Consider the following 142,774-nt stretch of genomic DNA (forward strand, 5'->3'; position numbering starts at 1 on the left):
GGCATTAGAAAATACCCTTCGCTGTGCAAACAAACCAATCAGTAAAGCCCTCGAGAGCCAATGACAGCCCATTTCAATTAAGGGCCAATAGTCTGGCTTAATGGTTTGTCGGTCACAGCCAAAATCCCCCTCTTAGATCCTAAAGCAATTAACACCACCACAATTTTTGCACACTACACACATTCTGGTATGTGCCAGAACAGGACGTCTAGCATTACCGTGATGCGATTTGGAGCAGACCGGAGAAACGGGCTCGGCGCAGGGCAATCTGCAAAAGGATCCAGTTTATAGCAAAACGGCACTGGGGCTCGCTAGCTCGGTGGCTTTATATACATGAAATCACCGGAAGCCTTCTGACTGTCAATAAGGACTAGCAACTTGTTTCTCTCTGGCCCCTTCTGCACATGCGGAATAATACACTTTTAATCCACCGTCACCATTGTTTGCAAGTGGATTTGGCCATTCCGCACAGTAAAATCCAGCTGCAAAGTGCATCGAAAGTGGATTTAGAGTGCATTGTTCATTTGAACGGGGCCACTTGGCACACTACCTGTATTGCTTAATAAACCCTGTTCAAAGGAGAGCCATAATGCTCGCCAGGTTTAATGTTATGCCTTCTGCCCTGTTACATGGCAGATTTAATAAGCAAGCAGTGCTAAAAGATTGCGCCCGCGTAACCACGGCTCCAGTTGAACTTCTGGCCCACCAATTACTACACTGTCTCCGATTCAAGGAAATCAGATCCAAGTATGTGAATCTTACTCCTTTACATTTACTCCATCTCCCCGATTTAATTAGATTACACAACTTGTTGGACAACCCTGATCCTTCTCTCTGTATAATAGTGGCAGACTTTCTCCTGGAAATGACTAAACGCCAGTAGATTTCCTTCGACCTGTATTGTATATGTTTTTTAATCTGTTTTTTTATTATTGTTGTACTGTTGTCTATGCCAATAAAGGCTTGCTTCTTTAAAAAGAGTGCATTGTTCTGCATGTTTGAATCTGTTGCTGTTGCAAAGGTTTTCGTTTTGTATACGTTCGTTTGCCAGCGTCCCAGACTGATTAATATGTGTGTGCCATTTATCATTTCAGCTAATTGCCACTGAGGGATGAATCTCCGTCTGGAATTTGCCTGAGTCGGTTTACAGTCAGCTCAGCTGGGGAGTTTCATTTGGTTTTGGCCACCAACTTGCCCCGGTCATTGTTTTCGAGGCAAGACATGTACAGAGACGGCCGTTACTAGATCCCGTGCCAGTGAATTCCACCGGTTAATCCATCTTTGGCAGGAGAAGCATTTCCTGTTGTCTGCATCGCCCCATAAGTTTGGGTCTCAGCAAATTCCATTATTGTGGCATAAAAAGGTTTCTCCTAACCTAGTGTGACCAGACATCCCGCTTTTGGCAGGACAGTCCCGCTTTTAACTAATTTGTCCTGCGTCCCACGGGGTTTTTCAAATGTCCCGATTTTTGGAAGGCTGCCGCACTGCCTTCTAGGGCGCTCCTGGTTCCAGGGAGCGCCCCAGAAGGCAGTGCGCTCCTGCGGCTGCGTGCCCGTGCGTCCTGCCTCAAAAAGGTGAAAATCACCTTATCCTAACCCCTTTCTTCATCCTTCATTTTGGGAGCTAAATTTCAGCATTTGCTTAAATGTATCAGAAGAGGAAGAAGGAAAGAAAGAGGCGGACTTGGTTTTCTCTAGATTTAAGGAGTCTCAAACTCCTTTTCCGTTCCTCTCCTCACAACAGACACCTTGTGAGGTAGGTGGTGCCGGGAGAGTTTGGAGAGAATTAGAATTGGCCCAAGGTTACCCAGCAGGCTTCATGCGGAGGAGTGAGAAAACAAATCCAGTTCACCAGATAAGTGTCTACTGCTCATGTGGAGGAGTGGGGAATCGAACCCGGTTCTCCAGACTGGAGTCTCCTGCTTTTATTTTTTTTTTTTTTAAGTACGATGTATATTATTTTTGGGACTAAGATAAGAATTTGTGGAAAGAGGATTTTTTTTTTCACCCTGTTAAAGAATTAGGAAGAAAAGATATATGTGTTATAGGGATGTGATATGTAAAGTTTTATTGTAATTTTGTTTTGCATTGTGTAATAATGTTTTATATGGTTGAAATAATAAAATTAGAGTCTCCTGCTTTTAACCACTGCGCCCCGTTGGCTCTACCTCAGTAGATACTTCAATCTACACAAAAGCCCCAGAATCAAAAGTTTGCCGATTCCTTCGGTTAGGAACAGCCACAAATATTACAAAATGGACCACAAGGTTCCTCTGAAGATGCCAGCCACAGATGAAGAAGAAACGAGGAGACGTCTGAGGGGGGGATATGATTGAAGTCTATAAAATTATGCATGGGGTAGAAAATGTTGACAGGGAGAAATTTTTCTCTCTTTCTCACAATACTAAAACCAGGGGGCATCCATTGAAAATGCTTCAGGGAAGAATTAGGACTAATAAAAGGAAACACTTCTTCACGCAACGTGTGATTGGTGTTTGGAATATGCTGCCACAGGAGGTGGTGATGGCCACTAACTTGGATAACTTTAAAAGGGGCATGGACAGATTTATGGAGGAGAAGTCTATTTACGGCTACCAATCTTGATCCTCTTTGATCTGAGATTGCAAATGCCTTAACAGTCCAGGTGCTCGGGAGCAACAGCCGCAGAAGGCCATTGCTTTCACATCCTGCAGGTGAGCTCCCAAAGGCACCTGGTCGGCCACTGCGAGTAGCAGAGAGCTGGACTAGATGGACTCTGGTCTGATCCAGCTGGCTTGCTCTTATGTTCTTATGTTCTTATGAGCTAGAAGTACATCTCCTTGCGGTCAGAGGGGCTGATTTGTGGGTAAACAGAAAAAGAAGAAGAGTTGGATTTATATCCCCCCCCTTATCTCCTGTAAGGAGACTCAAAGGGGCTTACAATCTCCTTTCCCTTCCCCACCCCCCAACAAGCACCCTGTGAGGTGGGTGGGGCTGAGAGAGCTCCGAAGAACTGTGACTAGCCCAACAACAACAACAACCATCTTTATTTAGCATTTAAAAATAGGTTCTAGAGCGTTGCCAGACATTTTTGAAATACAAATCAAAGAGTACATTCAAAACGCAGACAGGAAGACTGTATATAGCAGTATACATTACTTAGAAAGTTCTGTCACTTGTAAAAGAAATGTTGCTACTTTTTCCAACAGCATGGCATCTGTGTTGTTTAACAGTTGTGACTAGCCCAAGGTCACCCAGCTGGCATGTGTTGGAGCGCACAAGCCAAGCTAGTTCACCAGATAAGCCTCCACCGCTCAAGCGGCAGAGCGGGGAATCGAACCCAGTTCTCCAGATGAGAGTACACCCGCTCTTAACCACTAGGCCCCTGCTGCTCCCACAAGGGCCTGTAAAAGCGAAGAGACCGCAGAAAAACTTTGCGAACCGATAAAACCGCTACCGAATGTATGGGGGGAACCTATTTTGGAATCATAATAGCCTAGGGCTATTCCCAAAATGAGGTATGCGTGTCCTCAGGTGTACATGCCAGAGCGTATGCAAAAAAATTACCTAATGGGGTTTGCTAATGGGGTGTGTGTGTGTTCAATTTTAGGGGAAGGGGTTTCCAAGGGGTATGGGAGTGAAAAAAGGTCGGGAAGCACTGACCTAGGGGCAAAGGCATGCAAAGTGACATCTGTGCAATTGAGATGCAAATCGTTTTTGCTGCCACACCTCGATCAGGGACTTGTGGCTGCTTCTTCTTTAGCCAGAGAGCAGGAACTGGTTTAATTTCAAAACACAAACATTGCTGCGCCTCTCGGGAGAAAACTTGACACTATAAAATCGAGAAGGTCTGGAGCATTCCACTAGCCACCTTCCCTGATCACCAGATCCCCATTTCAAGACAAGCCAGGCTCCGGCCTCCTCCTGGCAGTAACCCAATATGAAATGCTTTTTTTTTGGAGCAGCAGTGGCGTAGTAGGTTAAGAGCTCATGTATCTAATCTGGAGGAACCGGGTTTGATTCCCAGCTCTGCCGCCTGAGCTGTGGAGGCTTATTTGGGGAATCCAGATTAGCCTGTGCACTCCCACACACGCCAGCTGGGTGACCTTGGGCTAGTCACAGCTTCTCGGAGCTCTCTCAGCCCCACCTACCTCAGGGTGTTTGTTGTGTGGGGGGACGGGAAAGGAGATTGTCAGCCCCTTTGAGTCTCCTGCAGGAGAGAAAGGGGGGATATAAATCCAAACTCTTCTTCTTCTTCTTCTTCTTCTTCTTCTTTTGTGCCAACCCTTCGTTTCCATGCCGAAGAAAAAGCATTCTCTGTTGAACTTCTGCCTGCGGTGCCCCATTTTTTATCCCACCCAAGGAACATGGGATGCTCTCCATCGTCCGCTTCTCCTGAATTTTATCCTCACAACAGTCCTGTGATGTAGGCAGAGCTGAGAGAGTACGATTGGCCCTGGGTTCACCAGAGAGCTTTACAGCATTGCGGGAATTCGAAACCAGGCCTCTCCGGATCCTAAGCCAACATCTACCCATAATGTATTGTCGAAGGCTTTCACGGCCGGATTCAACTGGTGGGTTTTCTGGGCTGTGTGGCCGTGGTCTGGTGGATCTTGTTCCTAACATTTTGCCAGTGTGTAACAGACTGTGTGATACACCTCTGAAGATGCCAGCCACAGATGCAGGCGAAACGTTAGGAACAAGATCCACCTGACCACGGCCACACAGCCCGGAAAACCCACCAGAACCAATCTACCAATAATGGCCCTCTTGCAGGAATGGCATCCTGCTTTCTGAATTGAAGAAGAAGAAGAGTTTGGATTTATATCCCCCCTTTCCCTCCTGTAAGGAGACTCAAAGGGGCTTACAATCTCCTAGCCCTTCCCCCTTCACAACAACCACCCTGTGAGGTGGGTGGAGCTGAGAGAGCTCCGAAGAACTGTGACTAGCCCAAGGTCACCCAGCTGGCCTGTGTGGGAGTGCCCAGGCTAATCTGAATTCTCCAGATAAGCCTCCACAACTCAAGCGGCAGAGCTGGGAATCAAACCGGGTTCCTTCAGATCAGAGTGCACCTGCTTGTGGCCACTGCTCGTAGCCACTACGGTTGCCAACTCTGGTTTAGGGAACCCCTGGAGACTTGGAGGTGGGGCCTGGGGAGAACAGGGACCCCAGTGAGGTGCAATGCCATGGGGACCCCCCGCCGGGGACCCCTCCCCTCCAAAGCCATCATCTTCTCTATGGGAACTGGGCTCTGCCATTTGGAGATCAGCTGTAATTCCGGGAGATCTCCAGGCCCCACCGGGAGTTTGGCAACTCCAAGTTATGGTTCGCGCGGGGCAGCCGGATCTCTGCACGGACCCCCACCTACTCCCCTTGAAATCTGCAGCCTGCTTCCTTAGGGGGTGACTGAACTTTACCAAGGGAGTCGTAGCCATTGCCACAAGCGGGGCTTACTCGCGAGTAAAGGGGGAAAAACCTGCTCCCCAGCGTTACGGGAGAAGCAGGAAAACGCGGAAGCGCGCCACCTCCACCTTTTCCCCAGGCTCCGAATCAATGAACGGACCCAGCGCCCCTCCCGAGGGTCCATTGAGCGCATGCGCGCACGGACCCCGCCCCCTGGCCTTAAGCCCCGCCTCAGACCCTTTAGGGGCGGGGCTTGGAGAAGCAAAGTGCTGAAAAAGGGTCAGAGGGAGCGCGGGTTGCATTCAGCCGAGCTGGACCAGCCCAGGTGAGCGCCAGGTGAGCAGAGATGCCGGGAGGGGCTTGGCCGGACCCCCCTGGCTCACTGAGGCTCTTGGGGGCTGCAGGATCTCCCGGGATCCAGCTGCAACGGGGCTGTGGGAGCCGGATCCAGCTGTTTCGGAGCCGGGGATCTCTTGGCGAGCCCGGGTGCGCGCATGCATGCGCAAAGGGGAGCTCCTGGAGAGGGTGGGGGCCAACGGGGGGGGCCCCAGATCTTTCGCTGTGGGTGCTTTCCAAAAGGGTAGTGCCCAGTCCGGATTTGAAAGCCCGGTGACCACAAACCTTCTTCCTTCCTCCCTGGTGGCTGCTCCGTTTCTGCTCCGGCTGGCATCTGGGGAGGTTGCAATCTTGGGGGCTTTTTTTTGGGGGGGGGGGGGTCCCCGCCCACCCCCCCCCCCCCCCACCCCCCCCCCCCCCCACCCCCCCCCCCCCCCACCCCCCCCCCCCCCCACCCCCCCCCCCCCCCACCCCCCCCCCCCCCCACCCCCCCCCCCCCCCACCCCCCCCCCCCCCCACCCCCCCCCCCCCCCACCCCCCCCCCCCCCCACCCCCCCCCCCCCCCACCCCCCCCCCCCCCCACCCCCCCCCCCCCCCACCCCCCCCCCCCCCCACCCCCCCCCCCCCCCACCCCCCCCCCCCCCCACCCCCCCCCCCCCCCACCCCCCCCCCCCCCCACCCCCCCCCCCCCCCACCCCCCCCCCCCCCCACCCCCCCCCCCCCCCACCCCCCCCCCCCCCCACCCCCCCCCCCCCCCACCCCCCCCCCCCCCCACCCCCCCCCCCCCCCACCCCCCCCCCCCCCCACCCCCCCCCCCCCCCACCCCCCCCCCCCCCCACCCCCCCCCCCCCCCACCCCCCCCCCCCCCCACCCCCCCCCCCCCCCACCCCCCCCCCCCCCCACCCCCCCCCCCCCCCACCCCCCCCCCCCCCCACCCCCCCCCCCCCCCACCCCCCCCCCCCCCCACCCCCCCCCCCCCCCACCCCCCCCCCCCCCCACCCCCCCCCCCCCCCACCCCCCCCCCCCCCCACCCCCCCCCCCCCCCACCCCCCCCCCCCCCCACCCCCCCCCCCCCCCACCCCCCCCCCCCCCCACCCCCCCCCCCCCCCACCCCCCCCCCCCCCCACCCCCCCCCCCCCCCACCCCCCCCCCCCCCCACCCCCCCCCCCCCCCACCCCCCCCCCCCCCCACCCCCCCCCCCCCCCACCCCCCCCCCCCCCCACCCCCCCCCCCCCCCACCCCCCCCCCCCCCCACCCCCCCCCCCCCCCACCCCCCCCCCCCCCCACCCCCCCCCCCCCCCACCCCCCCCCCCCCCCACCCCCCCCCCCCCCCACCCCCCCCCCCCCCCACCCCCCCCCCCCCCCACCCCCCCCCCCCCCCACCCCCCCCCCCCCCCACCCCCCCCCCCCCCCACCCCCCCCCCCCCCCACCCCCCCCCCCCCCCACCCCCCCCCCCCCCCACCCCCCCCCCCCCCCACCCCCCCCCCCCCCCACCCCCCCCCCCCCCCACCCCCCCCCCCCCCCACCCCCCCCCCCCCCCACCCCCCCCCCCCCCCACCCCCCCCCCCCCCCACCCCCCCCCCCCCCCACCCCCCCCCCCCCCCACCCCCCCCCCCCCCCACCCCCCCCCCCCCCCACCCCCCCCCCCCCCCACCCCCCCCCCCCCCCACCCCCCCCCCCCCCCACCCCCCCCCCCCCCCACCCCCCCCCCCCCCCACCCCCCCCCCCCCCCACCCCCCCCCCCCCCCACCCCCCCCCCCCCCCACCCCCCCCCCCCCCCACCCCCCCCCCCCCCCACCCCCCCCCCCCCCCACCCCCCCCCCCCCCCACCCCCCCCCCCCCCCACCCCCCCCCCCCCCCACCCCCCCCCCCCCCCACCCCCCCCCCCCCCCACCCCCCCCCCCCCCCACCCCCCCCCCCCCCCACCCCCCCCCCCCCCCACCCCCCCCCCCCCCCACCCCCCCCCCCCCCCACCCCCCCCCCCCCCCACCCCCCCCCCCCCCCACCCCCCCCCCCCCCCACCCCCCCCCCCCCCCACCCCCCCCCCCCCCCACCCCCCCCCCCCCCCACCCCCCCCCCCCCCCACCCCCCCCCCCCCCCACCCCCCCCCCCCCCCACCCCCCCCCCCCCCCACCCCCCCCCCCCCCCACCCCCCCCCCCCCCCACCCCCCCCCCCCCCCACCCCCCCCCCCCCCCACCCCCCCCCCCCCCCACCCCCCCCCCCCCCCACCCCCCCCCCCCCCCACCCCCCCCCCCCCCCACCCCCCCCCCCCCCCACCCCCCCCCCCCCCCACCCCCCCCCCCCCCCACCCCCCCCCCCCCCCACCCCCCCCCCCCCCCACCCCCCCCCCCCCCCACCCCCCCCCCCCCCCACCCCCCCCCCCCCCCACCCCCCCCCCCCCCCACCCCCCCCCCCCCCCACCCCCCCCCCCCCCCACCCCCCCCCCCCCCCACCCCCCCCCCCCCCCACCCCCCCCCCCCCCCACCCCCCCCCCCCCCCACCCCCCCCCCCCCCCACCCCCCCCCCCCCCCACCCCCCCCCCCCCCCACCCCCCCCCCCCCCCACCCCCCCCCCCCCCCACCCCCCCCCCCCCCCACCCCCCCCCCCCCCCACCCCCCCCCCCCCCCACCCCCCCCCCCCCCCACCCCCCCCCCCCCCCACCCCCCCCCCCCCCCACCCCCCCCCCCCCCCACCCCCCCCCCCCCCCACCCCCCCCCCCCCCCACCCCCCCCCCCCCCCACCCCCCCCCCCCCCCACCCCCCCCCCCCCCCACCCCCCCCCCCCCCCACCCCCCCCCCCCCCCACCCCCCCCCCCCCCCACCCCCCCCCCCCCCCACCCCCCCCCCCCCCCACCCCCCCCCCCCCCCACCCCCCCCCCCCCCCACCCCCCCCCCCCCCCACCCCCCCCCCCCCCCACCCCCCCCCCCCCCCACCCCCCCCCCCCCCCACCCCCCCCCCCCCCCACCCCCCCCCCCCCCCACCCCCCCCCCCCCCCACCCCCCCCCCCCCCCACCCCCCCCCCCCCCCACCCCCCCCCCCCCCCACCCCCCCCCCCCCCCACCCCCCCCCCCCCCCACCCCCCCCCCCCCCCACCCCCCCCCCCCCCCACCCCCCCCCCCCCCCACCCCCCCCCCCCCCCACCCCCCCCCCCCCCCACCCCCCCCCCCCCCCACCCCCCCCCCCCCCCACCCCCCCCCCCCCCCACCCCCCCCCCCCCCCACCCCCCCCCCCCCCCACCCCCCCCCCCCCCCACCCCCCCCCCCCCCCACCCCCCCCCCCCCCCACCCCCCCCCCCCCCCACCCCCCCCCCCCCCCACCCCCCCCCCCCCCCACCCCCCCCCCCCCCCACCCCCCCCCCCCCCCACCCCCCCCCCCCCCCACCCCCCCCCCCCCCCACCCCCCCCCCCCCCCACCCCCCCCCCCCCCCACCCCCCCCCCCCCCCACCCCCCCCCCCCCCCACCCCCCCCCCCCCCCACCCCCCCCCCCCCCCACCCCCCCCCCCCCCCACCCCCCCCCCCCCCCACCCCCCCCCCCCCCCACCCCCCCCCCCCCCCACCCCCCCCCCCCCCCACCCCCCCCCCCCCCCACCCCCCCCCCCCCCCACCCCCCCCCCCCCCCACCCCCCCCCCCCCCCACCCCCCCCCCCCCCCACCCCCCCCCCCCCCCACCCCCCCCCCCCCCCACCCCCCCCCCCCCCCACCCCCCCCCCCCCCCACCCCCCCCCCCCCCCACCCCCCCCCCCCCCCACCCCCCCCCCCCCCCACCCCCCCCCCCCCCCACCCCCCCCCCCCCCCACCCCCCCCCCCCCCCACCCCCCCCCCCCCCCACCCCCCCCCCCCCCCACCCCCCCCCCCCCCCACCCCCCCCCCCCCCCACCCCCCCCCCCCCCCACCCCCCCCCCCCCCCACCCCCCCCCCCCCCCACCCCCCCCCCCCCCCACCCCCCCCCCCCCCCACCCCCCCCCCCCCCCACCCCCCCCCCCCCCCACCCCCCCCCCCCCCCACCCCCCCCCCCCCCCACCCCCCCCCCCCCCCACCCCCCCCCCCCCCCACCCCCCCCCCCCCCCACCCCCCCCCCCCCCCACCCCCCCCCCCCCCCACCCCCCCCCCCCCCCACCCCCCCCCCCCCCCACCCCCCCCCCCCCCCACCCCCCCCCCCCCCCACCCCCCCCCCCCCCCACCCCCCCCCCCCCCCACCCCCCCCCCCCCCCACCCCCCCCCCCCCCCACCCCCCCCCCCCCCCACCCCCCCCCCCCCCCACCCCCCCCCCCCCCCACCCCCCCCCCCCCCCACCCCCCCCCCCCCCCACCCCCCCCCCCCCCCACCCCCCCCCCCCCCCACCCCCCCCCCCCCCCACCCCCCCCCCCCCCCACCCCCCCCCCCCCCCACCCCCCCCCCCCCCCACCCCCCCCCCCCCCCACCCCCCCCCCCCCCCACCCCCCCCCCCCCCCACCCCCCCCCCCCCCCACCCCCCCCCCCCCCCACCCCCCCCCCCCCCCACCCCCCCCCCCCCCCACCCCCCCCCCCCCCCACCCCCCCCCCCCCCCACCCCCCCCCCCCCCCACCCCCCCCCCCCCCCACCCCCCCCCCCCCCCACCCCCCCCCCCCCCCACCCCCCCCCCCCCCCACCCCCCCCCCCCCCCACCCCCCCCCCCCCCCACCCCCCCCCCCCCCCACCCCCCCCCCCCCCCACCCCCCCCCCCCCCCACCCCCCCCCCCCCCCACCCCCCCCCCCCCCCACCCCCCCCCCCCCCCACCCCCCCCCCCCCCCACCCCCCCCCCCCCCCACCCCCCCCCCCCCCCACCCCCCCCCCCCCCCACCCCCCCCCCCCCCCACCCCCCCCCCCCCCCACCCCCCCCCCCCCCCACCCCCCCCCCCCCCCACCCCCCCCCCCCCCCACCCCCCCCCCCCCCCACCCCCCCCCCCCCCCACCCCCCCCCCCCCCCACCCCCCCCCCCCCCCACCCCCCCCCCCCCCCACCCCCCCCCCCCCCCACCCCCCCCCCCCCCCACCCCCCCCCCCCCCCACCCCCCCCCCCCCCCACCCCCCCCCCCCCCCACCCCCCCCCCCCCCCACCCCCCCCCCCCCCCACCCCCCCCCCCCCCCACCCCCCCCCCCCCCCACCCCCCCCCCCCCCCACCCCCCCCCCCCCCCACCCCCCCCCCCCCCCACCCCCCCCCCCCCCCACCCCCCCCCCCCCCCACCCCCCCCCCCCCCCACCCCCCCCCCCCCCCACCCCCCCCCCCCCCCACCCCCCCCCCCCCCCACCCCCCCCCCCCCCCACCCCCCCCCCCCCCCACCCCCCCCCCCCCCCACCCCCCCCCCCCCCCACCCCCCCCCCCCCCCACCCCCCCCCCCCCCCACCCCCCCCCCCCCCCACCCCCCCCCCCCCCCACCCCCCCCCCCCCCCACCCCCCCCCCCCCCCACCCCCCCCCCCCCCCACCCCCCCCCCCCCCCACCCCCCCCCCCCCCCACCCCCCCCCCCCCCCACCCCCCCCCCCCCCCACCCCCCCCCCCCCCCACCCCCCCCCCCCCCCACCCCCCCCCCCCCCCACCCCCCCCCCCCCCCACCCCCCCCCCCCCCCACCCCCCCCCCCCCCCACCCCCCCCCCCCCCCACCCCCCCCCCCCCCCACCCCCCCCCCCCCCCACCCCCCCCCCCCCCCACCCCCCCCCCCCCCCACCCCCCCCCCCCCCCACCCCCCCCCCCCCCCACCCCCCCCCCCCCCCACCCCCCCCCCCCCCCACCCCCCCCCCCCCCCACCCCCCCCCCCCCCCACCCCCCCCCCCCCCCACCCCCCCCCCCCCCCACCCCCCCCCCCCCCCACCCCCCCCCCCCCCCACCCCCCCCCCCCCCCACCCCCCCCCCCCCCCACCCCCCCCCCCCCCCACCCCCCCCCCCCCCCACCCCCCCCCCCCCCCACCCCCCCCCCCCCCCACCCCCCCCCCCCCCCACCCCCCCCCCCCCCCACCCCCCCCCCCCCCCACCCCCCCCCCCCCCCACCCCCCCCCCCCCCCACCCCCCCCCCCCCCCACCCCCCCCCCCCCCCACCCCCCCCCCCCCCCACCCCCCCCCCCCCCCACCCCCCCCCCCCCCCACCCCCCCCCCCCCCCACCCCCCCCCCCCCCCACCCCCCCCCCCCCCCACCCCCCCCCCCCCCCACCCCCCCCCCCCCCCACCCCCCCCCCCCCCCACCCCCCCCCCCCCCCACCCCCCCCCCCCCCCACCCCCCCCCCCCCCCACCCCCCCCCCCCCCCACCCCCCCCCCCCCCCACCCCCCCCCCCCCCCACCCCCCCCCCCCCCCACCCCCCCCCCCCCCCACCCCCCCCCCCCCCCACCCCCCCCCCCCCCCACCCCCCCCCCCCCCCACCCCCCCCCCCCCCCACCCCCCCCCCCCCCCACCCCCCCCCCCCCCCACCCCCCCCCCCCCCCACCCCCCCCCCCCCCCACCCCCCCCCCCCCCCACCCCCCCCCCCCCCCACCCCCCCCCCCCCCCACCCCCCCCCCCCCCCACCCCCCCCCCCCCCCACCCCCCCCCCCCCCCACCCCCCCCCCCCCCCACCCCCCCCCCCCCCCACCCCCCCCCCCCCCCACCCCCCCCCCCCCCCACCCCCCCCCCCCCCCACCCCCCCCCCCCCCCACCCCCCCCCCCCCCCACCCCCCCCCCCCCCCACCCCCCCCCCCCCCCACCCCCCCCCCCCCCCACCCCCCCCCCCCCCCACCCCCCCCCCCCCCCACCCCCCCCCCCCCCCACCCCCCCCCCCCCCCACCCCCCCCCCCCCCCACCCCCCCCCCCCCCCACCCCCCCCCCCCCCCACCCCCCCCCCCCCCCACCCCCCCCCCCCCCCACCCCCCCCCCCCCCCACCCCCCCCCCCCCCCACCCCCCCCCCCCCCCACCCCCCCCCCCCCCCACCCCCCCCCCCCCCCACCCCCCCCCCCCCCCACCCCCCCCCCCCCCCACCCCCCCCCCCCCCCACCCCCCCCCCCCCCCACCCCCCCCCCCCCCCACCCCCCCCCCCCCCCACCCCCCCCCCCCCCCACCCCCCCCCCCCCCCACCCCCCCCCCCCCCCACCCCCCCCCCCCCCCACCCCCCCCCCCCCCCACCCCCCCCCCCCCCCACCCCCCCCCCCCCCCACCCCCCCCCCCCCCCACCCCCCCCCCCCCCCACCCCCCCCCCCCCCCACCCCCCCCCCCCCCCACCCCCCCCCCCCCCCACCCCCCCCCCCCCCCACCCCCCCCCCCCCCCACCCCCCCCCCCCCCCACCCCCCCCCCCCCCCACCCCCCCCCCCCCCCACCCCCCCCCCCCCCCACCCCCCCCCCCCCCCACCCCCCCCCCCCCCCACCCCCCCCCCCCCCCACCCCCCCCCCCCCCCACCCCCCCCCCCCCCCACCCCCCCCCCCCCCCACCCCCCCCCCCCCCCACCCCCCCCCCCCCCCACCCCCCCCCCCCCCCACCCCCCCCCCCCCCCACCCCCCCCCCCCCCCACCCCCCCCCCCCCCCACCCCCCCCCCCCCCCACCCCCCCCCCCCCCCACCCCCCCCCCCCCCCACCCCCCCCCCCCCCCACCCCCCCCCCCCCCCACCCCCCCCCCCCCCCACCCCCCCCCCCCCCCACCCCCCCCCCCCCCCACCCCCCCCCCCCCCCACCCCCCCCCCCCCCCACCCCCCCCCCCCCCCACCCCCCCCCCCCCCCACCCCCCCCCCCCCCCACCCCCCCCCCCCCCCACCCCCCCCCCCCCCCACCCCCCCCCCCCCCCACCCCCCCCCCCCCCCACCCCCCCCCCCCCCCACCCCCCCCCCCCCCCACCCCCCCCCCCCCCCACCCCCCCCCCCCCCCACCCCCCCCCCCCCCCACCCCCCCCCCCCCCCACCCCCCCCCCCCCCCACCCCCCCCCCCCCCCACCCCCCCCCCCCCCCACCCCCCCCCCCCCCCACCCCCCCCCCCCCCCACCCCCCCCCCCCCCCACCCCCCCCCCCCCCCACCCCCCCCCCCCCCCACCCCCCCCCCCCCCCACCCCCCCCCCCCCCCACCCCCCCCCCCCCCCACCCCCCCCCCCCCCCACCCCCCCCCCCCCCCACCCCCCCCCCCCCCCACCCCCCCCCCCCCCCACCCCCCCCCCCCCCCACCCCCCCCCCCCCCCACCCCCCCCCCCCCCCACCCCCCCCCCCCCCCACCCCCCCCCCCCCCCACCCCCCCCCCCCCCCACCCCCCCCCCCCCCCACCCCCCCCCCCCCCCACCCCCCCCCCCCCCCACCCCCCCCCCCCCCCACCCCCCCCCCCCCCCACCCCCCCCCCCCCCCACCCCCCCCCCCCCCCACCCCCCCCCCCCCCCACCCCCCCCCCCCCCCACCCCCCCCCCCCCCCACCCCCCCCCCCCCCCACCCCCCCCCCCCCCCACCCCCCCCCCCCCCCACCCCCCCCCCCCCCCACCCCCCCCCCCCCCCACCCCCCCCCCCCCCCACCCCCCCCCCCCCCCACCCCCCCCCCCCCCCACCCCCCCCCCCCCCCACCCCCCCCCCCCCCCACCCCCCCCCCCCCCCACCCCCCCCCCCCCCCACCCCCCCCCCCCCCCACCCCCCCCCCCCCCCACCCCCCCCCCCCCCCACCCCCCCCCCCCCCCACCCCCCCCCCCCCCCACCCCCCCCCCCCCCCACCCCCCCCCCCCCCCACCCCCCCCCCCCCCCACCCCCCCCCCCCCCCACCCCCCCCCCCCCCCACCCCCCCCCCCCCCCACCCCCCCCCCCCCCCACCCCCCCCCCCCCCCACCCCCCCCCCCCCCCACCCCCCCCCCCCCCCACCCCCCCCCCCCCCCACCCCCCCCCCCCCCCACCCCCCCCCCCCCCCACCCCCCCCCCCCCCCACCCCCCCCCCCCCCCACCCCCCCCCCCCCCCACCCCCCCCCCCCCCCACCCCCCCCCCCCCCCACCCCCCCCCCCCCCCACCCCCCCCCCCCCCCACCCCCCCCCCCCCCCACCCCCCCCCCCCCCCACCCCCCCCCCCCCCCACCCCCCCCCCCCCCCACCCCCCCCCCCCCCCACCCCCCCCCCCCCCCACCCCCCCCCCCCCCCACCCCCCCCCCCCCCCACCCCCCCCCCCCCCCACCCCCCCCCCCCCCCACCCCCCCCCCCCCCCACCCCCCCCCCCCCCCACCCCCCCCCCCCCCCACCCCCCCCCCCCCCCACCCCCCCCCCCCCCCACCCCCCCCCCCCCCCACCCCCCCCCCCCCCCACCCCCCCCCCCCCCCACCCCCCCCCCCCCCCACCCCCCCCCCCCCCCACCCCCCCCCCCCCCCACCCCCCCCCCCCCCCACCCCCCCCCCCCCCCACCCCCCCCCCCCCCCACCCCCCCCCCCCCCCACCCCCCCCCCCCCCCACCCCCCCCCCCCCCCACCCCCCCCCCCCCCCACCCCCCCCCCCCCCCACCCCCCCCCCCCCCCACCCCCCCCCCCCCCCACCCCCCCCCCCCCCCACCCCCCCCCCCCCCCACCCCCCCCCCCCCCCACCCCCCCCCCCCCCCACCCCCCCCCCCCCCCACCCCCCCCCCCCCCCACCCCCCCCCCCCCCCACCCCCCCCCCCCCCCACCCCCCCCCCCCCCCACCCCCCCCCCCCCCCACCCCCCCCCCCCCCCACCCCCCCCCCCCCCCACCCCCCCCCCCCCCCACCCCCCCCCCCCCCCACCCCCCCCCCCCCCCACCCCCCCCCCCCCCCACCCCCCCCCCCCCCCACCCCCCCCCCCCCCCACCCCCCCCCCCCCCCACCCCCCCCCCCCCCCACCCCCCCCCCCCCCCACCCCCCCCCCCCCCCACCCCCCCCCCCCCCCACCCCCCCCCCCCCCCACCCCCCCCCCCCCCCACCCCCCCCCCCCCCCACCCCCCCCCCCCCCCACCCCCCCCCCCCCCCACCCCCCCCCCCCCCCACCCCCCCCCCCCCCCACCCCCCCCCCCCCCCACCCCCCCCCCCCCCCACCCCCCCCCCCCCCCACCCCCCCCCCCCCCCACCCCCCCCCCCCCCCACCCCCCCCCCCCCCCACCCCCCCCCCCCCCCACCCCCCCCCCCCCCCACCCCCCCCCCCCCCCACCCCCCCCCCCCCCCACCCCCCCCCCCCCCCACCCCCCCCCCCCCCCACCCCCCCCCCCCCCCACCCCCCCCCCCCCCCACCCCCCCCCCCCCCCACCCCCCCCCCCCCCCACCCCCCCCCCCCCCCACCCCCCCCCCCCCCCACCCCCCCCCCCCCCCACCCCCCCCCCCCCCCACCCCCCCCCCCCCCCACCCCCCCCCCCCCCCACCCCCCCCCCCCCCCACCCCCCCCCCCCCCCACCCCCCCCCCCCCCCACCCCCCCCCCCCCCCACCCCCCCCCCCCCCCACCCCCCCCCCCCCCCACCCCCCCCCCCCCCCACCCCCCCCCCCCCCCACCCCCCCCCCCCCCCACCCCCCCCCCCCCCCACCCCCCCCCCCCCCCACCCCCCCCCCCCCCCACCCCCCCCCCCCCCCACCCCCCCCCCCCCCCACCCCCCCCCCCCCCCACCCCCCCCCCCCCCCACCCCCCCCCCCCCCCACCCCCCCCCCCCCCCACCCCCCCCCCCCCCCACCCCCCCCCCCCCCCACCCCCCCCCCCCCCCACCCCCCCCCCCCCCCACCCCCCCCCCCCCCCACCCCCCCCCCCCCCCACCCCCCCCCCCCCCCACCCCCCCCCCCCCCCACCCCCCCCCCCCCCCACCCCCCCCCCCCCCCACCCCCCCCCCCCCCCACCCCCCCCCCCCCCCACCCCCCCCCCCCCCCACCCCCCCCCCCCCCCACCCCCCCCCCCCCCCACCCCCCCCCCCCCCCACCCCCCCCCCCCCCCACCCCCCCCCCCCCCCACCCCCCCCCCCCCCCACCCCCCCCCCCCCCCACCCCCCCCCCCCCCCACCCCCCCCCCCCCCCACCCCCCCCCCCCCCCACCCCCCCCCCCCCCCACCCCCCCCCCCCCCCACCCCCCCCCCCCCCCACCCCCCCCCCCCCCCACCCCCCCCCCCCCCCACCCCCCCCCCCCCCCACCCCCCCCCCCCCCCACCCCCCCCCCCCCCCACCCCCCCCCCCCCCCACCCCCCCCCCCCCCCACCCCCCCCCCCCCCCACCCCCCCCCCCCCCCACCCCCCCCCCCCCCCACCCCCCCCCCCCCCCACCCCCCCCCCCCCCCACCCCCCCCCCCCCCCACCCCCCCCCCCCCCCACCCCCCCCCCCCCCCACCCCCCCCCCCCCCCACCCCCCCCCCCCCCCACCCCCCCCCCCCCCCACCCCCCCCCCCCCCCACCCCCCCCCCCCCCCACCCCCCCCCCCCCCCACCCCCCCCCCCCCCCACCCCCCCCCCCCCCCACCCCCCCCCCCCCCCACCCCCCCCCCCCCCCACCCCCCCCCCCCCCCACCCCCCCCCCCCCCCACCCCCCCCCCCCCCCACCCCCCCCCCCCCCCACCCCCCCCCCCCCCCACCCCCCCCCCCCCCCACCCCCCCCCCCCCCCACCCCCCCCCCCCCCCACCCCCCCCCCCCCCCACCCCCCCCCCCCCCCACCCCCCCCCCCCCCCACCCCCCCCCCCCCCCACCCCCCCCCCCCCCCACCCCCCCCCCCCCCCACCCCCCCCCCCCCCCACCCCCCCCCCCCCCCACCCCCCCCCCCCCCCACCCCCCCCCCCCCCCACCCCCCCCCCCCCCCACCCCCCCCCCCCCCCACCCCCCCCCCCCCCCACCCCCCCCCCCCCCCACCCCCCCCCCCCCCCACCCCCCCCCCCCCCCACCCCCCCCCCCCCCCACCCCCCCCCCCCCCCACCCCCCCCCCCCCCCACCCCCCCCCCCCCCCACCCCCCCCCCCCCCCACCCCCCCCCCCCCCCACCCCCCCCCCCCCCCACCCCCCCCCCCCCCCACCCCCCCCCCCCCCCACCCCCCCCCCCCCCCACCCCCCCCCCCCCCCACCCCCCCCCCCCCCCACCCCCCCCCCCCCCCACCCCCCCCCCCCCCCACCCCCCCCCCCCCCCACCCCCCCCCCCCCCCACCCCCCCCCCCCCCCACCCCCCCCCCCCCCCACCCCCCCCCCCCCCCACCCCCCCCCCCCCCCACCCCCCCCCCCCCCCACCCCCCCCCCCCCCCACCCCCCCCCCCCCCCACCCCCCCCCCCCCCCACCCCCCCCCCCCCCCACCCCCCCCCCCCCCCACCCCCCCCCCCCCCCACCCCCCCCCCCCCCCACCCCCCCCCCCCCCCACCCCCCCCCCCCCCCACCCCCCCCCCCCCCCACCCCCCCCCCCCCCCACCCCCCCCCCCCCCCACCCCCCCCCCCCCCCACCCCCCCCCCCCCCCACCCCCCCCCCCCCCCACCCCCCCCCCCCCCCACCCCCCCCCCCCCCCACCCCCCCCCCCCCCCACCCCCCCCCCCCCCCACCCCCCCCCCCCCCCACCCCCCCCCCCCCCCACCCCCCCCCCCCCCCACCCCCCCCCCCCCCCACCCCCCCCCCCCCCCACCCCCCCCCCCCCCCACCCCCCCCCCCCCCCACCCCCCCCCCCCCCCACCCCCCCCCCCCCCCACCCCCCCCCCCCCCCACCCCCCCCCCCCCCCACCCCCCCCCCCCCCCACCCCCCCCCCCCCCCACCCCCCCCCCCCCCCACCCCCCCCCCCCCCCACCCCCCCCCCCCCCCACCCCCCCCCCCCCCCACCCCCCCCCCCCCCCACCCCCCCCCCCCCCCACCCCCCCCCCCCCCCACCCCCCCCCCCCCCCACCCCCCCCCCCCCCCACCCCCCCCCCCCCCCACCCCCCCCCCCCCCCACCCCCCCCCCCCCCCACCCCCCCCCCCCCCCACCCCCCCCCCCCCCCACCCCCCCCCCCCCCCACCCCCCCCCCCCCCCACCCCCCCCCCCCCCCACCCCCCCCCCCCCCCACCCCCCCCCCCCCCCACCCCCCCCCCCCCCCACCCCCCCCCCCCCCCACCCCCCCCCCCCCCCACCCCCCCCCCCCCCCACCCCCCCCCCCCCCCACCCCCCCCCCCCCCCACCCCCCCCCCCCCCCACCCCCCCCCCCCCCCACCCCCCCCCCCCCCCACCCCCCCCCCCCCCCACCCCCCCCCCCCCCCACCCCCCCCCCCCCCCACCCCCCCCCCCCCCCACCCCCCCCCCCCCCCACCCCCCCCCCCCCCCACCCCCCCCCCCCCCCACCCCCCCCCCCCCCCACCCCCCCCCCCCCCCACCCCCCCCCCCCCCCACCCCCCCCCCCCCCCACCCCCCCCCCCCCCCACCCCCCCCCCCCCCCACCCCCCCCCCCCCCCACCCCCCCCCCCCCCCACCCCCCCCCCCCCCCACCCCCCCCCCCCCCCACCCCCCCCCCCCCCCACCCCCCCCCCCCCCCACCCCCCCCCCCCCCCACCCCCCCCCCCCCCCACCCCCCCCCCCCCCCACCCCCCCCCCCCCCCACCCCCCCCCCCCCCCACCCCCCCCCCCCCCCACCCCCCCCCCCCCCCACCCCCCCCCCCCCCCACCCCCCCCCCCCCCCACCCCCCCCCCCCCCCACCCCCCCCCCCCCCCACCCCCCCCCCCCCCCACCCCCCCCCCCCCCCACCCCCCCCCCCCCCCACCCCCCCCCCCCCCCACCCCCCCCCCCCCCCACCCCCCCCCCCCCCCACCCCCCCCCCCCCCCACCCCCCCCCCCCCCCACCCCCCCCCCCCCCCACCCCCCCCCCCCCCCACCCCCCCCCCCCCCCACCCCCCCCCCCCCCCACCCCCCCCCCCCCCCACCCCCCCCCCCCCCCACCCCCCCCCCCCCCCACCCCCCCCCCCCCCCACCCCCCCCCCCCCCCACCCCCCCCCCCCCCCACCCCCCCCCCCCCCCACCCCCCCCCCCCCCCACCCCCCCCCCCCCCCACCCCCCCCCCCCCCCACCCCCCCCCCCCCCCACCCCCCCCCCCCCCCACCCCCCCCCCCCCCCACCCCCCCCCCCCCCCACCCCCCCCCCCCCCCACCCCCCCCCCCCCCCACCCCCCCCCCCCCCCACCCCCCCCCCCCCCCACCCCCCCCCCCCCCCACCCCCCCCCCCCCCCACCCCCCCCCCCCCCCACCCCCCCCCCCCCCCACCCCCCCCCCCCCCCACCCCCCCCCCCCCCCACCCCCCCCCCCCCCCACCCCCCCCCCCCCCCACCCCCCCCCCCCCCCACCCCCCCCCCCCCCCACCCCCCCCCCCCCCCACCCCCCCCCCCCCCCACCCCCCCCCCCCCCCACCCCCCCCCCCCCCCACCCCCCCCCCCCCCCACCCCCCCCCCCCCCCACCCCCCCCCCCCCCCACCCCCCCCCCCCCCCACCCCCCCCCCCCCCCACCCCCCCCCCCCCCCACCCCCCCCCCCCCCCACCCCCCCCCCCCCCCACCCCCCCCCCCCCCCACCCCCCCCCCCCCCCACCCCCCCCCCCCCCCACCCCCCCCCCCCCCCACCCCCCCCCCCCCCCACCCCCCCCCCCCCCCACCCCCCCCCCCCCCCACCCCCCCCCCCCCCCACCCCCCCCCCCCCCCACCCCCCCCCCCCCCCACCCCCCCCCCCCCCCACCCCCCCCCCCCCCCACCCCCCCCCCCCCCCACCCCCCCCCCCCCCCACCCCCCCCCCCCCCCACCCCCCCCCCCCCCCACCCCCCCCCCCCCCCACCCCCCCCCCCCCCCACCCCCCCCCCCCCCCACCCCCCCCCCCCCCCACCCCCCCCCCCCCCCACCCCCCCCCCCCCCCACCCCCCCCCCCCCCCACCCCCCCCCCCCCCCACCCCCCCCCCCCCCCACCCCCCCCCCCCCCCACCCCCCCCCCCCCCCACCCCCCCCCCCCCCCACCCCCCCCCCCCCCCACCCCCCCCCCCCCCCACCCCCCCCCCCCCCCACCCCCCCCCCCCCCCACCCCCCCCCCCCCCCACCCCCCCCCCCCCCCACCCCCCCCCCCCCCCACCCCCCCCCCCCCCCACCCCCCCCCCCCCCCACCCCCCCCCCCCCCCACCCCCCCCCCCCCCCACCCCCCCCCCCCCCCACCCCCCCCCCCCCCCACCCCCCCCCCCCCCCACCCCCCCCCCCCCCCACCCCCCCCCCCCCCCACCCCCCCCCCCCCCCACCCCCCCCCCCCCCCACCCCCCCCCCCCCCCACCCCCCCCCCCCCCCACCCCCCCCCCCCCCCACCCCCCCCCCCCCCCACCCCCCCCCCCCCCCACCCCCCCCCCCCCCCACCCCCCCCCCCCCCCACCCCCCCCCCCCCCCGCCCCCCCCCCCCCCCACCCCCCGCCCCCCCCACCCCCCCGCCCCCCCCCCCCCAGCCCAGCCCCCACCCCGCCCCCCCCCCGCCGCCCCCCCCCCGCCGGCCCCCCCCCCCCCCACCCCCCACCCCCAGATTCAAGGAAATCAGATCCAAGTATGTGAATCTTACTCCTTTACATTTACCCCATCTCCCCGATTTAATTAGATTACACTACTTGTTGGACAATCCTGATCCTTCTCTCTGTATGATAGTGGCAGACTTTCTCCTGGAAATTACTAAACGCCAGTAGATTTCCTTCGACCTAACGTTTATTTCCTGCATTGTATATGCTTTTTAATCCGTTTTTTATGATTGTTGTACTGTTGTCTATGCCAATAAAGGCTTGCTATGCTATAATTCAGTGGACTGTCAGAAGCCATGCTGGGCTTAAGCCCAACCGGGCCCCACTCAGTTTCTAAAAATGCTTGGTGTGTGCCAGGAAAGGTTTTGGTGGGCACTGTGGTCTAGATATTTACACAGTTCTTTTAAAACTGAAATCAATAACTTCTGCATCGAATGCAAAGCTCATTTGTCTGTGCTTCTTTGAAATAATCCCTGGGCTTTGCAGGAAGAGTGTAGATTTTGAGTGCCAGCATTTTAAACACGACCTCCCAGGTCATATACAATATTATTTTTCTGACAAATTATTTTTCTGTGTGTGTTAGTATGCCTGAGTCTTGTGACACCGGAAAAACCAGTCCCAGAGACTGACAAATCCCGGCAACCGCTGCGTTTAGGAATGTCACTGAAGTGCCTAGTTCGGATTTTCGCAAAACAACTGTAGTTAAAAATTAAAATCGGGTTTAGCGTTACGTACGGAGCTTTTAAAAATCTGCTTTGTGTTCCTTTTGGCGCACGTTCAGCAGCTGAGATGCCTCAGCTATTACCTTCTGAGCTCCTTCGCCAGCGTGTTCTCTGTTTGGAAACAGGGTGATGTCGGTTTGCTCAGCAAAATTTATTGATCTGGAACCACACCTGGAGCTTTGCAACATTTCTCACGATCAGGTGGGGAGAGTACGCCTTGACTCACCGTTTGGTTGTATTGTCTTGCGCTTTAAAAGGGGAGGGGACCGTGCTGAGCGATCCTCTCTCTATATACTCAGTTTCGCCTCCTTTGTGGACATATTTGACTAGAAGGAGGGATTTGTCTTGGAGGTTGTAACCGCCCAGAGGAACAAAAGCCATTTGACTTATTTCTAACCAGGAGGCACAAAAACACTGCTGTTATTGGGAGGGTGGGAGTGGGAGGCGCTAATAATGTTTAATTTTAGGACGGGTTGCCGAAAAATAGCCTGAGGATTGCCTTTTGAGCAATCCAGGTTTGCTTCACTTCTCAAAAAGTTCCAAGCGCTGCTCTTAAGCATTTAAGAACATAAGAACTAGTCTGCTGGATCAGACCAGAGTCCATCTAGTCCAGCTGTCTGCTACTCGCAATGGCCCACCAGCTGCCTTTGGGAGCTCACGTGCAGGATGTGAACGCAGTGGCCTTCTGCAGCTGCTGCTGCTCCCGAGCACCTGGTCTGCTAAGGCATTTGCAATCTAAGAGGATCAAGATTGGTAGCCATAGATTGACTTCTCCTCCATAAATCTGTCCAAGCCCTTTTTAAAGCTATCCAGGTTAGTGGCCATCACCACCTCCTGTGGCAGCATATTCCAAACACCAATCACACGTTGTGTGAAGAAGTGTTTCCTTTTATTAGTCCTAAATCTTCCCCCCAGCATTTCTGAGCATGCTATAAAAAAACCCTTCATCGTTGGAACCAACCGGCTGTTGTGGGTTTTCCAGACGGTGTGGGCATGGTCTGATAGTTTTTGCTCCCAATGTCTTGCCCGTATCTATGACTGGCATCTTCTGTGGCTGGCATCTCACCCTGATGTACCTCTGAAGATGCGAGTCCACCAGACCATGGCCATGCAGCCTGGAAAGTCCACAACAGCCCCTTTAAAAGGTTCCTTTAAAAAGCCCTTCATCTACCCAAGGGGGTGCGATCAATCCAGCAGGTGCCCTAAGAAACTAATTTTCCCTTGATCATGTGCAGAATGCCTTTGAGTGGTTCTCGCTTTGTGACTATCTGGGTTGGGGGAAATGGAGACACAAGGCTGTAAGATCGAACAGCTTAACCCAGGGGTCAGCAACCCGCGGCTCCGGAGCCGCATGCAGCTCTTTTGTCCTTGTACTGCGGCTCTGCAGCAGCAGCACCAACGACAGCAAGTTGCACTTGGGATGCGGGCGAAAGTTATGTGCCTCGCTTCCTTCCTTCCTTCCTTCCCTTCCTTCCTTCCTTCCTTCCTTCCTTCTTTCCTTCCTTCCTTCTTCCTTCCTTCCTTCCTTTCCTTCCTTCCTTCCTTCCTTCCTTCCTTCCTTCCTTCCTTCCTTCCTTCCTTCCTTCCTTCCTTCCTTCCTTCCTTCCTTCCTTCCTTCCTTCCTTCCTTCCTTCCTTCCTTCCTTCGGCGTCCTTTCCCCTCCTTCCCTCATCTGGCCCCTGGGAAGGAGAGGAAAGGATGCCGGAGGGAGGGAGGAAGGGAGGAAGGGGCGGGGAAAGAGGCGTGCTCGCCGTGCCCCAAGTGCAACTTGTTGTCGTTGGTGTCGCCATCGCTGTGTATCCCGTCTGCTTAGCTGAAGGCAGGGCTTGGGGAGGCCGGGGGCGGGGCTTGGGGAGGCAGGGCCAAATGGCTCTTTGGGTTCTAAAGGTTGCCGACACCTGGCTTCACCTAATCTTATCAGAACTCAGAAGTTGAGTGGTGGCAGGGAGAGCTAGTAATTGGATGGGAGGCCATCAAGAAACTCCAAGGTTGCCAGGCGGGGACCAAACCAAGGTTGCCAGGCGGGGACCAAACCACCTATTTGTCTCTTGCCCTGAAAGCTCATGAAGTAGAATTTGAAAGGTGGAGTCTTAGTAGACCACACACTGAACATCAGTCAGCAGTGTGATACGGCAGCCAAGAAAGCCAATGCGATTCTGGGCTGTATCAATAGGAGTATAGCATCTAGATTGAGGGATGTAATTGTACCTCTCTAGACCTCACCTGGAATATTGTGTACAGTTCTGGCCACTGCAATTCAAAAAGGATATTGACTGGCGTTTCAAACTAGGAGGTGGAAGACCCGAATTCGAATCCATTCTTTGCCGTAGAACCCTGCTGGGTTACTATGGCTCCGTTGCCCAACCTTATCTACCTTACAGGGGGGTTGTTAGGATAAACTCAGATGTGTGTTGTAGGTCACATCAGACCTTAATTGATTGGCACAGTGATTTGGGGAGGTTGTGTTGTAAACCACTTTGGGAAGGGGTCTTGGGGAGCAAATCAAATACAGTGGAACCTCAGTTTTCGCCGGTAATCCGTCTGGCGACACCCGGAGAAAACTGAAACCGTCGAAAACCGAAGCTACTCCATAAACAGAGTAGCAAATTTATGCAAAAAACGTAAATTTACGTAAATGGCGTAGAAAATTTACGCAAACGGCGTAGCCGAAAACAGAGGTGCCCGGTGAAAACCGAGGCAAAAAACCAGTCGGGGGTGACCGGTGAAAATTGAAATGGACGAAAACCGAAGGCTCCGATTACCGAGGTTCCACTGTACATTGATGGGCATAGCTCTGTCCTCGAATCCAGGATTTTTAGGATCGAGTGTTGGCAACCCTCAGTTATATTGCCTGTAATCGTAGCCGAAACTAAACAAAGGACCAACTTGAGGGGGCGGAAGGTCTGATCTGTTTTGATGCTTCTTGAGGGCTGGTGTGTTGATGATGCGACCGAATTTCAATCTTTTCCTTCAGTTATTGCAGGATGAACTGTGCCATGCAGCTAGACTCTTACACTCCAATCCTATGCAGAGTTATTCCGGTCCAACCCCATAGAAATTGATGGACTTAGACTGGAGCTACTGTCTTTAGGATTGCAAAGATAGCGGTGGAATGGTTTCTTAGATGGTGAAGTGGGAGGCACATTATTTTGAGAAGCGCATTCCTAACTGTTTTCCTTTGGTAAGCTCTTTCTGTTTGGCTCTTAAAACGCTCTGGTGGGAAATACCTTTTGGCCAAAGTTTCCGAGTTTCCAGTTATGAAATCCGTATTCCCTGACGCCCTGTCATTGGAGATCTGTTAAAAGCTTCCAAGCAGTTTTCCATTGTCCTTATTCAATTTGTTTGTGCTCTAAGAGCCCTGGCAGATTGGCTCCACCCCCTATTATTTCCTTGAACTTCTGGGAAAGCAGCGGGGTGCCCACCCATTCGGATTTCCTACAACGAAAACATAGAAAAATATTGCAATCCATTGTATTGTCGAAGGCTTTCACGGCCGGATTCAATTGGTTGTGGTGGGTTTTCCGGGCTGTGTAGCCGTGGTCTGGTGGATCTTGTTCCGCATAGGATCCAGCAGGTTCTGACAGGTTCCCAAGAGTAGGTTACTAATTATTTGTGTGTGCCAAGAGGGGGTTACTAATTGGTGATTTTGCCATGTGATTTTTGCCTTAATTACGCCCCTCCTCTCAGCAGTAGCACGCAGAGCTTGAAGCAGTCCAGCAGGAGGTGCACCGGCATGCGTGGCAGCCTGCGCCTGCGTGCATTCGTTTCCCGCCCAAGGACCGGCGCAGCGGCTGCGTCCTTGCCACAGCCCCGCTCCCGGAATGCCCGACCACGCCCATGTCATGCCCCGCCCAGCCCCATTGGCGCTACGCCACAGTTTGAATCCCACCACCATGGGAACCTGTGACTAAAATTTTTGGATCCCGCCACTGGCTGTGTGGCCATGGTCTGGTGGATCTTGTTCCTATTCGGAACAAGATCCACCAGACCACGGCCACACAGCCCGGAAAACCCACCACAACCAATTGCAATTCGTGCTTTTCTCTCTCTCAAATCCATGAATGCTAGATCTGGAAGTACAATAAGCATCTTCCGGTTTGAGAACGGAAGGTCAGTGAAAATGGTGTGTTTATTTCAAGTGGAACATGAATTGCTGCAATGCTTTGCAGGGTTTGTAGGTTGGAGACCTTGGGCTTTATCACCGTGCCTTCAAATAATGTATTTTTTCCCTTCCTCTTCTCCTAATCCTCTGTGTATATACGTGTGTGTGCTTAGGTACTGAACATCTAGGCTGCTTTTATTTGCTTTTATTTTACTTCACGGATAGCCTGCCTTTCTATCTGAGACTCGAGGCAGGTTATAAAATATCGAAAGCTGTGCGGCCAGGCTGACACGGAGCCCACGGAGAAGGAGGCCACGGACCTTTTTCCTGGTGCCCTACAAGTGTTTTTAGAAAGTAACTTTTTGCCCAGCAAGGCTTCTGAGTGGCCACTGGAAGTTTGAGGGGCGGAACAGATTGCTAAAAACATCACGTTGGCAGCAGCTGCTACCACAACACTGTGTGGCTGAGGGCAAGCGATAGTAGCCATTTTGTAGCTAGCTCTGCCTTCTGGGGTAGCCATTTTGTGGATAGCTCCGCCTTCTGAGGAAGTCATTTTGTAGATAGCGTCGCCTTCTGAAGCAGCCATTTTGTGGATAGCTCCGCCTTCTGAGGAAGTCATTTTGTAGATAGCGTCGCCTTCTGAAGCAGCCATTTTGTGGATAGCTCTGCCTTCTGGAGTAGCCATTTGGTAGATAGCGGCGCCTTCTGGAGCAGCCATTTTGTAGCTAGCTCTGCCTTTTGGAGCAGCCATTTTGCGGATAGCTCTGCCTTTTGGAGTAGCCATTTTGTGGATAGCTCTGCCTTCTGTAGTAGCCATTTTGTAGAGAGTGCCACCTTCTGGAGAAGTCATTTTGTGGATAGCTCCGCCTTCTGAGGAAGTCATTTTGTAGATAGCGTCGCCTTCTGAAGCAGCCATTTTGTGGATAGCTCCGCCTTCTGAGGAAGTCATTTTGTAGATAGCGTCGCCTTCTGAAGCAGCCATTTTGTGGATAGCTCTGCCTTCTGGAGTCGCCATTTTGTAGATAGTGCCGCCTTCTGGAGCAGCCCTTTTGTGGCAGCCATTTTGTGCTTGCACCCATCATGCTGTGCCAGTATTCCAAAGGTGCCCACAGGCTCAAACAGGTTAGGGATGCCTGCAAGTGAACCCTGCAGTAGAAAAGCACGTAAACTTTGCTTTGTGTTATTCTGGTTGGTTGTAATAAAAAAGTGAACAATTTATTTTTTGGCATTTGCCAAAATAGCTACAATTCCCCTGACGTTTGTGAGCTTGATAAGCCCTCTCTAGGGGGCAGATTCAGCCCCCAGGCCGCATGTTTGACACCCCTGGCATAGAGCATCCCTGAAAAGTGATCATCCACAGCTGCTTGAAGACTGCCAGAGAGGGGGTCCTTTCCATCTCCATAGGCTGCCAATTCTACTGCTGAACTACATTATGATGGCATAAATTTTTCCCTAAAATCTAGCCAGGGCCTTTGCACCCGCAATTTGTCCCCATGATTATGAGTTCTCCCTCTGCTGCCAACAAGAACCCTGCCTTCCTGGAAACATCATCTTTTCAAACCCTTAAAGAGAAATCATGTAGATGCTGGAGGTGGTGCTTTAAAAATCAGCGGCGTACCTAGGCAAACTGGAGCCCTGGGCAAAACCTGAGTTTGATCCCCCCCCCCTTCCCATGGGCGGCCACCCTCCCCCACCATGACCAAACAATGATTTTTTCCACCAGGTCGTTTCAAAGTCACCATCACATTATAGAACATGCCCCAACTCACAAATCTGAACACAGCAATGGGCCATGCCACATAGCATAAATATTTTTTAAAACAATTTCAAAATGCTTTCAAAATGTTTTATTACTGCTATGGAAACATTTTATGGTGTTGTATCCAGTCCCCCCAATTGGGGGAAACAGCATCACTTTCAATGTTGTTCAAACTGGGGACCCCAGATTCTCCCTTTAAGGTGAATTTAAAAGGTGAATCTGGGCTCCCTAGTTTAAACAAGTGATGCTGGAATCCACCCCCAAATAGCATTATTTTCAATGGTGTTTAAACTAGGGGGCCCAGATTCTCCTTTTAAATCCACCTTAAAGGGAGAATCTGGGGTCCCCAGTTTAAACAACATTGAAAGTGATGATGTTTTGGAGTGGATTATCCCCCATCCTGAAACAGCATCACTTTCAATGTTTAAACTGGGGACCCCAGATTCTCCCTTTAAATCCATGCCGAAGGGGGTAGATTTAATAATAATAGTAACCTTTATTAGGCATTGAGAGAATAAAAGAAAGAAAACAAGCATTGGCAAGAAGGGGGTGGCTTTAAACGGAAAATCTGGAGAAATTTAGGGGGTGCCTGCTGTCAGGGGTGAAATTATTAAGATAGCAGCACCAAAATTTCAGAGTATCTTTGGGAGACCCTACTGATGATGCCACCCAGGTTTGGTGAAGTTTGGTTCAGGGGGTCCAAAGTTATGGACCCTCAAAGGTGTAGCCCCCATCTCCTATTAGCTCCCATTGGAAAAAATGGGGGATGGGTGCACCCCCTTTGGGAGTCCATAACTTTGGACTCCCTAAACCAAAACTCACCAAACCTGGGTGATATCATCAGGAGAGTCTCCCAAAATATCCCTGAAAGTTTGGTGTTGCTAGCCCAAAAACTGCGCCCTCTGCAGGCCAAAAACGGAAAAACACTGAAAATACAAAAAATCCCACAAACGAACCTGCATTTTTGGCGCCCCCCACAAGGGGGCACCCTGGGCAACTGCCCACTTTGCCCAATGGGAGGAACGCCTCTGTTAAAAATATAGGGAATGATTATCTAGTAGCTTAGAAAATGGACTTTTGGTTGCTCAGTTAGGGCTGCGTGCCTTTCAGTTGCCAAATCTGGCGTCGAGCTGATAATCACGAGCATCTTAGTTTTCTTCTCTTTTTTTAAAAAAGCAAGTGCCGTGGCAGTATATATATCCTTGCTTATCTATGGCAGTGATTGGTGGAGTGCAATGGATCCTGTGAAGCTGTTTTAGATCGAGTCAGGAAAGGAACAGGTTTGGTCGATGTCAGGTGGGTAGCTTTAAGCGGGAGGGACAGTCAGAAAGCGGCAACCGGAAGATCATAATTGGCAACTCCTGCAATTGCAATTGAACTGCAGCCTGTAGGGATGAGTTCCTGTGGAGACAATAACTGTGTTGGAGGGGGGACTTTTACAACATTATATACCAGTGATGGCGAACCTTTTCGAGACCGAGTGCCCAAATTGCAACCCAAAACCCACTTCTTTATCGCAAAGTGCCAGCATGACAATTTAACCTGAATTCTGAGGTTTCCGTTTAGAAAGGTTGGCTCCGAGGCATGTGTTACTCGGGAGTAAGCTTGGTGGTAGTCGGTGGCTTTGCTTTGAAGCAACTGTGCATCTCTTCCAATGGGTGAATCACGACCCTAGGAGGGTTTACTCAGAAGCAAGCCCCATTACCAGCAACCGAGCTTACTCCCAGGTAAAGGATCACGCTTTAGTTCTTCGCATGAAAATCAGCGAGGTTTGACAGCGTTTATCAGGGTTGCCTATGCTGCTTCCCCAAAACTAGGTCTTAGGTTTAATGCTAATAATCGAGCCCAGTGGCCCAGGCCAACCTAGTGGCCCAGGCCAACCTAGATGTGGGGGGGCGGGGGACTCTGTTTGCACGTGCCCACAGAGAGGGCTCTGAGTGCCACCTCTGGCACCCGTGCCATAGGATCGCCACCACTGTTATACACCATCCTCTCCAGGATCCAGCCCCCAAAACTTCAGGAATTTTTCTAACCCAGAGCTTACGGCATCCCTAGTACTGGTAAGATCCCAGGATTTCCCTTCTAATCTGGAGGAACTGGGTTTGATTCCCAGCTCTGCCGCCTGAGCTGTGGAGGCTTATCTGGGGAATTCAGGTTAGCCTGTACACTCCCACACACGCCAGCTGGGTGACCTTGGGCTAGTCACAGCTTCTCGGAGCTCTCTCAGCCCCAGCTGCCTCACAGGGTGTTTGTTGTGAGGGGGGGAGGGCAAGGAGAGTCTCCTGCAGGAGAGAAAGGAGGGATATAAATCCTAACTCCTCCTACTACTCCTCCTCCTCTTCCTCCTCCTCCTCCTCTTCTTCCTCTTCCTCTTCCTCTTCCTCTTCTTCTTCCTGCCCTTGAACAGACTTGCACCCTTTTTTTGCAAGAGCAGTTGGCAAACCGGTGTTTCCATCAAGCCTTTTAGTGCAGAATGAGAAATTGGCAATCTTCTGGCTTCCTCCCCACTTGCATTGTGTGTGTGTGTTTGTGTGTGTGAACATGCGGCTGATTTCCTCTGGGCCGTCTCCAGCCGTGTCTGTTCCTACGATGCCAGCTGCTATTGAGAGAAAATAATTAATCAGGAAGTCTTTGGCAGGGCGCCGAGAAGCCTTTTTAATTAAAAAAGATGTCGGCGGAGGCTGCTAAAATCTTGATCTCTCCTGCGCCGTTGTGTCGAAAGGGATCTGTGTTGGCCCACAGAGTCAGATGTGCAGATCTTTCTTTCTCTCTTGAGGCGAAAGACGTCCCCACTTTATCGGGGCTCCTGCCATGTGGTTGTCTTACTTCTCCTCTGGCTTCTTTACAACTGAATAATTGCTCCTTCCACTGCGCTCTGTGGATTGGTGCGATGTGTGCAAACGCAGCCCGTGCACGGTTTGTGGCGGATGCCTCAGTTCTACGCGAGCGTGGAAAAGCAACAGATGTTGGATGTGAAACTGAGCTTCTGAAATACCTGCTTTCTTTTACGGCCTGGTAGTTGGTGCTTTAAAAATACCACCCGTGGGAGAAGTTAGAATGTCACATTTGATACTGGAGGCTTTCTTGATACAGATCACCGTGTCGTTCTTCCTCTCACCATGAGTTGCCAGCGTGGTGTGGTTAAGAGCGGGTGGATTCTAATCTGGAGAACCGGGTTTGATCCCCCACTCCTCCACCTGAGTGGCAGAGGCTTATCTGGTGAACCAGATGTGTTTCCGTAATCCTACATTCCTGCTGGGTGACCTTGGGCTGGTCACAGTTCTCTCTGGACTCTCAGCCCCACCTGCCTCACACGGTTTCTGTTGTGGGGAGAGGAAGGGAAAGGAACTTGTAAGCCGCCTTGAGTCTTCTTGCAGGAGAGAAAGGTGGGGTGTAAATCCAAACTCTTATTCTCCTCCTCCTCCTCCTCAGCTGCTTTCTCTGAATCTGAGATGGATAGGGACTCTCTGCGCCTCTTTCTCTGCCCCTGAACAGCAACAGAGACTCCAGCAGTTCGATTGCTGACTCAAATAAGCAAGCCATGACTTTGCAAACGACAGGGCACAGCTGAGAGATCCAAAGGAAAGGTACTGCTGAGTCCCTGGTTGGTGAGAAGGGGGCTAGGGACCCTTTCCCCAGTCTGGTGGTTGGAGCCAAAGTTGCCAGCCCTTTAACCTTTCCTTAGTTGAAAATATCAGTCGCCTACGGTTGCTGACTTCCGGGGGGGGGGGGGGGGGGACCTAGAGCCCACCTGGAATTATAACTGATCTCTTGACGACCGTGATAAAGAAAATGGCAGGTTTGGCGCGTGCACCGTATGGTATTATGCTCTGATGAGCTTCCTCCTCTCCCCAAACCCTGCCATTTCCAGACTCAAAAGCCTGCAATAATTTCCTATGCCATAGTTGGCCACTCTGGCATTACACCGGGTCTATTTGGATGGCTGGTGGTTTTCCAGTGCCCCCTCACTGCTCTTTGCCCTTGCGTTGTTACATCAGGGTCCCCCCTCATATTGAGGGGCCCGCCGTCCCCCTTCTTGGGGTAGGTTTTAATTGGGGTTTTCTGGACGCCTCTTGGCTTATTTATTATCTATTAATTATTAACCGCTGTTTTATAAGAGTTTTTAAGATGTTTTATTGATTATTAACGAGATGGAGCCGATGTGTTTGTGTACTGTGTATGATTTGCTCCTGCTTAATTTTGTTTGATTCTTGTTGTTCACCGCCCGGAGCCCTTCGGGGATCGGGCGGTATAGAAATTGAAGAAATAAATAAATAAAATAAATAGGCAGAGGCAATTTCCAAGATTGCTACCAGAGATGCCAGGAATTAAACCTTGGACTTGTCTGCATACAAAACAGGTGTGCCGCACCTTGAACCTTGGGTCCAGGGCGCACCGGGGGAAATGGCACCTGGGGCAAAACCTGCTTAAGTGTCCCCCCCTTACCCCCCCGTGCCCCTTGCCCCCCACTTACCTCAGCCGGCAAAGGAGGGCAGCGGCAGTCCTGGGCAGCCTGGTGGGGCCAGGCCTGGTGTGGCCGGGCTGAGGAGCTGGGGCTGGGCCTGGTGGGGCGGGCCCGCTGCAGGCACCCAGACTGGGCAGGGGCGCCTCTCCATGAGAGTGGTTTGGGGGGCAATTTTGCACCCCCATGAGATCTAATGGGTGGCGCTTGGGGACTGTTAACCCCCCATATTCCTCTGGCAGATACGCCACTGCTTGGGCCCCTTCTGTTCTTTTAAAAAAATTGTGCCCTGAAGATTTTATTAAAATAATTATCCTTTTTTCCCCCCTTTGCATTCCTCCAGCGGCTGCCAGGAAGAATGTTCTCATCAGCGCAGCCCTACGAAAACCAGCGGTACGCCACCCTGAAAAAGGACTGCCAGCGGAGGAAAGCTCTCTTCGAGGATCCCCTCTTCCCGGCCAACAATGACTCTCTTTTTTACAAGTCGCAAATTCAGGGTATCCAGTGGAAACGGCCAAAGGTAAGAGACTGGATTGCGAATTGCAGCCGTACTGTCCTTGCAGCCTCTTGTTGCATTGGTGGTTACTAGAGATAATTTGAAATCCTTTATCTCTCCTGATGATACGATACGATTCTATTCAGGGGACGTTTTTCTGCGTGCCATGGAGAAGTCTCGAGAGTTGATAGCCAGCAGACTATACGATACAATACTGACTGTAGTTGGCTTAATGTATTGTCTAAGTCTTTCACGGCTGGATTCAACTGGTTGTTGAGGCTTTCCCCACTACAGAAGGGAGCTAAGGTCAACTCGGTTCCCTTCAGTGGAGGGCGATTCCAGGCTGTCCCCACAGCAACTGAGTTGGCCCCCTGGAACCGAGCTAAGTGGGTGGGATCATCTTGGTGCCTGTTTCTCTCCTCGATCGTGATTGGCGCTTGTGTTATGGCTGGAAACGGGAGCGTTCTTTTTTTTAAACAGTTTTTACAGTTTACAGTTTACAGTTACATGCGCTTTCTGCCCGCCACGACTCTCCCGTTCTGCGCATGCCACAAAAGCGGCTCGTGATTGGTTGAACGGATGAGGTGTCGTTTTGATGCTTCCCCACTTCGAAGCAGTATCGACCTTGTTCCGGCAGAAAAGTGTAGTTCATAACCCCTCATTTCTGGGGGGGGGGGGGGGACCTGAGACAAAACAATGTTGTGCTTGGTGGCAGTGGGGATTCACTGAGGCGAACCTAGGTAGAAACCAGTTCAACTCTGTCAGTGGGGAAAGCCCCATTGTGGGTTTTCCAGGCTATGTGGCTGTGGTCTGGTAGATCTTGTTCCTAATGTTACGAACAAGATCTACCAGACCACGGCCACACTGCCCGGAAAACCCCCAACAACCTGTAGTTGGCTTGTTTAGAAGCTGTTTAAGGGGATAGTAACAGTCCATCATTTGAGGAATGTGTTAACCGCCAGTGAGTAGAAAGGGATTTTTTCTAGGAAGTTCCAACTTTGGGGTCGTTTCAGAGTGTTGGTAATTCTCTCCGGTAAGAGATACCTTTACAATACCAGCCAGGACGTAGCGGGAGAGAATTAGATTGTTTTCCGAGGAGCTCAAGGGTGGCATAAACTTGTCACCACAATCACCCTATGAGGTTGGTTAGACCAAACAACAGTGGCTGAATGACCCATAACAGTGATGGCGAACCTTTTCGAGACTGAGTGCCCAAACTGCAACCCAAAACCCGCTTCTTTATCGCAAAGTGCCAACATGGCAATTTTTAAAAAAATACTTTATTGAAAGCTTAAAAGAAGTTACAAAATTAAAAAGAAAGAAGGAGTAAAAAGAGCATAAAGATAAATCTATACAAGTTTAGTTTTATACAGTTTCTTGCTGCATAGACTTCAGTTTCATTAGCATTATCAGTTCATTCACTCATTTGGTACTGACCACTGTTTTTTTCCGTAGTCAGTATAATGATACTATTAATTTAATAATAAAATCAAATCTATATTTATATATATACGTTCGAAGCAGTTGTGTTTGTTATGAACGAAGGGGGAGGGAAAGAAAAAGTATGGGTTAGGGAGGTGAAGAGAGAAGGGGGAATGAGAAGAGATAGAACAGAAGCAAACCTTATAAGATTGACTTCTCCTTCAACAATAGATCTTTGATCTTTTAATATCTCAATTAATATGAATTTAAAAGCTAACTTTCATCCTTATATTCTCTTGGAAACCCACTTCTTTAGAATAGAATAGAATAGAATAGAATAGAATAGAATAGAATAGAATAGAATCTTTATTGGCCAAGTGTGATTGGACACACAAGGAATTTGTCTCCGGTGCATATGCTCTCAGTGTACATAAAAGAAAAATACATTTGTCAAGAATCATAAGGTACAGCACTTAATGATTGTCATATAGGTCTAGTAAGCAATCAGGAAACAGTAGTAATGAAAACATAAAATGTAAAATCATAAAATAAAATAAAATAAAATAAAATGTAAAATAAAATGTCAGCACAGGCTATAGTCATACAGTCATAAGTGGGAGGAGATGGGTAATAGGAATGATGAAAAAAGTAGTGCAGTAATTATATAATAAGTATATAATAAATAGTTTGACATTATCGAGGGAATTATTTGTTTAGCAGAGTGATGGCCTTCGGGAAAAAACTGTTCTTGTGTCTAGTTGTCTTGGTGTGCAGTGCTCTGTAGCGACGTTGAGAGGGTAAGAGTTGAAACCGTTTATGTCCAGGATGCGAGGGGTCAGTAAATATTTTCACAGCCCTTTTTTTGACCCGTGCAGTATACAGGTCCTCAATGGAAGGCAGGTTAGCAGCAATTGTTTTTTCTGCAGTTCTGATTATTCTCTGAAGTCTGTGTCGATCTTGTTGGGTTGCAGAACCAAACCACACAGTTATAGAGGTGCAGATGACAGACTCAATGATTCCTTTGTAGAACTGTATCAGCAGCTCCTTGGGCAGTTTGAGCTTCCTGAGTTGGCGCAGAAAGAACATTCTTGGTTGTGCTTGGTTGATGACATTTGTGGCGTTAGGGGACCATTTTAGGTCATGAGATATGATGGAGCCTAGAAATTTGAAGGTCTCTACTGTTGATACTGTGTTGTCTAGTATTGTGAGAGGAGGTAGGATGGGAGGGTTTCTCCTGAAATCTACCACCATTTCTACGGTTTTAAGTGTGTTCAGTTCTAGATTGTTCCAGTGGCACCACGAGGCTAGTTGTTCAACCTCCCGTCTGTATGCGGTTTCATCGTTGTCTCGAATGAGACCAATCACTGTTGTATCATCTGCAAACTTCAGTATTTTAACAGATGGATCGTTTGAGATGCAGTCATTGGTATACAGAGAGAAGAGAAGTGGTGAAAGTACACAGCCTTGGGGGGCCCCTGTGCTCATTTTACAGGTGTCTGATGTAATTTTTCCTAGCTTCACCTGCTGTTTCCTATCTGTTAGGAAGCTTGTGATCCACTTACAAATATGCTCAGGTACTGCTGTGTGATTTAGTTTGGTTAGAAGAATGTCCGGTCTGATAGTATTGAATGCTGAACTAAAGTCAACAAAGAGGACCCTTGCATAGGTCTTTAGCGATTCAAGATGCTGTAGGATATAGTGCAAAGCCATATTAACAGCATCGTCTGTCGATCTGTTTGCTCGGTATGCAAATTGCAAGGGGTCCAACAGTGGATCCGTGATAGTTTTCAAATGGTACATCACTAGCCTTTCAAAAGTTTTCATAACTACAGATGTTAGAGCAACTGGTCTGTAGTCGTTCAGTTCCTTGATGGAAGGCTTCTTCGGCACTGGGACGATAGTGGAGTGTTTGAAGCAGGAAGGAACATAGCACATCTCTAGTGATTTGTTGAAGATTTGGGTGAAAATGGGGGCCAATTGGACAGCACAGACTTTTAAGCAAGAAGGTGTTATCTTGTCTGGGCCTGGTGCTTTTCCAGGCTTCTGTCTGTGAAATAGATCTTGCACTTCCTTTTCTGAGATCACCAGGGGTTGTAAACCCAATGAAATGGGTTCAGTTGTAGGAAGTTTGGCTATTGTTGGTGCGTCTGAGATAGAGGTTGTGGAGAAAGGTGACTGTAGATTGTTTTCAAACCTACAGTAGAACACATTCAGGTCGTCTGCCAATTGCTGATTTCCTTCAGCTTGGGAAGGTGGTTTGCTGTAACCGGTGATATTTTTGAGAGTTTTCCACATGTTTGCTGTTTCGTTTGGTGAAAACTGATTTTTTAGCTTTTCAGAGTAGTTTCTTTTTGCTGCTCTGATCTCCTTTGTTAATACATTTCTGGCCTGATTATACAGCATTCTATCACCCTTTCTGTAGGCCTCTTCTTTGTCGCAAAGTGCCAACACGGCATCAATTTAACCTGAATACTGAGGTTTAGTTTAGAAAAACCGGTTGGCTCCGAGGCGTGCGTTACTCAGGAGTACGCTTGGTGGTAGTCGGTGGCTTTGCTTTGAAGCAACCATGCAACTCTCCCAATGGGTGAATCACAACCCTAGGAGGGTTTAATCAGAAGCAAGCCCCACTGCCAGCAACCGAGCGTACTCCCAGGTAAAGGATCACGCTTTAGTTCAGCACATGAAAATCAGTGGGGTTTAACAGCGGTTGACAGGGTTACCTGCACTGCTTCCCCAAAACTAGGTCTTAGGTTTCATGCTAATAATTGAGCCTAGTGGCCCAGGCCAGCCTAGATGTGTGTTGGGGGGCACTCTGCACGTGCCCACAGAGAGGGCTCTGAGTGCCACCTCTGGCACCTGTGCCACCTCTGGCACCACTGACCCATAACCTTCATAGCTCACGGGGGCTCTGCTCCCTCAGTCCAACACCGACACCACATTCTCTCTGGCAGTTAAGCTGTTAACTTAATATTATACAAAGCCGGTTGGACTGTTTTCCCAAGCTAAAATGCAACACATAACGTTGTGTATCATTTGGTTGGTCTGTCTTCCCAAGCTAAAACGCAACACATAAGTTAGCCTATAACGTTGTGTATAATTTGGTGTCTTCGTGGAACTGAAAAGTGTAAACACTTGAGATTTCTATGAGCAAAATTGCAAAACACAGTCAATGCTGAAGGAAGAGATGCGTGAGCCGCTTTTTAAACTTTTTTTAAAAGCTTTATTTCAGGGTTATACCTTGCCTTCCCCCAGCAGGCCCGGCCTAGGGTGACGGACAATATAGGCATAGAATAATATTCAATAAACAATAAAAGCATCAAACGACAACGCATTTCAGTTTAGAAGCCTAAATCATTTCAGTATCAGCAACTTGGCAATATAAACTTTGGGCTTCCCAGTAATATAAATATCAGAGGGGGCCTCAAACAAGGGATCTCCTGTGATTTCCACAGAAACTCCAAAGAAATTATCCCCTTGCCTCTCAGTTCCTGATATGTCAAGGAGGAAGGCAAGGAGGAGGAGGAGGAGGAGTTTGGATTTATTTTCCCCCTTTCTCTCCTGTAAGGAGACTCAAAGGGGGCTTACAAACTCCTTTCCCTCCCCCACCCCCCACAACAAATACTCTGTGAGGTGGGTGGGGATGAGAGAGCTCCGAAGAACTGTGACTAGCCCAAGGTCACCCAGCTGGCATGTGTTGGAGTGCACAAGCTAATCTGGTTCACCAGATAAGCCTCCACAGGAAAAGGAAAGGGGGGAAAAGGAAGAAAAGGAGGGAGGGGGCACATTTGATGTCAAGGCCTGGCTCTCTGTCCATGTGAATGCAACTGAATATTGCAGGTGAGTGTTTTCTGTTGTCATCCGTGTGAGAGGTTTCCCCGCCCACCCTCATTTCCTGGCAATATGTACACACATGCAAATTTCCACAGTAACATAAGGGCCGTTTTCAATCGTCGTTACTTCCGGTGTGGTTTAGAAAATGGCTCCCGTGGTGTCATCCAGCCTTTTCCAAATAAGGCCTCAGAATGGTCACCAATGTTGGTTAGGTGAAAAAATACCCATCACAGGAGGGGAGCTCAGAACGCTGGTGTTGGAACGGCCACAAATAAAATCAGTTCATTGGACAATCATTACTGTTGGTCTAAAAGGAGCAGCAGTGGCGTAGGATGGTAAGAGCTTGTGTATCTAATCCGGAGGAACCAGGTTTGATTCCCAGCTCTGCCGCCTGAGCTGTGGAGGCTTATCTGGGGAATTCAGATTAGCCTGTACACTCCCACACACGCCAGCTGGGTGACCTTGGGCTAGTCACAGCTTCTCGGAGCTCTCTCAGCATCAACTACCTCACAGGGTGTTTGTTGTGAGGGGGAAAGGCCAAGGAGATTGTCAGCCCCTTTGAGTCTCCTGCAGGAGAGAAAGGGGGGATATAAATCCAAACTCTTCTTCTTCTTCTAAAAGAGAACACAAGGAAGCAAGAGGTTGGTTCTCAAACGTGGCAGAGGCGAAGACAGGAGAAATGCAGGAAACGCCGGGAGGAAACCGTTCTGCACAGATAACTTTTGGTCACCACGATGCACTTCCTCTAATGGGTAATAAAGGTGCGTAGGAGCAAGCCATGCATCAGTGGAGCTTCACAAAACAAATTGCAAACATAAAAGAAAAAAAAAGAGGACAAATGGAAATAAATAGAAGAAAACAAAGAAAGCCCGGCGGAACACGGCTGCATCTTATGCCGTTTGTGCACACTTTTTACTCCAAAGGGGAAAATGTAATTTATTTTCCAGCAGTATTTTTTTTTTTTAACCCAGTGCTCCCTGAAGGGTTCGTAACGTTTCTGACGAGTGGATTGAAAGACGTCCTTGGAGGCCGGAAGCTTTGCCCCTCCAAAGAATGCCATTCCCTCCCCCCCACCTTCACATCTGTAATTCAAACTAAGGCTGCTTTTAGGCCAGCTGGAGGTTATGAGCATCACTCGTTCTCTGCAATATGAAAAGAGGATGAAAAGACGGATGGTGAAAGATAAAACCTTTAAAAAAAATCTGTTTAGATAGCATGGAGTATTGAAGCATTTACGGGAATATCTGGTTCCCTCCCCGTGTCAGCTTTCAATGCAGCAGGCTGGCCTTGTCCAATCTTGGAAGCTAATCCGGTTTGGCCCTTATTAGAAGAAGAAGAGGAGGAGGAGGAAGAAGAGGAAGAAGAAGAGGAGGAGGAGTTTGGATTTATATCCCCCCTTTCTCTCCGGCAGGAGACTCAAAGGGGCTGACAATCTCCTTGCCCTTCCCCCCTCACAACAAACACCCTGTGAGGTGGGTGGGGCTGAGAGAGCTCCGAAGAACTGTGACTAGCCCAAGGTCACCCAGCTGGCGTGTGTGGGAGTGCCCAGGCTACTCTGAATTCCCCAGATAAGCCTCCACAGCTCAGGCGGCAGAGCGGGGAATCAGACCCGGTTCCTCCAGATTAGATACACGAGCTCTTAACCTCCTACGCCACTGCTGCTCCTTGGATGGGAGACCACTGAGGAGGAGGAAAAGAAGGAAGAAGAAGAGTAGGGTGCTGTGTGGTTTCCGGGCTGTGTGGCCGTGTTCTAGCAGCATTCTCTCTCACTACTGTCAGATCCTCTGAAGATGCCAGCCACAGATGCAGCGAAACGTCAGGAGAGAATGCTGCTAGAACACGGCCATACAGCCCGGAAACCACACAGCACCCCAGTGATTCCGGCCGTGAAAGCCTTCGACAATACATGGAAGAAGAGTAGTTTGGATTTATATCCCCCCTTTCTCTCCTGTAAGGAGACTCAAAGGGGCTGACAATCTCCTTTCCCTCCCCCCCACAACAAATACCCTGTGAGGCGGGTGGGGCTGAAAGAGCTCCGAAGAACTGTGACTAACCCAAAGTCACCCAGCTGGCATGTGTTGGAGTACACAAGCTAATCTGGTTCCCCAGATAAGCCTCCACAGCTCAAGTGGCAGAGAGGGGAATCAAACCCGGTTCTCCAGATTAGAGTGTACCTGCTCTTAACCACTACACCACGCTGAACCTTATTAGGACTGTCCCCGTAGCCTGTATGATAGTAGCATAATGCTTCTTTAAGACAGACAGTGTGGTGTAATGGTTAAGAGCAGGTGGGCTCTAATCTGGAGAACTGGGTTTGATTCCCTACTCCTCCCCATAAGCGGCAAACTCTTATCTGGCAAACCAGATTTGTTTCCCCACTTCTTCACATGAAGCCTGCAGGGTGACCTCGGGCTAGTCCCAGTTTTCTCTGAACTCTCTTAGTTACACCTACCGCACAAGGTGTCTGTTGTGTGGAGAGGAGGGGAAAGGAGTCTGTAAGCCGCGTTGACACTCCTTGCAGCAGTGGCGTAGGAGGTTAAGAGCTCATGTATCTAATCTGGAGGAACCGGGTTTGATTCCCCGCTCTGCCGCCTGAGCTGTGGAGGCTTATCTGGGGAATTCAGATTAGCCTGTGCACTCCCACACACGCCAGCTGGGTGACCTTGGGCTAGTCACAGCTTCTCGGAGCTCTCTCAGCCCCACCTGCCTCACAGGGTGTTTGTTGTGAGGGGGGAAGGGCAAGGAGATTGTAAGCCCCTTTGAGTCTCCTGCAGGAGAGAAAGGGGGGATATAAATCCAAACTCTTCTTCTTCTTCTTGTGGTTGAGAAAAGTGGATACAAATCCAAAGTCACCCAGCTGGCATGTGTTGGAGTGCACAAGCTAATCTGGTTCCCCAGATAAGCCTCCACAGCTCAAGTGGCAGAGCGGGGAATCAAACCCAGTTCTCCAGATTAGAGTGTCCCTGCTCTTAACCACTACACCACACTGGAAATTCAGGGTTGCTATTTTGAGGTAGGTCATGGGAAACCACCTCTGCCCACATTGTGCCTCGAAAACCCTACAGCCATGGTGGCGAACCTTTGGCACGCCAGATGTTATGGACTACAATCCCCATCAGCCCCTGCCAGCATGGCCAATTGGCCATGCTGGCAGGGGCTGATGGGAACTGTAGTCCATAACATCTGGCGTGCCAAAGGTTCGCCACCACTGCCTTACAGTGTTGCCGTACATCAGCTGTGACTTGACAGCTTTTTCCAGCCCCGCCCCACGTCTGCTAAGATTTATGCTGAAGGACCCTAGCCACGGAAGGTCATTTCTGGACACCCGCGCAGCGTTTGCAGGCATTTCTATACACACACAAACTCGCACGCAAAGAGTGTTTGCAGGTATTCAAGCGGCGCTCCCGGATTGGCGCAGCCCCCCGACCTTTTCCTGCCAAACCATTTTTAATGCCTTCGTTTGGCCTCCGGCCGGGGACGTCCTTAATTTTTTTTCCCCTTCTTGAAGGCGATCATCCTTCTCCCTGTCTTGACTCAGCTGTGGTTCTTCCAGACAAAAAAAAAAGGCACTTGAATTTCAAGAAGGACAAAGGCGATAATTGTCTGATTCGGGGAAGGAGCAAGAGAGCGGGTTGTGGATAAATTGGCTCTCTGTGTGCAGCCACGTGGTCGCAGGGGTCAGTGCACCATGGCATTTGACCTGCCTTTCCTGGAAGGGCGTTTTCCTTTTCTCCTTTATTGGCGCCACATAAGTAATTTTTTTTGAAAATAATTTTTATTTATTTCACCTAATTAAAGTTCACAATCCATTTTTCCACATTATTCACTATACATTTACAATACATTATTCACTATACATTCACATACACGCTACAGGGGTCAGTGCTATCAGTCACAGACCAGGAAAGGGATTTGGGTGTCTTAGTTGATAGTTCCATGGGAATGTCAACTCAATTCATGGCAGCTGTGAAAAAGGAAAACTCTATGCTGGGGATCATTAGGAAAGGAATTGAGAATAAAACTGCAAAGATTGTCATGCCCTTATATAAAGCAGTGGTGCGACCGCACTTGGAGTACTGTGTTCAGTTCTGGTCGCCACATCTCAAAAAGGATAGCGAAGAGATAGAAAAGTGCAGCGAAGGGCAACGAGGATGATTGAGGGACTGGAGCACCTTCCTTATGAGGAGAGGCTGCAGCGTTTGGGACTCTTTAGTTTGGAGAGGAGACGTCTGAGGGGGGATATGATTGAAGTCTATAAAATTATGCATGGGATAGAAAATGTTGACAGAGATAAGTTTTTCTCTCTTTCTCACAATACAAGAACCAGGGGGCATTCATTGAAAATGCTGGGGGGAAGAATTAGGACTAATAAAAGGAAACACTTCTTCACGCAACGTGTGATTGGTGTTTGGAATATGCTGCCGCAGGAGGTGGTGATGGCCACTAACCTGGATTGCTTTAAAAGGGGCTTGGACAGATTGATGGAGGAGAAGTCGATCTATGGCTCCCAATCTTGATCCTCCGTGATCTGAGATTGCAAATGCCTTAGCAGACCAGGTGCTCCGGAGCAGCAGCAGCAACAGCAGCAGGCCATTGCTTTCACCTCCTGCCTGTGAGCTCCCAAAGGCACCTGGTGGGCCACTGCGAGTAGCAGAGAGCTGGACTAGATGGACTCTGGTCTGATCCAGCTGGCTTGTTCTTTTGTTCTTATGTTCTTACAATTGCTTTTAGGTTATCCTTCAAATATGCCATATGATGCAGAAACCATATACAATACTAATCCAATATCACGATTGCTAGAGTAAAAGAAAAAAGCGAAAAGGGGGGGAGATACAAATTGAGAGTTATTGACTGTATATTAAGAATCAGATATAGCGGCATAGAAGCAGAGAGAGATGAAAGAAGAAAGTTTTAATTAAAGAAGATAGAAGAGAAGACCAAAAAAATACCTCTACTTAGCATTTCCATTGTTGTTATTAATATTTTCCTTAATTCTTAAGCTCTTATTCATTAATTCTATATGCATTTCATTGAATAATATTATTTCCTTTATACAATTTCTTACAGTCTTATTTTCAACATTGCAAAAAATAGGGTTACGTAGTTTAAAACGGAGTTATAAAACTCCAAAATGCAATATCGTAAAACGGAAATAAATCCATCAATTCAGTCCTAGAAACACTAAAAAAACATGGAAACGATAGTGAAAAGCCCTATAGATTCAACACCGCAATGAAGCTCTATTGCTGCTTGCAAGAGACTAGCTACGTCTTCACATATGGCTGGATCAGGATGGTTTACCGAACAAGATAGCTTTAGGACAGTGGTGGCGAACCTATGGCACGGGTGCCAGAGGTGGCACTCAGAACCCTCTCTGTGGGCACGTGCAAACAGAGTTCATCAAGTGGGGGAAAATCCCCCCCCCCCCCCCACGCATACATCTAGGCTGGCCTGGGCCGCTGGGGTTTGATTGTTAGCATTAAATAGGTCTTAGGTTTTGTGGAAGCAGTGTAGGTAACCCTGTTAAGTGCTGTTAAACCTCACTGATTTTCATGCAAAAACTAAAGCACGATCCTTTACCTGGGAGTAAGCTTGGTTGCTGGCAATGGGGCTTGCTTCTGAGTAACCCTCCTAGGGTTGTGATTCACCCATTGGAAGAGTTGCACGGTTGCTTCAATGCAAAGCCACCGACTACCACCAAGCTACTCCTGAGTAACGCACACCTCAGAGCCAACCGGTTTTTTAATAGACTAAAACCTCAATATTCAGGTTAAATTGCCGGGTTGGCACTTTGCGATAAATCAGCGGGTTTTGGATTGCAGTTTGGGCACTCGGTCTCGAAAAGGTTCGCCATCACTGCTTTAGGATATTAGGAAGTCCAGCTCTGTAGATTAAAATGGGGTTTATATATTTCTTGCTGACCACTTCATAAAAAAGACAGGGGAAAAAAAATGTGCATTATGGTCTCAGCACCACCCACCCCACAGGGAAGTACGTTCTCTTCTTGAGGAACATTGTGAAACCTTCCAAAGAGGTCAGATTAATGTGTGCCGTTCCTGTGATACTTCTGCAACAGCCCTGTGGGATGTTCAGAGTTTCTGACATAGTCAACCAGTGAGTTTAATGATCATGAGGAGATTGGAACCCAGGTCTTCCTGGTCCAAAAGTACTATTTTGGACCCTGCGCCATATTGGCTGTATGAATGGCACCTAGTACTCCCAATTTCTTTTGCACAAGGCCATGTTTCATGCAGACTGCAGAAGAGAATATGTGTGACCTATTACTAGGGAAAGCTAGAACTTTAAAGGACAATAAAATCTCTTTGTTAGGGCCAGCAAGTGCTCTCACTGTGACAAAAAAAACCTGAGCAGTGTTTACTTTGGGACATATGCCAAAATGAGATGGCACAGCAGTTTCTGGATGAGGCTGTACTGTTACGGCCAAAATCAGACAAAATTACAGTGGAGGAAAAAGAAAACAGAATTTGTGCAGCCATGAGCCAGCGTGGTGTAGTGGCTAAGAGCAGGGGCACTCTAATCTGGAGAACCGGGTTTGATTCCCCGCTCTGCCACCTGAGCTGTGGCGGCTTATCTGGTGAGCCAGATTAGCTTGTGCACTCCCAACACATGCCAGCTGGGTGACCTTGGGCTAGTCACAGTTGTTCGGAGCTCTCTTAGCCCCACCCACCTCACAGGGTGTTTGTTGTGCTGTGGGGAGGGGGGGGAAGGGAAAGGAGATTGTAAGCCCCTTTGAGTTTCCTTACAGGACAGAAAGAGGGGATATAAATCCAAACTCCTCCTCCTCCTCCTTTTTCTTCTTCATTATTGATCATAGATTTGGATGATAGAAATAAGGGAAAAAGCCAGAGAAGACTTTCTGTAAAAACTGAAAGGTCTCATATGCAGTGATTCTCAATGAGAAATGAATGACATTACTGTCTCTAGGCCTCAACCATTTGTATGGTGAAAATCCAGTATTCTCTGCATTGGATGTGATGCCTTGGAGATTCTGACTAGATCGAGAGAAGTCCCGCTAGATTCTTCCTTTAAAGTTCTTTGTAGGAAAATAAAGATTTTTTGGATCAGCATCAGAAAGCCTCAGTAGAGTAAAATGTTCACTCGCTGGGTTTTCAGATGGCCAATATGGGTTTTTAATGTCAGATTTGTGGTCTGTTTACTTTTTGTGTAGGGACTGACCTGTAGGTTCGATCCTGAATAAGAGTTTGGATTTATGCCCCACCTTTCTCTCCTGTAAGGAGACTCAAGGCAGCCTACAAACTCCATTCCCTTCTTCTCCCCATAACAGACACATTGTGAGGTAGGTGAGGCTGACAGAGTTCGAAGAGAGCTGTGACTGGCCCAAGGTCAGCCAGCAGGCTTCATGTGGAGGAACAAGGCAAACCAAATTCACCAGATTTAAAGTCCACTGCTCCTCACCATATACCACGCTGGCTGTCTAGATGGTAGACAAGTTAGCAGAGCATAGAAAGTGATGTGAGAAGGCATATATTACTTTGGGGGATGATGCAAAGATGGTATTTCAGTATAGGTGGTTCCTATGACCCTCCTCTTTGAGTGTATACCAGGGCAAAATTGGTAACTAGGTTTGCTTCTGGGTCTGCGCTCTGAGTTTGTATCTCAAATGGGTGGCCCAGTCCACTATTGTAGATCAGAAGATGCTTTAAGTTTGGGCAATGTCTGTAAGCCAGCGTGGCGTAGTGGTTAAGAGCAGGTGGATTCTAAACTGGAGAACCGGGTTTGATTCCCCACTCCGCCCCCTGAGTGGCAGAGGCTTATCTGGGGAACTAGGTTTGTTTCCGCACTCCTACCTTCCTGCTGAGTGACCTTGGGCTAGTCACAGTTCTCTCAGAACTCTCTCAGCCCCACCTGCCTCACAAGGTGCCTGTTGTGGGGAGAGGAAAGGAAAGGAGCTCGTAAGCCACCTTGAGTCCCCTTACAGGAGACAAAGGTGGAGTATAAATCCAAACTCCTCCTCCTCCTTCGCATGGAAGGGCCTGTCAGCCAAGGATAAAATGGAAGAGGGGGGAATCAACCAATCTTTTTTGAAGGAAGGGTGAGATAAAACTGTGTAGGAGCAGCAGTGGCGTAGGAGGTTAAGAGCTCGTGTATCTAATCTGGAGGAACCAGGTTTGATTCCCAGCTCTGCCGCCCGAGCTGTGGAGGCTTATCTGGGGAATTCAGATTAGCCTGTGAACTCCCACACACGCCAGCTGGGTGACCTTGGGCTAGTCACAGCTTCTCGGAGCTCTCTCAGCCCCACCCACCTCACAGGGTGTTTGTTGTGAGGGGGGAAGGGCAAGGAGATTGTAAGCCCCTTTGAGTCTCCTGCAGGAGAGAAAGGGGGGATATAAATCCAAACTCTTCTTCTTCTTCTTCTGTAGCCGTTACTGTAGCCGTTACTGTAGCAGCAGCTATGGAAACCTGGATTATAAGAAGTATTTTGGCTCTTCCCATAGGGGGAATGTAGGTTTGTTTGTTTTCGTTTCTTAAAGCGAGGTTGTTTGTGGTCTCAGGCATGCAGAAAGTCCGGTTCGACCCAGACCAAGGTAGCGTGAGGAAAGAACTAGCTGATACCGCTTTCCGTTTGAGAAGTATCCGCTATTTCCTTCTGCTCTGATAAGATCTTTATGGCTACTACACTTGTTATTTCCACTGGCAGAGTCTCTTACCTGCACGAGTATTAGTGTTTGGGGTTAGGGTGTGTAACAGGCTTTTCCCTGCGATACACCTCTGAAGGTGCTAGCCACAGATGCAGGTGAAACATTAGGAACAAGATCCACCAGACCACGGCCACGCAGCCCGGAAAACCCACCACCACCACTTTGAATTAACTACCTCCGAAATGTGCAGACGAAATTGGGAGCCTAAATGGGGCCACGGAGAAGAACACATCCGTGACATGCCTCTGAAGATGACCGCCATAGAAGTGGGAAACATTAGGAGCAAAAACTACCAGACCACGGCCACACAGCCCGGAAAACTTACCACAACCAGTTGAATTCGGCCGTGAAACCCTTGGACTCTGGATCTGTTGATCAGTAGAGTTTATTGGAAGGTAACGAAACACCTAGCTTACAGGAAGTCAGTTCTGCCAGCACCAGGGGCATAACGAGGCAGCCCTGGGCAAACTGTAGCCCTGGGCAAAACCTGAGTTGGATGCCCCCCCCCCCCTTTGGGCAGCCACTCCACCATGACCAAATTTTATTTTGCACCAGGACATTGGTGCCTACAGGGGGTGAAGTTTTTAGACGTATCAGCACCAAAATTTCAGCATATCATCAGGAGACTGTCCTTATACTACTCCCCAGGTTTGGTGAGGTTTGGTTCTAGGAGTCCAAAGTTACGGACTCCCAAAAGGGGTGCCCCATCCCCCATTGTTTCCAATGGGAGCTAATAGGAGATGGGGGCTACAGTTTTGAGGGTCCATAACTTTGGCCCCCCCTGAACCAAACTGCACCAAACCTGGGGGGTATCATCAGGGCAGTCTCTTGATGATACCCTGAAAGTTTTGAGACTGTGCCTTCAGAAATGTCCCCCCCCCCAGCCCGCAACCCCCATGGACAGCAATACAGAAAACTCAATGCAGAACAAAGATTCTTGGGCAAATTTCTGGGATGTTCCTGCAGGGGGCGCATTTTTGGATGTATCGGCACCAAAATTTTAGGGTTTGGTTTAGGGGGTCCAAAGTTATGGACCCCCAAAGGGGGTACCCCATCCCACATTCTTTGCTAAGGAGATGGGGGCTACCCTTTTGAGGGTCCATAACTTTGGACCCCCTAAACCAAACTGCACCAAACCTTGGGGGTGCCATCATGACAGTCTCCAGATGATACCCTGAGATTTTTGGTGCTGATACGTCCAAGAATGCCCTCCCTGCAAGAACATCCCGAAATTTGCCCAAGAATCTTTGTTCTGCATTGAGTTTTCTGCATTGCTGTCCATGGGGGTTGCAGGTTGGGGGGGGGGCACATTTCTGAAGGCACAGTCTCAAAACTTTCAGGGTCTCATCAGGAGACTTCCCTAATGATTCCCCCCAAGTTTGGTGCAGTTTGGTTCAGGGGGGCCAAAGTTATGGACCCTCAAAACTGTAGCCCCCATCTCCTATTAGCTCCCATTGGAAACAATGGGGGATGGGGCACCCCTTTTGGGAGTCCATAACATTGGACTCCCTGAACCAAACCTCACCAAACCTGGGGGGTAGCATAAGGACAGTCTCCTGGTGATACGCTAAAATTTTGGTGCCACTAGCTTAAAAACTGCGCCCCCTGCAGGCCAAAAATGGAAAACCACTAAAAATACCCAAAAACGAACCCAGCATTTTGATGCCCCCCACAAGGTGATGCCCTGGGCAGCTGCCCACCTTGCCCAATGGGCATTACGCCAGTGGCCAGCACCCATCTTTATCCCCGAACAATCCCTCCTCCTGTTTTCCCAAAGATTGTGAGAAAGAGCTACAGTGGAGCCTAGGTGCCCCAAGGTCAGAGACAGGTAGAGATGAAGCCACCTGGACTCTTACCCCCACAGACCGGTGGAAACATCCGTTTCCCATGGAAGTGGAGAGTGTCAAGGACAAACCCAGTTATCTACCAAGCGTGTGAAACCATTAGAATAAAATCAGAGAAGGAATGTTGCATTAACATAGTGGTAATATTGAGCAGGCAAAGTACATACATCTAAGGGGCTATCCCCACTACAGAAGGGAGCTAAGGTCAACTCGGTTCCCTTCAGTGGAGGGCGATTCCAGGCTGTCCCCACAGCAACTGAGTTGGCCCCCTGGAACCGAGCTAAGTGGGCGGGATCACCTTGGTGCCTGTTTCGCTCCTCGATGTCGCAGTTCTGAGGGAGGGGGGAACTGAGACAAAACAATGTTGAGCTCGGTGGCAGTGGGGATTCACTGAGGCGAACCTAGGTAGAAACCAGTTCAACTTGTCAGTGGGGAAAGCCCCTAAAAGTAGTTCATTGACAAGAGTGGTTCTCCAGCTCTCAACCACGGCACCACGCTTAGTAGGGAATAGAAAGTGAAATTAGTTATGCATATTACGGCTTATCGTGATGTCCAGTAGCACCATTAGAGATTTTGGGTGTCTGAAATTTTCCTAATGGAAGGCGAAAATTATGTTGGAGGATGAACGCAAGATAGTGTTACAGGACAGCTGCTGTTTTCAGGGTCTATGGTCTTGTTCTCTGAGGGGTCTAGTGTCTAGATCAAGGGATGTAATTGTACCTCTCTATTCTGCATTGGTCAGACCTCACCTGGAATATTGTGTTAAGTCCTGGGTACTGCAATTCATGAAGGATATTGATAAGCTGGAACGGGTCCACGGGAGGGCAACCAAAATGGTCAAAGGTCTGGAATCCATGCCCTATGAGGAGAGACTTAGAGAGCTGGGTACGTTGAGCTTGGTGAAGAGAACGTTAAGAAGTGACATGTTTAGATATTTGAAGGGATGCCATGTTGGTGAGGGAGCAAACTTGTTAGTCACTTGGCCCCGGACCAAGCTGTGAAATATTCCCTTTGCAAGTTTTAAGGCTGGAATTTGCTAACTGCTTTAGGGAGAAGGAATGGCCGGGGAATGCAGGGTAAACACCACTCACAGAAATACGGTATAGCGTACACCGGAAGAGCCAAACTTAACAAAAAGAACACCCTACCAAGGCTACACCAAAATATTCACAGTCATGTTCTGGGCACCACAATTCAAGAAGGATATTGACAAGCTGGAACAGGTCCAGAGGTGGGCAACCAAAAAGGTCAAAGGTCTGGAATCCATGCCCTACGAAGAGAGGCCTAGGGAGCTTAGGATGTTTAGTTTGGGGAAGAGAAGGTTAAGAGGTGACATGATAGCCATGTTTAGATATCTGAAGGGATGTCATGTTGGTGAGGGAGCAAGCTTGTTTTCTGCTGCTCCAGAGACTAGGACCAGGAGAAAGGAGTGAAAGGAAAAGAGATTCCACCTAAACATCAGGAAAAACTTCCTGACTGTCAGGGCTGTTCGACAGTGGAATGCACTATCTCGAGTGTGGTGGAGTCTCCTTCTTTGCAAGTTTTTAAAGAGAGGCTGGATAAACATATGTCAGGAGTGCTTTGGTTGTGTATTCCTGCATGGCAGGGGGTTGGACTTGATGGCCCTCGAGGTCTCTTCCAACTTTATCATTCTATGAGGGGATAAGAAGGCAAAATTTTCATCCTGGTTTGCTGCCGAGTCTGTTTCCGGCATTTGGTTGGGTGGTCCTTTGGTGCCAATAAGAAATGGTTTTAAGTTAGTGGGCAGCCTGAAGGCATGGAAGGGACAGTTACCCAAGGATAAAATGAAGGGGGAGAATCAACCTGGTCTTTTTGGAGGAAGGGTGAGATAAAAATGTGGAGCCGTTGTTCTCACAACAGCTGTGGAAACTTGGGTTATGACAAGTATTTTGGCTCATCCCACAGGGGGAATGCAGTTTTGTTTGGTTTTCATTTTTTTAAAGCTGTGTTTCTTGGAAATGTATAAGCCTTGTGGTCTCAGGTATGCAGAAAGTCCGGTTGGACCTGGACCGAGGTAGTGTAGCAAAAGGACAGACCGATACCACTGGTCACTGGAGAACAACCCACCACTTCTTTCAGCCCCGATAAGATCTTTATGGCTACCTTGTTTGTTCTTTCCATTGGCCGAGTCTCTTACTGGCACAAATATTCGTGTTTCGGGGAAGACCTCTGAATAGCTGTTGACTTTCCATCGCTCATAATTTGGGGCCGATGGTGATGATGTAAATGCATCCTTCATAGGAAAACCTTTTCAGGGGTTTGCACTTGACAGCCCCGGACCTCCAAAGCTGATTGGCATTTCTAGATTTCCGCTTGCTGAATTCTTGGCTTTTGGCATGCCCTGATGGGCTTTATCGAAATTCCTGGTTTAGATCTATGCCGTGAATTCGCATTTATTTACTATTTATTTAAAATATTTATTCCGCTTCTCCTGGAGAAAACAGCAGCTTTGGAAAGGGGACTGCATAGTATTATACCTGGCCGAGATACCTCCTTTCTCTCAACTCTACTCTCGCAGGCTCCACGCTCAAATCTCCAGGTATTTCAGAGCCCAGGGTTGGTGACTCTTGTTCATGAAGGTCAACAGGTATATTTATATATAGATTCCTGTTTGCAGAGTAATCAGCAGAATGTAGCCTTGTGCACACTTCAAAATAAGAACAGTTATCTTGGCAGCCTTTTCACCTCAGAAAACATAAACAAAAGAACTTTACTTGCGCTGAGAGAGAAAGAGACTATATACATATAACAAAGTAACACTTATACTTTGATACATTCACAGTTCATCGTTTGATTACTATTTGGTTACCATAACAAGTATCGTTTATAATATTTGACTTTCAGTCAGAGGCTTTTACATGGCTTTGGTTAACAGAACACTTAACAACATCTTTCCTCAGCAGAGACAGAGAGCTGTTTCCAACTGTCACTTTTAGAATGTTCGCTGAGCTCTCCCAGAATTCCCTGCTGCTGCATGCAAGACTGTCAAATCCAACAGTTCAGTGGTGTATCTAAGATATGACAGATACGTCACAAGCCCTGAGTGGCACTTGGTAGTGCCATCCCTGCCTGCCAGCTCACCTGCTGCAGCTTACTCCACCCTAAATGCTCTGAGGGTGGAAGCTGTCCAGCCCCTCGGTGCCACTCACCCACTGGTTGTGCTGCACCTGCCCGAGCTGAGCTTCGAGGAGAGGCTCCCGCAGCTCTAAGCCATCAACAAGGTGTGCGTCTGGCCATCAGAAGGACCGACCCCCAGGCAACGTCAGGAGCTTGTGCCATTTTCCTTAGATGCACCCCTACCTTCATAAGATGGCAGCTTTGAGATTCTTGCTGTTCTAGGCAGTGGTGGGATCCAAAAATTTTAGTAACAGGTTCCCATGGTGGTCGGATTCAAACTGTGGCGTAGCGCCAGTGGGGCTGGACGGGGCACGACAGGGGCGTGGCCGGGCATTCCGGGGGCGGGGCATTCCTGGGCGGGGCTGTGGCAAGGACGCAGCTGCTGCACCAGTCCTTGGGCGGGAAACGAATGCATGCAGGCGCAGGCTGCCACGCACGCCGGTGCACCTCCTGCTAGACTGCTTCAAGTTCTGCGCGCTACTGCTGAGAGGAGGTAACTGAGGCAAAAATCACGTAGCAAAATCACCAATTAGTAACCCCCTCCTGGCACACACAAAGAATTAGTAACCTACTCTCAGGAACCTGTGAAAACCTGCTGGATCCCACCTCTGGTTCTATGGATCTAAAGCAGTTGTAACATGTTTGTCGATTCCAATGACTTTTTTCTTGTGCCCAAGAAGCTTTTTAACTGTCCTGAGGACTTCCTGAAACGGTTCAAGCTCACCTGTCTTTCTGCTAAAAGTCAGACTCAGTGGCTGCTCTGCTGCCATTTGGGGGGCTACAACTAACCCCCAGGTGAACCCATTGCATGGCATTGTGGACAGCCGGTAGAAAGGCCGAGAAATCGTCCTTGATTTGTGTTCTGTGACCCAGTGCCTGGTTTACAGTTATGAATGTTTTGCCTGCAGCAAAAATCCTATTAACACACCAAGGCACCTTCAGTTCATTTGACAGTCACCAGTTCGTAGTCAGAAATTTAAAGATTCCCATAAGTCCCAAGCAGTTGCCGCCATCTTGTCAATTTAAACCGGATAACTGGCCCTAAATTGTATCAATCCTATATTCTTTTACTATATTGTGGTTTATTCTGTTGGAAGCTGCTCTGAGCTGGCTTTACTGGGAAAGGGTGGAGTGCAAGTAAAATAAAAAGTCCATAATTGAAGAAAAAATTGCCTCTATTGGACTGTCAGTGGATTCACTTTGCCCTTTGTCCTATTCAGAAGCTTAAAGAAAATTAAAAGGTCAACTATTGGATAGAGAGTTCTCTACCCTAATCACCGCAGCCAAGAAAACGTGCTCCCCCCTGTATTTTTCTCTCCCATTTGAACGGGGCCACTTGGCACACTACCTGTATTGCTTAATAAACCCTGCTCAAAGTAAAGCCATAATGCTCGCCAGGTTTAATGTTATGCCTTCTGCCTTGTTACATGGCAGATTTAATAAGCAAGAAAAGGCTAAAAGATTGTGCCCATGTAACGATGGCTCAGTTGAATCTCTGGCCCACCAATTACTACACTGTCTCAGATACAAGGAAATCAGATCCAAGTATGTGAATCTTACTCCTTTACATTTACTTGATCTCCCCGATTTAATTAGATGACACTACTTGTTGGACAATCCTGATCCTTCTCTCTGTATGATGGTGGCAGACTTTCTCCTGGAAATTACTAAACGCCAGTAGATTTCCTTCGACCTAACATTTATTTCCTGTATTGTATATGCTTTTTAATCCGTTTTTTAATTATTGTTGTACTGTTGTCTATGCCAATAAAAGCTTGCTACGATTTAAGTAAAATAAAATAAATCCCCCCCCCCTCCTATGCTGCAGCTTTGGTCTAAATGGGGGGGTCGCAGCAGTTACATTCAGCAAGGAACATTCAACGCATTGGATGAACTGATCTTGACTTTCTCAGCACTTGGGTTTACTTAGACCCTTGGGGTGACCACAGAGGGTCTCTAACATGGCACCTAACCATGCCATTTTTGGCGCCCACCAAATGTTTTTAGTAAGTGATTTCCAAGAGGGGAGAATTTGAGCACCTCTTGTGAGGCTTTCTTTTCTTTTTAACCGACAGCAAGTTCTCGGAAATGTATTTAGCAGGAACGAGCCGGGTTTTGACCTATCCTCCTCCAAATGCAATTAACTGAACACAAGGCAGACGCTCAGATTCCATTTCTCTTCACTGGGCCAAAAAAGATGTGAGACAGGCCAGGAATCCATGGCTTAGTAGAACCATGTAAGATTGTGCAGCCGCCGTATTTAGACAGCCTTACCGGGAAGCTAATAACCTACTGACCCCCCCCCCCCATTGTGAAACACCAGAGGGAGAGAAAACGCCACGGGGAGCACAAGATGGGGAGTAGGGATTTGGGTGCATTACAGGATGGAGGAAAATATCACTGCCAGAAGCAGGCTGCGTTCCCTGTGAGCATTTAGCGCGAGCATCTGTTTTCGAGCAAATGAGATAAGCCACAACGAGATGCCGAGTTAGGGCACGAAGCAGAGTCCATTCTGTGGTGCTTCCGATCTTAAAGAAGACCATGACTCTGTTGGTTGTATGATCAGCATTACTCAGAAGTAGTATACGTTGCCAGGAGCAGCATGGTATAAGGCAAGGGTCCCCAAAGTGGTGCCCAAGGGCCCTGTGGCACCTTTTCAGGCACCTGCCAAGTGTTTTCAGGAAGTGGGCCAGGCCATGTAGGGTTTTATCCCGCACGGCTTCTGACAATTGGAAATTAAAAAGAGAAGCCAGCCACAAAATGGCTGCCACAGCTTAACTGAAGCCAGCTGCAAAATGGCGGCCATTTTGTAGCTGTGTCCATCCATGTTGGAAGCCCCCGGTGTTAGAGTATTGGACTACTTTTGGAGGGTAGCCATGTTGGTCTTTAGGTGAACAGCTAAATTAAGGTGACCAGATGGTCACCTTGTAAACCCGGGATGTGGGAAGGCGGCTGCGCACATGTGCGCGCAGCCGCAGGAGCACACTGCCTTCTGGGGCGCTGCCGTTTCCCGCTGAAACGGCAGCGCCCCAGAAGGCAGTGCTCCTGAGGCGCGCACAGCTGCAGGAGCGCACGGCCTTCTGGGGCACTGCCATTTCCCTCCCTGTGATAGGGTGGGAAACGGCAGCACCCCAGAAGCCCGTGCTCTTGCTGCCGTGCGCGCGGGAGGCTGCCGCACTGCCTTGCGCCCCAGAAGGCAGTGCTGCAGCCTCCCAAAAATCGGGACAATGGAAGGAACCTGTGGGACACGGGACAAATTGTGCGAAGGCGGGACTGTCCCGCCAAAAGCGGGACGGCTGGTCAGCCTAAGCTAAATTCAAGACCAGAGGCACCTTAGAGACCTACAAGATTTTGGAGTATAAGAGTGAAATGCCCTTTTGTCAATGTCAGATTAGGATCTGGATATTCCAGCAATGTCATAGAAAAGCTTGCTGTGTGACCTTGGGCCAGTCGCATACCCTACCTCGCAGGGTTGTTGTGAAAATAACACGGAGGCCAACATAACGATGTTGTATTTGAGCTGCTTGGGAGACAGGTGGGGTATAAATCAAGTAAACAAATAATAATAGAATCTGAACATTCTAAGAATCCCACATTTGTTTGCAAATAAGTTTCTAACCCTTAAGGCACTGAAGAATGGCTGGAAGGGAGCCGCTACCTTGTCAAATCCGAACAGGAAGGTTGTCTGCTCAAGAAAACAAACATGTCCCTTTTTGAAGTCTCTCCAGAGCAGGCAGCGGGAGTGTCCTACATGGGATGGGCTAGCTCAGCAAGGAAAAGGAAAACACTTTGCGCATTCTCAGAGGCATTCTTTCTCTTCTGCCTTCACATTATCCCGAGCTGAGTCTTGCTGATTTTCAGCTCACATTTTTTTAATTTTTTTATTTATTTTTCGATTTATATCCTGCCCTTCCCAATAGGGCTCAGGGTGGCAAATATCGTATAAAACAATTAAAACAACACATCAACCACATCAATTAAAACTATAGCAGCAAAAATGATAAAAGGGGGTGATAAAACCCCCACAATAAGCACCCAAGGGAGGCCACGATGTTCCGATATAAAGCCTGGCGGAAGAGCTTTGTTGCAGGCCCTGCGGAACTCACCGAGGTCCCACAGGGAGCTCGTTCCACCAGGTAGGGGCCAGGTTCGAAAAGGCCCTGGCCCTATTAGAGGCCAGCCGAACCTGTCTAGGGCTGGGAACCTCCAATTAGCTTTAAAAAGGGCTTGGACAGATTTATGGAGGAGAAGTCGATCTATGGCTACCCATCTTGATCCTCCTTGATCTCAGATTGCAAATGCCTGAGCAGACCAGGTGCTCAGGAGCAGCAGCAGCAGAAGGCCATTGCTTTCACATCCTGCATGTGAGCTCCCAAAGGCACCTGGTGGGCCACTGCGAGTAGCAGAGTGCTGGACTAGATGGACTCTGGTCTGATCCAGCAGGCTAGTTCTTATGTTCTTATGTTCACATCCTGCACATGAGCTCCCAAAGGCACCTGGTGGGCCACTGCGAGTAGCAGAGTGCTGGACTAGATGGACTCTGGTCTGATCCAGCTGGCTAGTTCTTATGTTCTTATGTTCACATCCTGCACATGAGCTCCCAAAGGCACCTGGTGGGCCACTGCGAGTAGCAGAGTGCTGGACTAGATGGACTCTGGTCTGATCCAGCAGGCTAGTTCTTATGTTCTTATGTTCTTAATAAATTTCCCCTCCGACGAACCACATTAAGGGTGTGGTTAGAAGCTGAGATAAATGGATTTGGGGGGGCGTAGAAACAGTCTGCAGCATTCAAGAAAATTTCAACTGCTCCCCTCGATGATGAAATGCATTTGTTTGGCCTTGTTCCATTGAGGCTTTAAAGTGTGCCTTTGCTGTTGCCAGCAAATGTCGACCAAGATTTACTACATGGCGTTCTCTTAATGGAGACAGAGGCTAATGGCAGCAGGGACCGTTCGCTGGCAAGCTGTGGGGAAGTTCTGGATGACTCCGGAGCTTGCAAATAAGGAGAACATCTTGGGCATGGGGTCTCTGTGAGGACAGGGTAGAGTAGGGATGCCGCATGCCAACTTTGGATTGCAAAATTTCTGGAGATTTAGGGGTGGTGCCTGAGAAAGGGGCGGGATTTGTGGAGAGGAGGGTCATATATAAGAACATAAGAACTAGCCAGCTGGATCAGACCAGAGTCCATCTAGTCCAGCTCTCTGCTACTCACAGTGGCCCATCAGGTGCCTTTGGGAGCTCACATGCAGGATGTGAAAGCAGTGGCCTCCTCCTGCTGCTGCTCCCGAGCACCTGGTCTGTGTGTCCCCTTTCTCTCCTGTAAGGAGACTCAAATGGGCTTAAAATCTCCTTTCCCCCTCCCCCACAACAAACACCCTGTGAGGTGGGTGGGGATGAGAGAGCTCCAAAGAACTGTGACTAGCCCAAGGTCACCCAGCTGGCATGTGTTGGAGTGCACAGGCTAATCTGGTTCCCCAGATAAGCCCCCACAGCTCAAGCGGCAGAGCGGGGAATCAAACCCGGTTCTCCAGATTAGAGTGCACCCGCTCTTAACCACTACATCACGCTGGCTCTGTGAAGAGGAGTGGTGGCTCAGTGCTGGAGCGTGCATTTGGTATACAGAAGGTCTCAGGTTCGATTCCCGGCATCTCTAGTTGAAAGGGTCCACTTCTAAGAGATTGGAGAGCAGCTGACCAACCAACTGCCTGGCTCAGTAGAAGACAGCCTCACCTGTTTGCGGTTCCCTGACCATTTTGCGAGAACAGTCCGCTTGCATTTGTAAAAAAAAAACTCCACCGCTCTTCCCCGCTGCTAAGCCGCCTGCGTTCTGGTGGTGAACGCAGAAGCTGATTTTGCTCTCGGCCTCTGATCCTCTTCTTCATTTTCATCCATGCATGAAACCGCTTAAATTAACACTCTGCTCCGCGCTTCTGCTCTCTCGGCTGGGCTGTGTAAGTTGCTGATAACGCGGCTCCGCTTTGATGCTCCTGGCGCTAACCTTGGCTTTCCTGTTGCGGGCACGGGGTGGCCGTTTGGACAGCAGAAAGATGCTCAAAGCGCACAGAGGCAGTTTTAATCTGGAACGGCCCTAAATCAAGGGTCCCCCCATGGGGGCTGTAGTGTCTGCCAATGCCATTCTTGGCATCTACTATGTATTTAAGAAGTGGGTGCGGTTGTTGCTCGGTAGGATTTCTGATTTTCTACTGAGATCTCAGGTCGTATAGATGGGTGCCATCAGAAGGGTGCTTCCTATTATTGATTTTAATTGTTAATCAGAGGTGGGATCAAGTAGGTCCTCACCAGTTCCCGAGAGTGGGTTACTAATTATTTGTGTGTGCCGAGAGGGGGTTACTAATTGGGTCTGCTTTTCCGTTAGAAATCCCATTAGGTCCAAAAATCATCAAGTCCTGTTGTTTCCTACGTGGCTGGTTAGCGAAGGTGGAAAACAGGATAATTCGCCCTGGTGGGCTGTTTTAAAAACAAGTTTTAGAAATATGGTAAAGTTCCTTGTTTAAGGAAAGTCTCCTTCTTTTGATTTCTAGAAACAAAATCAAGTATTTGAAAGTATTAAGTATTTGACAGGCAGTCAATTAGAGGAGAAGTAGTTGTTTCTGTTGGCAGCAGACGATAGGACTTGCGATAACGAGTTTAAATTATGGACAGAAAGATACCAGCTGGAAATTAGGAACTTTTTTTTTACAGTAAGAGTTTTTTTACAGTAACAGAGAAATTATTAATGCCCCGCCCCTGGAATGCCCGGCCACGCCCAGGTCATGCCCCGCCCAGCCCCATTGGCGCTACGCCACTGTTTGAACCCCACCACCATGGGAACCTGTTACTAAAAATGTTGGATCCGACCACTGTTTACTATCGTGCACCGCTTTGAGCCTGTTTTATGTGAAGAGCCAGTGTGGTGTAGGAGCTCAGTGAGGAAATTGGACCTGTCAACACCGCCCATTCCTGTGACACTGAGAGCCAGCGTGGTGTAGTGATGAAGAACAGGTGGATTCTAATCTGGAGAACCGGGTTTGATCCCCCACTCCTCCACCTGAGTGGCAGAGGTTTATCTGGTGAGCCAGATGTGTTTCTGGCCTCCTACATCCCTGCTGGGTGACCTTGGACTAGTCACCGTTCTCTTGGAACTCTCAGCCGCACCTGCCTCACCAGGTGTCTGTTGTGGGGAGAGGAAGGGAAAGGAGCTTGTCAGCCACCTTGAGTCTCCTTACAGGAGAGAAAAGTGGGGTATAAATCCAAACTCCTCCTCCTCCTCTCCTCCTCCTCCCTCTTCCTCCTCCTCCCTCTTCTTCTTCTCCCTCTCCCTCTCCCTCTTCTTCTTCTTCTTCTTCTACCACTACCACCTGGTACTTATAACTAGAGATGTTCAGGATCAAACCTGGGACCCTCTGTACTCCAGTCAGATGCTCTGCCATTGAGCCACACACAGCCTTTCCTAAACACGCACGAACCTGCATTCTGCTAAGTAAGAAGTGTGGGTCCGTCGAGGTTATCCTTATCTACTCTTCCTGGCAACAGTTCTCAAGGTCTGGAGCTCAGGTCTTTCTCGTCACCCACTGCCCGGTCCTTTTAACTGGGCACGCGGGGGATAGAACCGGGGGCCCTCTGAGTGCCGACCAGGCGCTCTGCCACTGAGCCCCTCCTTTCTGCCCCTTGCTCTGGGCTTTCGGAGCAGGGGATGTGAGAAGCTGCTTTGGAAAGTCCAGCCTCAGCACGAAAGCGGGATTCAAATGCTTTTCCAGAATCAATTTGCTAAGTGAGACGAGCCCCTTCCCCGTTGCAGGGGGAAACCGCAGCTCCATTATCGATGCAGCCGAGGTCCCAGGGCTGGAACATTCAGCTTCAAAGCGATCGCTGCGTCTCTCCTTGAAGCAGCCTGATTTATGTTGCTCTGGGGAGATCCGGTCTGACAGCACATCGAGCTGATGGTTTTTGAGGCATCCCCTTAATGCAAAGCAGGAACGACTTCCAGATTATTCCCTGCGATGCTTCGCTCGGGCAACAAGTTCGGAGGCCTGCAAATATGTGGCATGCCACTAAGTAGCTGCCATGGACAAGTTCTCAACTCCATCTCCAGAGGAGCAGCAGTGGCGTAGGAGGTTAAGAGCTCGGGTATCTAATCTGGAGGAACTGGGTTTGATTCCCAGCTCTGCCGCCTGAGCTGTGGAGGCTTATCTGGGGAATTCAGGTTAGCCTGGGCACTCCCACACACGCCAACTGGGTGACCTTGGGCTAGTCACAGCTTCTCAGAGCTCTCTCAGCCCCACCCACCTCACAGGGTGTTTGTTGTGAGGGGGGAAGGACAAGGAGATTGTAAGCCCCTTTGAGTCTCCTGCAGGAGAGAAAGGGGGGATATAAATCCAAACTACTCCTCCTCCTCCTCCTCCTCCTCCTCCTCCTCCTCCTCCTTCTTCTTCTTCTTCTTCTTCAAGGACAGGGAATGGCAAGACACCTGTGTAATATATTGTCAAAGGCTTTCACAGCCGGATTCAACTGGTTGTGGTGGGTTTTCCAGGTTGTGTGGCCATGGTCTGGTAGATCTTGTTCCTAACGTTTCGCCTGCATCTGTGGCCGGCATCTTCAGAGGTGTATCACAGAGAGAAGCCTGGTACAGTGGTACCTCGGTTTTCGTCGATAATTCGTCTGAAAGGAATTGACGAAAACCAAAATCGACAAAAACCGAGGCACCGTTTCCCATAGGAATCAACGTTAATCCAATTAATCCGTTCGAGGCTTCCCCAAACCCCAGCCAGCCGAGAGGCAGAGGGAGCTCCTTATTTGGGCAGTGACATCAGGGGGAGTCACTGCCCAAATAAGGAGCTCCCTCTGCCTCCTGGCTGTGCTTCCTCAAACCCCAACGGGTTTCGGTTTTCGTGGACTTTTCCTCGGTTTCGGTTTTCGTGGACTTTTTGTGGGCAAACTTTTTCAGGGTTTGAGGATGAAAACCAAGGCAATCGACAAAAACCGAGACAATTTTTGCCCAGAAAAAGTGGACGAAAACCGAAACGGACGAAAACTGAAGTCAACGATAACCGAGGTACCACTGTACACACTGTGTCCAGTGACTTCTCTCTGTGATACACCTCTGAAGATGCCGGCCACAGATGCAGGCGAAACGTTAGGAACAAGATCTATCAGACCACGGCCTCACAGCCCGGAAAACTCACAACAACCAGACGGTTTATAGTTTGTCAGCAGTGCTCTGTTTGTGCAAGTTTGGCAGCTGTGTTTTAAATTCTTTCTTTAAATAATACTATATTAATTTTTATCTATATAAACACACACCAAAATTTTAAAAAAATTATTAAAAGAACATCAAACTGTATAATAGACAGAATAACAATAAATGGATCTTAATGTTCAGTAAAATGTAGATGCAATGCAAATTTGAGAGAGAATCGTTCATTGTACTTATTTCATCTGACGTCCTGCCTTTTAATTATTTAAATTAACACCCACTGGTATTTATTAAATGAACAATTACTTATAGCCTTGACTTCTAGAAGAAGAAGAGTTTGGATTTATATCCCCCCTTTCTCTCCTGCAGGAGACTCAAAGGGGCTCACAATCTCCTTGCCCTTCCCCCCTCACAACAAACACCCTGTGAGGTAGGTGGGGCTGAGAGAGCTCCGAGAAGCTGTGATTAGCCCAAGGTCACCCAGCTGGCGTGTGGGAGTGCACAGGCTAATCTGAATTCCCCAGATAAGCCTCCACAACTCAAGCGGCAGAGCTGGGAATCAAACCCGGTTCCTCCAGATTAGATACACGAGCTCTTAACCTCCTACGCCACTGCTGCTTCTAGCATATTAATACATGCTAACCTATTCGTTCATTTCATCTGATTCTAATATTATTCTGCATTGTGTTTTTACTTCTTAAACTCTGTTTTTTGCTCTTGCCGAGGTTCAGAGGAGACCACGTTCTCCTTCCTGCTTACGGAATTAGCGGGAGAGAGCTAGCTCCGTGATCCTTGCTAACTTCTGTTGCCTTTCAGTTTCCTGCGTGGGTTTCTGAGACATCTGGAAAAGCCCTCTGCGCTATACAAGCCAGCTTTGATTTAGTCCCCAGATAGGCCTGTCTTCTCTTTCTTTCAGGCTTTTGAACAATTTTGACAAACGCGCTTTAAGAAATGTGGCACGATCTGGAAGGCCGAGTAGAAGGAGAGGTGAAAGCAGGGCTTCGAGATCCCCCCGCAGCCGTTTCCTAAGCAGATGTTCTCTGCTCGGTGCCAAACGGCCAGTTTAGAACTTGTAATTGGCGGAGTGTCAAAGAGATCTGGCTTTTTCAGTGCATGAGATCAGATGTTTCTGGAGACCTCTTGCATTTGGGGGAATGTGCTCTCATCTGCTGCGAGGACTCTTTGAGAGGCTGTTCGCTGGTGTAGCTTCTCAATTGGTTCTCAGTAGTGGGATTTAGTTAGTTAGTTAGAAGAAGAAGAAGGAGGAGGAGGAGGAGGAGGAGGAGGAGGAGGAGAGGAGGAGGAGAGGAGAGGAGAGGAGAGGAGGAATTTGGATTTATATCCCCCCTTTCTCTCCTGCAGGAGACTCAAAGGGGCTTACAATCTCCTTGCCCTTCCCCCCTCACAACAAACACCCTTTGAGGTAGGTGGGGCTGAGAGAGCTCCGAGAAGCTGTGACTAGCCCAAGGTCACCCAGCTGGCGTGTGTGGGAGTGTACAGGCTAATCTGAATTCCCCAGATAAGCCTCCACAGCTCAGGCAGCAGAGCGGGGAATCAAACCCAGTTCCTCCAGATTAGTTAGTAGGTTTCTGTCCCCTCCTTCAAATACATCCCGGGGTGAGACACAATCTAAAAACGCATAGAACATTACAATAAAAATCATCATAACTGATAAAATTTCCTTTAAAAAACCCCTAAAAGCAATTAACCAGTACCCCAAAGCCCTCCCTAACCTGCCCCCAGGTCCAGGTGGAGACGAGTTCCAAAAAAACCTGGAGGAAAATGACCGTCTTAACCAGGCGCTGAAAAGTGTATAATGTCAGCTCCTGTCGGACCTCTAATTCTTCATGCAGAGATGCGACAGGCACCCTCACCTAAATGCTGGCAGTTTAACAGGATCCATCAGCTCTTTGCTTGTGGGCTGATTTTTTTTTTTGTACCACCTCTGTGCGTGAAGCTCGTCAATGTCATAAGGTGTGTTCTTGGAGATTTTAATTTATGCAGAGGTGCGACAGGCACCCTTTCCTAAATGCTGGCAGCTTACCAGAATTCATCACCTTTTTGCTTGTGGGTTGATTTTTTTCATCCCCTCTGTGTGCGAAGCTGGTCACTACATACAGATACATACAGAGATGTGACAGGCACCCTCCCCTGCATACTAGAACTACATCTGTCAGGCCTGTGATAAAGAAGAGAACTCCAGCTGATATTGTGTAAATGTGTGAGTCTTCTCCTCTCTCCTCCCATCAACTTGTCTTGATTCTTCCGTAGGGATATTTCGTGACAGCATTGTTGAGAAATGTTGTAAGAAAGCCATTGCTAAATGATTTAAAACATAGGTGTCAAACTCGCGGCCCTCCAGATGTTATGGACTACAGTTCCCATCATCCCCTGCCACATCATGCTGGCAGGGGATGATAGGATCTGTAGTCCATAACATCTGGAGGGTCCATGAAGTTTGACACACCCAGGATTTAAAAGCTTACTTGAGCTCAGGTGGCTGCAGTTCCTACCCCACTGCAGTCTCTGGGCTCATTCCCTTGTTCTGGCCTTGTCTGTGGTCTCTGCAATTCCACTGCATCCTCTAAACTGGGTAGGATTGAATGCTTTGATCATGGCTGATGGCAGATGCGCTGCAGAACTGCCTGAGTTCTGAGGAGGGTGACTGTTGCATCTCTGCATGATTGCAGTTGCTACCTGGAGGCTGGAGTTGGTTTTATACCCCGCTTTTTTCTGCCTCTAAGGAGTTTCAAAGCAGCTTCCAACCATCTTCCCCTCCCCACAACAGACGCCTTGCAACGGAGGTGAGCTGAGAGAGTTCTGAGAGAACTGTGACTGGCCCAGGGTCACCCAGCAAGCTTCATGTGGAGGAGTGGAGAAACAAGCTGGCTCACCACTTCATGTGGTGGGAGTGGAGAAACAAGCTGGCTTACCACTTCACGTGGTGGGAGTGGAGAAACAAGCTGGCTCACCACTTCACGTGGTGGGAGTGGAGAAACAAGCTGGCTCATATGGAGAAGGGGGGAATCGAACCCAGTTCTCCAGATTAGAGTCTGTCCCTCTTAACCACTCCACTTCACTGGCCGATCTGATTGTGCCCAAATCCTGCAGAGCTGAGAACTCCCAGGGGAACATTCATATCCCATCACATCATAACATCAGGTCCTCTGAAGATGCCAGCCACAGATGCAGGTGAAACGTCAGGAGAAAATGCTACTAGAACACGGCCATACAGCCCGGAAACCCCACAACACCCCATTCATATCACAATTTAGTTGCTTATTTGAATACGTTTGATTCCTGAGCATTATTTCGGAAGTGAGTTTTGATTGCACAGCATGATTAAAAACCGCACTTTGGGAATTTCCTGAAGTTATGCCGAGAATGAGGGCGGTGCATTTTACAGTGAGGCCCAAATGCGGTTTCTTTGCTAATTCTTCGCGGTAAGTCTTTTCGCCAGATACCTTCCAGGGTTGCTAAGCCCAGGAGTCAGAATTAAGTGAATCTGCTTTGGATCCCTGGCGCCAACCTGCCCTGAAGTCACGGCAAGAAGATCATTGAGTATTTCCAGCAAGCTAATTGAATGTAGCAGGATTGCTCTTCTGGCAAATGCTTGGGGTCAGGGATACCTCTTTGAATTCTGCAGAGCCATCCATAATTTGCTTTCTGCAGCTAAGGGAGTGAGCTTATCCTGTGGTTTGTTCTGAGTTGTTTTTTTTAAATGAAAACCGTAGTGGGGGACTTTTAAATTTTGCAGCAATCTGGGCCAGAGGCGAGCTAGGGAAAATGGAGCCCTTCGTGCAAAATCCTGAGTTTCCATGCCCCCCCCCCCCATGTTCGCTTGTGTTTTTTTTGTATTTTTTAAGTGTTTTTCTAAGTTTTCGCCTTGCAGGTACCAGAGTGCATTTTGTAGATCTAGCAGCAGCGTCAAAGATTTCTGAACGGGTGTCTTTTAGGAGACTATCCTGATGAGATCAGCCAGGTTTGGTGAACTTTGGTTCAGGGGGTCCAAAGTTATGGAATCTCAAAGATGTAGTCCCCATCTCCTATTAGCTCTCATTGGAAACAATGGGGGCACACCCTTTGGGGAGATCCATGCACTTTGGACCCCTGAACCAAATCCTCCACATATAACTTGGGTGGTATCATCAGGAGCCGCCTCCTGAAAGACTCCTTGAGAATTTTGGTGCAGCGAGCCTATAGAAACTTCACGCCCCCTGCAGAGCCAAAAAAACTGAAAAAACTCTAAAATACTAAAAAACCCTGAAATGTTTGTTGCCCCCAGTAGCTGGCCAGCTCGTGTAGCACCCCCTGGTCCCCTTGTAGCTCTGCCTCTGATCTGAACTGTTTCGCCTGCATAATTTTTTCAGAATGAGCACGGTAGCAGAATTAACAGTTCTGCAGCAAAGGAATCAGGTTTCATTAATCCTGGAGGAATAAGGAACAAATGTGTGTGTATTAAGTGCCGTCAGGTGGCTTCCAACTTATAGTGACCCTGTGAATCAACATCCCAATAGTCTTGCTTAGTCAGTTCTTGCAAAACTGAAGGCTGTGGTTTCCTTTGCTGAGTCAATCCATCTCATGTTTGGTCTTCTTTTCTATCTGCCTTCAACTTTTCTTAGCATTATTGTCATTTCCAGCGAGTCTTGTCTTCTCATTGTGTGACCACAGTATTACAGCCACAGTTTAGTGATTTTAGGCTTGATTTCTAGGCTTGATTTCATCTGGAAACCATTTGGGAGGGGGGGACTGATATTTTTTCATTATATTTTCTTTTGGTAATCCTTTTTCACTTCCCAATCAAATTGGGTAATGCTAATGAGACTACTGGTTAGAGTATTTCTGCTTTGTCCCATTTTTGTTTCTTTAAAAAAAGATTATCAACAAGAGATTTTGGAAACAGAAGAAAAAAATTAAAAGAATAAAAATATGTGTACGTAAGCAAACGTAACAACAATAATAGTACAATGTATTGTCGAAGGCTTTCACGGCCGGATTCAACTGGTTGTTGTAGGTTTTCCGGGCTGTGTGGTAGATCTACCAGCCCACGGCCACACAGCCCGGAAAACCCACAACAACCAATAATAGTACAATTTAAGAAATGGTTATATCAGAATTAAGTATTGAGTGGATCTACGTTTGTAATCTTGTAAACCTCATGGTCGGTAATAAGGGTGAACTAATATTAACTTGTGTACGGAATAGAAACAGCCTTAGTCATTAATCGTTTAAGCGATCTCATTAATTTTTGCTACATTCTCATTAATTATATTTGGATAAAAAATTGATAATGCAAACATGATTTTTATGAACATTAAAAAGGGTATTATGACAAGGTAAGAAGTCTTTAGTCTAATCGGGTTGTTAATATGATGTATTGCTTCACTTAAAAGTCCCATTTTGGTTTCCAAACTCTTTCTGGTTCCAACGCAGTAACGTTGCCTGCCTCTGCTAATCTCTTGTTCTTTCCTCGCAGGACATCTGTGACGATCCCCATCTGTTCGTGGATGGAATCAGCTCCCATGACTTGCACCAGGGCCAGGTGGGGAATTGCTGGTTTGTAGCCGCCTGCTCTTCACTGGCATCTCGGGAGTCCTTGTGGCAGAAGGTAAGGACAGCCCTCGGGTTAAAAATGTTGCTTCTCGATCCACATGGCGTCTGGACCTCACAAGGTGTTGAGATATAGTTAGTGTAAGGTGACCAGATGGTCACCTTTGTGAACCGGGACGGGGTGCTCCACTGTCTGTGATGTAGCTACAGGGCCATACCGCAAGATCGTTTGGCGCTCCCGCTTCCGCCTTGTCACAGGATCGGAAACGGATTTCAGAAGGCCGCGGTGCGTAGACCTCCCAGCGTCGGGCAAAACGCGGGAGGCTGCCGCACTGCCTTGCGCCCCAGAAGGCAGTGCGGCAGCCTTCCAAAAATTGGGACACTTGACAAAACCCGTGGGACGCGGGACAAATTGTTTAAAGGCGGACTGTCCCGCCAAAAGCGGGACATCTGGTCAGCCTAAGTTAGTGGCAGGTCTCCTGCTATGACTGGCAACCCTCCTTTCTTGCTGATGCTCCTTCAGGGAATCGGAGGGGTTAAAACCCACAAATCATGATGTCACTTCTGGGGAAAACCGGAAGTGACATCATATTGCCCTAATTATTGCTGGAAACTCCACGGCATTTCTCAGCGATTTCTAGAGTGATGCGACATCGCTTCCTGTTTCCCCTGGAAGTGACATCACACCATGTGTGGGTTTTTCCCCTTCCCATCACCTGAAGGAGCATCAGCAAGAATAGAGGGTTGCCAGCCATAGCAGGAAATGTGCCACTAACCACATCTCCACACTTCGTGAGCTCTTTTGCCTCAAGGTTTGCACCAGCCGGTTGGAACAGTGTGGCATTCAACGTTGCTCAGACAAAAATAACAAAATCTTTTGTTGTGTCTGCTCTCATTGAAGGACCTTTACTTTTTACATCTCGTCTCTCCCTACTGTTAGTTTCCCATTGTTGATGTCCTCTGCGTTCATTTACTTTGTGCTAAGCAATCTTGCTGTAGCTTCTGAAGTGCTAATAACCCCTTCAGAAGGATTTCTTTTTTTAATTTAGTGATGAGAGGGGGTTATGCTGTCTGTAGGAGACTTGAGGGCCCACAGGGATGTCCGGTTAGGCTGTTAATAGGGGCATCTGTGGAAGAGAAACAGTTTGCTGGCAATTTGGCCATTTGCAAAATGTTCCCCCAAAAATAAAAAAAATTGGGCAATGATTTTTTAAAAAAAATCTGATATGGTGTGTCAGTTGTTCCTTTTGGGGAAATCTGGACAATTCTCAACTTAGGCACTGCAAATGGCCAGCTTACAAGATCTAGCTTAGGGTCCGAAACCTTTTTCGCGCCAGCAGACACATTTGGAATTCTGACTCGACGTGGTGGGTGCCGCGAGAAAACAGCTGCGAAAAAACAGCGGCTGCAGGAGACGGAGCCCAGGGTTGGCAACTTCCAGGTGTTAATCACCAAAAATCTGCACCTACTGGCTTAACCAGTTGAATGGCAGCCTGTGGTTCACAAATTCTTTCAACAAAAGTCAATAAACTCAATTTAGCATGACCATATGTCTATATTTTCTTGTTTCCGACGCGTATGTTTAAGTGCAACCTCTACTCATGTGCTTAATAATAAACATACAATTATAAATACAATATTTGACTAAATAGGACTCCAATGCAGAAAAATGTCCAGGTGGTGGGGGAAGACCTCCCATCATTACAACTGATCTTCAGGTGACAGAGATCAGCTCACCTGGAGAAAATGGTAGTTTTGGAAGGTGGACTCTATGGCATTATCCCACTGAAGCTCTGCCCCTCACCAAACCCCGCCCTCAGGCTTCACCCCAAAAATCTCTAGGTATTCCCCAACCCAGAGCTGGCAACCGTAGCGGAGCCTCCACAAAATGGCTGCCACAGCTTAACTTCGGTGACACAGTGTAGATCCTTGTGCTATGGTTAGGCTGATCAGACGTCCCGCTTTTGGCGGGACAGTCCCACCTTCACACAATTTGTCCCGCATCCCGCGGGTTATTTCCATTGTCCCGATTTTTGGGAGGCTGCCACACTGCCTTCTGGGGCGCAAGGCAGTGCGGCAGCCTCCTGCGCAGTCGGCCGCAGGAGCACGGCCTTCTGGGGTGCTGCTGTTTCCCGCCCTGTCACAGAAGGCCGTGTGCTCCTGCGGCTGCGCGCGCGCGCGGCCGCCTACCCCTGTTTTGGTTCACAAAGGTGACCATCTGGTCACCTTAGCTATGGTGGCAACTCCTGCCAAAGCAACATGTTTAAAAATCTGCACAGCCTTGCTGGGCAAAAGCCCTACCTGGCTCCATCTACCTCCTAAAGGTACTTGGAGGCCACCAGAAAAGGTGTCAGCAAGTCCTATTGTTCCCATGAGCTCAGCGTTGAGGATCCCTGCACTAGGCAGTCTTACTCCGTCTAAAACTAAGAATCCTTCAATTGGATTATTCTCCTCACAGAAAAATAAAAAAGGTGTTGAAGCGACACGTCCTTTAAAATATTTTTATTCAAAAACTAGACAAAATGAAAACGGCTGGGTAAAGAGCAAGTGTGGTTCCGCCGGGCCGGTCTCTGTGGCATCGTTTCAGGCTCTCTGTCTCTCTCCGAAAGACAGCCTCTTTTTTTCCGAGCGAGAGGAAGAGTTGTTTTGGCTTCCGAACAATCTCTGTCCGCAAGGTCAGCTCTCGCCAAAGAGCATCCTGACCCTGCACATAACACAGATGTCTGCTTCTCAAAAAGGCGTTCATAATTCATCAAGTTGGAGCGAGCTCAAGGCTGGAGTGAGTCTGTCAGAGGTCAATCTGGATATTTTTTTTGAGGCCTAGAAAGGTTCAGGCATCCCGACTGGAAACGTTAACCTAAAATATAGGCCCTTTATGCATGCAGTACTCACCCCGAGGCTGTTGGCTGCACTGTGAGGGCTCCCCGCAATTCTTAGTTTACACATGAGGAATTCCCCCTGTTTCCTCTGAACCTAGCTGCCATTTTGCCTGCCCCCTGCTTCTGGGCTGGCAGGTTGTTTGCCACCCTTTTTGGGATAGGGTAGTTATCTTAACCATTTATCAATCCTGTGATATCAATCCAAAGTGTCCAATTTTTTTTAAGCCCCATCTCTTCCCCAGAAATGCTGGCCAAGGAGTGGGCTTAACTATTCCTGCATGGCCAGGGGAAGAGAGGGAAGAGTGGAAAACCCTGGTCTGCTTAGCTTTCTCTACACAGGCAGGCAGTGGTGGGATCCAAACATTTTAGTAACAGGTTCCCATGATGGTGGGATTCAAACTGTGGCGTAGCGCCAATGGGGCAGGGCGGGGCATGACGGGGGCGTGGCTGGGCACTCCGGGGGCGGGGCATTCCTGGGCGAGGCGGTGGCAAGGACGCAGCCGCTGCACCGGTCCTTGGGCGGGAAACGAACGCACGCAGGCGCAGGCTGCCACGCACGCCGGTGCACCTCCTGCTAGACTGCTTCAAGTTCTGCGCGCCACTGCTGAGAGGAGGGGCGTAACTCAGGCAAAAATCACGTGGCAAAATCACCCATTCGTAACCCCCTCTCGGCACACACAAATAATTAGTAACCTACTCTGGGGAACCTGTGAGAACCTGCTGGATCCCACCTCTGCAGGCAGGGGGGAAAAAATCACTCTTCACCCACTTTCAGAAACGGTGGGGATTATCTGATCTACAGCGTGGTCAGTTTGGGAGGGGGGAAATATGTGCGCAGTGAAAATCTGACCCAAAGGAAATGTAGGCTCACTGTAGGCTGACCACAAATGCACAGATAGGGGGGCTCACAGACCTTTGTGTGGGGCCCAGGTCCCAACCCATGGACTGGGGCCAGAGATGCCAGTCTCTGGGTGAGAGCTGCCGATCCCCCGGAACTACAGCTCATCTCTAGATTACAGAAATCGGTTCCCCTGGATAAAATTGGATGCTTTGGAGAGGGGACTGTATGGTACTGTACCCCAATAAGGCCCCTGACCTCCCCAGATTCCATCCCCAAATCTCCAGGTGTTCCCCAACCTGGATCTGGCAACTGTATCCCCCTCATCCCCTCCTTATGAGGAGAGGCTGCAGCGTTTGGGACTCTTTAGTTTGGAGAGGAGACGTCTGAGGGGGGATATGATTGAAGTCTACAAAATTATGCATGGGGTAGAAAATGTCGACAGAGAGAAATTTTTCTCTCTTTCTCACCATACTAGAACCAGGGGGCATCCATTGAAAATGCTGGGGGGAAGAATTAGGACTAATAAAAGGAAACACTTCTTCACGCAACGTGTGATTGGTGTTTGGAATATGCTGCCACAGGAGGTGGTGATGGCCACTAACCTGGATAGCTTTAAAAGGGGCTTGGACAGATTTATGGAGGAGAAGTCAATCTATGGCTACCAATCTTGATCCTCCTTGATCTCAGATTGCAAATGCCTTAGCAGACCAGGTGGTCGGGAGCAGCAACAGCAGCAGAAGGCCATTGCTTTCACCTCCTGCACGTGAGCTCCCAAAGGCACCTGGTGGGCCACTGAGAGTAGCAGAGTGCTGGACTAGATGGACTCTGGTCTGATCCAGCAGGCTCGTTCTTATGTTCTTGTGTCCTAAAACCCAGAAAGAACCTAGCAACTCTAACTGAAGGGTTAGTCCAGAAGTTTGAGAGCTGTACTCCACAGAGAGCTTTCTCTGGTTCTATCTACTTCATGGTTTCTTTTGCTTTGCTGTTTCCCTTCAACATCTAAGTCGGTGGTGTCCATCTTATGAGGGTTGGATATGTCATAAACGTGACTTGGTCAGACCGGTCCCAGGGGAGGGGGGGTGCCTCAGCTGACCTGAGAATTGCATGGGGGGGGGAGGTGTCCCTGAACTGGTGAGCCTTCAGTGGGGGGGCTGTCTTGAGAGGGTTTATCAGGCCCACAAGCCAGCTGAGCCAACCCCCCCTCGCTCCCCATCCAGCCCTCTCAAGGGGCCAAATGCAGCCCCCAGGCCGCATGTTTGACACTCCTGATCTAAACCCATAAGTTCAATTACATCAGCTCCTGGTTTTGTTCGACAGTTTGCAACCCTCTTTCTCCATGCTGAGAGTGACTGGAGGGTGGTGGTGGTGGGGGGGACATGCCCACATCATTCTGACATGCTGCTCAGACCCTGCGCCGTTTTCTACTTCTGGAGATAAGCATCAGCTAATGCATATTCAAGCAGAAATGTTCCCCAAGGCACCTTGTGTGAGTTATTAGCCTGCAGAAAAGAGGAAAGCGCCTGTCTGCAGAGCCTCGGTTTCGTTATCAAGTCGTCTGCAGCCGGTGGGCTGAGGCTGACAAGTGGGGGGTCACGCTCAGATCTTAGGTGTGTTTCCACCAGCTGCGCCGCCATAACCGTTCTTTATCTTTAAAAAACGGACAGGGACAGCCACGGAATGAGATAAGGGGGTGGCTTCACGTGGTGGCAGCGGTGGCCGACTTCCATCTGCCTCCCCTAGAGACCGGAACCGGTATTGTTCTATTGAGCATGTGTAGCTTGCTGTGTTGTGTTTGCACAGTGAATTGGGAGTGGGGCGGGTACTCAAGCAGCACCCACTAAGGGGCAGGAGAGCTGAAGGTACTGATTGTAGAAAAGGAGCAGCAGTGGCGTAGTGGTTAAGAGCGTGTGCATTCTGATCTGGAGGAACCGGGTTTGATTCCCCACTCTGCCGCTTGAGCTGTGGAGCCTTATCTGGGGAACTAGATTAGCTTGTGCACTCCAACACATGCCAGCTGGGTGACCTTGGGCCAGTCACAGCTTTTCAGAGCTCTCTCAGTCCCACCCACCTCACAGTGGAGTGGAGAATCAAGCCCGGATCTCAGGATTAGAGCCCACCGCTCTTAAACACTACAACACGCTGGCTCTCTCTGCTGTCTGTACCCCTCTGCTATTTTCCAGGGAGCATCTTCCACCAACACCCCTCCTAAGGTTAAGCCGTTAGAAATCAAGAGAGCCAGTGTGGTGTAGTGGTTACGAGCAGGTGCACTCTAATCTGGAGAACCAGGTTTGATTCCCCTGCTCTGCCACTTAAGCTGTGGAGGCTTCTCTGGCGAACTAGATTCGCACTCCAACATACGCCAGCTGGGTGACCTTGGGCTAGTCACAGTTCTTTGGAGCTCTCTCAGCCCCACCTACCTCACAGGGTGTTTGTTGTGAGCGGGGGAGGGAAAGGAGTCTCCTTACAGGAGAGAAAGAGGGGATATAAATCCAAACTACTACTACTACTCCCCCTCCTCCTCCTCCTCCTCCTCTTCCTCCTCCTCCTCCTCCTCCTCTTCTTCTTCTTCTCCTTCTCCTTCTCCTCCTCCTCCCCCTCCTTTTCCTCCTCCTCCTCCTTTTCCTCCTCCTCCTCTCCTCCTCCTCTTCTTCTTCTCCCCCTCCTCTTCCTCCTCTCCTCCTCCTCCTCTTCTTCTTCTCCCCCTCCTCTTCCTCCTCTCCTCCTCCTCCTCCTCTTCTTCTTCTCCTCCTCCTCCTCTTCTTCTTCTCCCCCTCCTCCTTTCCTCCTCCTCCTCCTTTTCCTCCTCCTCCTCTCCTCCTCCTCTTCTTCTTCTCCCCCTCCTCTTCCTCCTCTCCTCCTCCTCCTCTTCTTCTTCTCCCCCTCCTCTTCCTCCTCCTCTCCTCCTCCCTCTTCTTCTTCCTCCTCCTCCTCTTCTCTTCTTCTCTCCCCCTCCCTCCTTTTCCTCCCTCCTCTCTTCTCTCCCTCCCTCCCTCCCTCCCTTCCTCCCTCCCTCTTCTCCCCTCCCTCCCTCCTCCTCCTCCTCCTCCTCCTCCTCTTCTTCTTCTCCCCCTCCTCCTCCTCCTCTCCTCCTCCTCCTCCTCCTCCTCAAGACAACTCGGAAGCTACAGTTCGTTCAGGTACAATGCATCCTAGTTCCTGGGAACTATGTGGGAACTATAAACAATTCTTCTAGGGCTGGGGAGGGATCTCAATGGGGTACAAATGCTGTAGAGTCCCTCCTCCCAAGCAGCCATTTTCTCAAGAGAAGCTAATCTCTCTCATCTGTAATTCTTGGAAATCTCTGCCCTTACCTGGAGGACGGCAACCCCGCATTTTGCAGCCAGTCTAGGTTACCGATCAGTTGTCAAATTCCATTCAAAATCCTGGCTGTCGCCATTGTGGGGCGGGGGAACTTTATCAGCAGTGGGGGAGGCCTCACCTAGAGCCTCAGCAGTGTCACCTCCAGTGTGTGCTGGAAGTGACGACATCATGTTGTGGTGCTGCAGGAAGTCTCTTTTATTTGGGTAAAACTGGTATTGACGTAGAGCAGTGATGGCGAACCTATGGCACGGGTGCCAGAGGTGGCACTCAGAGCCCTCTCTTTGGGCACTCACAAACAGAGTTCATCATGTGGGGGGAAATCACCCCCCACCCCCACCCACCCCACACACATATCTAGGCTGGCCTGGGCTGCTGGGCTTGATTCTTAGCATTAAACCTAAGACCTAGTTTTGGGGAAGCAGTATAGGTAACCCTGTTAAGAGTTGTTAAACCCCACTGATTTTCATGGGAAGAATTAAAGCATGATCCTTTACCAGGGAGTAAGCTCGGTTGATGGCAATGTGGCTTGCTTCTGAGTAAACCCTCCCAGGGTCGCGATTCACCCGTTCGAAGAGTTGCATGGTTGCTTCAAAGCAAAGCCACCTTCTACCACCAAGCTTACTCCCGAGTAACACATGCCTCATAGCCAACCATTTTTTCTAAACTAAAACCTCAGTATTCAGGTTAAATTGCCATGTTGGCACTTTGCGATAAATAAGTGGGTTTGGGGTTGCAGTTTGGGCACTTGGTCTCCAAAAGATTCGCCATCACTGACATAGAGCTTTTGCCCAAATACAAGACAGCCCTTGGCAATGCAATAATGCCTCTTCCAGCACATGCTGGAATTGAGGTTGTCAATTCCAGCAATGTTGCTAGGATGCCGAGCTAGACCTTCACAGCTGCCGGTAAGTCTCCCCCCTCCCGCCCCCCCACCAGTTGCCAGGGAGTATTTGGTGGAGTGGAACTTCACTCTTTTGCAATACTATGGGTGACACCCGGCTTGACAACACTACATGCGAAAGGGATCTGGGAGTCTTAGTGGACCACAAACTGAACATGAGTCAGCAGTGTGATGCGGCAGCCAAAAAAGCCGATGCAATTCTGGAATGCATCAATAAGAGTCTAGTGTCTAGATTGAAGGAAGTAATTGTAACACTCTACTCTGCACTGGTCAGACCTCACCTAGATCACTGTGTTAAGTTCTGGGCGCCGCAATTCAAGAAGGATATTGACAAGCTGGAACGGGTCCAAAGGAGGGCAACCAAAACGGTAAAAGGTCTGGAATCGATTCCCTACGAAGAGACAGTTAGGGAGCTGGGGATGTTTAGTCTGGAGAAGCGAAGGTTATGGGGGAACATGATAGCCACGTTCAAATATTTGGAGGGATGCCATGTCGAAGAGTAAGCTTGTTTTCTGACTAGGACACGGAATAATGGATTCAAGGTGCAAGAAAAGAGATTCCACTTAAACATCAGGAAGAACTTTCTGACTGTCAGGGCTGTTCGACGGTGGAATTCACTTCCCTGGGGAGTGGTAGAGTCTCCTTGGAAGGTTTTTAAACAGAGGCTGGATGATAATATGTTGAGAGTGCTTGGATTGTGTGTTCCTACATGGCAGGGGTTAAAGCACTGTTCAACTCTGTGTTTCTCCAGATGTTCAAGGATTCAGGCTCTCATCAGCCCCGGCCAATTGGCCGTGCTGGTAGGGGCTGATGGGAATTGTAGTCCATGAAACATCTGGAGAGCCGCAGGTTGCAGACCCCTGGGCTGGATGGTCCTTGTGGTCTCTTCCAACTCTATGATTCTATGGAAGTACAAGAGTTTTATTCGCTGTTTGCAGTGGATGATCAGTGCCTTCTCTGAGACATCAGGAGAAAAAGAAGCAGTATGTCTGTGGCCCTTTAAAAGTGGGTTGCGTATTCCAAGTTTGCAATGAAAGGTATGGGAACCTTTCTTGATATAACAATCTCATCTCAATTAGAAGACAGGTGCTGGCTGGCACTGCCCTCTTGTGGAAGGCCACCGACATTGCACCTGCCCACGCTCCTCAGCCGTAGCTCAAATAGCTTGTTTATCATGGGCAGAATAATGCCAGACACGTCGCAAGAAATGCTTGGGGCACGGCACGTGACTGCACTACAGCGTGGCCACATTTGGCAGCCTTTTGATTGCTGTCTAATTGCTTAATGGTTTTAAACTTTAAATAAAACCGGTTTAAAATCAAATAAGTTCCGGGTGTATATAGCAGTGCCTTGACTCTTTAGCCAAAAAGGCTCGATGCAAAAGCCATTTCAGCCCCCCCCCCCCATATTTTGCAGGCGATATTTGACACAGATATGAGCATCTTTTATCTCCTTAATCAAATTGTGGCTTGTTTGTTTTGCAAATGAGAGCCTGAAATTCAAAGACAGGGTTCAGACCATTATTTAATGTTGTAAACAGGAGGTAATTTACTTCCTCTCTGGGTAAACAGCATGCCTTTCTTGCTTCTCGGATTGTGGTTTGTGGAAAGGCTGTGTGTACTTTTGTGGGGAGCAGGCATAATTTGGGGACCAGCTACCTGGTCTCTTCACCTCCAAATGCACAGATAGGTTGCCCCCATCTAAAATGTTATCTCGTAGGCCAGAATTCCTTTGAAATACGACGTTGGAGGAGAGTCTCAATAACGGACCACCAAAAAAGGCAAATACCGTATACACTCGAGGATAAGCCGAGGGGGGGCTTTTTCAACATAAAAAATGTGCTGAAAAAGTCGGCTTATACTCGAGTATATACGGTAAGTTGGTTCTACACCACATGAAACTTGGAAGTTAAAAAGACTAAACTGAGGCCGTTGTATCACAAGAAGATAAAGACTCACTATAAAAGACAATAATGCTAGGAAAAGAGGAAGGCGGCACGAAAAGAGGAAGATCCAACATGAGATGGATTGACTCCTTAGAGGAAGCCAGGGTCTTCCGTTAGCAAGCCCAGAGCAAGGTGTTCCTGCCCTGAGGAACCAAGTTTTCTCCCCTTGCTGTGTCATCCCTACCTGTCCACGGAATCCCACAACAGTTTGACTTCCTGCCTGGGAAGCATTTAGTGTTGCGCTGCAAATTGCTTCCCTCGGGCACTTCTTACTGTGTCCTGTGAGATGTCATTCAAGCAGAAGGAGGCCCACGGGAGCCTCATTATTTTAGATCTTGGCGTATTTCCCTCGGCGGGCAGCCGGGCTTTTGTTTTTGCAGTTCCAAATTTTCCGAACCCGGGAAGGAAGGGGAAGGGAGGCAGATCCTTATAACTTTTTTATTGTAACGAGAGAAGCGTTATGGCCGTGGTGGCGAACCTTTGGCACTCCAGATGTTATGGACTACAATTCCCATCAACCCCTGCCAGCATGGCCAATTGGCCTAGTCACAGCTTTTCAGATCTCTCTCAGATCTCTCCACCTCACAGTGGAGTGGAAAATCAAGTCCGGATCTCAGGATTAGAGCCCACCTCTCTTAAACACTACAACACGCTGGCTCTCTCTGCTGTCTGTACCCCTCTGCTATTTTCCAGGGAGCATCTTCCACCAACCCCACTCCTAAGGTTAAGCCATTAGAAATCAAGAGAGCCAGTGTGGTGTAGTGGTTAGGAGCAGGTGCCCTCTAATCTGGAGAACCAGGTTTGATTCCCCTGCTCTGCCACTTAAACTGCAGAGGCTTCTCTGGTGAACCAGATTAGCTTGTGCACTCCAACACAAGCCAGCTGGGTGACCTTGGGCTAGTCGCAGTTCTTCGGAGCTCTCTCAGCCCCACCTACCTCAAAGGGTGTTTGTTGTGAGGGGGGAAGGGCAAGGAGATTGTCAGCCCCTTTGAGTCTCCTGCAGGAGAGAAAGGGGGGATATAAATCCAAACTCCTTCTCCTCCTCTTCTTTGTTCATCAATATTGTTATTTTAATTACTGTTGGAAGTTGCTCTGAGAGAGATGCATTAGGACAGTGGTTCTCAATGTTCCTAACGTCGCGACCCTTTAATTCAGTTCCTCATGTTGTAGTGCTCCCCAACCCTAACATTTATCCATTTTACAGATGGAGAACACTGATGCAGAGAGTCTTAGGCAACCCCTGTGAAAGGGTCGTTCGACCCCCCAAAGGCGTCCCGACCCACAGGTTGAGGACCACTGCATTAGGAGATGGGATGTAAATGTTTCGACACAATCCTAGCTGCATACAGTGCAGATACCCTCCTCCCTCCTCCTCCTCCCTCCTCCTCCCTCCCTCCTCCCTCCTCCTCCCTTCTTCTTCTCTTCTCTTCTTCTTCTTCTTCTTCTTCTTCTTCTTCTTCTTCTTCTTCTTCTTCTTCTTCTTCTTCTTCTTCTTCTTCTTCTTCTTCTTCTTCTTCTTCTTCTTCTTCTTCTTCTTCTTCTTCGGTCCTGCAGGCAGAGAGGAAATCTGCCTTCCTCGATTTTCTGCCCCCAGCCGGCTTCACAACAGAAGCCTTCCGGAAGCGGTCTCTTTGCACCGGGGAGCTCTCTGTCGAAGTCTAAACAAGCAGGCCGCCCCGGCTCGCTCTGGAAGCGTCGTCAGGCGGGTTGCCGGGGAGGCTGACATCAGAGAGCGCGTCCCTATAGATTTGTTGCTCTGTGTGCCAGGATCTGTTCCTCATCTGCGGATGAGATGAGAGCCCCCAGAGGAGATCCCTCTAGGGCACTCCGCGTCACTGGCCCCGGTTGCTTAGCACCCGCTGGGTCGAGGGAGGAGACGAAAGAGGTTTTGCAACCAAAAAAAAATACGTTTTTTCCCTCCCCACAACGGCCAAGCAGTGCAGAATAAGTTTGCGGAGGAGAAGGAGCCGGGCAGGAAAGCAGCCATGGCGTCCGAGCTGGAGCTGCCCTTGGTGCCAGACGTCCCGCTGACCGACTGTATGAGGCTCCGGGCGCAGAGCCTCCGGCAGAGAAACGAGAAGCCCCAGGACGGCGAGAAGCTCTTGCGGCCCAACGAGTACATCTACCGGGTGGACTTCTCCCAACAGCACAACCTGCGCTTCGTGCGCTGGGACGTCGCGCTGGAGAAACCGGGCAAGGTGGACGTCGTCGGCACCTCGCAGCACTGGACGCCCGACCTGACCCCTCTGATGCGCCGGCAGCTGCTGGAGCCCGTGGGGGTCTTCTGGAAGAGGCCGGACTCCCGGGAGGTGGAGTGCAACGAGGCCGACATCCTGGAGTTTGGGGAGAGGCTGGTGGAGCTGGCCAAGATCCGGAAGGTGATGTATTTCCTCTTGGCCTACGACGACGGCCTCGAACCGGCGCACCTCAAGTGCTCCGTGGTCTTCAGAGTCTGAATTTCAACCTGCCCGGATCCTCGGTTTCCCCCGCGTCGCATCCTTTTTCCTGTTTTTGGCTCTGCTGCTTGAACGATACGTGTTTGAAGCCGGAAAGCAATGCTGTTGATTCTCTCGTGCGCTTTCTTACTCGGTTGCCTGTTCTGGGTCAGAGAGCTGCCTGGGCGATGACGAAGAAGAGGAAGACTTTGGATCTATAACTCCCCTTTTCTCTCCTGTACGAAGACTCAAAGGGGCTGACAATCTCCTTTCCCTCCCCCCATAACAACACCCTGTGAGGTGGGTGGGGCCGAGAGAGCGCCGAAGAACTGTGACTAGCCCAAGGGCACCCAGCTGGCCTGTGTCGGAGTGCACAAGCGAATCTGGTTCCCCAGATAAACCTCCACAGCTCAAGCGGCAGAGCGGGGGAATCAAACCCGGTTCTCCAGATTAGAGCGCACCTGCTCTTTAACCACTGCACCACGTTGGCTCAAGTTCCTCGATCTCGAGCCCAGCGGGAGCCACACATTTCTGCAGTTCGGAAGGCGGGCCTGGGGAACAGCATGCCCCGTTTACGCCAAGACCGCACGCCCAGAGACTTGCATTTGTTCGTGAAGGTTTGGAGCAGCCCCCGCTCAAGAAATTCTGTGCTCTCGTGCTGATGCTCAGAGGCCTCCTGAAAATCGTAGTATCCCATGCAGCATGTCGTGATGTCAAAAAAAAGCAATAAAGCTTGCTCGGAGCAGCTGATGCACCCCACCCCACCCCCCTACCCTACCCCACCCTACCCCACCCTACCCTACCCTACCCTTCACCTTTTGAATTTGCATAGCCCTAGCAGTGCTGCAGCACATGGAAAAATAGCCTAACTTGGGACTTGGGCACAGCCCGACGGATTTTAATGGTCTTTTGTCATCTTAAGCAAGTATCTCGTGCTTCTGCAAGCTGAGAAAAATCAGCATGTATTTTCATAGTTAGTCTACCGTATGTATGTTAGTATATATACCGTGCTTCCCCGAAAATAAGACAGTGTCTTATATTAATTTTTGCTCCCAAAGATGCGCTATGTCTTATTTTCAGGGGATGTCTTATTTTTCTGTGTTCTGTTCGTCGGGCATGCTTCCAAACAAAAACTTTGCTACGTCTTACTTTCGGGGGATGCCTTATATTTCACACTTCAGCAAAACCTCTGCTACGTCTTATTTTCAGGGGATGTCTTATATTCGGGGAAACAGGGTAGAAGCTAAGGGCCAGGTTGGAGTGAGGTATTTTATCCTCCCTGCAGGGATGCCAGCCCGATGGTCAGAAGCCGTCTGAGCCCGTATTCACCTTGGAGAGCAGCAGTGGCGTAGGAGGTTAAGAGCTCGTGTATCTAATCTGGAGGAACCAGGTTTGATTCCCAGCTCTGCCGCCTGAGCGGTGGAGGCTCATCTGGGGAATTCAGATTAGCCTGTGCACTCCCACACACGCCAGCTGGGTGACCTTGGGCTAGTCACAGCTTCTCGGAGCTCTCTCAGCCTCACCTACCTCACAGGGTGTTTGTTGTGAGGGGGGGAAGGGCAAGGAGATCATAAGCCCCTTTGAGTCTCCTGCAGGAGAGAAAGGGGGTTGTCAAATCTGGGTTGGGAAATTCGTAGAGATTTGGGGGTACTGATACCTGAAGGTCAGTTGCCATTCTCGGAGATCTCCAGGCTGTAACTTGAGGCTGGCAACTGTAGCTTGGTTGGAGAACTTCCGCCTTGGCTAAGAAGAGATGCCCGTGGTTCTCTACCCTCAGCCAGCGTGGCGTAGTGCTGAAGAGCAGGTGGATTCTAATCTGGAGAACCGGGTTCGATTTCCCACTCCTCCACCTGAGTGGCGGAGGCTTATCTGGTGAACCAGATGTGTTTCCACACTCCTACATTCCTGCTGGGTGACTTTGGGCTAGTCCCAGTTCTCTCTGAACTCTCTCAGCCCCACAAGGTGTCTGTTGTGGGGAGAGGAAGGGAAAGGAGCTTGTAGCCCACCTTGAATCTCCTTACAGGAGAGAAAGGTGGGGTATAAATCCAAATTACTACTACTACTACTACTACTACTACTACTACTACTACTACTACTACTACTACTACTCCCCTATCCATGTGCCCCAAAATCTTTTGTTCCAATCCCTGCCCAGTTCACCATTTTATACAGCACTTTAACTGCACAGGACGGAGGCAAATGCCGTTCTTCTTAATTACCCTCCTCCAAAAAAAATTACAAAGTCAGTCTGAATCACATCAGTTATTCAGCAATTTTAAGTCGGTCTGAATCGCAGCGACTTGTGCTGTGGTCCCGTGTAGAGTCACTTCTTTCTAAAGCAGGGGTCTTCAAACTATGGCTCTCCAGATGTTCATGGACTACAATTCCCATCAGCCCCTGCCAGCACGGCCAAGTGGTAGGGCTCATGGGAATTGTAGTCTCTGAACATCTGGAGGGCCATAGTTTGAAGACCCCTGGTCTAAAGCCACAGATTTCAGTGGCCTTAGACTGGAACTAGATCCACTTCGGTTTGGGCTATTACTCTCCAAGGTGAAATTTGCGGCTGGATTTGAACCCAGATTTGTCAAGGCGAGGTCTGCCTTCCGGTCCAGGCTGACTCGGTTTTCCTTTGTCGTGTTTCCCCGGAAATAAACAAATGCTTCCCAAATTGTACAAGGTGTATAAATTCTGTAAATAGAGAACTATTTTTTTTTGCAAATGATAAATGGATTTATTGCATTGGGGGAGGGGGATGATTTATAGAGCTGAAGGCAGAAACCTCTGTGTATTTTTATGTGTGTGACTGGTAAGGCCTTCGTTTGTGAGAAAGGATATCTTCCATGTTTGTCTGCTGATGCAACTTTGAAACACTTCCTTCCTCCCCCGATCCACAAATTTTCCTCCAAAGTGCTTGGACACCCTCCCCAATTAAAAACTTCCATTGCTGAAATGGACCCTGTCCTTTTTTCAAGACACTTGAAAAAAATGTGTCTTGATTTTATTTTAAAAGTTGTTTCCCAAATGTAATGTTCAAACGTCTAATGAGGTCTTTGGGGTATCTGAGACTGTGGTTTGGTTTTTTTATTTTTTTTCCGTGAGGTATCTGTGTTTCTTGCTTTCTTGTGAGTAACTCTCACGGGGCGGGGAGCTGTTGTTTAAAAATAAAGAGAGAAAGAGCAGCCGGCTTCCTCTTGACCCCATGAGGACAGTGGGATTTGTGGAGAGGAAAGACCTTACAGCAGTGATGGCGAACCTTTTCGAGACCGAGTGCCCAAATTGCAACCCCAAACTTGCTTATTTATCGCAAAGTGCCAACACGGCCATTTAACTTGAATACTGAGGTTTTAGTTTAGAAAACGGTTGGCTCTTGAGGCATGCATTACTCGGGAGTAAGCTTGGTGGAAGTCAGTGGCTTTGCTTTGTGCAACTGTGCAACTCTTCCAACGGGTGAATCACGACCCTAGGAGGGTTTTCTCAGAAGCAAGCCCTACTACAGCAACCGAGCCACTCCCTTGCAAAGGATCGAGCTTTTAGTTCCCTTCGCGATGCAACCAGTGGGGTTTGGGTGCGCTTAACAGGGTTACATACACTGCTTCCCCAAAACTAGGTCTTAGGTTTAATGCTAATAATTGAGCCCAGCAGCCCAGGCCAGCCTAGATGTGTGTGGTGGTGGGGGGGACTCTGTTTGCGAGTGCCCACAGAGAGGGGTATGAGTGCCACCTCTGGCACCCGTGCCATAGGTTCGCCACCACTGCCTTACAGGATATAAACTCACCCTCCAAAACAGGCATTTCTCCAGAGAAGCTGATCTCTGAAGGTCCGTTTGAAATCAGGGATTGCTTTTGGCCCCACCGGGAGGATGGCAACCATATGTAATTCTGAGCCTGGCAGCCAAGTTTGACTTTCCACACTGGTAAAAACTGCTGTATCTGTGGGAAGAGCATTAATGCAGTTTATAATGCACCAGTCTTCATGAGCCAGTGTGGTGTAGTGGCTCAGAGCAATGGTGGACTCTCATCTGGAGAAATGGGTTTGTTTCCTCTCTCCTCCACATGAAGCCTGCTGGCTGACCTTAGGCCATTCACAGTTCTCTCCAAACCCTCTCAGCCCCACCTGCCTCGCAAGGTGTCTCACAAGGTTGTGGGGAGGGGAAGGGAAGGGGGTTTGTAAGCTGCTTTGAGACTCCTTATAGTTGAGAAACGCAGAGTATAGATTCATACTCCTCCTTCATCTTCTTTGTCTTCATCCTCCTCATCTTCTTCTTCATGGTGGACAGGGATGGTGGTGGTGTGTGTGTGATGGAGGGTATCGCACACATATCACAATGTGGTGCCTGATTTATTTATTTTAGTCAGATATTTCTACCTGGATTTCTTCCCCATTGGGGACCTAAAAGAGCAGCAGTGGCGTAGGAGGTTAAGAGCTCATGTATCTAATCTGGAGGAACCGGGTTTGATTCCCAGCTCTGCCGCCTGAGCTGTGGAGGCTTATCTGTGGAATTCAGATTAGCCTGTGCACTCCCATACACGCCAGCTGGGTGACCTTGGGCTAGTCACAACTTCTCGGAGCTCTCTCAGCCCCACCCACCTCACAGGGTGTTTGTTGTGAGGGGGGAAGGGCAAGGAGATTGTCAGCCCCTTTGAGTCTCCTGCAGGAGAGAAAGGGGGGATATAAATCCAAACTCTTCTTCTTCTTCTTCTAAAATGGCTTTACACCCTCCTTCTCGCTCCCTGTTTTACACTTGCAACCAACCAGCCCAGTGGCGTAGCTCCAAGGGGATAGGGTGGGTGCACAATGCACCAGGGTGTGGCGGGGTGTGGGGCGCATGCGTGCCCCAGGCGTAGTTCCCCCTCACTCCAGCCCTGAACCAGTCTGTGAGGTAGGCTAGGCTGAGAACAACAGACTCCCCCCGCACACTTCCATGGGCAGAGGGAAGATCCAAACCTGGTTCTCCCAGATTTTAGTCCATCACCCTAATTATTATGCAACACTCATGGCGGGCAGCCGTGGGTCATCGGCTGCACAGGGCGGTCTCCATTTCCCCATTCAGACACCCTGCAATGTGCATTCTTCACCCCCCCTGTGACTACTCCCCAGTAAGCACACGACACTCCCCAGTAATCTCACAATACTAGAACCAGGGGGCATTCATTGAAAATGCTGGGGGGAAGAATTAGGACTAATAAAAGGAAACACTTCTTCACGCAACATGTGATCGGTGTTTGGAATATGCTGCCCCAGGAGGTGGTGATGGCCACTAACCTGGATAGCTTTAAAAAGGGCTTGGACAGATTTATGGAGGAGAAGTCGATCTGTGGCTACCAATCTTGATCCTCCTTGATCTCAGATTGCAAATGCCTTAACAGTCCAGGTGCTCGGGAGCAGCAGCAGCAGAAGGCCCTTGCTTTCACCACCTGCATGTGAGCTCCCAAAGGCACCTGATGGGCCACTGCGAGTAGCAGAGAGCTGGACTAGATGGACTCTGGTCTGATCCAGCTGGCTTGTTCTTACGTTCTTATGTTCTTATAACACCAGCCATATGGTGCCATCTTTGGTTCACCACCTGTTGGACTTCCACCTGATACTATGACGGGTCGCCAGGTCACCCCGACCACTGGCAGAGTAGGGGGGGGAGGTGTTGTGTTCCATGGATCTCCCAATAAACAGACTCAGAACTGAAGTCGATTAATTGGTTGGAGTTCCGACAGGTCACACTGCAAGGTCTTTGCCAAGACTAGAATTGTGCGCCGAGCTGTCTCGAGAAGGGTGGCGGTGGCCCCTCCCTCTGTGCCCTGTTGCTAGGCAGCATCTCCCCCTTTGCTCATTCACAAGTGTGCCCCTCCTTTCAAGGCTGCCCCCAGGTAACAGACCAGTTGCCCCTGACCTGGGAAAGGCGTTGCAATTAAACCCACGCATTCCAAAGCTCTAGCATAAGCATTATATCGCAAACTACAAGCAGGAACAGTCAGGGGGTCGGGATGGCACAACCTCCCGGCCTGCCCTGGAGACGTGGAAAGACCAAACAGCATGACAATGGTATGAGAGCCAGCGTGGTGTAGTGGTTAAGAGCAGGTGGATTCTAATCTGGAGAACCGGGTTTGATTCCCCACTCCTTCGTCTGAGTGGCAGAGGCTTATCTGGTGAACCGGATGTGTTTCCGCACTCCTACATACCTGCTGGGTGACCTTGGGCCAATCACAGTTCTCTCTCAGCCCCACCTACCTCACAAAGTGTCTATTGTGGGGAGAGGAAGGGAAAGGGGCTTGTAAGCCGCGAGTCTCCTTACAGGAGAGACAGGTAAGATATTAATCCAAACTACTACTATTCCTCCTCCTCCTCCTCCTCCTCCTCCTCCGCCTCTGCTGCTGCTGCTGGACATTTGGGAATGGAGCCTGGGGAAGTCAGGGAGCTTAATGGGACAAGTGCCATAGAGTCCACTTTCTGAAGCATCTGTTTTCGCCAGGGGAACCAGGCATAGCCCCCATCTTCTATTAGCTCCCTTTGGAAACAATGGAGGATGGGGGCACCCCCATTGGGAGTCCATAACTTTGGATCCCCTGAACCAAACCTCACCAAACCTGGGTAGTATCATCAGGAGATTCCCCCAAACAATCCCTGAAAGTTTGGTGCTGCTAGCCTAAACAATGCGCCCCCTGCAGGCCAAAAACCAAAAAACAGTAAAAATGTTTTTAAAACCCTCAAATGGGTGGGCGGAGCTTCGGACATGAATTGGGGGGGGGGGGTTGAACCTGAGGAAAAAAAAACCCCTTACCTATGTCCTTGCAACTGAGCTCTGTAGTCTGGAGATGAGCAGTGATTTTGGGATTGATGTGTGGGCTGTCCTGTTACAGAAAGCAGGTTGAGGCTCATGTGACTGAATGTTCAACCACGCCCTCTCCAGTAAATCCCTCCATGCAGAAAATGAGTTTCCAAGGGGGTCTCTCTTTGCTCACTCCCTGCTGTTCTAACGTTATGCAACCCCCCGCCTCAATTTAGTACCTCTGTAAAGCAAAGCATTTTGCATTGTTCTAACTATGCAACATTATCCCACGGAAGGTCAGGAAGGCCGATCCTAATAAGCAGTGCCGGATCTTCCCCCGCAAATCTCCTTTTGTTCTCTTTTGGGGTCAGATCTAGATTCGGCATCTACCTGGCAGACTCTGGGCTGCTAAAGTTCAGATCTTTTCTTTAATCATTAAAAAGAAAACTCGTTTCCCCAACAGAGCAGCATAGTGTTAATTAAACAGCATGCAGTTTTAAAGACCGTTTAATCTCCCATTAATTAAACAGCATGCAATATTAAAGATGAAAATCTCGTGTTCAGTCTTTGAACTTGGCAGTAGAAATGATGCTATTGTTGAATAGTTATATCCTGGTCCACATAGAGACCTAAGTCAGGGGCCAGGGGGACATATAGGGTCAAATAATCTTGTGGGGGGCGGGAAATCACCCCCATACCTCTTTTCCTCCCCGGTCCATAGACTGACTTCAAGACCTGGTGCAAAAAAAAGTTGTTTGGTCATGGTGGGGGAGGGCTGCCGCCCATACGGGGGCAGGGCAGAGGGGGTGCGTGAAAAACTCAGATTTTGCACCGGGCTACATTTTTCTTATACACAGCCAGTGGTGGGGTCCAAAAGTTTTAGTAACAAGTTCCCATGGTGGTGGGATTCAAACTGTGGCATAGCGCCAATGGGGCTGGGCGGGACATGACGGGGGGCGTGGCCGGGCATTCCGGGGGCAGGGCATTCCTGGGCGGGGCTGTAGCAAGGACGCAGCCGCTATGCCGGTCCCTGGGCGGGAAACGAATGCACGCAGGCGCAGGCTGCCACGCACGCTGGTGCACCTCCTGCTAGACTGCTTCAAGTTCTGTGCGCTACTGCTGAGAGGAGGGGCGTAACTAAGGCAAAAATTACGTGGCAAAGTCACCAATTAGTAACCCCCTCTCGGCACACACAAAGAATTAGTAACCTACTCTCGGGAACCTGTGAGAACCTGCTGGATCCCACCTCTGTACACAGCTCTGATTAAGTAAAATGGTAAATTCATCTACCATTTCCTCCTGTACCCTGCTCCTCGTTCTCTGCACTCCTCATTCGTCATCTAGTCCGAACCAGACTGTGACATATGGGAGGCAAGCAACGGGATATAGGAGCTAGATGTAAACAGCTGAAACTACCAGAGTATGGCTGCACAGCCCAGAAAACCCACAACAGCCAATAGGAATCGCTTTGATATGTGTTTGCTTTTAGCATGCTCCTTGTAGGAGTATGTATTAAAGCTGGTAGTGTTACATCAAATGACTGCCGTTTAGGGGAAGGGACTTACTGGTATATCATTGCCTCGTGGAGCTTGGAATTTTCAAAAATGCAAATAGGTATGAGGGGTGAAAACTACAAGGAACGCTATGGCCACAATGACCCTTAAAGCACTGTCGAGAGAGCTTCAAAGGATGAAAAAGCATAGGTTTCCCCAAACATATTGCTTTCTCGGTTACCTGCTTATCCCTTTTCTGCTCCACGTACTTGGATTTCCTTTACATTCCCTAGGGCAGTGATGGTGAACCTATGGCACAGGTGCCAGAGGTGGCACTCAGAGCCCTCTCTGTGGGCATGCACAAATAGAGTTTGTCATGTTGGGGGGGGGGGGAATCTCCACACACATATAGGCCCGCCTGGGCCACTGGGCTCGATTATTAGCATTAAACTTAAGACCTAGTTTTGGGGAAGCAGTGTAGGTAACCCTGTTAAGCACTGTTAAACCCCACTGATTTTCATGTGAAGAATTAAAGTGTGATCCTTTACCTGGGAGTAAGCTCGGTTGCTGGCAATGGGGCTTGCTTCTGAGTAAACCCTCCTAGGGTCGTGATTCACCCATTGGAAGAGTTCGCCACCACTGTCTTAACAGGTACCGAGAAAAGATCAACACTGATTTTTTCCAAGTGTCCTTTGCAGTTGTCCTCGCTGGACCTTAAAGACTCGAAAGCTTTACATATTGCCCTCCCTGAGCCCACATAGACCTTGTGCGGAGTGTATTAAATCCAGGTTTAATTTTAAACTGGGTTCTTCATAAAAGGGATAATTTAGCTTCGTCTTTGATATGAAATGCCCTGTTAGATTGCCCGTCCTGCCACCCTGACAAATACAAGTAAAAAAGGCAGTATCTAGACCTCTGCCCTTCTGTATCTTTAATGAAAAATAATGTTTCTTGCTGATACTTTTGAAATTGGCCACCCTGGACCAAAGGGCAATTTCCCCGTCCTTCCCTTTGCGCCTCGTCAGGGTGGTTTCCCCCCATTTGCTGCCTCTTAATCTGCGCCTCTCGGCAGCCGAGAATTGGATGAATATCAAATGCTAATATTAAATGCTTTGTTTGAGCTCTCACTCTGTAACCGTTGAGTGGGTATATTTTATGCGCGGCGAAGATGAGTCAGTCGCTAATGGACTTTGAGGGTGAACTTGCAATGACTTTGCGCTCTTCTTTGGACCACAAAAAGGCATTATTGGTGGAGGTCAGGGGTTGGCTTTGATTTGGAGTTGGCAAGAAAATCGCGAATGTCGGGCATGGCCCATACAAACTTCGCCACTTACTGTGGAAACACGCAGGGCCAAACTACGCTGTCTGTTGCGACTTTTCCAGGCTGTGTGGCCGTGGCATCTTCCGAGTCATGCCCCTGAAGATGCCAGCCACAGATGTGAGCGAAACGTTAGGAGCAAAAATGACCAGACAACGGCCACACAGCCCAGAAGAACCATGCAACAATAGCTTTAGGCTGGAAAGAAAAGAAAAAAAATGGACAATCCAGACATGGTTGGAATATATCTGGGAACAAGGGACACTGGGCATTTTCAATATAATAACAAAAAAAACTGTGGCAAGATAAACAGGGCGAAATTTTGAAGATATGGACAATATATGCGGACTGGATGAAAGAAGCTGGAGTCAATGAGGAGATATGGGAGAAGAGATTACAAAGAATGAACTTACTGCTGTTTGTTTGATAAAACTATGAAGAAAATACAGGGGGGAGGGGGGAAAGGGAGAAATGTATTGTTTGAAAACGAATGAAGAAGAGTATTAATATAAAATGGAATATTCAAATGATACAATAAAATTTTTAAGAAAAACCACAACACCCTGTTGATTCTGGCCATGAAAGCCCTCAATACACTGTTCTTACACTGTCAGGGCTAACTTCTAGAGCACAGTGTTTCTGGTGCGAACCATGTTGCATCCTGACGCCAGTATCCCAGTGATCCCAGATGGCCCCTGCGCCCGCTGTGGAAATGGCGACACAGGGAGCACGGGTTCATTTAACCTGCTTGTGTTGCCTGAACAGAAGGGGCCAGAGAGAAAATAAGTTCCCCACCCTGGGACATGGACAATATATACCCCACTAAACATTCCCTTCACACTAGACACAGCGTATAACAGACTTCTCTCTGTGATACACCTCTGAAGATGCCAGCCACAGATGCAAACGTTAAGCGAAACTTTAGGAACAAGATCCACCAGACCACAGCCACATAGCCCGGAAAACCCGCCACAACCAGAAAATAAGTTCATTCGAGGTGTGGTGGCAAAGCCCAAATTGCAGAAACTAGCTGTGTAACCCAGAGTTATGCCCTTCTAAGCAGAGGTGGGATCCAGCAGGTTCTCACAGATTTCCGAGAGTAGGTTACTAATTATTTGTGTGTGCCGAGAGGGGGTCACTAATTGGTGATTTTGCCATGTGATTTTTGCCTTAGTTACGCCCCTCCTCTCAGCAGTAGCGCGCAGAACTTGAAGCAGTCTAGCAGGAGGTGCACCGGCGTGCGTGGCAGCTCATGCAGACATCTGCTTCCGCCGAGGACCGGCGCAGCGGCCAAGGCCCCCCCGCTGTGCCCCTTCCAGGAATGCCCCGCTCACTGAATGCCCGGCCATCACTTCGCTATAGCCCTCTCTCCGCCCATCCCCATTGGCCCCGTGCCACTGTTTGAATCCCACCACCATGGGAACCTGTTACTAAAATTTTTGGATCCCACCACTGCTTCTAAGCCCATTGATTCAGATAACATTAGCATGATATAACTGTGTAGGATTGCGATTCTGTGGAGGCTCTGAAAAGAAGGCGGCAATCTTAATTTGGGCAGTTCCTTCCTGGCCGTTCTAAGCCGTTTTTGGTCTTTCACAGAACTGGGAATTATCAGGTCGTAGCTGTGGCTCTTCTTCCCCTCCCGTACTATTGAGAAGCTGAAGTAGCTCTCCAGCTGGTAACATGATTTATGGGGACTTGCATGAATAGGGTTTCATTAAGACAAAGGCCATGTACAGCATTGATTTAGGTGATTAATTAAGTCAAGGATTGTATGTGGCTCTTAATTTAGGTGATTGTGGCCAGCGTCATATAATTTGCTGTGGTTTTGCCAGAGAGAAGCAGATACTTGTCTGCTGGAGTGCTTAGGGAGAGAGAGAAGAACTCCCTCGTGGATTTCTCCACATCTGTCCCTACTGATCTAGATCGGGGCTATGTCACGATCAGCCCCTGTTTGATCCTGCCATGTCTCCTGTCTGGGATGTGGGAACCTCTTCTCATTCCCCCTCCCTGCCGTGCTTCTGTTTTTCCTCTGTGCTTCTCAGGCCATGCCTTATCAGCTCATTAGAAGCCTGCTGCAGTAGCTCTATCAGTAGTGAGGAATGTTGGTGGTTTTGATCCCCGGGGGAAGGCAGTTTCTTCTTCTCTGGACCGTGGGACGGGGGGGGGCATTCCACCTTGGGAACTGGTAGTCAAGGGTGGGGTGACATGACATGGGGGATGACGTGAAGTATAATGGTAGCTTCAGTGCTGGCTTTTCTTAGTCCCGGCAATAGATATCTAAATGCTTATTCCTGATGTTGTTTCATAATAAAGAAATCAACTGAAAACAGACTCTTGTTACTTGTAAGGAATTCCATAGAAGCAGAAATAAAAGGCTCTTTGGTGTAAACCCCCCCCCAAAGGCCAGGCGGCTGCCCCTCTCATCAACACCATTGAATCCTTTACATTACTGAACAGTCCAGGTGGCACAACAGGTCCCCAATGTGGTACAAATGAGTAGGGCCAAGTATTATTCCCAGCAAGGTTTTTGTTTGACTGTTGGAGATTTGATTAGCTAAACTTGGGCTGACCTTGGGCTAGTCACAGCTTCTCGGGGCTCTCTCAGCCCCACCTACCTCACAGGGTGTTTGTTGTGAGGGGGGAAGGGCAAGGAGATTGTCAGCCCCTTTGAGTCTCCTGCAGGAGAGAAAGGGGGGATAGAAATCCAAACGCTTCTTCTTCTAAACTAATTTTGTAAGTTGCTTTAGCTGCAGCTGCCACCCCAGCACAAAGATCTACACTGTATTACTGAGGTTAAGCTGTTGCAGTCATTTTGTGACTACGGCAGCCATTTTGTGACTGTGGCAGCCATTTTGTTGCTGCTCTCACAGCACCGTGTCGGAATTCCAAATGTGCCCACAGGCTCAGAATAGGTTGGGGAGCCCTGAATTAATATCTCTGTTCCATTGACAACCCTCTAAGACATTTACAAATGGTGTGAAAGAGCCTCCATATTGTTTGAGACGTGTGGGAAATTTGCTTTAACATCCACGACTCGGTCAATGAGAACTTTTTTCTTAATATCGTATGCTGTTCCTGCTCTCATGGATCTGTTTGTTTATTTAAAACATTTCCTGCCTACCCTTACCAAAGAATCTGGGTCCCTAACAACACAGCCGATAAGTCCCCCATGTAGTTTTCTCTACAGTGTGGTGTAGTGGTTAAAAGCAGCAGATTCTAATTTGGAGAACCGGGTTCGATTCCCCGCTCCTGCACATGAAGCCTGCCGGGTGCCTTTTGAGCCAGTCACAGTTCTCTCAGAACTCTCTCAGACCCCATGGTGGCACGCGCGCGCGCGCGCACACACACACACACACACACAGAGTTCTCTTTGGCAGGGTTGTTGTTTATTTCATCAGTGTATATGCTGTTTTTTAAAAGACGTTAAAAAGACAGCAACGGCTACAGCGGTACTGACGTTATTATTTTTTTCTGGAAAGCAATATCTCTTGTTGTGTATAATGCAACTCCTTCCTTTCTTGTAAACACAGGTCATCCCAGACTGGAAAGAGCAGGAGTGGTCCGCCGAGAAGCCGGAGAACTATGCCGGGATTTTCCATTTCCAGTTCTGGCGCTTCGGCACCTGGGTGGACGTGGTGATTGACGACCGCCTGCCCACCCTTCACAACCAGCTCATCTACTGCCACTCGAACTCCAAGAACGAGTTATGGTGCGCGCTGGTAGAGAAGGCCTATGCCAAGTGAGTACACCGGGAAACCCTCCCCAAGTGGGGGCATTCTGTCAGATCTCTTTTCTGGCTGGAGGCCACTAGTCTCCCTTGCGGAACTACATTTCCCAGAGTTCCCTGTGATAGAGGGCTAGACTACTCTAGTAGTTTGAATCTGCGGTGTAGGTTAGTTCACGATTGCCATTCGTGTTACCCCGGTGAGAAATCAAAACCCACCCCCCAAATATTCTATCTACCTACCTAGCTTGCCATTGGTCTCATTTATTTAATTTATATGCTGCTTTTCTCCCCAGTTGGGACTTAAAGCAGCTTATATTGTTCTCTTCTCTGTTGTATCCTCACAACAACAATGGCTAGATTAGGGTATATACCTGGCCCACAGTCACCCAGCGAACTTCCATGGCAAGGAGGGGATTTGAGCCTGAGTATCTCAGATCCTCGTCCAAATTTGCTGTTTTCCTAATTTAATTAAAAATTTGTCCCATCTTTCACTCAAAGCAGTGGTGTAGTGGTTAAGAGCAGGTGCATTGTAATCTGGAGGAACTGGGTTTGATTCTCTGCTCTGCCACTTGAAGCTGTGGGTTTATCTGGGGAATTCAGATTAGCCTGTGCACTCCAACACACGCCAGCTGGGTGACCTTGGGCTAGTCACAGCTTCTCGGAACTCTCTCAGCCCCACCCACCTCACAGGGTGTTTGTGGTGAGGGGGGAAGGGCAAGGAGATTGTAAGCGCCTTTGAGTCTCCTACAGGAGAGAAAGGGGGGATATAAATCCAAACTACTACTCCTCCTCTTCTTCTTCTCCTCCTCCTCCTCCTCCTCTTCTTCTTCTCCTCTTCTCCTCCTCCTCCTCTTCTTCTTCTTCTTCTCTTCTTCTTCTCCTCTTCTTCTCTTATTCTTCTCCTCTTCTTCTCTCCTCCTCCTCCTCCTCCTCCTCCTCCTCCTCCTCTTCTTCTTCTTCTTCTTCTTCTTCTTCTTCTTCTTCTTCTTCTTCTTCTTCTTCTTCTTCTCTTCAAAGAAGAAGAAGAGGAGGAGGAGTTTGGATTTTGGATTTATATCCCCCCTTTCTCTCCTGCAGGAGACTCCAAGGGGCTGACAATCTCCTTGCCCTTCCCCCCTCACAACAAACACCCTGTGAGGTGGGTGGGGCTGAGAGAACTCCGAGAAGCTGTGACTAGCCCAAGGTCACCCAGCTGGCGTGTGTGGGAGTGCCCAGGCTAATCTGAATTCCCCAGATAAGCCTCCACAGCTCAGGCGGTAGAGCTGGGAATCAAACCCGGTTCCTCCAGATTAGATACACGAACTCTTAACCTCCTACGCCACTGCTGCTCCAAGGAGAAAAAAAAGTAGAAGGAGAATAAGATGGAAGAGGTAAAAAGAAGGAGCAGTGAGAAGCATATAAAACTACAACATTATCTTCAACAAAGGAAGGTGACCCCCAGTTAAACCAATTGGCAGCTCACCTGCCCTGCATTAACAGAAACAACCAAGTATAATACAATACAGTACAACACAAAACCTTCATTGGCATAACAGAGTAAAATACAGATGGACACAGGTGAAAAGTACAAGATTTAGGGAGGCTTATGGTTGCCATCTATATCTACCCTGTTTCCCCCAATATAAGACATCCCCGGAAAATAAGACGTAGTAGAGGTTTTGCTGAAGCGCGAAATATAAGGCATCCCCCAAAAGTAAGACGTAGCAAAGTTTTTGTTTGGAAGCATGCCTGGCAAACAGAACACAGAAAAATAAGACAGGTCCTCCTCTGGACAGAATATTTACTGAGCGGAGTTTTACCTTCCCTGCATTCTGTCCATGATAATATGAGATGCTTAAAATGTAGCGACTTATTACACAATGCCTTATTTTTAAGTGAAACTTGGAAAGTACAGCAATAGACTCCCAAGATCCATATTCCCAAGATCCATGCATGAAAAAAGCAAGTGTACCAAAGATGGGAATAAGCAATAGACCACATTTGATTTATTGATCATGTAACAACCAAGTAAATGCAGCTATCTTACTCCTGCAAGAACTTACTGGAAGAATCACTAGGAATGCCAAATATTCTAGCATTGAGAGCGTGCCAGAAACATACCTCTCTGGCCTCCCCGGGAATGGTAACCACTGTTGTATTGTCGAAGGCTTTCACGGCCGGAATCACTTGGGTGCTGTGTGGTTTCCGGGCTGCATGGCCGTGTTCGAGCAGCATTCTCTCCTGACGTTTCGCCTGCATCTGTGGCTGGCATCTTCAGAGGATCTCAAGTTTCGCCTGCATCTGTGGCTGGCATCTTCAGAGGATCTCAAGTTTCGCCTGCATCTGTGGCTGGCATCTTCAGAGGATCTGATAGTAACCACTATTGTTTCTTGTTCTGTTTCCAGACTGTCTGGCTGCTACGAAGCCCTTGATGGAGGCAACACAGCAGACGCCTTAGTAGACTTCACCGGCGGGGTTTCGGAGCCCATTGACTTGGTGGAAGGCGACTACGCCGCCGACGAAGCCAAGCGGAACCTCCTCTTCGAGCGGGTGCTGAAAGTCCACAACCGGGGAGGCCTCATCAGCTGCTCCATCAAAGTAAGGGGCCTGTTTCACCCATCTAGAGCGAGGGCCCCCAATGGCAACACCTTTCCTGGCAGCCGCCAAGCGCTTTTGGAAAGCGGGGAGGGTCAAATGCAGCTTTTGCCCAGCTGAGCTTTGTTTGGCTGTGCAAATTCAAAGGCATCCTGTTCAACTGCTCGGTTACATCTAGGTTACCCTCCTATGGAGGAGTCCGGCCGTTCCCTAGGGGAGGGCTTTAAGAAAAAGGGTTTACCGGGCGCCTTCTAATATGGTACTACCGCTGCTTTTAATGAAATTCAGCATATTTTAATGATGGCGCCTCTGTGGGTTGCTGTTGTTTTAATTGTATAGTTTGCTCCCGAACTTGATTTGTACTAGTTTTGTTGTACACACCCTGGAGCCCCTCAGGGTTAGGGCGGTATAAAAATCTAACTAACTAACTAACTAACTAACTAACTAACTAACTAACTAACTAGCTGGGCATTTGCCTGAAATGTTGAAGAGCTGCTTTTGGAGTTATTCATCATCCCGCAGCCTGACATTTTGAGGTTGGCTCCACCTCCTGTGGCAGCCATTTTGTGTACCGATCACTGTGTTTCAGAACTCCAAAGGTACCCTCCAGCTCCAAAAAGGTAGGGATCTCTGATCTAGAGATCAGATCCCCTGTGATCCCGGGACGTCAGCTGCAGATTTCATCGTTTGCCCCTCCTCACAACAGCTCTGTGAGGTAGGCTGGGCTGAGATCAGATCAGATCTAGAGATCAGATCCCCTCAGGCTAGGCCAGGGGTCTGCAACCTGTGGCTCTCCAGATGTCCATGGCTATGCTGACAGGGGCTAATGGGAATTGTAGTTCATGAACATCTGGAGAGCCACAGGTTGCAGACCCCTGGCTAGGCTGAGATCAGATCTTGAGATCAGATCCCCTGTGATCCCGGGACTTCAACTGCAGACTTCATCATTTGCCCTTCCACACAACAGCTCTGTGAGGTAGGCTAGACTGAGAGACAGTAGTCCTTTCTGCAGCGTAGTGTAGTGGTTAAGAGCAGGTGCGCTCTAATCTGGAGAACTGGGCTTGATTTCCTGCTCTGCCACTTGAGCTGTGGAGACTTATCTGGGGAACCAGATTACGTAGCTTGTGCACTCCCACACACGCCAGCTGGGTGACCTTGGGCTAGTCACAGTTCTTCAGAGCTCTCTCAGCCCCACCCACCTCACAGGGTGTTTGTTGTGAGGGGGGAAGGGCAAGGAGATTGTAAGCCCCTTTGAGTCTCCTGGTGGAGAGAAAGGGGGGATATAAATCCAAACTCTTCTTCTTCTTCTTACACCCCTGCAGCTAGAAGGTAACATGGCATGCAAATTCAACATTCAATTTTCACTACTCTGAGGCTTAAATGCTCCCTGCTGCCTGTCATTTGCTGAAGTTCCCCTGGGACATTTGCTTTGCTGGCATCGCGGCTGGGCGCCTTTTCAGCAATTAAAGTACAGGACCCCCCACACAGACTGATGGCACAAAACGGCGACTGCTTAGGTAGGGGTGGCCAACCTATGGTGCTCCAGATGTTCATGGACTTCACGCAACGTGTGATTGGTGTTTGGAATATGCTACCACAGGAGGTGGTGATGGTCACTAACCTGGATAGCTTTAAAAAGGGCTTGGACAGATTTATGGAGGAGAAGTCGATTTATGGCTCCCAATCTTGATCCTCCTTGATCTCAGATTGCAAATGCCTTAGCAGACCAGGTGCTCAGGAGCAGCAGCAGCAGAAGGCCATTGCTTTCACCTCCTGCACGTGAGCTCCCAAAGGCACCTGGTGGGCCACTGTGAGTAGCAGAGAGCTGGACTAGATGGACTCTGGTCTGATCCAGCAGGCTCTTTCTTATGTTCTTATGTTCTTATGGACTACAATTCCCATCAGCCCTTGCCAGCATGGCCAGTCAAGCAGGATGCATCTAAAACCCGAGCTAGTGGGGAAAAGTCGCTAATTTGGCGACTTTCATTTAACCCGGGTTCAGACAAATATGATGGGTTGGAAGCGTTCGGGGGCGAGTTCGGTGGGAACTTCTCCCTCGTGGTGCTTTTTTCACACCCCTGAACACGTTATATTTGCCCAGTGTGGAATCTCCCCACATTTCACTTCCCTTTTTTTCATAACTTTCCCCACACTTTTCCTAATTTTCCCCACACTTCTTCGGTTTCCTCGGCCAGGCCACCTCAGCAGCCGACATGGAAGCCCGCCTGGATTGCGGCCTAGTCAAAGGCCATGCCTACGCAGTCACCGACGTGAGGAAAGTCCGCCTCGGCCACGGCCTGCTGTCCTTCTTCAAGTCGGAAAAGCTGGACATGATCCGGTTGCGGAACCCCTGGGGGGAGAGAGAGTGGAATGGCCCCTGGAGCGACACGTGAGTAAGGGCTGGAAAGAACCGTCCGCTGAAGCGGGGCCAAAGCAAGCAAAGACACTCTGTCCCTATTGCCGACACTTGTTTTCATCTGGTTTGTCTTGAAGTAATATGACTGTCGGGTTAAGGGGGCTGCGTGGTTGAATGTCCCTTCATAGCGTGGTGTAGTGGTTAAGAGCAGGTGCACTCTAATCTGGGGAACCGGGTTTGATTCCCCACTCTGCCACTTGAACTGTGGAGGCTTATCTGGTGAACCAGATTAGCCTGTGCACTCCAACACACACCAGCTGGGTGACCATGAGCTAGTCACAGTTCTTTTTGTTCCATCTTTCACCCAAAGCAGTGGTGCAGTGGTTAAGAGCAGGTGCACTCTAATCTGGGGAACTGGGTTTGATTCCCCACTCTGCCACTTGAACTGTGAACCAGATTAGCCTGTCAACTCCAACACACACCAGTTGGGTGACCTTGAGCTAGTCACAGTTCTTCGGAGCTCTCTCAGCCCTACCCACCTCACAGGGTGTTTGTTGGGGGGGGGAGGGAACGGAGATTGAAAGCCCCTTTCTCATTACAGTCTCATTACAGGAGAGAAAGGGGGGATATACATTCAAACTTCAACTTCTTCTTCTTCTTCTTCTTCTTCTTCTTCTTCTTCTTCTTCTTCTTCTTCTTCTTCAAGACATCCCTTCACTTAGAAAACTAGCATAACTGGGAGATTTTTCTAGGGCTCCCAGGCCATGACTGGTAATTTGTAGGAGTTTGGAGTTTGGGGATATGGGCGGGGTGGGGGGGGGGGGGCACACAGCATCATGTATCCTTTGATATCACTTCTGGGAAAACTTGGCTGTGACATCGGGAAGGTCTAGTGATCGCTAGATACTCTATGGTAAAGCCATAGAGTTTTTGATGATTCCTGGAGCTACTCAACACCACTGCCCCAGAAATAATGTCATGGTGTACACTATGTTGACATTTTTAAAAAAAAAAACATTTACAGCGGCGGACAACAATGTTTGCCAGTGGCAGGGCCGACAACTTTTAGCCTCCCCTGAGAGTTTCTTTCTGTTCCTGCCCACAGCTCTGAAGAATGGCAGAAAGTCAGCAACAGCGAGCGAGAGAAGCTCGGCATGACTGTGCAGGACGATGGAGAATTTTGGTGAGTCCTCTGTGCAAATCCAGACGTAATAAAGAGGAAATTGCCCCCCCCCCCCCCCCCCGTGGTGGAGAACCATTTCACCGTTGAAGATATCCTGGCCTCAGGGTCTTGTACGGAAACGGAAATCTTGCAAGAGACCCCAGCCTGGTTATGATTGTTTTACACGTTTCTAGGAGCAGGGGGTGGGAACTTCCACTCTCCAATGTCTCCAATTGGCTCATACCTCTGGTGCCCACATTTGCTTCCCATCTTAGGATGACGTTCGAAGACTTCTGCAAGTACTTCACGGACATCATAAAATGCCGTCTCATCAACACGTCGTATCTGAGCATCCACAAGACTTGGGAGGAAGTTGTCTTGCGAGGGGCGTGGTCAAGGCACGAAGACCCTTTGAAGAACCGCTCTGGGGGCTGTGTCAATCACAGGAACACTTTCCTGCAGAACCCCCAGGTGAGACGTTTGAAAGATGAGTTCTATAGGGTTCCATGGGGATGCCTTAAAATTGGAGGGGGGGGGGAGGATGGGACTCCCAAGGCTGTACACATACTCCACAGCTGGGTAAGTAGACCCCTTTCCCCCCCTTATCTATCTGTCTGTCTGTCTGTCTGTCTGTCTGTCTGTCTGTCTGTCTGTCTGTCTGTCTGTCTGTCTGTCTGTCTGTCTGTCTGTCTATCTATCATCTATCCAGCTCTCTCTCTCTCTCTCTCTCTCTCTCTCTCTCTCTCTATCTATCTATCTATCTATCTATCTATCTATCTATCTATCTATCTATCTATCTATCTATCTATCTATTTTTCTATCTTCTATCTATCATCTATCGTCTATCTATCATCTCTCTCTCTCTCTCTCTCTCTCTCTCTCTCTATCTATCTATCTCTCTCTATCTATCTATCTATCTATCTATCTATCTATCTATCTATCTATCTATCTATCTATCTATCTATCTATCTATCTATCTATCTATCTATCTATCTATCTATCTATCTATCTATCTATCTATCTATCTATCTATCTATCTATCTATCTATCTATCTATCTATCTATCTATCTATCTATCTATCTATCTAATCTATTAGATTTAATATACCGCCCTATCCCCGAAGGGCTCAGGGCGGTGAACAATATAAGATATTATATATAAAAACATACATACAATTTAAAACAGTTACATTCTAAAACCACATCCCACGAAACCCATATACGACCCTCCCCAGAAAGGAATAATGGGTCCTGATGGTGTTAGGGACCCCTGTAATCAGAGGGGGGGGCAGAGGCAGTACCCCAAGTGGCAGTACTTCTGAGCTTCATGGTCCCAATACTCTGACCAATTGTAACAGCCACATCAGGGAAGACGCACGTGATTTTGCAGGATATAGAAGTAATTGCTTAGCCCTCCTGTCCTTACTGAGTCCATAGCTCAGTGGTAGGCCCCATAATTTGTACTCATGAGTTTCCAGGTTCAATCCCCAGCATCTCCAACTGAAAAGGAACAGATGTCAGGGATGAGAAAAGGGCTCTAGTGAAGCCCCCGATTGGGGTGAGGGAGATTCTGTTGCCAGCTGCTGCTCTGAGTGGCAGAGGAAGAAAACTTCTTTACAAACAGTGACTTCGTGCTGTGTCACATCTGGGTACAAGCCGGAAGGGACAAAAGGTAGCTGTAGAATCATAGAATCATAGAGTTGGAAGATACCCTCAGGGGCCATCAAGTCCAACCCCCTGCAATGCAGGAACACACAATCAGAGCACTCCATCCAGCCTCTCTTTAAAAACCTCCAAAGAAGGAGACTCCACCACACTCCGAGGTAGTGCATTCCACTGTCGAACAGCCCTGACTGTCAGGACGCTTTTCCTGATTTTTAGGTGGAATCTCTTTTCCTTCTAGGAACCTCTGGAAACTCCATGATAAAACCATAGAGTTTCTGGCAATTCCTAGAGCTACCCATCATCACTTCCAGCCTGTGCACAGAAGTGATGCATATATGTTGACGATGTCACACACTGTGTCCCCGCCCTCCCACCAGTTGTCAGGCTGAGCTTGGCAGCCCTACCTTGGAGAATTTCCACTGAGGGGGTAAATCCACACGGTAAATCCACACGGGCCAGGGCCTTTACGGCTCTGGCCCCGCCTGGTGGAACACCTTTCCCCCAGCTGTCCGGGCCCTGCGGGACCTTGGCGAGTTCCGCAGGGCCTGTAAGATGGAGTTGTTCCACTGGGCCTTTGGAGAGACCAGCCACTGGATGAAGTGCCCCCCTTTTTGCTCATTACATCTGGGTCCCTTCTGTTTTAATGGGACTCGCTGCCCCTCCCTCCCGGGGAGGATTTAAAAATGGGTTTTTATCGGGTGCCTGTTATTGTTTTCATCGCTGTTTTAAAAGGTTTTTAGTATTTCAAGTGGATCGAGCCAGTGCAATTTGTAATTCATTTATACGTAGTAAATCTGTGCTCCTTGTTTGACTGTGTTGGGATCCTATGTTGTACACCGCCCAGAGCCCCTCGGGGATAGGGCGGTATAGAAATCCAAATAATAAATAAATGGGTCAGTGATTTGGACGAGGCAGTTTCATATGCCCAGATATCCCAGTGGTATATTCATGCAGATGTTGATTGGGCCCAGATGCTGAATCCTAGAGGTGTTGAATGCTAGAATGCTTCCAGATGGAGGCATTTGTGAATGACCTGGGCATTGATTGAGTTAACAGTGAGTGCAGAGTGACGTGTAAGACGAATGCCACATAGAACCTTCTCTTCCCTCCAGTATGTTTTCGACGTGAAGAAAATAGAAGACGAAGTGCTCATCTCCATCCAGCAGAAGCCCAAACGAACCAGCCGGAAGGAGGGCAAAGGGGAAAACTTAGCTATCGGGTTTGACATCTTCAAAGTAAGTCGACACAGTTCAGATAACGGGCTTACGTTTGTGTGACGGTTCGGTAGCGGTGCAGGGTATCCTGCCGGTCTTATACCTGCGCTAAAAAATGGTTTTTCCTTTTTCTCACTTAACATTTATAAAGTGACATTTCATTATTAAAAGGCAAGTTTCTAGCTGTCTAGCTAGAAGAAGTGAAAGTCAGGAAAACGTAATAGCAGTCTACGCAGAATCTCCGAAAGGTCGACGCCTGTACAAAAAGAGGAAATGCCATTGTTAGAGAAGAAGAAAAAGAGTTTGGATTTATACCCCATCTTTCTCTCCTGTAAGGAGACTCAAGGTGGCTTACAAGCTCTTTTCCCTTCTCCTTTCTATACTCCTCCTCCTCCTCTTCAAAACAATAAAAAGCAGAGCTAAAATACATTTAAAGACATAAAAACAATCATTAAAATATTGGTCAGGATGGTGGGATCACTGAGGGAACACCTAATGCAAGAATAAAGACTGCACTTAGCGGCAGAAAACGGCAACAGACGAACACACAGAATTTAGGCTGCGGTTATGGTCACCCTGTGAGGTGGGTGGGGCTGAGAGAGCGCCGAAGAACTGTGACTAGCCCAAGTTCACCCAACTGGCATGTGTTGGAGTGCACGAGCTAATCTGGTTCACCAGTTAAGCCTCCGCAGCTCAAGTGGCAGAGCAGGGAATCTGCAGATTAGAGTGCACCTGCTCTTAACTGCCGCACCACGCTGGTGATTTCCCTCTTTTTCCATTTCTTGTACACGTCCCTCTTAAATCCTAGCTCAGTTGAGAGTTCTTTAAGACATCCATCCTGGTTCCCCGTTTTTCCTCCTCATTGGAACTGTTTGGGGTTGTGCTTTCAAGATCTCAGTTTTAAGAAATCCATCATGCATTCTCTTCTCTTTTAGTATTTTAGTATTTAGGAGCAGCAGTGGCGTAGGAGGTTAAGAGCTCGTGTATCTAATCTGGAGGAACCAGTTTGATTCCCAGCTCTGCCGCCTGAGCTGTGGAGGCTTATCTGGGGAATTCAGATTAGCCTGTACACTCCCACACACGCCAGCTGGGTGACCTTGGGCTAGTCACAGCTTCTCGGAGCTCTCTCAGCCCCACCCACCTCACAGGGTGTTTGTTGTGAGGGGGGAAGGGCAAGGAGATTGTCAACCCCTTTGAGTCTCCTGCAGGAGAGAAAGGAAGGATATAAATCCAAACTCTTCTTAACCACGGAATCACACCCAGTAGTTTCCTCAGTTTAATGAAATCGGCTTTCTTTAAGTCAGGAATACCATTCTGTTCCTTTCTCACATATTCCCAGCAGCTGAAAGAGGGTGTTCACTGGAGCTGCCGGACTGCAGCTGCCCGTCAAAGTAGACCGTGCTGACTTTGATGGATTACGAGGCTAGGGGAAGTGGTTGGAGCTCAGTGGTGGAGCTTCTACTGCTGAGTTCGAGCCCTGGCATCTCCAGTTAAGCAAAAGGTTCAGGCAGGAGGTAACGGGAAAGACCTTTTTTGCCTGAGCCCCTGGAGGGCGGCTGCCCGTCGGAGTAGGCAATACTGTCCTTGATGGACCGATGGTCTAAAGCAGTGATGGCGAACCTTTTCAAGACCGAGTGCCCAAATTGCAACTCGAAACCCATGTATTTATCGCAAAGTGCCAACACAGCAATTTAACCTGAATACTGAGGTTTTCGTTTAGAAAAAAGTTGGCTCCGAGGCGTGTGTTACTCGGGCGTAAGCTTGGTGGTAGTCGGTGGCTTTGCTTTGAAGCAACCGTGCAACTCTTCCAACGGGTGAATCACAACCCTAGGAGGGTTTACTCAGAAGCAAGCCCCATTGCCAGCAACTGAGCTTACTCCCAGGAAAAAGATCGCGCTTTAGTACTTTGCATGAAAATCAGTGGGGTTTAACAACGCTTAACAGGGTTACCTACACTGCTTCTTCAAAACTAGGTCTTAGGCTTAATGATAATAATTGAGCCCAGCGGCCCAGGCCAGCCTAGATGTGTGTGTGGGGGCGACTCTGCGTATGCCCACAGAGAGGGCTCTGAGTGCCACCTCTGGCACCCGTGCCATAGGTTCGCCACCACTGGTCTAAAGCAGCTCTGTGCGTACATGTGGAATTTGGGACGGGCAAATAAAAGGATGCCCTCGCTCGTTTTCAGTGGTGTTTGCTTTCCTGCAGGTGGAGCTGAACCGGACCTTCCGGATGCATACCCTGCAACAGAAAGTGGCCAGCTCCATCTACATCAACTCTCGCAGTGTCTTCCTGAGGATGGACCTGAAAGAAGGCCGCTACATCATCGTCCCCACGACCTTTGACCCCGGCCACGTGGGCGAGTTCCTTCTCAGGGTGTTCACAGATGTGCCTTCCGATTGCCAGTAAGGGGAGGGGGCCTGTCTCGCCGTGCCTCCCCCTCTCCTTTTTGCCTTTCCTCTTGGAGGTCTCTCGCCTTGGGCGGTGGCCCTAGAGCAGGGGTGTCAAACTTGTGGCCCTCCAGCTGTTCATGAACTACAATTCCCATCAGTTCCTCCTAACATGAGCATTGGCTATACTGGCAATGGCTGATGGGAATCGTAGTTCATGGACATCTGGAGGGCCGTGAGTTTGACACCTGTGCCCTAGAGCATTAGAATGCTTCTCTCATAAAATAATGATGTCAGGCTGTTGTGACTTCCGGGTACAAACAGGAAGTGACAATGGGTAGCTCTAGGAATCGCCAGAGACTTTATGGTAAAAACGGTATGAGGTGGACAAGAGAAAATACTTCGGCAGAGCGCATGCAACTGATTTCTGGGGCTCCCGGCCTGTGGCAGCATGCCCTTTTCTACACCTGAACCCATTCTAAGAAAAGAGATGACTTAAGGGGGGAATATGACAGAGGTCTATGAAATTATGCACGGTGTGGAAAGAGTACACAAAGATCCCTTTTTCTCCCTCTCCCAAAATGCTAGAACCTGAGGGCGTCTGAACAAAGCTGATGGGTACAAAATTCAGGATAGACAAAAGGAAACACTTTTTTTACATAGTGCATGAATAAAGTGTAGAATTCACGGCCAGAGGATGTACCCTGTTTCCCCAAAAATAAGCCCTAGCCCGAAAATAAGCCCTAGCGTGATTTTTGGAGGATGCTTGAAATATAAGCCCTACTCCAAAAATAAGCCCTAGTTACAGATTCCCCGGCGCAGCTGATCTGGTCATGTGGCGGGCACAAAAAATAAGACATCCCCTGAAAATAAGCCCTAACACATCTTTTGGAGAAAAAATTAGTATAAGACCCTGTCTTATTTTCGGGGAAACAGGTAAGTAAATAAATACTCTCTCCCCCCAGCTCCACACCTTGCAACTCTAGGATTCTTGATCTATTGCATTGGTAGCTTGCCCTTTCAGCAAGGAGTTCTGGGCAAAACGCGTTCTTCTCCCTCCTACAAGTTCTGTCATAGCAATCTCTTTTCCCTCACCTTGAACCCATTACTCCGTGTCCTCGTCTCTGGAGCAGCAGAAAACAAGCTTGCGTCATGTTGGTGAAGGAGTAAGCTTGTTTTCTGCGGCTCCAGAGACTAGGACCGTGGTGGCGAACCTTTGGCACTCCAGATGTTATGGACTGCAATTCCCATCAGCCCCTGCCAGCATGGCCATGCTGATGGGGCTGATGGGAATTGTAGTCCATGACATCTGGAGTGCCAAAGGTTAGCCACCACTGGACTAGGACCAGGAGTAATGGGTTCAAGGTGAGGGAAAAGAGATTCCACCTCGACATCAGGAAAACTTCCTGACAGAAAGGGCTGTTCAGCAGTGGAATGCACTACCTCAGAGTGTGGTGGAGTCTCCTTCTTGGGAGGTTTTTAAACAGAGGCTTCCCCCCACCAATTCCTGCACCTGAACCAAGCTTCTTAGGAGGCGAATCCGAGGAACTAGCGAAGATAGTGGTAGACAAGGAAGAAGTTCTGGCAGCCATTGATAAACTAAATGTTACCAAATCCCCTGGCCCAGATTGCATTCACCCAAGAGTTCTTAAAGAGCTCAAGCATGAAATTGCTGATCTTCTCACTTTAATATGCAACTTATCCCTGAAATCAGGCTCCATCCCTGAAGACTGGAAGATGGCCAATGTCACACCAATCTTTAAGAAAGGATCTAGGGGGGACCCGGGAAATTACAGGCCAGTCAGTTTGACATCTGTTCCTGGTAAATTAGTAGAATCTATCATTAAAGATAAAATTATAAAACATGTAGAAAAGCAAGACCTGCTGAGAAAGAGTCAGCATGGCTTTTGCAGAGGCAAATCCTGTCTTACAAACTTACTAGAGTTCTTTGAGGGTGTAAACAGGCATGTGGACAGGGGTGAACCGGTGGACATTGTCTACTTGGATTTCCAAAAGGCTTTTGACAAAGTTCCTCACCAGAGACTGTTGAGAAAACTCAGCAATGAAGGAATAAGAGGGGAAGTCCTCCTATGGATTAAAAACTGGTTGAGAAACAGGAAACAAAGAGTGGGTGTAAATGGGAAGTTCTCACAATGGAGAGATGTCGGGAGTGGTGTCCCCCAAGGATCCGTTTTGGGACCAGTGCTCTTTAACCTATTCATAAATGACCTGGAAGTAGGGGTGGGTAGCGTGGTGGCCAAGTTTGCAGATGATACCAAATTATGTAGGGTGGTGAGAACCACAAAGGATTGCGAAGAGCTCCAAGCGGACCTTGATAAATTAGGTGAGTGGGCTCAGAAATGGCAAATGCAGTTCAATGTAGCAAAATGTAAAGTGATGCACATAGGGGCAAAAAATCCAAACTTCACATACACGCTACAGGGGTCAGTGCTATCAGTCACAGACCAGGAAAGGGATTTAGGCGTCTTAGTTGATAGTTCCATGGGAATGTCAACTCAATGCATGGCAGCTGTGAAAAAGGCAAACTCTATGCTGGGGATCATTAGAAAAGGAATTGATAATAAAACTGCAAAGATTGTCATGCCCTTATATAAAGCAGTGGTGCGACCGCACTTGGAGTACTGTGTCCAGTTCTGGTCGCCGCATCTCAAAAAGGATATTGAGGAGATAGAAAAAGTGCAGAGAAGGGCAACAAGGATGATTGAGGGACTGGAGCACCTTCCCTATGAGGAGAGGCTGCAGCGTTTGGGACTCTTTAGTTTGGAGAGGAGGCGGCTGAGGGGGGATATGATTGAAGTCTACAAAATTATGCATGGGGTAGAAAATGTTGACAGAGAGAAATTTTTCTCTCTTTCTCACAATACTAGAACCAGGGTGAGACCCGTGAAGATAGGAGGTCGGTTGAATTAGGACTAATAAAAGGAAACACTTCTTCACGCAACGTGTGATTGGTGTTTGGAATATGCTGCCACAGGAGGTGGTGATGGCCACTAACCTGGATAGCTTTAAAAAGGGCTTGGACAGATTTATGGAGGAGAAGTCAATCTATGGCTACCAATCTTGATCCTCCTTGATCTCAGATTGCAAATGCCTTAGCAGACCAAGTGCTCGGGAGCAGCAGCAGCAGAAGGCCCTTGCTTTCACCTCCTGCAGGTGAGCTCCCAAAGGCACCTGGTGGGCCACTGCGAGTAGCAGAGTGCTGGACTAGATGGACTCTGGTCTGATCCAGCTGGCTTGTTCTTATGTTCTTATGTTATTATGAAGGGAATTGTAACTCCAGGCTCCGCATGGAAGCTGGCAACTGGAGTTCCCTGGCAGCAGGAAAATTGCTGGACTCCCTTGAGGCCCTGTCTGTGTTTCAGATTTCAAGAGGTGTCAACCCCTTTTTATACACTAATCTCTAAGGCTACCAGCACCCCACGGGGACAGAACTGTGGTTGAGCGACGCCACACGCAATTGCAAACCTCTAAACCACGGATGGCTTCTGAGCACCGTGAACCACCTACAGTGGGGTTTCGGGAATGGATCTCCATTAAAGGATGGCACAAGACTCAAGCAGCAGCCTACAGAGATCTCTCTTACCGATAAAAGCATGGGGGGTTTCACCGCCTGGTTGACGTTCCGGAGCAAAGTCCATTTCCCCTGGTCTTTCTCTTGGCTGTCCATCACGGCATGGCATTGGGTCCCAGCGGCCAATTGCATCCCGTCGGCATTCCACAAAGGCTGCTGTAACTCACAGAGTCCACCTTTGAATCTGAGACATTTTCTGTCAGGGGAGAAGGCTGGACAGACGACAGCTCAATTTGTGTCTTGGTTACGAGGCGGGGCCCCCATCTTTCTTCTCCTTCCCCAAAATCCTTCCTTTCCCCATTCGCAAGACGACTCTTCGTCCGCCCAGAAGTTTCTGCACGCTTGTGAAAAATGTGACGTTTCCTTCGGCTCCCAGCTCAAACAACACCACGACACTGTGTTGTGCTATCGTGGTGGACGTCCGCCGCAAAATTCCAGATTCCACCTGTGGAAACGGCTAACACGTCAGACTTGAGAAGGGCAGGCGTAAGATCAGGAAGCAACGCTCTCCTTCTTGTTGCGGCTCTCTTGTGCTTTTGCCTTCTTTCCCCCAGTTTGCAGCTACGCGGAGTCTCACGTCTTGCAGACAGGTCCCTGAGAGCTCTCTTGGATACTTATTAATCCACAAATGCAGCCAGTCCCCCCCGGGTGACACATGGCTTTTAATTAACCTAATACCTCCAAGCGCCAAGTTAACCAAAGCACAAACGGGAACCCAAAACCAAAGGCCATCTGCATACTCTTTAAACCGATCGTCTGGCCGCGGAGCCATAGCAACCGGATTTTAAATAATTCAGTGAGAGGCATCCTGAACTACTAGTATATATTAAATCAGCACTATTGGGGGGATACCCAGGAAAGTTTGCAGGAGGAAACTGGCGGCTGCAATGGGATATCATTAATAACTTCGGAAAACTTTGGGGCGGCTGAAGAATCACTTCGGCCCCTTCCGCACATGCAGAATAATGCACTTTCAATCCACTTCAATGCACTTTGCAGAATAATGCACTTTCAATCCACTTCAATGCACTTTGCAGAATAATCACTGGTGTAATGCCCATTGGGCAAGGTGGGCAGCTGCCCAGGGCATCACCTTGTGGGGGGGCATCAAAATGCTGGGTTCGTTTTTGGGTATTTTAGTGGTTTTCCATTTTTGGCCTGCAGGGGGCGCAGTTTTTAGGCTAGCGGCATCAGAATTTCAGCGTATCATTAGGAGACTGTCCTTATGATATCCCCCAAGTTTGGTGAGGTTTGGTTCAGGGAGTCCAAAGTTATGGACTCCCAAAGGGGGTGCCCCTATCCCCCATTGTTTCCAATGGGAGCTAATAGGAGATGGGGGCTACAGTTCCGAGGGTCCATAACTTTGACCCCCCTGAACCAAACCTCACCAAACTTGGGGAGTAGCATAAGGACAGTCTCCTGATGATATGCTGAAATTGTGGTGCTGATATGTCTAAAGATGCACCCTCTGCAGGCACCAGTGTCCTGGTGCAAAAAAACTTTTGGTCATGGTGGAGTGGCTGCCCATGGGGGGGGGGGGCATCCAACTCAGGTTTTGCCCAGGGCTACAGTTTGCCCAGGGCTGCCTCGTTACGCCCCTGAGAATAATGCACTTTCAATCCACTTCTATGCACTTTGCAGAATAATGCACTTTCAATCCACTTTCACAATTATTTGCAAGTGGATTTTGCTATTCTGCACATTAAAATCCAACTGCAAAGTGGATTGAAAGTACATTATTGGAAGGGTCTTTATACACATGCCCTACTTTGCCCTACTCTTTCCTGGTCTGATTGCTCTATGTAGAGTTATATTTTCTCCAGAGTTTTCATGCAGGGAATCCAAATTTTGATCCAAACTCGTTCAAATTCTGCACGAATACCAGCATTTTTCCCTTTCCTTGCTTGTGGAATGGGACATATCTTGTAAAGGCAATTTTCAGACTCGCATGGAGCAACCGTGTATCTAAAGAAGTGAGCTGTGACTCAGGAAAGCTCCTATAGAGATAAATGTTGTCAGGAAAAGTCAGAGAAATGTTGTCAGGAAAGATCCTATGGAGATCAACATCGGGCTTTTCCGCGGAATTCATGTAAAATGTTTTGAGGCAGAAATGAAAACATTTCCTCCATGGGTTTCTGCATTGTTTTTACCCCCAAAACATTTTATTTCCAGCCTCCAAACATTTTCAATAAATCCCCTTTGAAAGCGATTCTCTGGCGGAAGGGTTCTGAGAATGTCTTCAGTTGCTGTGCGATCTGTTGACTACATTTCCCAAGCTTCTCTGCTCCCTTGAACTTCCTCCCCGGCGACATTTTCCGAGCTCACCACTCCCTCTCTCCGGTTTATTTGCAGCCTTTGAAAAATAACAAACAGTGACATTGGAAAGCGCCATCAAGTCACGGCCAACTTATGGTTACCCCTGTGGGTTTTCAAGGGAAGAGAATGTCAGAGGTGGTTTGCCATCACCTGCCTCTGCATAGCAACCCTGGATTTCCTTGGTGGTCTCCCATCCAAATACTAACCACGGCTGATTCTGTTTAGCTTCTGGGATCTGAGCAGATAGGGTTAGCCTGGGTGATGGGATTTGGCAAGTGCCAGTCACACAATCCAGTAATGAAGGAGTTAATTGTTGCATGCTAATTAGTTAGTGAGGTCAGAAGTCAGTGACCAGGTAATTGATACCTATTGGTTGGGTGGGCTACATGCAGGTCTGCACGTAGGCTTTAGATATATCTTCTTTGTGTTGCACTCTGCACGTGTTCAGTTCAGTTCACTCTATCCATAGCTTAGTAGCCATGTAATAGTCTAAGCAGCAAGCTGGCTGTTGGTGCTAGCTAGTAAGAAAGATGTTTATTGTTTTTCTTCCAAGTTTCCCTTCCCTGTAGTAAGTAAACTTTATTTCAGTAAAGCAACTGGTCTCTGCCTCATTATTGCATTAACTCTGCTAATTAAGTATTTGTCCACACGATACTGGGCCAGTGGTGGAGAACCTATGGCACTCCAGATGTTCATGGACTACAACTCCCATCAGCCCCTGCCAGCATGGCCAATTGGCCTAAAACTGAGACATAGAGGGGGAATGAGCATGAAGCTCTGGCCAGACTCAGTTTTAGATATTGGATGGCCCAGGCTAACCCATCCACAGGCAACTAACTGCTAGCCTATGAGAATGGACTCTATGGGAACGGGAAGCATACTTATATAGCTTCCCTCCCCAGCCCCGTGCAGAAATTATAACTTTGGCACACTCTAACCTCACAACCGCCCTTTCTGCACATGCAGAATAATACACTTTCAATTCACTTTCACGGTTGTTTGCAAGTGGATTTTGCTATTCCGCACAGTAAAATCCAGCTGCAAAGTGCATTGAAAGTGGATTGGAAGTGAATTATTCTGCATGTGCGGAAAGGGCCAACAGAGCACGATCCTTCCGATATGTGGGAAATCTGGGCTTCTGGCGTCAGGACAGCCATGCGCCACACGTCTCTCCTTATGCTCGGTTGTATCGTAAGGGTATTCTGATTGGTTGTATCGTAAGGGTATTCTGATTCGATAAAGTGGCATTCTTCATCATGGAAAAGGAGCTTACATGTAACCCCCATGCTCAGAATGGGTTGACCCAGAAAGGGGTGGAGACTCAAAGCAACAGAAGACTGCAGAGCTCATGTAGTTTGGAGGAGACAAGGCTACCAGACTCGGACCTTGATTGGTATAAGCCCTTAACACCTTGCTAAGGTAACTGCAATGTTTTTGGGAACTACTGGGAAGGGAGTTGTTTATTTTTGCTATGTTGTAAATGTTGGAGTTTATTGTTTCAGGGTTTTGTGTGTGTTTGTAATGGGTGAGAGTTCTCCTGGAAACCTTCATCATGTTGAATCCTGTTCACCAAGCCCTTGGAGCCTTCAGGAGCCAACCCACTTGCAGGAAGAATTGGACTTGGCAATATCAGAAGACTGTAATTAGAAGGACTTGAAATGAAACCTGAACAGGACCTTGAAGTGTGATGTTAAATGTTGATGTTTGATGTTATATGTTAAGAAAGTAAACCATTTTGTTTTACAAATTTGTTGTTGCAAACTCATTCCAAGTTCTGCCCCACAGAACCTACAGATAGAGGTTATATACACACATACGCTTCCTATGTGCATTAATAAAATATATTGCATGGCTTTTGTTTATGAATTTTTGCTTACTTACATACTTATAAAGATGCCAGTGTTATGTTTCAGCACACTCTTCTGGTAATGTTTGAAAGTTCAGACGATGGTCATTGTAGCCAAATGAGGAAAACCATACGATGCTTTCGCACCCGATTGAAAACCGCATGGAGCACCTCTCCTGCCGTTCCTCGCTCCACAGTGTCTTTACAGTGGGGTTTCTTCGCATATCCTTGTTTACACGCAAGGAGGTGCCCCATTGCCCATTACATGGCTCATCTGCTCCCATTTCCAGGGTTTTCCCCATCCAAGCCGAGAATGAAAATTGCCTTTATTTTGGCCCTTTAAATGAAATATCGATATTCCTTATATCGATAATGTGCACGCTGCTACCATTTTTGATTTTTTTTAGGGACGTGCCAACCATCGAGATGAGGAATATTGATATTACAGTCAAAGGACTTTTTAAAAAGAGGCAATCTTCCTTCTTTGCTTGGACGAGGGAGTGACCCAGAAGGAGCAAAACCCCGAAGCGAGAGGAAATATCGGGGTTTTCCGCTCTCGTTAATCATGGGTTTTCAGGATCAGCAGCGCCATAAGTATAAGCATGTCTTTATAAGCACATCTCTGCCACAAAGGAAACGTTCCCTCACTGGGTGGCAGTGTATAATCAGCCCCAGGGGAAGAGTTTCATCTCAGCATAATCAGTTAAAGGATTTCAGGTACCAAAGATGGAAAATGACCCTCCTCAACTAAAAATCTCTGATAGCCACTGCTGGTCAAGTAGATAATAAATGGGTCAACAGGCTAAGTTGGTATAAGGCCCCATTATATTGCTTGTTGTGAGAACCAGATAATTACAGCACCACGTGGTAACTTTGCCACTTGGTGAAGAACCATTATGCATTTTTCTATGTTTCAATACACAGATGTAACCACAGATTTGTTCTTTTAGTTGCAAGACAAGGAGCAGCAGTGGCGTAGGAGGTTAAGAGCTCGTGTATCTAATCTGGAGGAACCGGGTTTGATTCTCCGCTCTGCCGCCTGAGCTGTGGAGGCTTATCTGGGGAATTCAGATTAGCCTGTGCACTCCCGCACACGCCAGCTTTTTGGAGCTCTCTCAGCCCCACCCACCTCACAGGGTGTTTGTTGTGAGGGGGGAAGGGCAAGGAGATTGTAAGCCCCTTTGAGTCTCCTGCAGGAGAGAAAGGGGGGATATAAATCCAAACTCTTCTTCTACTCTTCTTCTCTTCTTTTTTCTTTTTTCCTTTCTTTTCTCCACTTTCTTTTCTCCTTTATTTCTCCTTTGTTTTTTTCTTCGCTCTCAAATAACTTTCCTTCTTCAATGTTTTCCTTTTTCTTTTCTTTCTTTTTTCTTTTTTTTTGTAATAATTCAATACACGTAATTGTGTATTTGTGCTTTTCCCCTTTTCACAAGTCAGGAGGATTACTGTCATTTCGATTTATTTGTAACTTTATCACTATTGAACTTTTTTTTAAAAAAAAAAGGATTGAAAACCCACAACACCCCATTGATTCTGACCAGAAGCCTTCAGCAATGCATCAGACATAATTTGCCTATGCAACTTTGGTACATGCGAATTATAATCTTGAAAAACGCATAAAACGGTTGACATGTTCTGAAGTGGCAGTCATGCAAAATAATATTCAGCACAGCAACGTACACCCTGCATTTGTCTTTCTGGTGATGCTGGGGAAACAACAACACGATTATAACTTGCTGTTTCGTTGCGTCATTCCCTTCGGTGAAACCTCTCCAGAAATCACTTTCAAAGGAGAAGGATTTATGGATGGTGAAATAGCCATGTGTGACCTTGACCAATATTGACCAGTGTGGGGAGTGGAAGAGATGATAAAACACTGTCTGTGGCAAAGCCCATAAATCGCTGATGTTCCATTTGGCCCAAGCACATTAAAAAAGGCCTCTGAGGGCGATTCCACACACGAGTAAAATAGGTTTGACCCAGTTCCCTGAGAAGGGTACTGACCTAGGTCGAAGCCATTGTTGTTCCCCACTGCAACCAGCTTGATCCCAGCTCGGAGGGCGGAATCATCCTGTGCTTCTTCGCCGCTCCGTTCCAATTGGCTACTGTTCTACAGCCATGTTCCGTCTATCCCCACACACGTTATTAAAAAACTGCCACAGGAATGGAGGGACGAAGGTGCCATTTTTTGATTGGCCAGCTGTACGCATGCCTGAAACACTCAGCTGTGATTGGCTGAATGGGGGACTCCTGGCACCAGAGATTCTGCACTTCACTGGAATTGAGCTGAGTTCGAGCGTGGTTCTCTGAAAAAGTAGTAGTTCCCAACTGGAGTCGGAAATATGACCGTTACACGGGGCGAAGCTGGTACAAAACCATGTCGATCCCAGTGGTTGTGCGGAGCACTTAGGTCGAACGCAGCTCGAACTTAGGTCGATAACCCAAGTGCAGAATCGACCTGAGAATCACACTTTATCCAGTTGGTGTGGGGGGATAGGCAGGAGAGAAAGTGTAAGCTTAAAGAACGCCATATCTTTGAGACCGTGCATTTAGAGCATTTTGCCAGCTTCCAGATGGTGATTGGAGATCTTCTGGAATTTCAACTGGCTTTCAGCCTACAGAGATCGGTTTTCCTGGAGATAATAATGGCAGCTCTGGAGGTAGAGTCTATGGCATTATATACTTCTGAGATTCTCCGCTCTGGAAACTCTGTCATTAGGGTTATCAATTATGGACAAAATAATAATTAAAAATGATTGGGGGAACAGAACAAATCCCAGGCTGGAGCTCCAGGGATACAAAAGGTATTGGGGAGATCCAGTGGTGGGATTCAAATAATGTAACAAGTTCCAGTGGTGGGATTCAAAAAAAATTAACAATTGGTTGTTTACAAGCACCATTTTAACAACCGGTTCTGCCAAAGTGGTGCGAACCGGCTGAATCCCACCACTGGGGACATCCAAGGATCCTGTAATTGCTTAATAGTTGCCATTTCTGCACAGGTCGCTGAAAACGTGTGCGAAACATTTGCAAAACGTTTTCAATCCCCCCCTCCCGTGTTTGTTCGCATTCACCCCCTCGAAACACTTCCTGGGTGCCATTTTGTGATTCTCCCATTTTTATTTTGACTTCGCCATGAATTCATAGCTTTGATGCATCAAAGCCTCGTGCTGAGATTCTTCTTGGGTGGTGTCTTTGTAGCTTCAAGGATATCACCCCACCACCACCATTAAAAAAACCCTGATGAAAATAAACAGGCGTGACTGCAGAGTGAGCTCAAAAAATGGTGCCGAGGAGAAAGTCCACAGACTTTCCGGCACCGGCAGAGGTGTGGGAAATGTTTTAAAGATACATGCAAAACAAGTGAAAATGTCCTGAAAATGTTTTCACAAAAAGAATGACTAAAATCCAGGATTGCGTTAAAATGTTTTAAGGCCGGCAATAAAACGTTTTGGACTAAACATCGTGCGGCACTCCTTGGAGGAAGCGTTTTATTTCCTGCCTCAAAAAGTTTTGGCTTTGGTTGTATGGGAAGGGCCTGACTACGTCCCGGGAAGCTGTGAAGCATCAGTTTGTCAACTTCGGAACAGTGTCCGAGCTGGATGTAGGCTTTTGGGCCTCCATTTGCAGCAGGCAGAAGTTCCACGCCATGGCTCTCCCACAACGTTTGTTCTCTGTGGGGTCTCACTGGTGGCCACATGACCTGGGGCTCTCCAGCTGCTTCTCAGCCCAGCAGAAGTGGCAGGAGCAGCGGCTCCTCCCGAGCCGAGTCGCTCAACTCCGGAGGCGCCTCCTGCCTCTGCTCTCGCCACAAGTGGAATGCCCCCAGTTGAAGCAGTGCCCCCCCAACTGCTGCCCTGTCGGGCCATGCAGCAAAGGAGGGTTTTTCCGGGGGCTTATTTTGAGCTGGAGGGAAGCACCAGGAACAGCACCGGAGAAAGCGTGCAGGGAGACTTTGGAAAGCCGCCGCAGTCCTCTTTGCTCAAGGCAGATGCTGCATTGACGGGCATGTTGCATTTACTTGCAAGTCAACATTCGGGACTATTTTCAACTGCGGAAGCACGCCACTCCCGCCACACCACCACTGAATGCACTTATGAATGTACCTATTTCTGTATGAGAGAAATACCTGAAGGTGTCCTGGGGCGTTACTGAAATACAGAAGAAGAAGAAGAAGAAGAAGAAGAAGAAGAAGAAGAAGAAGAAGCCTGCCCTGCCCTGCCCTGCCCTGCCCTGCCCGCCCCCCCCTTCTCTTTCAATCACCCACTACAGCCAAAGTTGTCCGTTCCCCATAAATCCATGCCTGTGAAACCTGGCAGTGGGGGTGGGACGTGGATTCACCAGACTCTCAGGATTGCTTTTAAAACGCAAGTATCTAGTTCTCATGCCGGTGCCACAGATGGCTGGCATCGTCACCAGGACCTCCGCCCTGGTGGTGAGCCTGGCTTTCTGGCATTGTGGGTTTACCTGTGTCTCCTCCACGGCTGCGTCCCCCTTCCACGGCCTCCTTTCTAACGCCTCCCCTCCTGCCAACAGAGCCGTTCCTGGCTAGACATCGCAAAACACCCTCCTCAGTGACTTTATCATCATGCATGCAGCCGGAACATTGGCATTTTGGGAAAAGAAAGCCACCTGGCATGAACATTATTGACCCGTCCAATGTCACGTAGATTCCAGCTTTCTCTACAGAAATGTTGGTGCAGAAAATGAATATGGCCCTTCATTCCTTCGTCTGAGGCCGTTCAGGCAGGAACTTTGCCCTGTGTTCCACAAGAACCAATCCACACTCAAGGTCCAGAATCCAGGGCTGTACCCTGAATTCAGAAACTCCTAGATTTTGGGGTGGTGTAGCCCGGGAGGACAAGGGGATGAGGGGAGGGACTTTAAGCAGGCAGTGGTGGGACTTCCAGATAAGTTATGGATCATACTTATCAGCCCTGCCAGCATGGCCAATTGGCCATGCTGGCAGGGGCTGATGGGACTTGTAGTCCATAACATCTGGAGTGCCAAAGTTTCGCCACCATGGAACTATAGGGTGTCCCCTCCAATGCAGCTATTTTCGATCCCTATTGCCTGGGAATCAGTTGTAATTCCAGGGGATCTCCAGGCCCCACCTGGAGGCTGGCAACCTTACCAGATTCCCTCAGTCACAGACAAAGCTATTTGTGCTACCAGGGATTGCTGGATAGTGCATATGGGTCCTCGGGGCTTGAGTTACCCCCAAAAACAAGGCAGACAAAGACATGGACACTTGGCTGCCTCTGACCAGAGTACTCGGCTGGTGGAAATGTCTCCCTAATTTGCTACAACCTTTCTCTACAATCTCTGTCATGCTTCCAGCTGAGCAATATAAAACCACTCAAACAATTCAAAAGGGCCAATTCAAAAGTGGTTACGTTTCCCACGTCGCCGCGTTTCTAAAAGGCTCAAAACCTGAATACGGACAACATCTCCTCAGCACTGGGCATATGAACATTGAATTAATGTGGTTTGCCTGAGAAAACCCTGTAGACGCGTCCACCTTGCCAGGGCTATGGCAGCTAAGCCGTCCTTTCCTCTTCCCAGCGATCACTGGGATTTGTAGTTCTGTAAAGTGACCAGGAATCTCTAACAAGGAGTTCTCTGTCATTTCACTGAACACATAGGTCTTAGGAAGCTTTGGGGGAAATAATACATTAAATAAATAAAATAATACCAAGCTAGCATCAGTTAGTGGTGTGGATAAGGTTTCTCCTTAGCAGGTCATATCCTAAACATATGGGGACAAATGGACTCAGATTTATTTTATTCTGGCCACAAATACTTGCATATCACAGAGATTTTTGTGCAGTTCAAAAGTTTGCAGCGCAGGAATCTGAATCAGTGTTATGTATGACCACAGCCTGTGTTATCCCTCTTACGCTGCAGGCTCCATATTTCCTGATCCCGCAGAGAAGGGTTGAAAATGAGCACCGTTACTAGCATGGGCTTTATATTAAATCTACAGTCGATGTCAGCAGCAGAAGGAAGTGTATTAGGAAACCAAGGAGAGGGGCTGCATTGCGAAAACAAAGTGGAATATGGAATAAAGAATTTTTTTTTTCCCCGCCTTCGTGAAAAAACTGACAGAAACAAAAAAAAAACACAGGAAGAAATTATAATCAATGAAGGCATGTCCACAGAAAGTTGAAAGGAAGCATATTCAAAGGACATATTTAACTTAGTTACCGGGGATATATCAACTTCAAACTTTTCCTGGTTCTATTCAAACATCCCCGGCGTTGTATTTTGTATTTCTTTCCAGGTGCTTTCTTCTTTGGTAATCAGACCAACCTATCTCTATTTTCTGCATCATTTTGTGCTTCCCCGCGGCAGTTGTTTCATACCACGGCTAACAGCTTCTATTCCCCAACAGCATATAAATATATCCCTGTGGTACATAGTTTATGTGTAATAAAATTGCATTCAAAAATACCGAGAGTGGTAGGAAAACAGCATTTTAAAACACATTTGGGGAGTCAATGCAACAAAAATGGGCAAAATGAAAAGGCCCCCCTTGGAATGTCTCTATGGAGTTAAGGCACAAGGAAAATTAATAAACTGAACCTGTTGGGGAGGGGAGCCCCTCTCCTCAGTCATAAATTGGACTGGCTGTTCACCAGAGGCATACCAGGGGTAAATGGCACCCAGAGACAAATTGTCTTCAGGACGCTTCCCTAGGTTTCTGCTCCTGCCTCTGCTTCCACCCGGCTCCACCACCACACTGCCCCTCGACCCAGCTGGGGGGGGGGGGAGGAAGGGAGGGAGGAGTCCAGGGGCGGCTGAGGGGAAGCTTGAGGTAGCAGGAAGTCCTGCGTTGTTTCATCATTTTTTTATGTCTTTGGACGGGTCGAGGGCTACAAAATCCATTTGAGACAGTGAAGGATTTCTCTAATCACCGCAGGGGCCCGGGATTTTGCTTCCACCTGACCAGAAGAGGTCATGGGATAAGGGTAATCCCTTAATCCATAGGCAGATAATGCCTTTGTCCATAGGCAGATACGCCTTCACTGCTAATTCACATACAAACTGCCATTGCAAATCATTAAGAATTTTAGAACTGTGTAGATATTTTCTTGGCATCTCAAGCAGAACACATTATCTGGCACTTCCAGCTTTTGAAAGCAGACTTTAAAAACAACAACACTCTTCTGGTTTGGAGGGAAGTTTTTTAGAGTTTTCTTTGAGCCTGTGAGAAGACCTGACAAGCAAAATGTCCTCGCTTTGGGGAGGGACAATATGAGGGATGGTGCTTGCTATTTAGATCCATCCTCCATCAAAGCTTGCTCCTTGGCAAGTCTCAGTTTTATTGCTGAAGGCTTTCATGGCCAGAATCAACTGACTGTTGAGGGTTTTCCAGGCTTAAGCTTCCAGGGTGGAAGGCTTGGTTCTCCCTGGTTGGGAAGGCCGGGATCCTTTGACCTATCATTTCAGTTTGGTATTGAGGCTGGCGCTGGCAGAACCAAGTTCCTCAATATAAAAAAAAAAAATCCTTGGTACAACCGAGAAGCTATTCCACTTTCTCCCTTCCAGATATGCTAGTTTTATACACTAGAGATATTTTGCCTCGCTATCATGGCAGAGGTCCTCGCCACAGGTGCCATTCCATTAACTTTATTTTGTTCTAGAATTCATTTCATCCGGCCTTTGCATGTTCCTTCCAAAGGCCACCAAGGCAGCTATAGATACACTCCAGGACTCGGACGGCCACCCTGCCGAATTTGGCTCCAAAGAATCAGCCAGAGTCACTAAACAGATCTTCCTCCTCCCTCTTTCTGCTCCATGTCTGTTATTGGATCCCCCTTCCACAGTCAAGGTGATTTCTTTGATTACTTAACGCATCGCACCCAAATTAAAAAAGGGCGACATGCCCAGCTAACTCCTGCTGCCATCGAAGGGCAGTGCTGTAAGGAACAAAATCGGTTTAAGTTCTTGTTCTACTTCGTTACATTATCCTTCCTCAAGACACGCTAAAATAATGCATTTTCAAACCACTTTCACATCTGTTTGTAGGATTTTGCCATTCCACACAGCTTCAAAGAGCACTGAAAGCTGTTTGAAAGTGCATTATTCTACAAAAGCGGAATGAGCCCCCTTATTGTACTCCTTTTAAAATCATGCATGCAGGTTAACTTTTAACCGGTTGAGATCAGTGCCCAAACCAGGCTTCCATTTTGAGTTAGACGCAGGGATGCTAATGTGCTTCTGAGGGCTTTGCTGGCCATCCGTTGCTTATGCATCGGAACTGGAAATCTCCCATTGGAAACACTCTAGGTTGTACACTGATCCTTCCATTGGAAGTGACAATCTTATTACCCTTCTCGCTGTATTTTATTAGCAATGGAGTTCATCAGGCTGGTGATGGAGCAGGTGGCAGGCAATTCCGCACACCTGAAAGCAGGCTTTTTGAAACTCTGCTTAATTGGCTCCAGAGGGAAACGCTGGGGAGATCCCTGGACACGGCTCAGCCCTCTGGGGTTCACACTCCACAGCTTGCAGCCTGTCGGCACACACACTTCCCTCATCGGACTGCTCAGGGACTCCTGGCAGCATCAAGCCCGAACTGCTAATTCAAGGAGACACTAGAGGTCAAAGCTAATACTCCTAAGTGGTAACGCCAGGCTACATCAAAAACGTTGGCACAGGAGGCAAGACTATCTGAGGACAGGGTTGGCCCTGATGAGGGATTCAACTATATTTTATCCTGCTTCAGCCGCATCTCTTCTGTTTTCCAAGTGCGGAAGAGGGATCGCGAATCCTTTTCCTTCATGACTTCTGTGAATGTGAACAATCTGGTAGAGCCTCCTTGGGTGACTCTTCCTTAACATCTGAAGACCATCAAAACACAATTTGTTTTTGTTATAGCTGGTGGCACTCACATTCATTGTGGGGGAGAGGAATCATGGGATGCAGAACTTGGGGATCTCTAATGCACAGATGAGACTGTGGACCAGAAACAAGACTCTGCTAGGCCCTGGGAGTTTAGACCCCAGCTGATCCCATAGAAAATAAACTAGATCCACTTGGAATGGACTAGTTATTTTACAGACTGCCAAGAAAGGCTGTAGAAAAAGTTTTGGAACGAGAGCCAACAGGGGAGTTGGAGGACATCCAGTCTGGGATTCGGGTTAAAAAAACCTGAGTAATCTGGATGGAATAGGGTTTTCAACTCGGCATGCTGTGGGAATGTCGCAGCCGAAAGGGACCAAAGGAACGCAGGGGGAAATGCGCACACCGGGATTGCTGGGAGAAGGAACCAGAGTCATGGCAAATAAAGGATATGCACATGCAAGATACTTCCAGAGCAGGTCAGGAGGACTGGGGTCTTTCCGCATTGTCTGTCAGAGCTCGCATCTTTAGACTGATTCTGAGTCTGACCCGAAGTCCCTCCTCGCGACAGACATAGCGCGGACTCGTGGTTCTGACTCGACTCCACCTCCCTCTTAAGCCATTGAATTTCTCGACTCTTACTGGGGAAAGTTGAGGCCGCATCATGGCTGACTCAAGGTGCTCGGTGCCGAAGCCGGGCGTGGAGTGTGGAATTCCGGCCACTGACTCCGCCATGCAGCCAATCAAGGAGCTAAGGCTATTTCGCCCATGCACAGAAGGGGAGACTCGGCAGCTGGAAGCTTTGGGCATGCGCAGAACGGGGACTCAGCAAACCAATTGGAACACAGCGTGGAGGTGGTCCCGCCTCTGAGCTCAGCCCGAGAGGACATGAGTCAGTCGCTGTGCAGAGGAATGGGAGGACCTGAGTTGAGGTGGGTACTATGACTCCGCCGACACGAAGTTTCAACCTGAGTCAGCTTCGTAGTCCGGAAGGGGCCCTGAGTGCTTGGTGTTAAAGAGGACACAGATACAGAGTGATCTTGGGCAGTCCTAGGGAGAGGCCATGGGGGGAGGGGAGGGGGAGGGGATGCCAAAGAAAGGGACTTGGCCCTCAGCTGTACTCCGCTCCTGATGTGAAGCACATGCTAGGAGGGGGGGGGACTACAGGACTATAACATTCAGCATGTATGTGGAATCAGAAGCATAACTAGTCAAGAGGGAGCCATGGGCATGAAAGAATCCGTGCATCGAATCCTTTCATAGGATGCTTGGAACAGCGTGTATAAAGCCGCGAATCATGTGAATTGCAAGTACAGGTTAGGAATGGTGTACTCAAAAAATATTAACACACGTTGCAGTCTGGCTGTGTCCAATCTTATATATTGATCTTACACATAATTAAACAACTTAACACTCCTATTTGTATTTACATTTCCTTATTTCTCTAACAAAGTTCTTAAAGATACAGGAAAGGGCAGGAAAGACAAACGGAAGGTAGAGATAGGAGCGGGCAACTCTTAACAGAGAGCCAATATACCCATTAGAAGCTTCCCAAAGGACTGTTGGAAGTTGATTGAACATACCTGCATACTGAGGAAGATACCTAAAACGCCTTTCTACTACGCTGAATGCTTTATGGCGTAGAACTCTACAGAATTGGAATATGGACTATATGGAACTGAAGCTACTCTGAACAAAGAATTGAATGGGACTAAGTGGGATTATTTATGTTTAGTTAAAAAGAGTTAAAAGACTTATGCTGCATCTTTAAGAACTTTGTCAGAGAAACAAGGAAATGTAAATGCACAAAGAAGTGCTAAGTTGCTAATTATATGTAACACTGGATCTATATAAGATTGGACAAGCCACCCAGAGTGCAACGTGTGTATTTTTTTGAGCTTTATTTGGGTGCCTAACGCTAATACATTGCACTCCTTAAAGGTAGTCGGTAAAGAATGTTGCCACCGATCTGGAAGGCAAGAGGAAAGCTGTAATGACATCTCTTTAAAACCAAGTGGCCCAAAGAAGTCGTGAGAAAGTTTGGGGCCAGTTACTCTAAAAATCTGTTTAAGGTGGAAACTGGTGGAAACTGTTACTAAAGACAGAATAATGCTACCACATTGAGGAAGAAGCATGACCAAGGAAGGATCGGCATGGCTTCTGCAGGCAGTAATCCTGTCTCCACCAACCTTCTTGAGAGGGCTAATAGACACTTTGAAGAAGGGATACCTGATAAATTTAGTTCAGAGAGTGACTCTGGCACTCCAGGATCACAGGGACTACACTCAGCCCGCCAGCATGGCCAACTGGCCATGCCATGCAGCTGAGGGGGGAATTGTAGTCCATAACATCTGAGTGCCAAAAGGTCTGCCACCATCGACCCAGGGACTTCCAGAAAACCTTTACCCCCTGAGTCCTTCACTCAAGTTCCTGAGTATACTTAGGGGTAAATGATTGCTTTTCTTGGGATCAGAAATTCAATAAAAAAACAGGCAGCAGAGGGAGAAATAAAGAGGCTGTTGCCGTAATGGAGAGAAATCTATGGCAGGGTTCCACAAGCTCTGTGAAATCAAGAAACCGAGGCTGCTTCCATTTAATTCAATTTATATACCATCTTGAAAAGAGGGTAGTAGGTGAAGTACGCATTTTGTGGGACAACAATAACAACAATACAGGATGGTTACAATCACCCTAAGACTGTGAGGGATCTCTCCAATCTGGGTAAGTTGGGATCAAATGAGCTTACAAGGCCAAGTGATATAATGATGTGACAATCCCCTAACTTCAGATCGAACTTTTCCTCCCTCTGCCATAAATATCACATCAAGTCAGTGGATGACTCGTGAAAGACAGTAGGGAACTATCTATTCAAGTAGTTAATTAACTTGTGAAATTTTACTGCTACAGGATGCTAGTGACATTCAGATTAAGGAGAGAAGGGGAGCCCCTTGAGTTTCTCTAAAGTTGAACTGAGAGGGAGGCTTTTCCAGTTCATGGGCCTTTTCCCCACTTTTCCCTCGGCCGCTGTCGCTGCACGCAATTCCCAGCACGCAGCATCCCTGGAGCGTGCCCGGGCGTCCCCCCATCAAAAGGCGCCGTAAGAGCTGCAGGGACACCAGGCTGAGGGGGGGGCTGACAGCTGCTGCTGGGCGGCTATGGCTTATCGCCGCCTCCTTGTGGGAGTGTTGGGACCCCGCTACTCTCCTGGCGCAGCTGGGCTTAAGGTAAGTGGGGGAAAGGCCCCATATTCTGGGAAGCTCTGAAGTTTTATATTGCCAGGCTGCTGGTTTAAAACTTAAAGGTTTCCGCCAGCTTGCAGTGCATTGTTATTAGATGGTTTTATGGGTGGTTGTGTATTGTGCTATAACAATGCTGTTAGCCGCCCTGAGCTCAGTCTGCCAAGGTAGGGTGGGGTATAAATCTGAAATAAAGTAAGGTAACGATGCATTGTTGGCTTTAGAAGAGGACTGGGGACAAATTCAAGAGGAAATGAGCCAATCAGTGCTACTACCCAGTGGTGGGATTCAGCCGTTCACACCACTCCTGCAGAACCGTTACTAAATAAGTGCTGGTAGAATGAACCACACAGTTGTCAAATTATTCGAATCCTTCCACGACTGGAGCTTAGCAGTTAAATTTAAATCCAACCACCGCTCTTTAACTATACCGAAGGACAGAACCTCCATTTTCAGAGGCAGTACTGTTGTGGGCATTTCATAACACTGGAGTGTTTTAGCCTCTATGCTCTTGCATGGCTCTCTCTGGGGGCACCTGCAGGAAACAGGAGGCTGGTGTGCTCTAAAATGGTGTGACCACCAGATGTCTTTGGCATCAATACCTGCTGGTGCTGATGGGGGACTGGGTGTGAAAGAAACTATAGGCCAGTCTGGAAAGCAGGAGGATTTTAGCTTCCTTCCTCTTCCTTCCTTGCATGGCTAGACTGCCTGTTAAACTCCTAGCGGAAAGAAGCAAGGAAAAGAAAAGACCTTGTTTGGGGACCCAAGACAGAACATTACAGAAACTGATGTACTACCTAATGACTGCCGCTTCAGCTGTTGTAGACTACTTGGATTGTTCGTAGCAACCAGCGAAACTGGAAGTTTAGCCATTGATGGACCCCTTGACTTTGCCACAATTCCCATTGCAGGAACGGGTTTCCTGCCACAAGCAGTGGATTCCACACAGCTCCTCATCCTTGCCCCTCTTCTCTGGATGGTTTTTTAATAATGTACAGCATTGGAAATATTCTTTTCCCTCTGATCATTGCATCTCAGATACATTAAGATAGAAAAACATGTGATTGGTTTTCTTTAATTAAAAAAAAAAACACACCCTTGCTTCCTGGTCCTTGCGCTAACTGGTTAGACAGCTAAAACTAAACATTAGTTGAAAGTAATTCCCACCTTGAAATTTCAAACTGAAGCCAAGCTCAGCCTGCGAAAGCCAAAGGTGACCAGACGTGGCAGGCGCAGGGAGAGAACTGAGTAATTATTTACAGCTTTGACTGCGGACGTAACAGCCCTCCATGCCCCAAATTTCTGAAACCTTGCCTGGTGTTTCTTCTTTGTGCTTGAGGAGTCTCCACAACTATCTGGCAAGAGTCTGGGGTTGGTGTCGTCCAATTAACCCCCACCGGTCCTTTTTTTCCCCTGTCCTGCAGGGAGCAGGCTCTGCATTTTCTACAGGAGTATGGCACCCAAACGGCGCTTCCCTTGAGTGGTTGAAGTAGCCTGGCACAATGCAGTGTTCTAAACACCGGATTTCACTTTGTTTTGGCATTTCCACAGTCATCTTTTTAATATATTATTACTATTACTATTATCATTCATTTTACATTATTCTATTTTGCTGGTCACTTCATATTGCTTCATTCGGATTCCACAACATAGTTCAAAGCGAGGAGAAAAAATAAAATAAAAAAACCATAACTTAAGTGCAAACTAATCTTCCAGTGAACGGCCCCTGTGCATTTTTTTTTTTTATCTTCTTTCTCTGATTTAAAAAGCTCCCTACTGGATTCTCATAATTCCGCGGAGCAGCAGGTCACCCTCAAAACAATTCAGTGGATTTAATAAAAAATATAATTTTTCCCCTCCGCACGAAGCCCTTCAGTGGTGATCTCTGCTTCCCAATCGTCAAACATAAAAAACAAAAAAGAAATTGAGAGGGACATTTCTATTTCTACTCACACAAGTATAAAACACGACATCAGGACCTCTCATGTATAAATCCTGGTTGGTGTCTTGCCCTTAAAAACGAGACATTTCTCTGTAATTTTGCTGCGGTTATCCTGAAATTATTACTATTTTGTTCAAAAAAGGGTTGTTCTCAGATTGGCCCGTAGAAAACTCGTGACGTCACCCACAGAAGCACGAAGCGGCAAAGTCTGAGCAGGCAGGCAGGCAGGGGCTCAAGACTGCGGGAGTGACCAAAAAGAGGCAGGAATCACATGGCCTTCAATGGGATTCCTCGGGTGACAGAGTGAAGGAAGAGAGGGTGGCAAGCTGTCCCGGGACGCTTTGTTTACGTGGCAGAGTAAACAGGTCATGATTCTTGATCTCAGTGGTGATGCTATCCTCAATTGTGTTATAAAAGTTGCCCTCCCTCAGGAAACCACTTCTTACTCATCTGCAGGGAATCCCTAATGCAGCCTCCAGATGACAGGAACGGACCTCACAAGTGTTCTTCCTGGGCTGAATCACTGCCCTGTGGACAACCTGACAAGAAGGGCACAGGACACACCTAAGCTCTGCCTGGGATCACTGGTTCTAATGACTCCTGTTCTCCGGGTGCCAAACTTTTCCTTCTGTGCTTCTTCCTTCCCATATGCTTGGGGATTAAAACACTGGGTGAAGCATCCTTCCATCTGGAAGCAACACTCAAACCAAAGGGGAAACCTGGCAAAGAGAAGGGGAGGGGAAAGAGGGCTTGCAAGGGCTGGGGCTGGCAGGGGAGAAGGAAAGGAGTGCTGGTATCGCTTCTTCATTTCTCTAATTCTTCTGGCACAATACCAGTGCTTGTGTCTGTAGGGTGGAGGAGGCAGCATTGTGCCAGGGCTCAAGGAGAACTCTGAGAGAGGGGTATTCACAGGGTCTTCGCTGCCACAATAGGCCGGATTCTTCCATTCTGTTTGTAAAAATATTTTGTGCTGTATTCCTGCAGGTGTCCGGTGCTGCTGGGAAAGTGCTTCCTCGGAGGCAAGCTGTGGTTCCAACAGCTAGGAGTTGTCGTGAAGGCCTCCCCTGGGAAGTCTGCTCTTCTTCAAGTGTACTCTTAAGTGCGCTCCCAAGGTGCTTGCAAAGGTGTTTAGGTATGGGAGGCTCGTTCACATACTCATCCCTGCCTTTGGGCTGCCCAGGGTTGGCCGTTGCCAGATACCTCTGGGCCATTCAGGGCGCTGGGAGGATCACCGCTCCTCCTCTGGACACAAATGGATTCTCCTCCACTGGACCCAGGGAGATCTAGAGATTACAAAGAGTATCTTAACCACTGAATCTTATATTCCCAAAACACCAGTGTAGTCAACACTGCACTGTTTTTTTATGCCTTCCATTTGCAGCAACTGGTGGATTGTGAAAGTCCAGTTCTAGCTGTGCAGGACCAACCTCAAAGGGTGACTGCCGGGTCAGTCATGCGCAGAACTCATACAGACCGCTATGTAAGTTTCATTTTCCTCTTTCCAACAGCACAGTGCAAACTAATTATCAGCTTTTCATCAATAATTCCAAAAACACCTTTTAATTCCATTTTTTCTGTGAGATCATAAAAAAACACCTCTCCATTATAAGCTTCATTTTGTTTGGGGAGGTGAGGCTGGATCTTCTTTTTTCACAAAATGTGGGGGCACACAGGAGCAAGGGGACGAAACCCAGGCCCTTCCACGCCTTTACTGGGCAAATGCCCAACGGGCATTGAAAAAAATGCATGCATTTTATGGGGAAAGCTTCAGTGGAAGCAAACAGAATAATGAATCTCAGGTTCAAGCCACCTAAGGAAGAAGTGAAATTGATGGAGGTGTTTGGCAGTTGAAGAAATGGGGGGGGGGGGGTATTGTCGAAGGCTTTCACGGCCAGATTCAACTGGTTCTGCTGGGTTTTCCAGGTTGTGTGGCCGTGGTCTGGTGGATCTTGTTCCGAACGTTTCACCTGCTGATTAGATGCCAGCCACAGATGCAGGCGAAACATTAGGAATAATAATAATAATAAGAGTTTGGGTTTATATCCCCCCTTTCTCTCCTGCAGGAGACTCAAAGGGGCTGACAATCTCCTTGCCCTTCCCCCCTCACAACAAACACCCTGTGAGGTAGGTGGGGTAATATATATTCTGAGTAGTTGTGACTAGCCCAAGGTCACCCAGCTGGCGTGTGTGGGAGTGTACAGGCTAATCTGAATTCCCCAGATAAGCCTCCACAGCTCAGGCGGCAGAGCGGGGAATCAAACCCGGTTCCTCCAGATTAGACACACGAGCTCTTAACCTCCTACGCCACTGCTGCACCAAACCACGGCCACACAGCCCAGAAAACCCACCAGAACCAAATTGGGGGGGGGGGGGATATTAAAATTGTCCCAATACAAGGACTGAATACAGACTCCCTCCTTTGCAATAAATTTCTATATTATAAAGACATGTAAAGAAATATCTGAATTTGTCAGCCTGACCCTATCTCACTCAGGATTTTTTGGAGTGGGGGGGTGGGGTGGGGTGGGGTGGGGGGAGGGACAATGACATGTGCACTGCTCTGAGATTCTCATTCAAACCAGAGAATCTTATATGCCCCAAGCACCAGACATATACCTGTTTTGGACTTCTCTGGCATCGGAGGCATGTATCCTTCTTCATCAAGCCTGGCTTCTGGGCCCCCCCGCTTCTGGCACAATAAAAATCACCGGGTCAGCTTATACCCCAGGGTACGCTCTTTCCTGCACCAAAAGTACAATTGGAGCCAAGCTGCGCCGCTGCAGCAAGTGTTGTCACAGATCTCAGCAGTTTCCTTTGCGCGAGGGGCGGGTTCAGGCATGATGCTCGGGATGGTGGGCCCGACACAGCAGAGGGATTCCATGTTCCAAACTAAGCTGCCATCTCTGTAGATAAACTGTCTCTATAAGACACAGAAACGTGTTGTGGGAGAAAGGGAACACCCTAGCTGCCTCTCTGTGTGTATGGGAGGGAGGTGGTCTGCAACTATTTCATTTCCTTTATCTATTATAAGCAGCCATAATGTTAAGTGTCTCTTTGAATATGGCGCTGGTGGATGCCATTTATTTTTATGCTAGTATTTTTGTATTGTATTTATTAGTTTTAGTTTTTACTGTTTTATCGCTGCCTTTAAAGATTTTAGCCATTTTATGTTATATTATAAGTTTATTGTTGTACATCGCCTTGAGCTCTCGATAGGGGCTGTATAAAAAAATCTACTAGATAGATAGATAGATAGATAGATAGATAGATAGATAGATAGATAGATAGATAGATAGATAGATAGATAGATAGATAGATAGATAGATAGATAGATAGATAGATAGATAGATAGTTAGATAGTTAGTTAGGTAGTTAGTTAGATAGATAGATAGATAGATAGATAGATAGATAGATAGATAGATAGATAGATAGATAGATAGATAGATAGATAGATAGATAGATAGATAGATAGATAGATGAAAGATGATAGATGATAGATGATAGATAGATAGATAGATAGATAGATAGATAGATAGATAGATAGATAGATAGATAGTTAGTTAGTTAGATAGATAGATAGATAGATAGATAGATAGATAGATAGATAGATAGATAGATAGATAGATAGATAGATAGATAGATAGATAGAGATAGATAGATAGATAGATAGATAGATAGATAGATAGATAGATAGATAGATAGATAGATAGATAGATAGATAGATAGATAGTAGATAGATAGATAGATAGATAGATAGATAGATAGATATATAGATAGATAGATAGATAGATAGATAGATAGATAGATAGATAGATAGGATAGATAGGATTGATAGATTGATAGGATAGATAGATTTGGATAGGATTGATAGATTGATAGATTTGATAGATTGATAGATAGATGATAGATGAGATATATAGAGAGATAGATAGATAGATAGATAGATAGATAGATAGATAGATAGATAGATAGATAGATAGATAGATAGATAGATAGATAGATAGATAGATGATAGATAGATAGATAGATAGATAGATAGATAGATAGATAGATAGATAGATAGATAGATAGATAGATAGATAGATAGATAGATAGATAGTTAGATAGTTAGATAGTTAGTTAGTTAGTTAGTTAGTTAGTTAGATAGATAGATAGATAGATAGATAGATAGATAGATAGATAGATAGATAGATAGATAGATAGATAGATAGATAGATAGATAGATAGATAGATAGATAGATAGATAGATAGATAGATAGATAGATAAACAAACAAACTGGGAGACTGTTCGTAACAACGGAGTAACAACTCCTGAACTGGCCAACATATCACAGGTGATGTTTTGCTTCGCCTGATCTAAATGGGACAGATGGAATCCTGTAATGTTGCATTTCAAAATGCCAAAACTGTTTCACGACTGTGAAAATCAGGGTCTCTATTCCTGGATTCAAGACAAAGTAATAATACATTTCGGGGCAAAGAGGAAACCTACAGAAAATGCCGTAAAATTCTGGCACTATGTAAGACGCTAAAGTAAAAATGCAAGATGTGTGGACGATCCCCACCCCCACCCCAGAACTTCTTCCAGTCTTATCAAAACAACTTTGCTTTCCTCAAAACTCCTCAGATTTGTTTGCCCAACTTCTAAAACCTCACTTTAGAAGAGCTCAGTGGGAACTTAGGGGTATTCATTTCAGACCATCGACCTTCACTGCCAATAATTGTGCTATTCACATAGCAAGTCTTTTCCCATGCTTCTCCTTTCATGTTTTCTCTGGGCTGTAACCTCTGCATTGAAACCCAGCATTGTGCTTTTATTAATAACTCTGGCAACACACTCCGAACGTGGAAATAACAACAGTGACCGTGTAGGGAAAGTCCAAAAGAAGTTTATTCCCATAGGTAATACTTAAGAGTGACAATGTAAAGCAGGATCTATCTCCTTTAAACCCCCCCTCCCGTTTCACCCCACACCAAATGTCTTCTACAGTTTCTATACTATTAACACACTCCACAGAGCTTCAAAGGGACCTGGGAACCTTCTACTACACTTCTTTTGAAGGTGTATTGACGCCTTCAGGAGATTGCTAGGAAGGGAACATTAGGGAAACAGGGAAACATTTGGCAATTCACACACAGCAAAGTTATCATCAAGGCAATCTAACAGGGTGGTCCTGACACCTCTGTAGTTATGTTTTTGACTAGGCACACCTTAAGGACCACCTGCTCCCATATGAACCTACCTGCTTCGGGTGCCTCCATAAGATTGGAGGTCAACTGGTGGCAACCCGAGAAAGGGCCTTCTTAGTCAAGGCACCAAAACATTGGAACTCCGGCCTAGGGGATGCTTCTGTCTCTCTCGATCGGTGTCTTCTGCCAACAGTGGTAGGCTTTTTTGTTCCATCTGGCAACCAACAATAACAGGGACTGCCCCTCCTTCTTGGTTCTGGGGTTGTTTCTTATGGATCTTTATTGAACCGTTTTATAATGTTAAACATATTTTAACTGCTTGAATATTGTTCATCTGTTCACCACCTTAGGAACCGTGATCAGGCAAAAGAGGTGGCATTTGATTAAATAAATAAACCCAGGCCTGGAAACTGGATCTAAGAATTAATAGCATTTTCATTCATTCATTCATTCATTCATTCATTCATTCATTCATTCATTCATTCATTCATTCATTCATTCATACATACATACATACACTGTTTTTTAATTGTGGTTTATGATATTACCTTTGTGATGATTTTATGTACAATGTTTTATGTTGTAATAATACGCCCTGAGGCTCCTTCGGGATAGGGCTAGCCATTAAATTCAAAACAAATAACAACAACAACAACACATACATACATACATACATACATACATACATACATACATACATACATACATACATACATACATACATACTGCCCACCCCTGAAGGGCTCTGGGTGATGTACAAAAGAGAAAAACTTAGTAAAATTTGAAATCAAATAATTAAAACCAAATTACACTAAATACAGAAACAACAAACCAGAAAACCAGAAACACCTGGACAACCTGAGGAGACCTCCTATCTCCACAGGAGGGGGGGGCCACAGCAGCCCAGTGATGGTAAGGGTAACGTGGGGAGGCACTCCCCAAAGCCAGTGGAGCAACAGTTTTACAGGCCCCATGGATGTGTCCAAGGTCCTGCAGGTCTCCTGATGGCTGGAGGTATGGAGATGGGTTAAGCAGCCTTCCCCTATCCCATTACATGCAGGTTGGGGTGGACTTTTTTTTTAACCCCTCAGACAGCCAGATCGCAGGAGTGAATGGCGGCTCCACCTGGTGCCACCAAACCGCAGTGAGGAAGGGGCTTGCTTAAGTTGGTTGGCTCATTGCATGCCCCCCCCCCCTTCCTTCAAAGCTCAACTAGAGCAGCAACCCTCCCACCAGCCTGATAGAGCAAGATTACCATTGCCTAAAACCAGCCCAAGAAGTTAGTTCCCCTCCTTGCCAACGTGGGCCCACTTGGTGCTGGGATTCCAAGGAACTGATAACACTGGCCGTCTTTTCCTGTGGTAGATTCAGAAGGAGATTAAGGTCAGGGGAACTGGTGAGAGCCCCAAGCCACAATGAACTGAGTCCCATACAAGACAAATGGCTGCAGCTTACTGTCCCAAGGGGACTTGTGAGTAGGAAGCCAACTGGTGGCTGTAAAGGCCTCAGTGAATCCTAAACTGTCAGACAGGTCTAGTAATGCTGATAGGCCTCCTCTGCCCACCCTCCAGGGAAATGAGACGGGTAGGAATACGACTGTGCTCTCCCCTTCCATAATACTAGAACTCAGGGGCCCACAACGAAGGACAGACAAAAGGAAGGTCTGCACTCAAACAGAAGTCAAATAGTGGACTTTACAGCCATGTGAATTCACAGTGATGTCCATCAGCACAGGCAGCTTCTAAAGAGGGTTAGACAGGTCCTTGGAAGAGACATTCATCAATGGCTTCGAGCTATGGAAGCCCCTCCCGCCCGAAACCACCCAGAGGGAGAGGGCCACAGCATCGGGCCTCCTCTGGCTCCTCATTTGCTGCACCTTCCCCAAGGCAGCCGGGCTGGTCAGCTGCGCAATATCAGGAAGCTGGGCTAGATCGGCCTGATCCAGCTGGGCTCCTGGTATGTTCTGAAGCTTTGGAGTATCCAGCCGCTGATGTGGTGCCCCCCCCCCCCCACTGCTCTTTGCCCTGGCACTCTTACATCAGAGCCCCCTCATAGGCTGAGGGGCCTCACCGGCCCCCCCCCTGGGGGGGTAGGTTTTAATTGGGGTTTGGATGCCTCTTGTTTATTTGTTAACTGTTAGCCGCTGTTTATATGAATTCTGGGGATGTTTTATTGATGGAGCTTATGTATTGTATTGATAGGATTTGTTCCTGTTAATGTTGTGAACTATGTTGTTCACCGCCCGGAGTCCTTCGGGGATCGGGCGGTATAGAAATTGAAGTAAGTAAGTAAGTAAGTAAGTAAGTAAGTAAGTAAGTGGTGCAAGTAAATAAATAAATAAATAAATAAATAAGCTCTCGAGCTGGGGTGGAAACTGCCTGAACAACATGAGTAGCTTGAGACCACGCTGACATTGCAACATTAATGGAAACGCCTGGTCATGGCCTCCTCCACCCACCCTGTGGGGAGGGAGGGGGGTCTGCTCATCTGTTGGAGGCCCACTCCACCCTGGGAAAAGGCGAGGCAGGGAGGAGCTCTGGCATTTAATATGGCCAGTGATAAAGTCTTGGCCCTGAGCTCAGTCCAGCCCTGCCTCTGTGTCTTTGTGGGGATAAAAGTGGCGGGTTGCTCCCATCCTGACAGCTGTCTCAACATTTTCCACTTGGACAGGTGTGGGGATCTGTTGGTCTGGCTGCCAGCAGTGGTGAGAAGCTTTGCAGAGGGGGACAATGCTGCTGGCATGGAAAGCCCGGCCCAGTTTGGTTCTTTTCCCTTTTAAACCAAAGTAGCCAAGGGTAGAGTCCAGGCTCTACTTCTAAGCATTAGCTGTGAGTTAGATGTGCCCACAAAAACGGGCGTCTCCCAGCTACTCTCCCTCCTCCTCGGCCTCTGCCTCCTGCCTTCCTGGAACCCAGGAACAAGTGTCTGGGGAGACATGTTTTGTTACTTCTTGCATTTTGTAATTTATTTTGATAGCTCTCTAAGCCAGGGGTCAAGTAACCTTTAGCGCACCCAAAGAGCCATTTGGCTCCTGCCTCTCAAGCTCTGCCTCTGCTCCTCCACAAGCCCTGCCTTCAGTCAAGTACAGGCTTGTGATAGACAGCGAAGCGGGCGACGCCATCAATGGTAAGTTGTGACTTTGGGATGTAAGCGAAGCCACTCCTTTCCTCACCCCTCCTTCCTTCCTCTGGCGTCTTTCCTCTCCCTTCCCAGGTGCCAGGAGTAGGCGGGAAGGCTGAGGCGCCAGCCACCACATCCTAAGTGCAACTTGCCAAGCTGTTGGCTGCCTAGCTGTGGGGCCGCAGGCACGCAGGGACGCAAGACAAGACAAGATGCTCCAGAGCCGCTGCTGCTGACCCCTGCTCTGGGCCAACCCAAAACACCTGGGGTATAACTTTGGCCCGGGTTCATCTTCTGGCAGGACAGTCCAACCTGGTAACGCCTCACAACGTAGGGTGTTTGAATGAAGGAACAGATCATCCCAAATCAGGCTGCTGGATAACGGCAAGAGTAACGGGTCCCTCCCAAATGCAAGGGGAGGGGAGCACTCCCAGCGGCTGGGAGACGGGACTGGCGAAGCTGCTGGGCCACCTCTAATGGAGCTGGGTGGCGTGAAAGTGCAGCAGCGGGCCAAAAAAACTGCTGCCCAGAACACTCCATAGGAAGCACACAGCATGCCAGGTGTCATCATGGAGGGTTCCTGGGCCAAAAGCCTGGTGGAAGACAAACTAAGGAACCCTCTCAGCACTTCCCCAGCTGTGTTGGCATGCAGGCATAGGGCTTTCCGGGCCAGAGACCACCTGGATGGGGCCCTCCTGGGGTGTCCACCCACCTCCTCTTAGGCCAAATGTGTGTCACTGTGTGCCTGCACTGCTTCCAAGAACTGCTTCGCTTCCCACCCCCCCATCCTCGGATTGGCCTGCCCTGTTTCCAGTAAGCCAAACGTTAAACTGTCACTCACGACTTCCTCATACTTGTCAAGGAAGCAAACTGCCTTAGCTTATGGGGCACCCTCTCCGAAGTTGCCCTCTCTCTCGTGAACTGGTTGAACAGAACCTTGCATACCTAATGTGTGTGTACCTCTGCCAGGCAAGACCGATTTGTGCCAGTGCTCCCAACCTGACTGGGTGTGTATTCCCACTCTGCTTATAGGACAGTGGTGGCTAACCTATGGCACAGGTGCCAGAGGTGGTGACTCCCAGAGCCCTCTGTGGGCATCACAAACAGAAGGTTGCCCCTCCCCGCACATCTAGGCTGGGCTTGGGCTGCTGGGCCAATACAGCCCATTATGCTATTAAACTTCTAGACCTAGTTTTTCTTGGGGAAGCAGTGTAGGTTAAGCTGTTAAACCCCACTGATTTTCTCATGCTAAGAACTAAAGCACGCATCCCTACCTGGGAGTAAGCTCTGTTGCTGACAATGGGCTTGCTTCTGGAGTAAAACCCTCCTAGGGTCGGATTCACCCATTGGAAGAGTTGCAAATGCTGCTTCAAAGCAAAGCCAATCACTTCCACCCAAGCTATACTCTTTGTGCAATGCACGCTTCTCAAAAGCCAACCATTTTTTTCTAAACTAAAACCTTCAGTATTCAGGTTAAATTGCTATGTTGGCACTTTGTGATAAGTAAGTGGGTTTTGGGTTGCAATTTGGGGCACTCGGCCCCGGTAAGGTCACTGGCCATCACTGTTACAGGAGGAAAACTGATTGGGAATTTTTAGTCCAGCCAGCCTGACCAATTAACGCACAACAGGGGAGGCCTTTTCAAGCAGATACTAAACATAGCCCATGCTGAATTTTGCATTTTGCAAGCAATTCTTTTTGTAACAGGCTTCCCACTGGTCCCTGTGCATTTTTGACCCTGCAGGCAATGCGTTGCTTATTATTTTGACGAGTGTGGTGGACACACCCACAAAAGGCTAAACCAGGTCGCAGAATGGTAACCCTCAGTTACCCAGTGAAGATGCTTGTACTGGGCTAACGCAGCTGCCATCACAGGACGCCTAAAACCCAGACAGTCCATCAAATCTCCAATGGCCCACCAGATTTCTGCCGGGGAGCCTCAAGAGACTAAAACCTCCCTGGCAGGCACCCGGAATGTGGCTTTGCAGGCTCCACCGCACCTCTGGCCTTCGAAGACCAGCATTTGTCCAGAACAGTGGTGGCGAACCTTTGGCACTCCAGATGTTAGTGGACTACAATTCCCATCAGCCCCTGCCAGCATGGCCAATTGGCCATGTTTTGCTACAAGTTCTTCAATTGGCCATGCTGGCAGGGGCTGATGGGAATTGTAGTCCATAACATCTGGAGTGCCAAAGGTTCGCCACCACGGTCCTAGAACATAGTTGGTTCTGGCACTCAATGGCGAAATGCAGGGATTAATGAATGAAGATACACTCAAACAAACAAACAAACAAGCAAGCAAACAGACCCTCTAAGTGATGAAGGTTCAATGTGAAATACTTACTCCCGACATAGGGGTGTAGGCAGGAGGAGGGCTGTGTCCAATTTCACTCTAATAAGAAAGAAAAATGGAATGACGGCTATAGTAAGAGGCCACATGAATTAAAACGACTCACATGAACTCTGTGAACTCAATCGAGGGAAAAGTATGCAAAGAGTTCAGCCAGGTGTGCACTTCTAACAGTTGATTCAGTTTTTTTCCATCATAAAACTCCTAGAAAAGAGTTCAGAAGCCCTCACTTCAGACCCCAAGGGCTGGGGACTCTAATGGCTGTGAAATGATTAAGGGGAGGCAGAGGAGACGGCAGGCAGGCCACTCGCACACAGAGGGAGGGTGCAGAAGACCAGATCTTTGCCTCAAGAATCAGTGAGATACACTTATGATGGCCCAATGGCTATACACAGAGTGAGAAGGCTGATGTTAATGTGCCTTGAAGCCACAAGACCAACGCTTGCAAAACCTGGTATTTTGCAACGTTGTCCTAGAGGGTCAATTTACAGGACGGCAGCTAGAATCAAGTCCAGGAGCGCCTTAGAGATCAACAAAGATTTTCGGGACGTCTGCTTTCCAAAGTACCTGGTCAAGGGAACTTTGACACTCAAAAGCTCAAGACTGCAAAGATCTTCTCTTGGTCTCTTTCCAGATGCTACAGGGACTCGGACCTAACAAAACTGTCTGCTTCCTCCAATCTGTGATTTTTGACCCAGAACAGAGCTTTCAACCACTAGTGGTCCACGCTTCTTGCCTGACACGAACCACTGTGCCTATCTCCTCAGATTTTTCCTCCTCCTCCTCCCTCCCTCCCTCCTCCTCCTCCTCCCTCCCTCCTCCTCCCTCCCTCCCTCCTCCCTCCCTCCTCCCTCCCTCCCTCCTGGCTCAGGCTTCTTCTCTACCCCACCCACCAGTTCTCTAAATCAAATCCATCTCCTGGGTTGGCTTCAGGACTATCACAGTGGGGCTGTCATGACTCCATTCCTTAAATATAGTTTTCTGTCAACAAAATACTAAAAAGGGCCCTTTCATCTCAAGTGGATGTATTGAGCTGCTTCCCAAGCTATTTCCTCTCTCTCTCTCTTTTTTCTTTTGGCTCTCACCTCAGGCAAATCACTCTAAAGTACCCCATCACTATTCAATTTTTTTTTTAAAAAAAGAGGTATCCAGGAAATGGCTGAAGCGCCAATTAGCAGCGAGGCAAATGCAACATAATTGTTCTTTAAATGTCTTTAAATTGCTTTCTAATTACCATGTGATGTCATAATTTTGGAAGCTTTAAAAATACCTTTTTGTGATTATGATGAAAACCAAATTTTCTCCATTTATCCCTACTTTATTGGTGTGTATAAGTGGGGAGGGGGAAAGTAGTAATTTTCCATTTTGCCAGAAAATTATGGCTTAGAAGGCAAGCAAGAGGGAAATTGCTTGTAGAATTACACGCTGCTTGAATCAATGGGAAAGCTGAAATAGTTGAGATTTCAAATGCAATGCAAACTAGTTGGCAGAACTGTTGAATGCTAACATTTTATTGTAGAGCTGGTAAAGAATGTATGGGTCAGATATTTAATGTCTGTAATGCAGCTAAATGCAAAAGAGTTACCACTATCCAGTGGCTGATTTCTGTAAGGAATCGGAAAGGACCAGACTTAAAGTAACTGTGACAGTTCTTTATTTCTTAAACTTCCAAGATGCACAATACAGGAAATGCAGACTCTGACCTTTCCCCATCAGACAGCTACTTTTACGCAGCCCTCTGACCTCACCTTGCCAGCACAATGTAAACACTCAAACTCAACCCCTAAATGTAGGTTCTCTACCGCCAACAGAAAGTGCAGATCCCACACGATATAGAAGGTACAGATAGACAGCAAGGTTAACGATAATACAGTCCTGCATCTTAGCCCAGTCCGAGAAATGCTTCCAGCTGCTGGTATGGAAATCAAACCACAACCTTTACATTTTCTACCAGTTGCAAGGAGAGAAGAGAACCGTGCCTGGGATCTCTGAACTGGAGGCAAAGGGCCATGTCTCGATCTCAAATGACTTTGCAGCGGGACCTGGTCTCTGGACCGTTTAATATTGTAGATTTTTATTCAGCTGCCTTCCATGTTGCCTTCTGAGGGTGGGGAACTTCACCTGGGTGAATCCTCTCCACAACCACACTGACTCTGTTGATAAACATTTGGCCATAGCCATTTGATTAGCCAAATCAGGAAGCCGTTGAGGTGTAGCATAATCTTGATCTGCCTGTCTGTTTCTAGCTGCTCCAACGGAAGCGATGCCTGGTATTAATTTCACTCGCTAAAGGGCTCTGTCAAGGACGCTTCCTGGCAAGAGGTGATCCCCATTTGCCGGTTCGCAGGGCGGTTGCTCTTCCTTGCCGCCATCGTTCCATTACCCATGCGCCAATCGCCGAACGGGCGACAGGAACATGCAACAACCTAATGAACCCAGGGAGAGGTGGGTGGGCAACGCCGGCTGGCCGGCGACCGTACAGAAACAAAGCGGGAGGGCTTTCCCTTTAAAGGCAATCCGCCTTCCTCCGTGACGCCAGCTCCTGTCTAACATGGCCCGGCTTCGCCTTCCGCCTCGCTAAGCCGGAAGCGTCAATTGGTTCCACCCATCCCACCCCAGAGGCAACCGCAGCCGGGTGGGCGTGATCTCGCCAAGCCGTCTTTCACCGGTAGTTTTTTACTCAGTGTGAAAATCTTCGCCATTGTGCATCAAGAGACGCTTGCCCAGTGAAAGTGGACATCCCACCTAGCTTTTTGTGGCTTTGTCGAGTCCAGCAGAGACCTCAACGTGCCAGTTCACCGACGCTTCGGGAGGGCAGCCAAGACCATAATAATGCAGCTTCCCACTGGGAAAGAGACAGCCTCTTCGATCCAGATGAAGACACGACGCCTTTGCCAGCTCGCTTAGCCACACGCGACCACCGCCAGCCAGGCTCTGCTTCCTCCAGTCTGAAGAGGTTTGGACTTTCAAAACGCAAAGAGTCCGCCAGGGTAAGCAGGCCATGCCTGGCTGAATCAATCTTCACTAGAGAGGGCTGGGGTGCCCTCACCCGAGCATCTGCCTCTCTGGCTTCTCAGAGTCTAACCATAAGTGACACAGAACGCAAAGTTTGTTCGAAGCTAGCTTCCACGCCTTACACTTACGCTTGTGCACTTGCTGATACAGTCACAAGGCTACAGTTCACGTGGTTCCTGGCCATGGTTTGCAGCTGCACCAGCAAGTGGTTAAAACAATAGCAACCCAGTGGAATCATAACCAGCTGAACAGATGTTCAAGTGAGTGCCTTACCACGGCACATGGGAAACTGGTAACATGGACAGCGGAGCTGCAGCTACATGTTAAAGGACAGTCAGGTAAACTTGAGGGAACAGACGATGAGCTGCACCTTTAGCCTGAAAAAAGGATTTTGCTCTGTTGGTGTCTGACAAAGAAAGAACTTGCCCTGGTCAACACTTCCTTCCTTCAGATCAGCCATCTTAATTATCCACTTAGACTCAGGCCCTTTCTGCACGGGCCTAATACGGGCGCCTGGGATCGCAAAAAACGCCGCCCCTGGAAGCCGCTTCTCGCATTGTGGGGCGAATGCTTCAAGCTGTTGCTTTCTACCTCGCCCTCGAAAGTGAGGTTTACGAAAATAGGAAGCCAAGCCGCTGCCGCTAACGCGGCAGCGCTCGGCTCTCCTCCCCCATGCCCGCAGTCACCTAATGCTCCTATGCCCTCCTCGCCGCCGCCGGTTCGGGGACACTTCCTCTGCCCTGTGACTTCCGAGCAGTCGCTGCGAGGGCAGGGGGGGGGCATGTCCCCTGGCCTTGGCGACGCGTCGAGGGCCGAGCAGGTAGGTCGAATCGACGACGGTGCAGCGCAGGCCAAGAAACCTTAGGAAATTTCTGGGGACCGCTCATGCGAACGCGGTCCCAGAGGGGTTGGGTTGGTGGCCATGTACGCTGACTCCAAACCCCTACTGTGGCCGTGCGAAACAGCCTCCTTGAAGTTGCCTGCCAAAGCCCATCCCCTTCCCACCTGGAAATCTCCCTTGCTTGAGGGTTTTCTGTGACTCTCAACCGTTCCTCCCGCTCAGTCAACAATGGGACAGTCCCTGGCTCTTTGTTTCCGCGCTGCAAAGAAACTACACTCCTTGAAAATCGGGCTGACTGAGCTGTCTGTGAAAGTCCCATGATTTTCCCTTTAAGGTCTTGAGGCTCCGATCTCTCGCTGGGACTTCAAAACAGATACGGAACTGCCAGCCTCTGTGCTTCCTCTGTTCGACGCCTGGCCTCGAGTGGGAGTAATTTGCCCAGGGTTTAAAAGCAGTGCCCACGGGACCTCTAGTTATTTGTTGGTTTTGAATGCTTCATAAAATCTTTGACCGCTAAGTAATCTGTGATACTGCATTATTTTGTTCCACAACCTTGAGAGAAAACCTTGTATGAGTTCTAAACCTTGTACTTCTATGGGGAATGTTGCTGTTCTGAAGCTTAGCGGGGATGAAGTCACATCTGAAAAGAAACCCCAGCCGCGGAACGGGTTGTTGCTTGTCATTAGCGGGTTGCAATCTGCTATCTTGCTAATATAGCTCTTGATGAGAAGACTTCAGCAAGGGTTAAGGTCAGCTATTTCAATGGGATTAGTTCCTACACTCAATACTGAGCAGAGACCAAGATCTGCCCTCCTCGTTCCTCTCTCTTTTAAATGGTATGTAAAATAAACAGTCGAACACATTTTCCAGTGGGTAGGGATTTTGACAAATATGCAAAGTGGCACCTACATTGGTGCAGAGGTCCACCGTCTCCGGAGCTCAGTTGCCCCCAAAATTTTCTACATTGGCCAATAGCCACGAAGTCAGACGAAGCTGTGGAAAACCTAGGCCGCTCACCGCCAAATAACAACAGCCCCAGGGACGGAAAAAATGCTGTCCCTAGCATCTTTCACTGGGTAACCTTGCCTTCCTACCTAGTCAAAGCAGCAGGCCCCTGCAGAAAGATCTGCAAACTCTAACATCCCCTAATGAATCTGCAAATGCAGGAGATTGAGTTGTTCCCAGTTGTGCCTTTATTGACTCTTACGCTTTATTTCTTAATGAGGACTACGAGAACCTGTTTCTGAGATTGAAATCAATTCAGGTGGTGGAGACTTAGCCTGGAGGCCTTGAATTGTTGCATAAAAAAGCCGTGATTCGCTTGTTCAACTGTTTACACTTGGTGTCGAACCAATTCTGCCTTTTGTGGACTTCTTCTTGATTCCCTCAAGAAGGGTCACAAGGTGCAAAAATAAGCTCAGATTTTGTATACTGCTGCTTGCATTGTCTGCTGTGACTACAGACAAACTTTTGGGGCGGATCTACAGTTGGCGCATTCAGTGCCTCCCTAGTTTTATTAAATATTTGCTTGACCACCCACTAATTATAGGAGTTGTGTTAATTACCCATAGATTGGAGTGTGGAACTGTTGAGGCCTCCTTGAAAGAGAGAGGATGAGCTTGAAGGTGATCACTAATAAAACTCACCATCCCAGCCAGGTTAACTGACAAATTAGGTAATATGTAATCTATTAATGCTTCCCTGTTTCCCTTCCCTTCCTGGCAATCTCCTGGCGCCAGCCCACCTTCAAAGAGGTGTGAAAGGTTCCTGCATCTGCGTCTGGAGAGTAAATTTGTGGTAGAAACCGTAGTAGAGCATTTCTGTGGGGCTTAAACGGGGAGTGGGTTAAAGGATAGATCCTGATCTGGAGTCTTCTAGTCAGATCCGGGCCTTTACATTGTTACTCTTCTCGTATTGCTTGGAATAAACTGCTTTTACCTTTCCACAGCCCTGTTGTTTCCACGCTCTAGAGTCTGACAATGCCCTCCTTTCCTGGAGGCTTCCATCTGAGGCCTTCAGAAACGATACTGCCTCTCATGGTATTTGGATATGAACATACACACCTGACACACACACACACATGCACCTAGCTGCCTTTAATAAATCAGATCCTTAGTCCAACAAAGTCAGCATTGTCCAGTCAGACTGGCAGAGGCTTCCTTTCAGATCGTGAGACAGAGAGCGTACCAAACCCTTACTGTCCAGTCCTTTGGTTGGAGATGTTGTACTGGAACCTGGGAGGTGCTCAACCACAGAGTCACAGCTCCTCCCAGTGAGTGCCAAGGAGCTACTCATGACCTTCAGGAGCGATGTTTCAAACTCCTTCAGAAGTCTGTTACACCTCTGTGTCTAGTGGTTGTGTGTAACAGACATCTCGTGATATTAATTTTCACATGCGATGGCCAAACCAAACAAGATCACCGCACTCTACCACACAGCCTGGAAAACCCATAACAACCAGTTGACTCTACCGCAGAAAGCCTTCGACAATACCTTCACCAGACATACTGTGGCTTCACAGGTTATAATTTCCACAACCAGGAGGCAGAGAGGTATACCTAGTGGAAAATGGAGCTCGGGGCAAAATTCGAATTTTCCACTCCTCACCCCCCCGCTTCCAGACCGGAGCTGGCACCCAGTTTACCGCCTGAACCAGAGAGGTGCCCAGGTCTACCATCGAGGCTACGCAGCCGCCTAGACCCTCGCACTCCCCACGGATTAGATGATTAGAGGGCGCTAAAAGCTCATGATTGGCATATAGTTTTGCAAATTTCCCCGGGCAGTGAGTGTTTTATGGCCATACTCCTGAGCAGATTTCAACCTGTGGAGATTTATTGGGCTTAGGATGTATTAAATCTTGTGTTGAGGCTGTTGGATTAAATCCTTAATTTTTTTGGTGATGTCATCAAGTTTTAAAACCATCTCATCCGGGATGGAGCACTTAGCATATCCCACCTTCAGTTGCTTCAGCTCTTGAGAGCTGAGAAGCTGTGTAATTTTATACTCCAAATCCTCAGACCATTCAACTCTAGGAAGTAAGTGATTTGGCTTAACTCACTCTCAACTGTCGGCTGGGGATGGGGAGTTTTATATTTTAATATAACCAAAAGAGGCAGATGGTCACTTAAATGGGGTGGAATAATACCTCGGAAATCACCTACATATTCGGTGCTGTTGGGATATCCATGTGATTAGGATGCATGCTTTTG

At 52.7% G+C, this 142,774-nt stretch overlaps 2 protein-coding genes across 2 annotated transcripts; both read left to right on the forward strand.

Annotated features, from left to right (window-relative positions):
* The first annotated feature begins 5,632 nt into the window (after nucleotides 1–5,632).
* CAPN5 (calpain 5) lies at nucleotides 5,633–111,528 on the forward strand. Its single transcript, XM_048495428.1, has 11 exons — nucleotides 5,633–5,706; nucleotides 32,478–32,654; nucleotides 66,216–66,347; nucleotides 91,716–91,924; nucleotides 94,297–94,489; nucleotides 96,682–96,875; nucleotides 97,948–98,025; nucleotides 98,280–98,475; nucleotides 100,782–100,904; nucleotides 103,089–103,285; nucleotides 111,522–111,528. Exons 2-11 carry the CDS (start codon nucleotides 32,493–32,495, stop codon nucleotides 111,526–111,528), a joined length of 1,491 nt encoding a protein of 496 aa, XP_048351385.1. The 5' UTR covers nucleotides 5,633–5,706; nucleotides 32,478–32,492.
* Nucleotides 78,103–78,844, forward strand: LOC125432089 (olfactory marker protein). The gene has a single exon (XM_048495429.1). It carries the CDS (start codon nucleotides 78,162–78,164, stop codon nucleotides 78,630–78,632), a length of 471 nt encoding a protein of 156 aa, XP_048351386.1. The 5' UTR covers nucleotides 78,103–78,161; the 3' UTR covers nucleotides 78,633–78,844.
* Nucleotides 111,529–142,774: the final 31,246 nt, after the last annotated feature.

The sequence above is a fragment of the Sphaerodactylus townsendi genome, linkage group LG04, assembly GCF_021028975.2.
Source record: "Sphaerodactylus townsendi isolate TG3544 linkage group LG04, MPM_Stown_v2.3, whole genome shotgun sequence".
Classification (NCBI taxonomy): domain Eukaryota; kingdom Metazoa; phylum Chordata; class Lepidosauria; order Squamata; family Sphaerodactylidae; genus Sphaerodactylus; species Sphaerodactylus townsendi.

Excerpts from the sequence above, each read along its gene's own strand:
- CAPN5 (XM_048495428.1), top strand. The coding sequence starts at position 32,493 with ATGTTCTCATCAGCGCAGCCCTACGAAAACCAGCGGTACGCCACCCTG. Across the intron at positions 91,925-94,296 it reads GTAGAGAAGGCCTATGCCAA|ACTGTCTGGCTGCTACGAAG; the intron begins GTGAGTACACCG and ends TTCTGTTTCCAG. Across the intron at positions 98,026-98,279 it reads CAGGACGATGGAGAATTTTG|GATGACGTTCGAAGACTTCT; the intron begins GTGAGTCCTCTG and ends TTCCCATCTTAG.
- LOC125432089 (XM_048495429.1), top strand. The coding sequence starts at position 78,162 with ATGGCGTCCGAGCTGGAGCTGCCCTTGGTGCCAGACGTCCCGCTGACC.